This window comes from Parambassis ranga, chromosome 9 (genome assembly GCF_900634625.1).
Source record: "Parambassis ranga chromosome 9, fParRan2.1, whole genome shotgun sequence".
NCBI classification, from domain to species: Eukaryota; Metazoa; Chordata; class Actinopteri; family Ambassidae; genus Parambassis; species Parambassis ranga.
Window position 1 is genome coordinate 1,512,352 of NC_041030.1, and position 144,179 is coordinate 1,656,530.

General features: G+C 42.1%; 3 protein-coding genes across 4 annotated transcripts; 2 read left to right on the plus strand and 1 right to left on the minus strand.

Annotated features, from left to right (window-relative positions):
• The first annotated feature begins 14,609 nt into the window (after positions 1-14,609).
• On the plus strand, positions 14,610-92,317 carry ncor2 (nuclear receptor corepressor 2). Of its 2 annotated transcripts, XM_028415120.1 has the most exons (47): positions 14,610-14,853; positions 34,753-34,948; positions 40,191-40,306; positions 46,817-46,994; positions 51,714-51,896; positions 54,459-54,572; positions 58,358-58,414; positions 59,092-59,144; positions 61,392-61,458; positions 62,480-62,652; positions 62,826-62,919; positions 64,624-64,802; positions 65,424-65,478; positions 65,558-65,656; positions 67,873-68,006; positions 69,323-69,483; positions 70,473-70,535; positions 75,289-75,431; positions 75,556-75,694; positions 76,168-76,597; positions 77,485-77,590; positions 78,051-78,309; positions 78,990-79,037; positions 79,352-79,516; positions 79,638-79,774; positions 79,860-79,941; positions 80,079-80,186; positions 80,817-80,920; positions 82,362-82,512; positions 82,651-82,800; positions 82,905-82,997; positions 83,609-83,829; positions 83,908-84,253; positions 84,476-84,682; positions 84,805-85,059; positions 85,313-85,441; positions 85,535-85,831; positions 85,956-86,133; positions 86,258-86,631; positions 88,643-88,761; positions 88,954-89,126; positions 89,275-89,409; positions 90,384-90,526; positions 90,619-90,672; positions 90,799-90,984; positions 91,152-91,331; positions 91,425-92,317. In XM_028415120.1, the coding sequence occupies exons 2-47, from the start codon at positions 34,844-34,846 to the stop codon at positions 91,619-91,621; spliced, it is 7,140 nt and encodes a 2,379-aa protein (XP_028270921.1). In that variant the 5' UTR covers positions 14,610-14,853; positions 34,753-34,843; the 3' UTR covers positions 91,622-92,317. The 2 variants fall into 2 exon arrangements, with proteins under 2 accessions (XP_028270921.1, XP_028270922.1); XM_028415121.1 differs by lacking the exon at positions 78,990-79,037.
• A 4,718-nt stretch (positions 92,318-97,035) lies between these two features.
• On the minus strand, positions 97,036-102,497 carry rflna (refilin A). Its single transcript, XM_028414972.1, has 4 exons — positions 102,236-102,497; positions 101,787-102,140; positions 98,222-98,331; positions 97,036-98,086 (listed from the first exon to the last, which is right to left on the minus strand). The coding sequence occupies exons 2-4, from the start codon at positions 102,003-102,005 to the stop codon at positions 97,753-97,755; spliced, it is 663 nt and encodes a 220-aa protein (XP_028270773.1). The 5' UTR covers positions 102,006-102,140; positions 102,236-102,497; the 3' UTR covers positions 97,036-97,752.
• Positions 102,498-135,720: 33,223 nt separating this feature from the next.
• LOC114441969 (uncharacterized) lies at positions 135,721-143,700 on the plus strand. The gene is made up of 2 exons (XM_028415181.1): positions 135,721-136,062; positions 136,219-143,700. The coding sequence occupies exon 2, from the start codon at positions 136,923-136,925 to the stop codon at positions 143,004-143,006; it is 6,084 nt and encodes a 2,027-aa protein (XP_028270982.1). The 5' UTR covers positions 135,721-136,062; positions 136,219-136,922; the 3' UTR covers positions 143,007-143,700.
• The last annotated feature ends 479 nt before the right edge of the window (positions 143,701-144,179 follow it).

Genomic DNA, 144,179 nt, shown 5'->3' on the forward strand with positions numbered 1-144,179 from the left:
AGCAGAAACACCTCATACACACTGTCAAGCACGGTGGTGGAGGACTGATGGTTTGATCTTGTTTTACAGCCACAGGATCTGGACACCTTGCAGTCACTGAGTGGACCATGAACTCCTCTGTATACCAGAGGATTCTAGAGACAGACATGACTCCATCTGTCTGACAGTTAAAGTGTATTGGGTCATACAACAGAACAATGATCCAAAGCACAGCAGCTACTCTACATCAGAATGGCTGTAAAATAGAAGAATCAAAATGTTTTGAAATGAAAGCCCAGACCTCAATTCAAATTCCCGAGAACTTCTTTATTTGTTCGCACTAGTGTTAGGGTCATGGGATGTAAAAGTGTACAAAAAAATACATAAATATGAAATTACCCTTAGAGTCACATTCCTGGCCCTGAACCCAGTGCCTCTTTCTACTGTAAAATCTCAATGTAAGGCATCAGTGCATATGCACACTATTTAAATGAATGTCCTTAACTGAAAGTAAACATGCAAAGCACATCACATGTTACAAGTAAAGAGAGTCACATGCCCATTTTTACGTAAGCATTTTTTGTAATTGACATGTTTCCACTTTGTTGGTTCACCCACTACAATGCAATGTGGCAGACATGATGCCATGCAGTTGGTTTGCCTGCTGCAGGTGTTTGCAGTGGTAAGGCTAATGGGTAGCAGATGTAAAAATGTACCACTCTTCTTCAATAGCATCAGTGAAAAAGTCACCAAAGAGATCAAGAGATTTCACAGGGATTTACATCACAAAATCTATTTATCAACTATATGTTGATACATTTTGTTAGATACTAAAGCTAAGGGCCTGAGTGACACGTGAGCACCATGAGGAAGGAACGGAGAAAGATTGATATTCATTTATGCAATATATTTATTCAGCTGAGTGAATGTAAATGTGCATTTTCAAAATTTTCTCTTATGTGCATTTTCTTGTAGAAAATGCTAACACACAGCTGGCTCACCTGCAGTGTAACAGCATGCACAGGGTCTACTCACAAATTGGCTTCTATGGGAATTATGTATGGAGCACAGATTTGCTAACATGTGCACTTTTTAATACAAACATTTATTTCCCTGTATGTTTCCTCAGCATGGTTTATCTTTGTTCTATCTGGATGTGCTTGGTACATGATAGATTTTGTGTGTGTGTGTGTGTGGAACGTCTGGAATGTCCTGCCAGTGATGGGAAACATGTGTGGTAGGTGAGGAGTTTTTGGTGGTTGGAAGACAATGGAATTCACTGTCACGTGTATGCTTGTGAAGGAGTAGATGAGCGGGGGTGGGGGTGGGGGAATCAGTCAGACTTCACAGGTACAACACATTGATCATATCAGTCAGCCACCTCTGGTCCATAAACCAGTCCTTTTATAGTGTTCTGTGTAAATGTCACAGGGTGCATTAGGGAGGCCTCTTCTTACTGTACACAGTGAACCTACCTCCATACACAGGAAGACACATGATCCACACACACATTCCAGCCACAAATACACATGAAATATAACATGGAGCAATGAGGAGAAACAGGGGGCATCAATCTGAGCATTGTTATTCTGGTCTTACCACATCCACAAATCCCACTTCACCTTCCTGGACAGCTACTGTCCCGAGAATTCGGACATGGAGACAAATGATCTTGTAACACTCCTGGTTCAAAATAGCTGAAAGGCACGCACATGCAGTCAAAGTGCTCTGGGCTAGGTGGGAAGTGGCTTCAGCTGCAGCACATTAGGAAGCAGCAGTTGTCTTTTTTTACCCACACTAATGCAGAGGATTGGGTGGTAGTAATGTATGCTTTGGTCCAGTCTGAAATATCTCTATGACTCCTGGATTGATTGCCATCACAGTTTGTATGTAGAAATGAACGTCAACCCAGCGCCCCTAGGGAGTGATTCTGTGGGCAAAAATGGACAAAAAAGGTGGAGCCTGGGTGGAGTTGGAACAGCTGACAGCTGATGCCTATAGCAGACAGCTAGCTATGTGCATCAGCACCTAGTTGGAGTCAGAATTATTACCCCTCTTATAAAATGTCAAAGAAATTATGACATTTTTTACTATAGTAATTCCCTTGAGAAAGCACAGAATAACAGCTTTTTAAACAAATAAAAACTACACTTTAGTCATTATTAATAGCTCTCTTTGTTTAGTCACAGTACAAATCACACCTTAGCTGAGGGACCCTGTAAGCATTTGATGTGCACTTAAACGTCAGGATTGGTATCTTGAAGTAGAGAGAAAAACATCTGGAAGGTTCTGGAGAGAACACCAGAGACAGATGATGTCTAAAGAGCCGAGAACAACTTTCACTGAGATACCAGTGAAGGATTTAACCAAGCCTGGAGCTGAAGTGTCAGAACAGACAGTCCTAGAGTCCTGCACAGGAATGGACTGTGAGGTACTAGACTGCACTACAGAAGAAAACACCTTCAAGCCAGACTGAAGCAGGGACCACCTGGAGACAGATTACACAGACTGGAAGTGATGAAACTAAACTAGAGCTCTTTGGTCACAGAGATGTTTTCCTTTTTTTGGAAAAAGAAGAGAGCGGCTGTCATTTGACTACACCCTAAAGCATAAGTCTCTTCGGGTGAATCACCTCCAGCAGACCAAATTGAATGTTATCTGTGAAGTGTCACAAGTGTAAAGACCATGGTCCATGGTCCAAGTACTTGTAGGCTAGTAGTAATGCTTAAAAGTATGAGATGGGTACAGTTTAATTTGTCACTCCACCACTTTACCCAAATTTTGTCGTTCACATGTTTGTATGGTTTAGTGTAATCACTGCGTGTTGCATTGTGGATTCATTAAAGTAACTACTACATCACCTCAGTGACCTAATACTGTAAATTCATGTGTGCAATATTTAAATCCATACACAGCACTTCATTGAAGAGGTCCTTTTGGATTTGATTGTGTTGGTGTCCATGGTATACTATAGCAGATCTATAATTTACTCAGTCAGTTATGGCTGCTGTGTGGCAGAGGCTGCCCTGCCTGGCTATGTGCAGGATCTGCTGCGGTGCCCACAGCTTTCAGCCTGCAAGCACGTCGATAACGAGCAGCAGCCTCTCTGACAGAATCGTTTACTGCCTGGAGGGCTTGGAGACGAAAGTGGAGTGTGCATGCCTGCCTCTAACCTACTTAAGCCTCTCGCTGCACAAATGGAAGTGTTGATATGCAACATGAGATGTCCTGGTGAATTCCTGCCTGCAAGTAGACTGACCAGAATAAATGTGCGAGATTAATGCCAGAGGAAGTACTGTTAGTGTGTGTGTGTGTGTGTTTGCCCTATTCCTTGCTTATGTCAGCAAGTGAGTTCAGAGGGATAATATTTAGCAAGTGTATCTTATTGCAAATGATACATTCTTGGTGTGTTTCGTATTTCTCTTGCTGTTTGTGCAGCAGAGTTATGTAAAAAATGTGTAGGTATGAGAAAGAAAAACAAAAAAGGGAATACTCTGAGGCCTGGGTGTGTGCTCCTACAGTCAGCTGAGGAGTTATAGCATAGTTTCCGTGTCTCCTTATTTCTATTTGCCTCTCAAGGGAACCTCCCCCAAACCTCTGACACACATTTTTAAAGAGCTTTGTTGGGCAACTGAAGGAAGATGAGGGGGGTTGTACTCCCAGCTCCCACTGAGTCTGGACAAGACACATAAATCACGCACACAGACACATATACGTGCACAAGTACTGCTATGTCATGAGACGATGGGGTCCACCATCTGAGCCAGGGGCCTCTTTTCTTCCCTTAAATGTTGGCAAGAGGCTAAAAAAAAGAATAGAAGGCAGGAAAGTAATGAGAAAATGTGTATGTGTAAGTTGACACTACTGCACATGTAGACAGGATTTAATATATGTCCACATATCCTAGTGGTGATTATTATGCCTGTAAAGTATGAAGTAATTAGCTTAGTCCCTCTTTCAACCTGCAGTAAAAGTGCTGTTTGAAAACCCTCTGAGACAAACATCAATAGATGCCTTGTAATGGAGACTGTTCTACTTTACGCTTGCATAATGTGGTCCTGCTGTTCTCCTATTACCTCTCTGTACCTGTTACACACAGACACACACAGACATGTGCATCTCCGAGGGGATTCAAGACACACAGAAGAATGTGAGTAAGTTTTGTTTAGATGAATAATTATTTTTTTGAGCATGAGTGAATATAAACAGAGGTTAGCCACCTGGAACATCCAATGTGCTAATTGCTTTAGAGATCTCGATCTATTCATCCATGCATGCTGGGCTTTTACATGTGGAGGCTGTGGATACCTAGATTGCATTTATAGGACTGATAGCTTCGTCTTAGTGTAAGAAAACGTGACTGCACTATAAAGTATATTTGTCCACTGATGAAGTCGACAAAGAGTGGTCAAGGTGAAGTACCAGGATGTGCAATATAGTAGAGTTATAGTAGAATTATCGTTGAAGCATTTTTTTTTATTCCACAGTCAAACAGTGGGAGTACAATGCTGGACCTAAAATTCTTGTCATTGTGGAGGGAAAGCTTGGTCTTATTGTCACTTCCATGCAGTACTACTATGTTATCCATTCCAATATGTTAATGGGGCCCTGTAACCAAGTAACACTGGCTTCGCACTTATGGGGCTATTTTCTAGGCCCAGGGGCCTATGGATCCATCCCTGCCTCAAACATGACAAAGCAAAGTGAACGTTACTGACCTGACTGCACAAAGCCCTGACTTAAATCTGATTGAAAATCTGTGGAGTGTACTGAAAACCAGAGGCCATGTCAGGAGACCACCAAATGTGGAGGAGCTTGAGTGATTCTTATCTGTCCCTGAAGGGACATTTGCTGGTGGATATGTCCGTGATTCCTGGGAAACCTGGCATCTGATATGTCTCCAGCCACTGACCCTGAAGATGTGGAGGATCTATTCATCTATTGGACATTGGTAGTAGGCATACTTCTGAATTGCGTGGGAGCTGTCCTGCTGTACCGAAAAGTTGGAAAAGCCACTCCTATCTCCCTTCAAGGACAACTGGTGAACTGCCTGTAAACATCTTGGCGGTCCCAGTCATACTATCGCACACACTTCTCATGGAACTGACGCACATACACCCCCCCCCTACCCCTCCCTTCCTTCTCGTCTGCCTCTGTATCTGTTGTTTTCTCCCCCCATCCTCTATGTCTAAGAAAAAATCCCATCACGTTACTACATGTACTGTAATCAAGGGTCAATGTCATTATGTGATTGTATTGTTTGTATGTACCGCAATCTGCAAATTTATTTTCGAGAGCCAAAAGGGCGCCTTGAACGGTCGCCCTGGTGCTTTTAGTGCACTCTTGCACTAGACACTAAGGCATATTCCTAGTAATGTGTTTTTTTGACTTACATGGCAATAAACTCGATTCTGATTCTGATTCTGAAGAAAGAAAGGGGCGAAGTTTTCTCTTGTGTTATAGTCCTTGAAATCATTTCCAGGGTGTTTCATTGGCATCTTTTTCTAGCTAGCTACATATGATTAACTTCACCAGAAGCTGTTTTCCACTAAGCAAATCAATGATCAACAGTTAGAAAGAAGAACTCTACTGTCTGCAGGTTAATGTCTGAAAAATCAAGGACAGACTGCAGTGATCATTTTGTTCTTGAACAAACCCCACATTTTTGTCCGCTTTGTAGATTCATCCAGAGCACAAAGAAAAAAAGGTCGCCATCTTTTCTCCTTATTGTCCTGTTGCAGTCAGAGTCATACCCAAAATATATATCCAGGGGCAGTAAATAAGATAACAAGAGGAGAAGTACGACGTTGAACAATCTGTCACAACAAACCATTACTAGACATGTTATGTAATAGTCTACATACAGGGTGCTTGTGTACACCAGGCCACTTCATTCAAACTGTATTATACCGCTGCTGGTCTCAGACACAGACAAACAGCTGGAGGCCAGGCTTGGCCTCCGAGGGGAGCAGCTCCCTGGCCAGGAAGCTACAGAGGCATATCAGGACTGAGCCACAAGCTCCTCCAAAACCACTGGGAGGACAAAGGTGGAGCCACAACGGTGGGGGAGGTGATGTGAGGAGGCTGTGAATCAGAGAGAGAGAATCAGATGATATCTCAGCTACAGTACTTGATACTACATGCAAGTAGTCTCCGGCCATGCTAATTCTTTTTCTATTCTACACAAGTTAGTCTGGTCTGTGTGGTTTCAAGTTTCCAGGGGGCAGTACCAACAGACTCAGAATAAAAAAATCATGCCATCTTAACCATCGGCTATCACCACATATTAACACAAGGTAATGAACACAGCAAACACTGCATCAGTAATCAGCATTGTCCTGTGTTGTCAGGTTAATGTTAGCATTCACATCTAGGCACCAATGTGCAAACAATCCAAAAAGTGATTATTGTAGACATCAGATGATCAGGTGCCACATGCTGTGTGTGGGGAGTGACAAGGCGTCCGCTCCCATCACACAGTATTCACACAGCCTCCTCTCCAAGGCACAGAGATCCATAAATCCTGTCGCTGTTCCCAGACAATGACAAGCCTGGCCTTTGCCGCTTTTCTACATCACTCTGACTCACCAAGTGTACACAAAACTGCGACCTTGCCAGTTCTCCCTGCCTCCAACATCTACAGGGAATAAGCAAGCAAGAGAATGTAAATACTTGATTAAATATGTATAAGCTGGGGTGATGGCAGTCCTCTGGGTGGATCATGCATGTGTGTTTTCAAACGTGTTTCAGGAAGCAGCTTTATTAGAGTGATATGAGGAGACAGGAGAGAGGGTAGGTTGACATTTTCCTCACATTGTCAGAGTGAGATAACACATAAATTTTGCTGTTCCTCATCACCAACACAAAGAATATATGTGAGTCACTAAGATCCAACCACAGAACATTTAATCATGTGCCAAGTGATTGCTGCCGAAAAAGACATTTGCACTGAGTCCAACACTCACAGAAATATGAAGCATCATTTGGCTGTTACATGATGACTTTTTTGACAGTTTTTTTTATATTCTGAGGGTGACTTGAGAGCATGTGTGAGTTGTTAACCGGCTCTCAGAGCTTCCAGTGCTGGCTGACACCACCTCAAAAGAGCGTCATTAATTAACATGCCATTATCAGAGCTGAATGCTAGCCGGGGGAGATTAATGCTAAAAGGAGCTGCTAGTGGATTAAAGGTCACATCCTGTGTGTTAATCACCCAGCACCCCTGACCCCGGGAAGGAAACACAGTAGAATGGGTGCATTATTGCCACCTGGCTGGGCACCAATCACTACCAGGATCAAAATGAGTACTGTTCCTCTGGAGAGATGGCATGGAGAAAGTTAAAGCAGAGGGCAATTCTTAGCACATCATGACAACATGAAATTATAAGATAGATATGGAATTGAAACTGTCATGTTACACAGCAGCACAAAAGCATTAAGTGTAGGATATCACTATCCCTGACTTATTTCAGCAGTGTTGTACATACACTGTATTGTTTCCCTCCCTTACAGTCTCCTCTCTGTCTCTTACAGACGTAAACACACAAAGACCCTGTCTGTTACTAACACATTAGTACATCCGTGGTGTGAAAAGCCTTGAGGACTTTCCAAGGTGGACAGATTAATTCTGGGTGTTCAGGAGAGAATGTTTGCAGGCTGGATTGGTGCTTCTATATCATATTACTGCAACCCACACACACCTCCCACTCACACACATCTGACACGAAGCTCTCAGATCGGATGTGACTCACCAGCTCTGGCAGTGGAAGGCTAAATTCTTCTTCTGTTGCTCTCTTATGATGGCCACCACCTAGCTCTTTCAGTGCCTTTATGTCCTTTCCACTTATCACAAAGGTCTTCAGACTCTGATTTGATGTCACACTAAAGAACACCTTGATTTACATTCTGTCATAATGAAAAGCTTCAGAGTCATCTGTGATAGGTGTAGTGAAATGCAACATTCCATCAAATCAATGTTTTTTGTGTGCAGAAGACATTTCTGCAAACACATGTTGAGTGTTGATGTATGGAGGACAGAAGTCAAGGCCAGGTGGAAAAAGGAACATTCACTGTGGATGCTTGGGGGGCAGTGTAAATGCTTACAGAGCTACATCTATTCTCAGAGGATCCAGTATTCCTGCATCAACGGTTTCCAGGATGCAGGCACTTGGTTCATTGCTTGTTTGATGGACTATTTTCCCTCCTTCCCAAGCAGTGTTGTGTACATTTTGACCTTGATGTCAGCACTGCCAGACAGAAGCTGCTGAATAGGATATCTCCCTCTTCCTCAAGGACACAGTCTGTATAGCAGCATGTTTTGTGCTCTTGTGGGATGATTTTGGAAAAATGAATGTATTTTCTATCATGTGTTTTTGCACAAGTGTACACATAGTGTCTACACATAGAACAATCTTCTGTCATTAGTGTAACTTTATATTTGTGGTAATGCTTTTCCACTTTGATGCAGTCCAAAGTAGCTTGGCAGCTATTGAATGTATTGTACAGACATTCCTAAAGGATGGGTCTTTTGTTTGTTTTTGTGTTTTTGTTTTTTGATGTTGAAGAGTCCATTATTTCAGTCTCAGTGCAAATTGATGCATTAGCATACATATTACATTTTACATGCAATAACCCTTCTTTGGGGCATTTGTTTATGCACAGCCTTTGTACGGCCCCATCTCGGTATTTGAGTTGGGTTGAGGTCTGGATTTTAACTAGGTCATTCCAAAATGTTGATTCGTTTATTTTTCAGTCATTCTGCTGTAGATTAGCTGCTGTGCTTTGGATCACTGTCCTGTTGTATGACCCAACTTCCACCAACCTTTAACCGTCAGACAGATGGAGTCATGTTGTGAATGTGAATGTATGTGAACTCCAAATAGTTTGAAATGGTTTTATAAGTCTTTCTGGTTGATGTGCAGCAACAGCTGCTGCTCTAACACCATTGTTTCTGTCTTTCTCTCTTCTCATTGTCACACCTGGATGCTGCAGAGCAACAAACTGCCAAAACGTCTGTTTTTATAGAGGTCTGTAACCTGCTGATGATCAATTCATCAAGGACTGATCATCAGCAGCACCTGCTGCAGCTCAACTCATTAAATCCTATGGATTGTTGTATTGTATAGTACATGTTTTTTTATTGTTTTTGGCTTCATTTTCTAAATATATGTTGTTTTTGTCTGAGGTTGTTTTTGTCTAATGGTAAGAAAGACTATGATCTAAAGATTTCAATATATTTTCAAACAAAATACTAACTTTTGAATATCACAGTATGTCCTGCACTTGAAATCTCCAGGGTCATCTGTGGTGATATAGAACTCATATAACATCCTTGTAATAATTGTATTTGCCAATTGCCAGTGAGCATTTGCATAGTTGCCTGTTAAAGCATATCATTTTACTGAACATTTTGAACATATTTGAATATCAGGAAGAAGGACAACTACCACATCATAGTTTGGAGAATTACTTTCACAGCACCATGGAGCCTATGTACAACATTACTGCACCTCATACAGACTTTTACTCCTGTTTATAGTAACTTGGTCACCTAGCAGTTTATTCTGCCCCTAAGCAATACATTTCTGTATTATTATTACAATGATATTTAATGCCATTTCTCTCATTTCCTCAGAGAAGAGATAAAAACAGATCATTATGAATACAATGTGAACTGATCAGTCACTGCTTTCTGTGTAAGATTAAGGAATTGGGTCATGTACAAGTGAATGTATCCTGTGATGTTTGGTTAAAGGCTTAAAAAACCGATAATAATAAGAAGGACTAATCTGCTGTGGGCAACAACACTATACATGAACCTACAGCTGGGAGTGGAACATGTTAAATCTAGCTGTGCAGAACAGCTTAAAAATAGCTCTGTCTTCCATTGGCCTGTCAAGGTCTGCATCTTAGGCTGCTGCAATTCATGGGAGAGCTGCATCAGCATGTCGAGACTCTTTTTTGACAGTGAGGTGTAATCAGGTTGTTTGTCTGTTAAAAAGCACAGCAGAGTACTGAGTAGCACACTGAATTCTGAATGCTATGACATATTACTCTCATATCACTCATATAAATTCATTTCATTGAGTGTAAATGCTTAAATTGCTGCGTTTTTCCACTCCAAAAAACACTCAGAATGACAGGTAATGTTGTTAAATCTCTCTAACAGCAAATTCAGAATTCATGACTTGATACCAGGACTGAATTCCTCAATTGTGTGATCAAAGTCTAACATTTGCTTGGCTGCCACTCGAGCAGTTGAGGGGTAAAGTGGGGAATCGGAGGTTGGGAGTGAATGACAAGGACTTTATTCTGTGGTGTGTCTTGAGTGTCAAGCTTCCTCCTTTTCAGCACCGCTGCTGAAAAGCCATTCCCTCAGGGTGTCTTACTCAGCCTACAAAGACACTGTCACTATCTTGTGATCTCACTGCAAAAAGCACATGAAAGATCATTCTAAAATACACACACACACACACACACACACACACACACACACACACACACACACACACAGGGATGTGTGACTGAGATTACTTTAGTCTTCTACTGCACTCTATTCTTATCTCTGCACTGTTACCCACTCCCTCTAGAGTAGACCATAAGCTCTGTTGACATTTCACCTCATTTCTGTTGTAAAATGCCTCCACGTCCTTGTTCATCTTTATCACATGCCTTCTTTTAATTCCACAACTTTCTGTAGAAGAAAAGAAGCATTTCCTTCAGTCTGTCCTTGGGGATCATTTTAAATCTCTGTTCACTGTTTACAGTGCATCACAGTCACAGTCATGCCTGCATCTGTGCTGTTCCAGTTTAATATCTTATTCATAAGCAAATCTTGTGAACCTTATCAACCATTTACCGCTCTCTCAGTTAGCTGACTGCATCAGCTGACGCAGGGAATGTACATTTCTCTTTTCACCATCCGCCCACAGAATAAGAACAAAGCGGCTGTGTCCACGTGGGAAATGCAGAATGCATCGATTTCCATGGCCTGTAAAATGCATATGCATGTTATCATGAGTTGCAGCAATGCGCTGACTATGTTCTGTGCTGTATGTTGAGCTACCTCCTGCAGTCTGCCTAAAGTTACCCATCCCCCAGCTGAGACATTTTTGCTCTCTATGTGTGACTACATTACACCAGCAGTGCGCCCCATCCCCCCTCTTAAGTGAGCCCTCTGAGCAGGTCCCTGGGGTGGGTGTCGGTGTGGAAAGCAGACCTTTTTCCCCTGTCCATGGGATGTTATTGATGAGGTGAGGTAATGGATCCCCCCGCTGTGCTCACAGGGACGCTGAGGATAAATCAGACAGTGGGTAAGACCCAACCAGCCATTCCACCTCTCTCCAGACTCAACTGCCATTTCATTAGCTTTATTTATGGGGGTTCTGCACTCTTCTGAACCCCTCCCCTTTCTGTCCTTCCACACAAAATACTGCTATTCTTCTTCTTCCTCCTTTATATAGTGCTATGGCAACCCATATACACCCCCCCTCCCTTTCCCGGAAATGCTAGTTTTCTGCCTCCCACATATTTTCCTGGAAGTAGCCCTTGCTTAAGTCTAGTTTACGTTAAAGTGAGTGTTATCTTGCAATGGCCAAAGTGCTGAATAGATATTGATCTGCTCAGAGGTGGTGAAGGAAGGACTTGGTGCTGGCTTTTAACATTAGGTGCAGGTCCACCCAGCTCAGCTCATCACAGTGCCATATTTGAGTTGGCTGATTAGCAACAATTCACCTCTGGGCTCACAGCTCCTTTGCCAAGACCAGCTTTATCCTTGAGGATGAAGAAAAGAATTCTTCATTTGTCCTTGCAGGAAAGAAATAGCTCACCTCACATCTTTACCACAGATCCAATGTCATCTCTTTTCTGTTGGAAATGCTGTCCAATATTAGCAGGCTCAGAATGAGCTAACGTTGAACTCACCTTATTTCTGCTGTATATTAAGAAAGCTATTTTAGCCGTTTAGGGCTTATCACACAGCTCAGTGAGGAAAGTCCACAACACCGTGACCTGATTTAATCTGTGAAAGTTGTCTGTTATCGGTGCTCTCTATGGATGATGTGGCACAATATTTCTGACCAAAGACATATGTAAATGTGAATATACATGCCACATATGTGCAGTATCATGTGTCTGTACTGAACGTAGTGAGGCCTTTGGTATTATGAAAGGCCTGAATCATAGCCCCCTCACATGCGTTTTCCATTAGAAAAGAGTTTTTCCCTTCATTTGTTCTATGGTGAACATTGATGTCATGACAGTCATGCTGGAACATGTCCATACAAGGTCCACTTTAGTGTACACTGCATGAATCCATGCAACCTAACAGATGGTCGACTGAGCTAAGCTCCAGCAATGCTGTGCTAGTGCCAGTTTCATTACAGGGGTTCCCTTGGATACATGGACAAGTGTGAATATGTCTGTCATGCCCACGGCAGCCAGAGACACCAGCACAATTTATAACATGGGAACTTTATATCATGATGTCTCCATCTGTGTGGGGTAATTGATTATCTTGATCTGAAGGCTAATGCAAAGAGGTCTGAATGGATTTTTGTTCTGTACGGATTGGATCTGTGATAAGGAAAACCTCTTGAATTACAGAGATACATGAAGTAACAATACACTGAACATTACACTTCGTGTGTGAGGCTGGAAAGACTCATATTATGTCTCAACAGTAAAATTTAGTCTACATACGATCTTGATAAAAAAAGGAAGGGAAGGAAAAAATGAGAGCAAAGCATCTATTGGCTGTCGGCCAGGTGCGGACAGACTCAGGAAGTTAAGCCGGAATTCCAACAATGCAGGCAGTCGTTAGGCTCTTCAGTGAGGTGCTGCCATTTCTGCTCTCAGTGCGGTCTTTGTTGTGGCTGGGAGGAGGCAGTTATAGGTAAAGTCTTGTGGCTGTGAATAAATTCTAGCCTTGACTTTTTACTGTAAAACCTAGACTGTATTTGTGAATGGTAGGGAGAAAATTGTGCTGTGATTGAGCATGAAAAAAACAGGCTTCTCTCTCCGGCTCTGTGTCTGCCTTTAATATCTACAAAGAAAGATTATTTTCCCAGGCTGCTTGACTTGAGCCCGGTTGTGACAATAATAAATCCCAGCAGCGGCAGAATGAATTATGTTTCAGCTAAAATCTACGTCATAGCAAAAGGAAGAACCTGGAATGTAATTATACTGGTGATATAAATAGCAACACATGCCATTTTGGTATTCATCATCATCATCATCATCTAAGGCACATTTTTTTGACAATTGAAAGATGGCATCAGGACAAGTGTGTTTAGTTTAGTCAAAGCTGAACACTCCGTTAATCTGTTAGACTCTGGATGGCAGTTTCAGGATGCTGTTTTGATGAGGATTTTTCCCTCCTCTCTTTTCTGAAGGATTTTCTGTTGTTTATCTTTTATTGCAGAAATCATAATGACTGTCTGCAGCACATCTATCAACCCTTTGAAATCCCAACAGTCTGCTTGCTGGATGCAGTGTCTGTGTCTTTTATGTGGGCTTGGATCTATTTTCTATTTAAACACTCCTCTGCAGCTATTTAAAAAAACTTGTAGAAGAGATGCTTGAGGTGGTTTCTCCTGGTGATTTCAATTGTGAAATCCCCAGATTTAAATTATTTATAGTGTTAGTGTGTTTGTTTGTTTGTGACGCTCCGTGGCAGGAATCTGGCTGCAGATGAACCACAGCTGTTTGCATCGAAACCAGCAAGTGAGAAACGTTTGTGCTTTATCACCAAACTGACAAATTGGGCATTACAGAGATAGGGGATGGATAATGCAGACATGCGCCTGGGTCCAGAAGGCCCAGCTGAAACAAACAATTACTCTCCCTGCTCTGTGATGGCTGGGTGAAGAGATGTTGTGCTGATGGTTAGAGGGGGTCTCCCAAACCACAGAGCAGAAACAAAAACACGGGGAAGGAAAACAATCCCATCTGACATCACAGGGAAGGCTGATATTTAGGTCAAGATAATGCCTGAAGTGTGCCATAGAGTCATATGGCAATTACAGATATGGCCAATGTCCTGCCCAAGTGTGGTAACAAAACAGATGTAATTAATTAACTCAGGATTATGTAGCAGAAGATTTCAATTCATTTTTAATCAGCTCCACTGAAAAAAAACAATCATACTTCTTACTTTTCTTCTATTTGAGCAAAGCAGCAGCAGCAGGGGTCATTCTGAAGCAGAGACGTTTCATACCATTTGCAGGGCAGAGCCATCAACTGATGATCTCCCAGATACTATCCTCCAATGTTAAGTCACCGTATTCACAGCTTGTACTTCTCCGTGGGAATCAGGCAACAAATGTGCAGACTTCCTGGGGTGTTAATGAGCTGAGCCTTGTTTGGACTCAGAGTTCAGGAGCAGGATGATGTCCCTGAAGTGTGAGTTCACTGGAAAACAGTTCATAAACGATCTATTGACGTGTGATCGCCTGGCAGAATGCAGATAACACGCTAAATGCCGATTGTTTTGGTTCTGTCGTTGACTTTTACCCCACATCAGTATTATCGCTGACTGTGCTGTGGGCATGGGGAGTGTGCAGTCCTTGAGTAAAGAGGAGGGGCGAGAGACCTTACGGACCTATTGAGAGAGAGAGAGGCGGTTCAGCCCCGCTACGGTCTCGCAGCAGCGGATCAGGGAGTAACACCAGACCGCTGTTGTGCAGGAACAGGCACGACATCGCTGAAAACCGCCTGCGGAACAAATGAAAACGAAAACTATTCTTTCTCGTGGATTATTTGAGGGGCGAGACATTCGTTCGAAGAGAGAAGATTTTTAAGCGAAATTGGACCGACTGCCGAGGATTGGGACATTACCGAGTTAACGCTAACATCACCGAATGCCCCGCCGCTAAGGTTGGTTAGCTTCCATTGCTGGTCCGCTGGTTTGGGGGTCTGTTCTGTTGTTGGATGACGGGGTCCGGCTATTCTTTGGAGGGGAAACATACATAGCAGTATTGACCTCTTCGAGTCTGTACGTTACGCTTTGCGTACACGGTTCGCCACGCCGCTAGGAAATGAAATGTTGGCGAAGTGTTCGACTGGCTAGTTACTCATCTCACCTCACTGCTCTCAGCTGGCAGTCTACCGTCACCTTCTTAAGTATTTTATACATTTAAGAACACGTGCTACATGGCTAGGCTAGGCTAACTAATGGCTAACGGGGCTAGCTGCCTAAGCTAGCTGTCAGATTTCCGAGGGGCCAATGCCAACATTATTGCACTTGAGTGGGCTAAATTTGGTGTTTGCGTCATATATACATAAACTGCTTGACACACACTTTCCTAAATGTCACAATGAGACGCCGGTGTTAACTTTCTACAGAGAATCGATATATTTTGGTGTCAGGCTAAGTCTAGCCTGCTAACTGGCTATGCACAAAAGCGCCCGGTGTGCGTTTGTAAACACAGCGTTTATGTAAAGTTGATTTGATGATCTGTATCGGTGGCCGCTGTTGGGCGGGTAGGATCTGGGCTGTTGTCAGATGGTGCTAGATTCAGATTTTCTGGGTGTTGTTGTCTAATCAGCTTGGTGTCAAATCACACAAGGTAGAAGTAAATGAGTTTGTTTGGTTGTCTTGCTGCTCTTGTGTCAGTGTACTTGCTGGAGTTGTGTATTGCTAATGTTTGAAGTTAATGTTTCAGCAGATTAATATTATCAGCTAATTATAGCAACCTGTCAGTCTCAGTTCTTATGTTGTGGATAGAAGCAGGTGTTGATTGTAGTCAGCTGGCCTGATCACTGCATCCACTTCTACGTGTACTTTACATCTTTTTTCTTTTGGCAATATCAGAGAATCACTTGCTCCTTACTCACCACATTTGAACATAATATATGGATACTAGTGGGAGGATTAAAAGAATGCATAACTATAGTTTGTATTAAAATACATCTGGCATTGTAAACATCCACATTTACCTGAAAACAGTCAATTCTGTGTCATTTTTATAGTGTGTACTGAATGTTTTACACAGGGCAACAGGTTACAGAAGTTAAAAGGAGCATTGCATAATATGTTACAGTGGATGGTTTGCCATGTTTTCCTGTTCAGGAGCATATCCTTTTTGTTGGGATGTTTAGTAATAAGATGTTGTCTACTCAAACGCGTGCGTTATGTGCCTGAGAAACTTGACTTTGAAAAGTATTTACCACCTAAGGACAGCAGAGATAAATGCCATTGGGTAATAACATATCTTCAATTTTGTAAATGTCTGCATAGCTAGTGGCACTTGATTTGTGTTGTGACCTTGATGAACTGTACTTTTTCTAATTAAGTTACTCAGGGTTTCCCTCAGAAAATAGATTGATCTCATAATCCACTTGCTAGTTGATGGCATGTAAACAACTGGCACAGTCATTCATTTAGGTTCAGATGCATGTTCTCTTTCCTCCTCAGGGGTGGAGTCAGTTTTCTAAGTGTGTCATATTCGATGATTCGGTGGAGGTGAAGGATAATGATATGTCCATTAAAGGAAACATTGTGAAAAAACTTCTTGTTGATGCTTCATTGGCCTGTGAAATACCTTGCATAACAAGGAAGAGGTAGAGATAAGGACCACAGGCACTTTATTCTGACTCACTTTATACAGACATAAGGAAGGCGTGCTATGGGGAAAAATGGCAGCGCCTGTATCCAGCTGTCTGATTAGCTCAGTAAAGCTTTGTGGTGTAGGTAATGAACTTGAGGATAAAACTTGCTGTAACTTGTGTTGTAAAGACACTTTTTACTACTCTCTTGAGCGAAAGTGTAGAGTATTATAGTGGCTAATACCTTGCATTATTGGACGGCAGTGGTGATTGTTGTGATGTTTTTCCCCTTTCATGGATTTCTCCTCTCTCTATTGCGTTCTGTCTGAGTTTGATTGATTGCAGGGCTGAGCTTGTCAACATTTCACATACAAACAGCAAACAGCAGAGCAGTGACCAAGGTGGGGAACATATTACATATTTCAGGTACAACATTTGCATCCTTAAAATGACTGCTAGTTAAGATAAGTAACAAAATACCAGCAATTTCAAAACAACCAGAACAGGAATACGACTTTGACTTCTGTCCACACAGTCAACATGCTGGGTTCCCCTTCTGTCACAGTTGGTTTATTTTCAACACAAGGTGCTTCTTAGGTAAAAGTGATTTGTTACAAACAAAAGTTACAGCCGGTTTCTGTACACATTGTAAGTACATAGAGTATATTTTTTGTGCACCATTACATGTAAACTACAACTTTGTTGTTTTGACAAGGGTGTGGCATTAAATATTCAAGAATTATACCCATTTTCATGCACACACATACACACATATTTTGGTAGCTCATATATAATTGAACAAATAGTTGACAAGCAGCTGCATGTCCAGGTGTGTCCTGTTCCCCTGTTACTACATGACTAATCAAGGTGGTTCTCCTTTTACAACATATAGGTTGGTGTGTCATTGTCAAAGTCTACAGTTGTAAGAGATGGCTTTATGAATGTAAATACCAAGTGGCAACCTTCCAGACTCAGAGCACGTGTGGCGGGCTGCCACACAATAAACACCCGCCGCCCCAAAGTTGGCAACGCAGCAAAAAATTAGGCGATTTATTGTGAAATGCAGTTACTGTTAAGATAAACAATGGTATACCTGTAGTCAAATAAAGAATAATAACACCAAAAGCTGTTTCATTATTTGAATTAGTTGCTTGTTGTACCTTTAGTAGTTCCATATATCTAATTATAATGTTTGTGTTATTATTTTATTTATGTATTATGTCCATGTTATAGTCTACTATTTATATTGACCTTTATTTCACCAGAAAATGTAATTTTACAACACAAGAACAGGTTGACACATGGCTGAGGGAAGTCTTGAGTTTATATTGTGAAATTAAAACCTTGAGCTTCAGCTGTTTTTGCAATTCCTTGAATGGCAAATATACACAAATTCAAGTAAAAACTCAACTTTAATTTCAATTTGGTGAGTAATTCATGAAACATAAAATTTAAAAGACAAGTCTTCCTCCAATATGTAAGAGTAATTCTACTGGCCTGCCCTGTAATGTAAAGGGTTGAGGTGGGGAAGGTCCAGGCGGGGGTGTAAAAATGTATTATTTGTTTTATTACTCCCATTTATTAATCCCACTTCCTGCATAAACTCCAATTACAGACTCCACCGACTGTCGCGACACCGCAAGCCTTTACCCAGCACTGGCGTCAAGGTGCCACCACAAAATGCTACCTAGTCTTTGGGAAACACTGCAACATATTAACATATTAATAGTCTGGGAGCCTCCCACTAAAAATGAAACTTAGATCGGTTCTTCAGAGACCAACGGGTGATGTCACAGAAGCTACATCCATTGTTTTTTGTTGTCAGTGGTACATACAGCTTTACAACAAGGTGCAGACCACTGGTCACACTCAAGAACAGAACGTACAGATTAGACTTCTAGATCTATACATTCTGTTCAGATTCAGAGAAACACTGCAACACCTGTAGGATGCTTCTTCATACTGCAGATAGATAATGACCCAAAACATGCAGTGACAGCTACCCAAGAGTTTCTCAAGGCAAAGAACTGGAATGTTCTTCACTGGTCAAGTCAGTTACCTGGTCTCCATCCAATATAGCTGTTGTACACTTACTGAAGACAAGACTGAAGTGAGAGAGAGCCACATGGAAGCAGCAACTGAAGGCAGCTGCAGTAAAAAAAAAGGCCTGGCAAATCATCTCAACGGAGGAAACTCAGTATTTGGTCATGTCTGTGGGTTCCAGACTTCACGCAGTCAAAGGGGTTGTCTAACAAGGGAGCATAGAGAACACAAAGTTCCAAGAATTTATAAAAGCAAGAGGTAGTACGGCTTAGCTGTTTGGATTGTAAAGAGTTAAACAAGAGTGAGGAGATATCTCCCCCTTCTCCAAAAGGGTAATGGGGGCAGAGATAATCCTGTGCTCTGTGTGGTGCCTCAGGGAGACCGTTTCACTGCTAGTACAATTTCTACTCATATTATGAAACACAACACCATTATGAAACTCAAAAGAGGAAAGTTCTGCTCATTTTATTGTCTGTGAATTCTTGTTGGAAGATTCTCTTGATTGCATCATCATAAACCTAAGGTCTCTGTTAAAAAGCATAATTATAATTTTTCAGGTCTGTAACTATAAATTTGCTTTGTTCATGCAATCAGACAAGAATGTATTTATATGTATTTTAAGGACAAGAATAAGAAAAGTTTATATATGCTTTTAATGTACAGTGATGTTATTGTTCATTAAAAGCTGTTAGCGTGACTTTAAAACTCACAGAGGACTGTAATATTTCTAGCCCGATTGCAACCTGATTGCAAAATTATGTCAGGAGTTGCATTTACTTAGAGCTCCAGTGTAACAGATAAGTGAGAAAGTGTGAACAAGAGGAAGCTAAAGTATTTATTGTGTTATTTTTAGTTGACTTTATGCAGGATTCTTATGTTTTCATACTGAGCTTATAAGAAGACCTATAAACCAAATAGTTATGCCTGGATGTTTGGAATAATTCAGGTTGTGAATTAATATAACTAACTATTTATCAGACCAGTGTGTTGGAGCCATGTGTAGCCTGTAGGCAAGAGCTCTGTGAGAGTTCTTCTGGATGAAGGGACCACAGGTAATTATGTGTGATTGTTTCTATTTTTTTAACTTGATATGCCAATGATCAACATAGAACTAGCTTTTGAGGTTTTTACCACAGATAATAAGGGCTAACCAGAGCCACTATTCAGACACAATAGGCTGAATGGTACGACAGTGTTCATACTTGCCTGTAATTTCCATAAACAAAAATGATCAGGTGATCTGCTTTAAAGAGGAAGTGAGACACCGACTGTAGGTAGCATAGTTAATAGATGCATTATCAAGCTAAATAAACAATTGGTTTAAAACTGCCAGTAAAGCAGTTTCCCAACATCGTTTACTGTACATGATAACATGGAAATGACACAACTTTGGTAAGTGGTGCACTTTATGAACTCTTAAGTCAATGTGCAAAAAAACCTAAGAGGGAGTCACTGTGAAACTACCTCCCAGGCGCATTTCCTCCTCCCAGCCGTTTTCCTCTCACTGAATGAGTAACAACAGCTGTCTAGCATTTCTTGCTCACTAGTAGACTGCACCTGGTAAGTTTTGTGTGTGGAGAATGTTGTGCGTCACTCAGTGTGGTAGAATATTATGATCAAGCACAGCTGGTTTGTTGCTGTGCTTCAAATTACTCCCAGTTACAGTTCTATTGAACTGGACATGTTGCCACCTCAGTTACAGTGGTTACATTGGGACTAAGTGCTGCAGTGGTTTGACATGTTATTTTAGGAAAATGTTTCTCATAATGGCAGACCGTCCCAGGTAACTGTTATTGTGTGTTTGTTTTTTCTTATCACCCTAAATGCACTCTTATCTAGGATGAAGTGGAAATGCAGTTAGCAAAGGGAAGGGGGTTGAGTCTGCTGGCCTTTAGGGGTTAATGGGGTCTGGAGGTCAGGCTGATTCTGCATCTTTCATCCTGTTGATCTTTCCCCAGGAATTTATGCAGCCTGAAAAAGTTAGATTTAATAATGTTTTACACAATCATGCTTTTCAGAGAAACACAAAGTCAGCAGTGTGGCAGTCACTGTTAAACACTACCTATCTTTTTTGTGTGGATGTGGCCTACATACGTATTGTTCACATGCACCTTCACTAGAGAATTTACTAGGCACAAACAGGATATTTTTGTGTTGCATAAGTTACACGAGTTATATCCCATGACCCTTAATGCTGCATAATTGATTACATGATGTCTTTATCCTAACGGCAGTCTAAATGTGTATGTGGATGTTGTTTAACATTGACTTTTGTGTAGATTGCTCCAGTGGCCTGTAGCTTGTGTCTTAGTCTTTACTGTTTTGAATAAATAGTGTTTTGAAAAATCTCTTTTAGAAATTGATTCAAAGCTACATTCATTTGTAATTCATAAGGCTTTCTATTTTGATTTCCCTATAAAATCGGGTAGCCATTAAAACCTGTCACCCATATTTAAACATGCTAAAAGAGATCCAGACAGCGGATTAGCAAGGATTAGAAATGGCTCTGTGGTAAGTGATTCATTGGACACTGTTACGCAACACAGATGACAGCATGTTGTAGGACATTACTCTTGTTTGTGTGGAGGTTACAGCTGTGGGTAGCATTATTTTGTATCTCTCTGATTGGCCTAGCCTCTCTACTATGTGTGTGTGTGTTGGTGTGTCATGTTCTTTTACATGATACCTCAGGGTTGATGATCTTAGGGTGAAAATACAGGTTGACATATCGGTGAAAGGTATGAAGCTATAATTACAGGGTATAGTGTTCTTATGTGGGAGGATGGAACTCCTGTTATGACTTGTACACTGGATCCATGACAGAGCAGTTTTGAACAAATTAGTTCTCTGAATGCCTTTTGAACATTAGGATGTTGGTGTGTGTGGTTTATAGTTTTATGTGTGTGTGTACTGTGTGTGTTCTTCTACATTACAGGCATCTATGGACATCGATGTATACATGCACACCCCCTCATAAATACACATCTGTGAGGCTGCTATCATGAGGGGCAAACAGTCACTCGGGTTGCATGCTACCATACCGAAGAACATTTCAAAGCTCTTGAATAATTAAGTAGCAGTGCGGAGGAAGTAGGTCGGCTCAGCAGACAAGTGCACTCCTCAGTTTTATTTCCTCCTGCTTACAATGAAAAGCTGAATGTCAGGTAGGCTTTAAGAACAGAGCCAGCCAGGAATAAAGAAGGATTTGTAACACAGCTGCATGCATCAATGAGATGCTGTCACATTGTGTCCTTTTCAGCTGAGGATTATTTATTGTTATTGTAGAGGATTGGTTGAAAGTGAGTTTTTGCATCAGTGATGAACAAATAGTTATTTGTACTGTTACCTACAGCCTTTAAAGAACATCTGTAAATGTGTAAACTGTAACAGTTTCTTGTCGAAACCATGTTCACCAGTGAAGACATAATGGTGTCCTGAAAATGTCTCGCAAGGCTAGGCTCAGTTGGCTAAACATATTGACTATCATTTGGTGAATATAATGTTCTTCCTACTTGAGAATTCAAATTTTAATATTATGGTCAACGCAAAGTAAATCATTGTGGAAACTGTGGGATAAATCTCTGTTGGAGTTCGGGTTGTTTTTATTCACCGTCTTGTTCCATTTATTTCCAAATTTCACAAAATGGGATAGTAACTAAATTACAATTACATCAATCCTATGGTTTCTATCTGAATTGAGAAATAATACACTAAATCAGTGGTTTATCCACTTTGATGATATACCGTATTTTCCGGACTACAAGTCGCACTTTTTTCATCCTTTGGCTGGGTATGCGACTTAACACTTCGCATTCCCAGCATAGGTGACACGCACGTTCATGGAAGGTCTGCTTGCAGCTGAGCCTCAGTCGATACGTCGCTAATTCCAGACAACTATATGAGCGCACTGTAGTCTGCCTTTTACTTATTTACAGGATATTTATAGGAATTTCTGTGTGGTGAAGCTAATATTTCTCTGCGTGAGAACTTGTTGAAATGCGTGTGTCTCACTCTCAATGCCCTGCGGCCGCACCACTAACGAGGAATTCAGCAGGCAATGTTATGCTAAAAACGTAGTGAGTTATGCTGGCCCGCTGGTGTGACCAATAGTCCGGTGCGGCTTATATATGGTTTTTTCTTCTTCATGATGCATTTTTTGGCTGGTGCGACCTATAGTCCTGAAAATACGGTAATAGCATTTATTATCCACACCTGTTCTTTATGCAGTGGCTGAATGCAGAGGTGTTCATCTGATGTCATCAGACATTCGCTTTCTCTGACTGTTGGACTAAAGTGTATGGTGGTGGCATCTTGAGAAATGTTAGCATACTACTCCAGTGTTTCCCACAGACCAGTTAGCAATTTGTGGTGGCATCTTGGTGCCGTTTTTTATTTTACAATTTAAACTCAATACTGACCTGGAGTTCAATGAACGGAAGGATAGCTATGTTATAAAATCACGTTGGCGAAAAAAAAGACACGGAATCAATTTGGCAGAGGGTGTTCATTATGTGGCGGCCCGCCACGAATTAGTCTGTGTGGGGAAACCCAGTTAGCACTATACAGATGCCAGACTTACTTATGTTAAAAGATGTTATTTATTTTGAATTGCTTTGATTTTGTGTGTGTTTATACTAGCAGGAATATTAATGATTTCAACGGAATGTATTTTAACAAGTATCTATGTACTTTTTGAATTTTTTTATATGTCCTCTGTGAATGGAATGTGACGATAAAGCAATAATAATAATAAACACACTGTTGGGGGAAAAAGTGGTTATCTAGAAAATGTAAGTATTGGAGCATCTTTTAATATGTTGCTTATACAGTTAGATTTTGAAAGTTTGCCCACTAACAAATATGATCAGTCTGTAATTTCAATGGTAGGTTTAACAAAAATCCAGAGAAATCCATTTAAAAAAAAAGTTAAAAATAAATTCACATTTTCATTAATGATATAAGAGTTTCATCCCTTGCAAAACGTGCTTTAGTATTTGGTGGCAAAGCCTTTGACAATAACAGAGGTCAGATGTTCCTTGTAGCTAGCCACAAGGTTTACAAACATCGCAGGGGATTTTGTTCCACTCCTCGCCTCCTCCACTCTATGCAGATCCTCTCCAAGTCATCAATGTTTCATGGCTGATGTTTGGCAATTAGAACCTTCAGCTCCCTCTGCAAATTTTTAAGGTCTGGAGAATGACCAGGCCACTCCAGGACCTTAATATATGCTTCTTCTTGATCAATCCTTTGTTGCCTTGGCTGTGTGTTTTGGATCATTGTCATGCTGGAATACCTACCCAAGATTTGACATTACATGGCCCCATCCACCCCTACTTTGATGCATTGCAGTTGTCCTGTCCCCTTGGCAGAAAAATACCCCCAGATTGGCAGTTATTTTATGTTTCTTCCATTTGCCAATAATCGCACCAACTGTTGTCACCTTCACACCCACCTGCTTGGCGATGGTCTTGTAGTACCGTATTTTCGCGACCATAAGGCGCACCGCATTATAAGGCGCAGTGTCAGTTACACGGTCTATTTCTGTCCTCAGCGCATACACAAGGCGCACCGTACTATAAGGCGCAGGTTACGCTAAAACATACCAGTACGTAAATTCAGTAAAAACCAGCTGGATATCAGCGAGGAGCCGGTGCAGCCTCTCTCTCAACGGTGGCAGCGACAGAGAAACAGCGTGTGTGTTTCTATGGGCAGAGCAGTGGCTGCTGCTGAATGCCTGTTGTGATTCCAACTTTATCTTTACACTTTATTAACAAATAAAGACTATCATCGGATATAAATTGCACCACAGTGATTACTAATTCATTATCGCTGCCTCCCAGTCTAAAGCTGTGCTTGCCGTCTGCCATCCATCGCTCCCACGCCGCTTGCAGCTTAGCTTTAAACGCTAGCTTTAGCTTAGCTGTTTACTCCGATATCCAGCGGTTGAAGTTCTTTGGTTAACCCTCCCGGGATAACGGCAAGCTCCGAATTCGTCTGCTTCACCTGGTTTTTTACTCCAGCGGTGAGATGGGCGCGCATGGAGTCACAGATCAGCAGCGAGGGTGATACGTGGAAAAAACCACCCGGTCTCTGATGTGCGATCGGACCCTCGCATCTCAGCTTTAAGACAGAGAGTTACGTTGCGCTGCAGAAGCGAAAACCCAGGAAACATCCTCCGCAAGCCGCTCACATCTCTATCAGCAGCAATTCAGTAAAAACCGGCTGGATATCAGTGAGGAGCCGGTGCAGCCTCTCTCTCGACGGTGGCAGCGACAGAGAAACAGCGTGTGTGTTTCTATGGGCAGAGCAGTGGCTGCTGCTGAATGCCTGTTGTGATTCCAACTTTATCTTTACACTTTATTAATAAATAAAGACCATCTTCGGATATACGTTGTCCCGCATTTTAATCAGATGCACCACAGTGATTCCTAATTCATCCTTACCAGTGGCTGACTGTACAGAACATTTGTTACAACAATAAACAGGAAACAACTGCGCGAGTTCAAACCTGCCAGCTTCCCTCTCGTCGCTGTCAGAGTCACAGCCACACACGTTGCCGGCTGGCTGTTCGGAAATTATTATTATTATTGTTCGGAAATTATGCCGGCTTTCACAAAAGCTCGGGCAACAGTCACTGCAGAAACATGAGCCCATGTGTCCACAATCCATTCACATAACTGACGTAACTCGCCCGGCGCTGCCTCCCAGTAAAGCTGTGCTCGCTGTCTGCCATCCATCGCTCCCACGCCGCTCGCAACTTTACTTTGAACGCCCTGTTTACGCCGATGTCCAGCGGTTGGAGTTCTTTGTTAACACTCCCGGGATAACGGCAAGCTATGAATTCATCTGCTTCGCCTGTATTTTTACACCAGCGGTGAGACGGGCGTACGCGGAGTCGCGGATCAGCAGCGAGGGTGATGCGTAACGAAGACTCCTGCTGGAAACATTTCTTTAGGCACAGTCTTTCTCTTCCATAGGCGGAAGTTTCTGTCCATTACCATCCAGTCCACCACTACAGTCCGTATTGATACCGTGCTGGTCCCCATTCTCTCCACAGTTTGGTTCACGGGGATGTCGAAAGTGAGGTGGACTTCATCCATGTTGGTGATATGGCTGGGCTGGATGTTTTTGCTGGCAATGTTGTCACTGCATAACGCGGAAGCTGTAATCCGCTGGAAGTTGCTGCGCCAGTACCGTAGCATTCAGCTGATTGGTGAATTGCTGCCAGCGTACACTACGTACGCTGGCAGCAATTCACCAATCAGCTGAACCTGTGTGTTACGTAGTATCCATCTGATTGGTTCATCGCTGCTAGTGTACGTAGTGTACGTATGACGTACTGTTCAGCTGATTGGTGAATTGCTGCCAGCGTACGTAGTTTACGTACCACGTCCCCGTGTCTGGTACTCAACCCATACACAAGGCGCACCGTATTATAAGGCGCAGGGCCGACTTTTGAGAAAATTTTTGACTTTTAAGTGTGCCTTATAGTCGTGAAAATACGGTACATTCCAGGCTTGTGTAGGTCCACAGTCTGGTGAAAGCTTGTTGGTCTTGGCCATGGTGAAGAGTTTGGAAACTGGATTGATTGATAGCTTCTGTGGACAGGTGTCTTTTAAACAGGTAACAAGCTAAGAGGGCTCCCAATGTTAGTTCCTTACCTGTATAAAATACACCTGGGAGCCAGAACTGATTGATAGAGGATCAAATACTTATTTCTTATTTCATTCATGAAACTGTGAGTTTATTTATAACGTTTTTGAAATGCATTTTTCTGGATTTTTTTTATTTCCGTCTGATCATTTCTTTGTTAGTGCGCAAACTTACAAAATCAGCAGGGGTTCAAATAATTTTTTCCCCTAACTGTAAGTCCAGATTTTCTTTTTTTAGAAGACAACAGCTGCTGAAAAAGATGCTGTGAAGCATCATAATATAACAATCAAGAGATTTTTTTACTGTCATCAAGATTGGAAAGTTTTCCAGTGATACTATTTAACCATGTAAAAGAGTCTGTCAGTCATATACTCTACTGGCACACTCCTGATGGAGTCAGAATAATTCTCAGAGTTATTGAGCGATTTTTGAGCTCATTGTCTGTGATGATAGTATTTCTTGGCAGTTTGGGCAATTTTCTCCTTGTTTCTTTTGTGTTGCAAAGTCATTATTCCATCAGTTCCATCTGCAGAACATGTAGTACTACAGTTTAACGTGTCTATATTGACTGGCTTAGCAACACTAAGGTTACAAAAAACCTAAAAATAAATGTATACAAAACATACAACATTTAAAGCAATATATTCCTATAGTGTAGCTTTAATATTTTCAGTAAGACAGGTGATGTGCTTTGTCCAGGACCAGCTTCTTAACAATGAGCAGCAGAGCTTCGAGCATCCCTGCCCCTGTCTGGGTGGCTTTGTGTGCTTTCAAGGTCTTAATGTAACAATTCTTCTCACCACAGAAGATCTTAGTCATAACCACATCAGGGTTTAGTCAAGGTGGTGACCGGGATGGGGCGTTAGCCTAGACATACAAATATTTTTCCTATTTTCTTAAGGAACCTATAGCTACCTTGGTTGGTATGTGTTAATACATATTACATATATATAGTCCAAAATTGTGTATTACATATTAGGTATACTTAATATATAGCATTCCTATCTTAATGAAACAGATGTTATAAATTGGCATGTCTTTAAGAAGGTGGGCAGTTAGTGTGTGTGCGCCCATACCTGGAAATGTTTTAGATGTTTTAATGTATATCAGCATACTACATATGTCTATAAAAGGAGGATATTTATTTTCATTAGGCTTGATACAAAATTTTTTTTTGTTTTTTTCCATCTGAAAAAACACAGATTTAATAATACAAGAACTTTTATTCATGTTCTTAAAAACACAGAGCTAGAGTGGGTTTAGTCCGCTGTTTGAACTATGTAAATAACTGTCTAGTTTTCTACTAGTTTTACTTTAGTAGCAGAAATAAGCAGCAAGAAATAACTTTATAGCAAAATGTTTAAGCGTAGTAATTGTCATGTTACAGTAGGACTGGGCGGTATACAGGTTCGTACCGAAAGCCGGTGTATTTTTGCGTTATGATATGAATTTTTCATATACCGGCAACACCGGTTTAAATGGCCTAAAGTGTCCGGAACTCAGCGCGGTGGTAAATTGTTTCACGGAGGACATTTTTCATTGCTGCACCGCATGCATGGAGCAGAGCACAGGTATTAGTGGAGTAGTTGGCAGTAACTGACGGGGAAGTTTTGAACCAGGAATGTGTGTAGAACTCTTCACACGGCTCTCCCACTGCAGCGCAAATCACGCTCAGACACACAAACAGGTTTTGACGCGCTGAACAGCAGCAGAAGCAGCAGCATTTAAGCAGCAGTTTAGGTAAACAGACATGTTTGACGCGGAGGAGAAGGACGATGTTGCTACTGTTTGGTATTTCAGGGACTGCGCCTTATAATGCGGTGTGCCTTATGGTCCCGAAAATACGGTAGCTTTCAGGTCCTGTAGTGTGTTTTGGTAGGGTGCCTTTGCCTCCATGGTTACAGGGAGTTGTAGTTGGCTGAGGCAATGTGTGAAGGCCCCAGTTCTACACTGACCAGCAGAGGGGGAGGGGGGCGGCGAGTCTTATGTAATTTCACACAGTGTCGCTAAAGCAGCCAGCAGCGGGGGAACAGGCAGGAAATCCAATAGTGGCTCTGCTGTACTGCATGGATACAGCTGGATGACCACATCTGGAAGTAAAGGACAGCCAATCACGGGTCATTCTTCCCCTCCTCTCGCTGTCCTACTCTGCTGTTTCACCTCTTCCCTATCATGCATCTTTGCCCTGCATACTGCTCACGCCTTGCACTTCGTGTAGACACCAGTACTACCATGAAACTGAAAATGTGTCAGTTTCACTCATGAAGGATGAATGGTCACAGCTTTTTAGGAGACAGAATGAACAAATACAGAACTGAAAGTCAAAAGCTCCAGCTGAGTTTTGTGATGAGCTTTTTTTCTGTGGAGAAGATAACAGTGGTTAGTGGTAACCTAATTATTGTACACATCTTGTAGCTGCAGTTTGAGAACTATGTCTCAGCAGCATTAAAGGTAGGGGAGAGTTCATTCTGATGCACTTTTTGTTAAATTAGTGTAACTTCTCTTTACAATCCGATAGCAACCGATTAGTTCGGCAGTTTCGCTTTAAAACGAAGAATATGAATCATCTGTGGAAGCTATAAAACACTAACAACATCAGCCAATCCTACGAGGCGCACCTGCGCGGAGTATTGGCTGGTTGTCACTCTCTTCCTGCTCTGCGCATCAGAGAGGTACGTGCATGATGGCCGAAGTCACAGACTGGTTGGGAGGCGTGGCTTCGGGGTGAGCTCCGAGAGAACGCGGCGTGTGTTTACTTTCAAAATCTGGCTGACTGAGTTTTCAAAATCTCCTACCCTACCTTTAAATGTTAATTATATCACTATATATCTGATACAAAACAAATTGGTTGGGGGGTTGTAGATATACTGGAGGCATTTAAATTGTTAACTTAAATTAACTTAAGACCACAAAAGGCATAGCATGATCCAGATGCCTCTTTAGGCACTACATTTGTTGTTTTAGCTGCAGATTATCAGCACTAGAGAGGCTTTATACAATGTTTTCCGACATCGTCTCATCTTCTTCAGTTTTTAGTTTGCCCATCAGTTATACAGTGTTTCTTCACTCCTTGTAATTTTGTTGTGGGCTTGATGGGAAGTTAGATTCAGAATGAAAGGTGTGACAGCCAGCGGTAAAGGGACACGGTTGCACCTCTTTCCTTCAGACAAATTATGGCTGTGGGTGTTCACACTCCTCTCAGTGTCTTCAGTAGCTGACTGTGTTGTGACCGCAAATTTCCTCTGTGAAAGTTGAGCACAAGTAAGCCAAGATTAGCTTGGGGTGTCAGGATGTTCTTTCAGGGTTTGGTACTAATAACAATGTGCACCTGCCTGCAGCACACTATATATCAAGCTGTCTTAGAGCAATAATTATATCACCTGCTGCCTTTTATAGCCTCTCTCCATCACCTAATCTTTGATATTGCTGCCTTATTAGTTGTGAAGGGTTCACCTGAGTGCTCTGTGCTACATTGATACTGTGCTGTCTTCCCATGTTGTGTTTTAGATGTATCAGGAAAAGACCATCAGCCTTAACAGAAAAAACATGTACATGGCTTTACATTAGGATTTGGTAGGTCATGAATATTTTACCTGCTATTGTCTTGCTAAAAGATGTTTGCAATCTCCTTCCCTTTTTACTGGTTCTTGCACCATGACTTCCTCCTCTTGACTACAGTGTTTCCATTGGTCTAAGTGGTAAAATAAGAAATTTATCTGACTAGGATACCCTGAAATTGAATACTAACTGAATCATGATACTGAATTGCAAACTCTTCATATGTAAAATATACACAAAGCGTAAAACAAAACATGTGTGAGGATGTAGAGAAAGGAGGTATTTCCATTGTGCCACTTGAGCTGGGCTTACCATGCAGATTGACTTGGAAAAATAAAAAGCCTCTTTAGGCTGAATACTGGATTAATTGTAAGCGCTTTGTTTCCATGTTAAATTTGTCTACACTGGGTGAAAGGCAAAGTGTAGGAGCAATCGGTGCACTACTGATGGAGTTCCTCAAAATTGAACTGTAAGAAGGTCGGTTCATTTGAGATCAGAAGAAAGTGTCCTAGATGTGAAAATATATGATATATAAAAATATATATAAGAAACACACCTTATTTTGTGTTTATTTTTTAATTTAGAGTTGTTTAGAGATTAACGTGGTACAAAATGAAAACTGGGCAACTGGGTAAGGAAGCGTTCTGCTTAAGAGTTGCTGTAATGTATTGCATGCATTTCCAGTGTTCCAGAGTTGTTCACCATTAAGGGTGAGTGGATGAAAGGGTAAGCAAGCAAGAGCTTCCTTGTCCAGGGCCCTTCAGTAATGAGGCTCCAGGGAGATAAAGCCTTATGAGACCTGACAGGGTGCCACATTCCTAAACTTTTCCTGTTGTTCTTAAACCAAGCCTTATGCTCATTACAATTCACTCATCTGTGTTTTCATGGTAACTTTTAGTGAACCAAGTATCCTTCTGGCTTTAATAATACATTAACAATAAATGTGTCAAAATATTTGTATTGGTGTCCAGTTAGCAGTGTGTTATTATGGTGACAAGACTCTGTTGATCAAGGTCAAAGCCATCCTAGCAACAACATCAGTGACACAAGAAAATAATCTATAATGTAAGATACAAACTACTAAAATGGAATATGACAGATTGGCAAACAAAATAAGTGTCAAGCCCTGATGTAAATGAACAGTTGGAGCAGACCTCCGTTTGTTTTCAGGATATGTTCCAGGTATGTGGTGCATAAAAACTCAATGTTGTTTCTCCATAGGTTTGACTCTGGGGACACAAACAGACTGTTCAAATGACCTCAGAGTTCAGGGCTGTTTATAGTGAAGTTGAAGGTGTCTTGGACTGAATCATACAGTTCTTTGTTAACTCACAGCAGAATTTTGCAAGTGCTCTGACTCACAGGACGCTTGTGTAAAGTTGTGAGAATTTCTGTTCTCATGAGGACTCATGCAGCAATGATCAGAGTGCTGCAGCAGATTTGGCTTTTTATATACAGAAGTAAATGCAGCATTACAATATTCAAGGCTATTGATGTTAAATAGAAGTTCCTTCTGCTTCTTAATTTTACATTTACTGTAAAGATAATGGGTTATAAAGTTGTCTTAATATGGATATTGGCAGTTGAAGGTTAATATTGACCTTAACAGTCTTTTCTTCTAAGGCCCTGTTCACACAGGAGAAAGTCAATCCAGCTAGAGTAGGATTGTATCTGGATAGCCTTTAAGCTGGATATGTTCAGACCTATTGTCAAATCATCACACACGTGTGTCTGCGCTCAAGGAATTGATCAAAAGAAACACTGGATATTTCATAACTCCCTACCTCTTATTGTTCATCAGTGTGATACATTGAAGAAGGGTGGCCTAATGTACCCTGTAGTGTTGGTCACACTTTGGAAATAACATAGTAAAGAGGTGTTAACTAGTTTTTGTAGAGCTGCATAGATTTTCAAATGTCAGTGTCGCCCAAGGTTATATTAATATTTAATAGGGTTGAATTGTGTCATGCTAATTACATTTTCTTTAAAATGCACACAAGGGCAGTGCAGATGCATTAAATTAAATGTAGAGCTGATATATTTTTTAAATAAATAAAAAAAAACTAAAATGAGGCCAAGCCATTGAATGCATCTTTTAAAGCCTGACTGTCAAGCCACCAAGTCTGACTAGACAGAGATTTGATTAACTGTTTATGTCAGTAGGATTAAACCATTTTTTGAAGTCTGCCTCCTGCTCTCCTTGGCAGGCTGGAAGCCGTTTGTGTGCTCTGTGCTAGTATTTCCACAGCCATTCCTAAAATGGAGAGGGAGGGTGGGGGGTAAGAGGATGAAATACTGGCTTGCACTGCTGAAGGCTGAGGCCCTCTTTACTCTGCTGAAAAGACGAGAGAAAAAGAGAGTGGAGAAGGAAAGCATGCCTAGAGTGAGAGAGTGAGGTGACTGAGTTCATTTGCAGTGTTGGCAGTGAGCCATCAACTTGCCTGTGGGTGTCTGTAGCAGTGCCAGTGCATGTGTTTAGCCCCTCGTCTGGAAGGCCCCATTCGCCTCAGAGTTGATGTCAAAGCTCTCTCATTGTGTTGGTCCTCTTATCTTGATTTGTTTTTTTTGTCCTCTGTGGATCTTGTGACTGCCTTCAGACTTAAGACCCCCCCACCCTTCTCAGGGGAATCTCTCTGGTCTGGATGGTCATCAAAGAGAGGCTTCCAAGTAAGAGGGTTTATCCCACCCTCTCTTTTTCTGCCTGGCCTCCTTCTTTGTTTTTTTGCTGGAATATTGCATACTATATCAATATCACATTTTTTCTACTTTAGTATTTCATCAGCAGTGAGGTCTACTCAAGGACTTTACTTTGTGTGGTCTGTTTACACAGGTCTGTCTGACCAAAGAATAAATGTGTGCTAGCTTCATGAAAATATTTGAAGCCACAGTTTAGACTACAACACATAAAGGCACAGTTTTTGGTTGGTGTGAGATTTACAGCAGAGTTTTCCTCCGACTGGCCTCTGATTTTATGTTTAAAGAGCTTCTCTGAATCTTACAACTAGACCCATGTTGAACCTTTCATAATAAAGTTTGCAAAACTGAAATGAAGTGGCACTTTGTGTTTTTGGCAGTCAAACAGGAAGGAAGGCTAGATAGTGCGCTTGTTTGTGCTGCTGCTGCAAAAAAAACATAAAGTAGAGTTAGACAATTGAGACTGGCACACTCACAATCAGAATCAGAATTTCCTTATTTGTCCCCAAGGGGAGATTCTTAAAAATATAAGTTATACTGCAGAGTTATTTGGTCTTAGGTTCATAGTGCTATAAATAGTTGCCGTTTACTACTGTTTGCAGAAGTTATTACTCAACCTGTTTTGTAGGGAGAATCACGATTCAATCACTATAGGGAACTATGACCGCCATACACAGGTAGCTGACCTGGTAGAATTAGTGCTAGTGAATCAATATCAGAGCAGTTATAAAAGTCTCTAAACTGACTTTTTTTCTATTAAATTTTGTTCCCTGTTTAATTTTTGACATTTCGTGCCAATATTCATAACCATTGTGTCTGTATTCCTATGAATAATGCCAGTCGTATATCCAGACAAATGTATGTAAATACTCTGCTGTACCATCAACTCTTGGACCATTTTGTACTGTAACAATATATAATAATAATAACTATATATGTGTTTGTTTAACCTGTTGAACTATTTATATTACTTATAATGGACTCAGTAGTGTTATAGAAATACATTGTCGCTGTGTGTATTCTCTCTAGATTGCCTGTGTCTGCTCCTTTTCTGAAATGTATGACTTATCGGTATTTCTCAAGTATCTGATTTGATAGCTGTTTTTAAATTGTTGTTGACGCACAAGCGCTGTCTGGATGTTGGTTTCCTGTACCAGCCACACATATAAGATAGCCATCAGATCTTATAAACACACCAAGAACCTTGAGTAAACCTAAAGATCTTTCTTCACCTCAGGAACATTGCAGGTTTTATATCAATGTATTTTTGTTTCCAAAACAAAGATCCACTAGTGGTGGTATCTTTCCCATCCAGTTCACAAAATTGCACTGCACTTAGAGCACTTGGCTATCTTGTCAAGATTTTGATCAGTGCCATATTGAGAGCCCACATTTTTACCACTCCCACCTCTTGCTGTGTGGCTCACTGAAACATGAGCAATGAGAGAGAGGCGTCATTAGTCAGAAGCCCATTGAAATGGCAGCAGTCCTAATTTCTCTTTTGGCAGGAGTCACAGGGACACGTAACGAGTACGGTACTAGTCCACGTACTACTACTATCACAGGCTTGTAAGAGTGCCCGAGCATGCCACAGTGACTGGCTGAAAAGAGCTAAACAAAATACACTTTACAATGTAATTTCACAACTCCTGCCCATTTTAAAGAGGGCTTGAAACTGTTCTTCTGCTATTTCATCATAGACACTTATTTTTACTTCCACTTCTCTGTGTAGTTTTTATACCATATTTTATATCATATACTAAAGCTGGGCTGTTTTTTATATCATCATAGCTGTGCAATTTATGACACACATCTTAACAAAATCAGGCTACTGCAGTTTGCATAACTTCATCAGGAGTTAAAATCTACTGCATGACAGCAGGCCCAAATCAAATAACTGGCAAAGAGTTTGTTATGTTGCATCTTAAACCCTTATTAAACTCTTAGTATTTTTACCCAATAGCTTGACTTGGCAAGTCTCTGTCTGTGAGTCCTCAGTGTGAGGACAGTGGGCCATTCAGTGAGCAGCAAAGGGGGAGCTGAGACTAGCAGGTGCAGGGACTTTTACTCCTTTACCAATAGCAATGGAGTGGGGAGCAGCTGTGGTAGTAGAGAGGTGATGACATTCTGATATCCGGAGAAGACAGAGGCATACACTTTCATCACAGAAACCATCACACTGTTTCTGACGAACAGTTAGGCGTGCTGCGTGTTTTATTCATTGTTAACAATGTGTCTGCAGGAATTCCACTGAGGTTGGCTCTTTTTTTCTTTCTACAGGTTGCAGGCTAAATAAAACAGCCGATGATGTGCTGCAACTGCTCTACACCCACACCTACTACCTGCTTGTAGAGGAAGCAGCTTTGCCAGGATGTCCTCTCATCCCCAGTCTGTGCCGCCGGGCCGGAGGACGGTGGACACACGGCACCTGCCAAACCCTGCCTCTCTACCACTGCAGCTGCAACGGGCACACACGGTAAGGGGTCTGACATATGCTGTGTTTAATGGTACTACCTGCGGTCACAACATTTTAGATTACAGCCATTCAAGACATGATTCTGTAATTGTAGCTTTGGCTCTCCCTGCTTGGTGGATATTTTGTAAACAGGATGTTACTCAGAAAAACTGGACAGGGCCTCTGTGGGCCCCCAACTGGTGTTTTCCCAGAAACATTGCCAGGGTGTAATGTTGCACACCCAGTTCCCTCATTAGATGTTTCAGTTGAAAGTTCATGTTGTCAGTGTGGAGTCACATTAGGACTTTCCACCCACATCTCCTAATTATCAAGATTATGTTATGTTACACATCAGAAGCAAAGCTGTTTGTGCTTCAAAGAAAAGGCATTTGGCTGGTGTAAAATTCATTCAGTGACCCACAAGGCTTAATTTATTACTGAGTGGTGAGTGAGTCCAAGGCGTACATCCCAAGATCAGCAGAGCTGCACCTGTAGTTAATCCTACCACTCCCTCTTGTCATCTTATTCTGGAGATGATGAGGGTTGATGGACTGTGTCCTGCAATGTTTGAATGGCAAAGGTTCAAAATGACTGTATCTGTATTAGGACTGTGTATTGGCAAGAATCTGGCGATACACTACGAAATATCCCGATACTAGGGTTGGGCGATATTGGCAAAAAAAATAATCACGATTAATTGTGGCATTTAGCCGATAACGATTAATTTGACGATTAATTGATGACAATTGCACTTACATGTTTTTGACTCTAAATTGGCACAGTGTTCTAAAATGATACCGACAAATCATCAGTCAAGTTAACTACTTCATTCTGACAGGTTAAGCTGGTGAGTAGGCACCAACCAGCCATGGAAATATGTATTGATAATATTGAGGCACAAACTGCTTCAAAATAATAATGAAGCAAACATTTAAAGTAACTTTGTCCTTCAAATGTTTTTATCTTAAGGTCACAAAGCATGTCAACATTAAAATTAAACAGACAAATAGACAAACAAAGTTCAGAAAAGTCACATCAGTGATTATTTCAAGTTAAAAAATGTGTCTGCGCAAATGAACCTGGTGCATGTTTTCACTCAGACTGTAGAACAGCAGCAGAAAAAACAAACAAATAAACAAACCGGACAATTTCACATTTAAATGCGTGTCTGTGCAAATCAACCTACGTTACATTCTTCCAGTGCTTAGTTTGGTCGTAAGCAGCACACTGACTAAACGTATCGCGGATTCTCGGCTGAGTGGAATTCTTTCCAATATCTGCTGGAGGAGACTTCGCTGTTGTAATGTTTCCTATCTTGCTGTGGAGTCCGTAAATAAAGATCGGAGTTTATTCATTTGATACGAGCAAAAATTCAGTTACTATGGCAACTACCAACGCTCCACGCTTCACCTAATGCATGTCACGGCACTATATACAGCTGTAGCCGGCGTTGTGTCCTCGTTGCGCTTTCTTCGGATTTCTTCGTGCTCGGGCTTATGGTGACAGACGTTGAACTTATGTTAGAAACGTGCTGCTCCGCATTATTTAACTGAACACCACTGCCTTCCACCATTATTGTTATTGTGGGCTCACATGTGCGCGGGTGATGGTGAGAGTACGCCGCACACAAAAATGCGTCATCATGACGAGGCACTAATCGCTGTAATCGATAAGTGGCAAATATTAATCGATCACAGTTTTTCTCACGATTAATTGCACACGATACGATTTTGCACAAGCCTACCCGATACTGTAACAAAGACGATATATTGCGATTATATATCAGGGTATCCGCAGGGTTTTAAAAAGTATTAATATGTGATAAATTAAAATTGAAAAATTTAAGGCCATTAAACATGTTAAATTTAGTTTTGTCATGACATGCTAGTTGGTTTGACTTAACTCCACTGACTATGCTAAGACAAGCTATGGCAATAGACCTACTACTACTCATAATGATAATAATAATAATGATTGGGGACCTTTCCAGTGTTTAATGTTCTTTAGAAATGAACGTTTATTGATCTTTGAAAGGGTGTACTTGCATTATTATTTTATGTTATCATTATATTAGATGAAAATGGTCTCAAAACGACAATAATAATCGCTTATCGCAATAATTTTGCTGGGCAATTAATCGCGTGACAGGGCTAGTTTTCTGACGGCTGGGTGGAAGACCAAGCATTTAAGGACTGGCTCAGGCCTGTAGTGGAATAGTGGCAGGCTTATTGTTCGGTTTGTAAAGACATTTCACTGTCAACTGGATGGGAGCTTCAGTCATATATGCAGTCCACTAAACATACATGCGCGGTCGACGAGAGCAGTTGACTCTACCACTCTCAACTTTCTGTGCTGCTGCACCACCACCACAAACTAGTGCAACCAGCAACAACTGTTATGTTAGTGAGTCTCGAAATCTACTCTGTGTATAGCATTTTATGTCAAAATCAGATTACACATTTACAAAAGGTTGTTGATTACCACTTGCAACTCAATGTCATGATGAACGTAGTAAAAAAGGTATAAAAAGTATTAAATTTAACTTAAGGATTGCTGTATATACCCTGTATATGTGTGTGTGGGTTGAATGGTTCACTAAAGCCACGGTTCTGTTCGTATCACGGTTCTGACATCACGGTTTTCGGTTCGGTTTACAATGTTAATGTTTTTTCTACTTTTAACACTCTGTAAATACCATAGATGAGCACAAAATATATATCCTATTTATCCAACATTTACCATATTTAAGAATCAGTTCAGTGTTTCCATTATTATATCAGGTCAAGTCAATTTCATTTCTTTTTAATTTCTATATAGCACCAGATCATAACAGAAGCCATTTAAGGTTTTCCTATAGAACAGGTCTACACCTTGTTCCTTTATTAAACAAACTAAACAGCTCATGTTATTTATCTTATTTGCACGGCAGCATGTCATTTCTATCTGCATGATTGTGCGTTTACAATTCACCACTGCTGTCCGCACACAGAGGCAAGCTGCGTGTACACACACAGACACATGCACAGACACACACAGAGACACACAAACACAGACACATGTGCGCACATACTCCCACAGTGGACAGAGAGCGACGCGCTAGTTGGATAGCCTGAACTCTATGACTACGCTAGGCTAAGCTAACAGTACTGATGTCCGTGGTCCGTGCTATTTACATCCCGCTCTGTAAGCACTGACGGGACCAGCGGCAGCTTTGCGCACGATTGGACGCAGAGTGCTGTGGGTCTCTCTGCTCCGCCTGCAGTTGAGGCGGGGGAGGAGCTCACGGCTGCTGCTTGTCGAGGAGAGTAGCCTGACTGCAGAATGATATGTGCTTTCACCTCAGTCTTCAAATGTCACCAGAGAGAGTCACTAGTTGCTTTTGATTAAAAAAAAGTTTGGAAAGCCGCGAAATGTAGCGAGAGAGACGCCAAGTTGCCAACACTCGTCTCCATGCTGTGGTAAAAATGCCTCCCTGTATTACTTGATGCGCATGTCCAGAACCGAACAGAACACGCTAATAATACACTAATACCTAATACACACACACACACACATTCTTTTAAAGAGTGTGGAAAGCCTCATCTGAATACTAGTAATACACCTTTCACTAGAACACATTTTTTCATTATAAGAACATTGCACAATGCAACTGTATCTTACATTCAAGTTGTTTTAATAGCAAACAAAGAACAGTATTTGTTGTTAGTGTTGTCTGGTTTCCACAAAAAGAAAATACAAAGGCTTAAATGTGCCTTTATCAGTAAGGTTCTTCAAGTATGTTTTAGATTAACAAAATAAAGTGCTATGTATTTCCAATCCTGCTTAAATGTATTTTCTGAGGTAGCAAGTAGGATGCTAAATTAAACAACTTAAACAATTAAACACTGCAATCTAACCGTCAGTCAAAACTTAGTTTTATATGTGCCATATAACCATAACCATTGTAAAAAAAACCCTAACATTTGTATCTGCATTACCAACAAAGCAACCTGCCTGCTAGTTAAAATGAGGTCTGATACATACTGAATTCAAATACCAAGTAACTCTGCAAAATGCAACATCACAACACTTAACAACTTCAGGCATACGCCTTCTTAGAAAAGAGGGAAACAGTCTGTCTGTTGTTGATACTGCTACAGCTGGTTTGTCTTATCTAGTGCTTAATTTTCATGTGAAGATTCTTGTGGAGGACATGGGACTCTAGCTTCCACTCGTCAGTAACATGATGAGCTGTTATGGTTACGTATGATTCGATGCACCTCGAAGTCCAAGCATCACATGTCAATGCCACTCTCACAGCAGAGCTGAGCTCATTTAGCACAGTTACTTTTACTTTGTACAACCTAGGTAAAGCAATATCCGTGATGTGTTGTCAGGAAGGTTTGGCGTAACGGGGCTCTAACGTGTTCACCATACTACGAAAGCCCTTGTTCTCCACCTCACTAAGAGAGCGCATGTCTTTACAAATAAAATAAAGTACAGCCTGCGGTATTTTTGTTGCACATGTTGAGCCTGATGGGAACTTGATGGAATTAGCTTGTTCAAGAATCAGCTGAGATGTGGAGTTAGCTGCTTGTTTCACGTTAGCCTTTACCTTGATTCCATCATGATGCCTGGCAATGTGCGCACGCATATTTGGTGTGTTTCCGCAGTATTTCATTCTGGCTTGAAAGAGTTTGCACACAGCGTGGCTGTTGTCATAGTCTGTGCTCCTGGCTTTGTTGTAAAAGCCAAAGTGAGTCCAAATGTCTGCTTTATAAGTCCCTGGAGCCTCTCGTATCTCGTTGTCGGGGTGGGCCATGTTCACTGTCAACATTGAGCTGTGTAACAATGACCGCGAGACTAGAGAATAAACGGCTATCACGTGGTGGCTCTTGCGAGATCTTTGGTTTTGGTGTGGAGCAGAGCTGCTTAAAGAAACGGTGTGCACCACAGAAGTAAGACGCTGAAATGAATGTTTGCTCATAAATAATTAATAATAAAATCGATTTGGCCACAACTTGAATCGATTCCAGTATCCCCAAATAAAATATTGCGATATTTCACAGAATCGATTTTTTCTTGTATGTTTCATTCCAATTGGCTGGAAAAAAATGGAAGGAGTAGGATAAATTAGAGTTGGAGAGACTAGATGGAAGTCCAAACATCTGCGAAAATGTTAATCTGTTTTTGTACTTTTACAGACTTTGCATCACACTGAGAAGAAGTTAATGGAAGTTGTCGGCTCTGGTGTGCTAACAACATGATGTTGGTTTTGTTACAGGAAGTGGGACTGGTTGACTACCATCCTCATCATGCCAGGGACTACAGCTCCCACCTGGCCCAGCCCCATCGGCGTCGGCCTTCCTTACTTTCGGAGTTCCAGCCTGGGAATGAAAGGTAGGGACTCATATGAGATCCATTCGCTCATGAGAAAAAAATTTGGTGTTGGGGACTTGGAGTTACATTGTGTTCTTTAGGTGTTCCCTTTTTTGAGCAGTGCAGTGTTAAGTGATTTGAGTAGACAAGTGCTATATATATAATATATATAATATATATATGTGGCGCGCCTTGCTAGTCATTGTGTGACACAGCCGTAAAGAATTTCCCTCTGGGATTAATACAGTATCTAAAATAAAAAAAATTTAGACCTACCTTATTGTAGTTGCACATAGGCCTGTCACGATAACAGGTTTTGCTGGGCGATTAATTGCCAAGAGAAATTATTGCGATAAGCGATAATATTGTCGCTCAAAAAATAAAAGGAACACCTAAAGAACACAATGTAGCTCCAGGTCAGTCACACTTCTGTGAAATCAGCCTGTCCAGTTAGGATCAACACTGACTGTGAATCAGTTTCAGCTGCTGTTGTTAAATGGAACAGACGACAGGTGGAAATGAGGCAGTGATCAAGACAGCCCTATAAAGGAGAGGTTCTGCAGGAGGACCACAGACCATTTCTCTGCTCTCATCCTTTCTGCCTGATGTTTGATCACTTTTGCATTTTGTCAGCGCGCTCACCCCTAGAGGTAGCATGAGGTGGTGTCTACAACCACTCAGTGGTTGCTCAGGTAGTGCAGCTCAATCAGGATGGAACATCAATGAGAGTAACGTGGCAAGAAGGTTTGCCGTGTCTAGAGCATGGAGAAGATACCAGGAGACCACTTAGGCCTGTCGCGATAAACAATAAATCAATTAATTGCACGATAACTTTAAATGGGCTTGATAATATAAAATAAAATAAAATAACCGAGCTTGACCCCACTCATGTGTACATTTTATTTAAATAGGGCCAGTGCATAAATAAACATTTTGTCAAATTAAAAAAATGTCCAGCAGACAAATAAATCTGAGTCACATATATGGTAAATCAGAACAGAATAGCCTGTCTATGATTTGAGGCTCTCTATTGCAGGATCTCACTGAACATAGCGAGGGTGCGCTGTGCGCTTCTCTGTCTCCAAACGGTTCAACGCATCCACGTGGCCTGGATCTTTTCTTGCGCATGCTGCTTTATTCAAATATAAAGTATGATCTTTATAACGTGGATCAATACCATCGCGATGAAGTGCAGAGGATCCGATTAGATCTCAGGGAAATGCGTGCTGACGGACTACGAGTGTACTTTTTAGTGTTTTTTACTCCGCGGTCCGTCTCAACCTCTTTGCTTAGAAGACACTTCAGTGCTGCGTTGAAAGAATAACGTCAGCTGCAGATGCATCAGAGGAGCGGATCTCTTTAGTTAGCTGCTCAAATGGAGCAAGAAAAGACACCGCAGACATGCTGGAGCATCCAGACAAGCCTGTGCTGGTTGCGTCATCACAACATCCTGTTTCCCGAGTTGTTTCAGTGAAAAAAGTGTTTTGGCCGAAAATTTTCGGTGGCTGAAAATTCGGTGCATCCCTAGTGATCACTCAGTGAGGGAAAAACATGTTGCTTAACTGTTTTAAGATGCATTCAAGCTGCATCATGATGCATCAATAATTGATTATTAAACAAATTGTTGGCCCCTGAATTGTAATAGAATCAAATCATGAGGTACCCCGAGTTAAATGACAATAAAGCAAGTATAGTTGCTCATTTTTTGGTAGACCAGCTGTCTGGCATCAAGCATCTTATGATTATTACTTTGTCTCTTGAGACCCAGGTCTTGTACTCACTAATGTTCTTTATTATTTATATATCCAATATTTTTCAAGGATGAGACTTGATGAGTGTATGTGATAAGAATATTTTATGATGCACTAAGGGTAAGTAACAACATATTTTTTGTCAGTTAATTGACCTGGCAGATTTCCTTGCATAGGTTAAAACATTCAAGGAACATAAAACTTGATCAGATTTTAATAGAAACCAGACAATAGAATACCAAAATTTGTTATATTATGCCAGGTATTATGACAGTATGTCGGGTGTAGAGTGGGGGATGTCTTCTTGCGTGTCTGGAGCGCAGCATTGGAACAGCTGGCAGCAGATGCTACAGTGACTCTGGAACATTGTAAGGCTGTTGCGTGTTGTGTTGGTGTCTTTAAGTATCAATCGGATAGGATTATGGTCTTCATTGAGCAGGGAGTTGTGTGTGTTTGGCCCATTGAACAGTTATTAGCCTAGCCCACAGTGTGGGAACACAGGGTCATGGGTGGAACTGAAATAAACACCACGCAGTTTGAATGCTACCCACCAGCTCACGATTTACTGACACCACTCATTCATTCAATCACTGGTGCTTTGGCAGGCTGTCAGAGCTGACTCACTTAATATGTCTGCAGGACAGATGCCTTTTGCAACTTTAACGGTGGGAGATGAGAAGCAGTCCACATTTCTTTGTGGAGAGCACGAACTCAACCATTGGTGGTGCTGGCAGACAGGCATCTTGGGGTGAGGAGTGAATATATGAGGTCCTCAGCATTGCGTTGTGGGGTTAAGAGTCCAGACCCTTATTCTGTGATCTCATTCAGAGTCTGTATAGTGTATTGCCCTTCGATCTTTTCACGGCTAAGTATGAGCTTATCGTTTCATAATTCTTAGAAATTCTGAATGGATATATTCCGACAAAGACCGTGAACCCTATTATGACCTTAGAAAATGTGTTGTTTTTTTTTTTTAAAAGACATTTTAAAGCATTGTCTGTTTCTCAGTACAACGGATCTATGTCTCCATCTGCACCTTAATTTTCTGCACAGAAAGCCAAAAATGTGCTATTTATCTAATGATCCAGATGTACCTTAATTACAAGTCAGCAAACCTACAACAGCACAGTCACTGAAAAACCACTGTACTAGTCGTTTGTTTCATCCTCCTCTTTTACTCCAGGCTATATCTCAGTAACTCAGACTCTTCCCATCTGTCTAAAATCATGGTGGTTGGTGGTTCGATCCCAACTCCTCCCTAGTCACTGTTGTGTGTTCTTGGGCAAGACACTGCACCCTAGCCTGTGGCCCACCTTGCTAGTCATTGTATGACACAGCCGTAAAGAATTTCCCTCTGGGATTAATACAGTATCTAAAATAAAATAAAAAAAAATAAAAATAAAAAAATATGCAATATGCAGTCCAAATCTCCTCTTGCCCAGGTGTGCTGAATGTTGACTCTCACTTGATTGTAGATGAGACACGCTTGGCTGACACCCACTAAACACCATAAAAGGACAGCTGTGCCGCATGCAAACAGCCAGCTCTGGGTCAGCAGTTTCAAAGATGCCATCACAAAGTGTAGTAAGACTACTACTACTTGAACAGCAGATAAATACTTTTAAACCAATCTTTCAGAGTGTCAGTACTTGTGTTATAGGAACAGCCAAACAGCAGAAATGTCCCTTCATGTCGATGTTACACTGTGTATAGCCTCAACAATATAACTTTGCTGTGTTAATAGAGAGATGATAATAGTGAAATATTTTCAGACTCGTGTGGCTGAGGACACACTAACAGACTGGCTTCAGCAGATTTTTGTATGATGATGAGGGTCACACAATTAACAACTGCACCTGAAGAGGGATCACAGACTACAGGATTTCTCAAATCAACTAAAGCCAACTGAATGCAGCAAACTTTTAGGATGGCAACCTGGTGTCAGTAATATGTTAAATCTTTGTTTGATGACCACCAACAAACTCAAAGAAGAAGGAAGAGAAAGAACAAGCAATGGTAAACAAACACAGCTCGGTGTTGCTCTTATCTGTGCAGCTATTGATCACTTCACACTGCGTCCAGACTCAGCCGGAAAAATTCAAACATGTTTGATTGACTGCAACTGAGGTTGTGTTAGGTCTGTTCCCCTCGCACACTTGCAGATTTGTGTCTTCACCCCTCCTGACATACTGACATGTTTTTTTTTTTGCAAGAAAAAGCTTTAAGGCTTGACACGTTTTTTTATTATTCTGTGCACTTACTTTCATTCATCCCAGCTATGGTGCACGTAGCCAGGCATCTCTCTGTGTTAATCATCCCAGCTGTGCCGCTGCTCCTAATGGGAGCAACAAGAGGCAGCCGCACAAGCACGGTAATGCTTTCACAATCACGAGCCTATATCAACACACTTGATCTCTTTGCTTATCATAGTAAGGCAGAATACGTCACGGTTTGAAAATGTGACCATTTTGAGCATTTTTACAGCGCTCAGGTCAGAGTTTGTTCAAAAATAGTTGGTTGGAAACAAACCATACAATCAGAGCCAGACCTTTTACAGCAACAAATTGCAGGATGGTTGAAAAAAGCTATTGCTGCTATCGTGCACATACTTCTCTCTCTTTGGAGGCATTCCTTGGCTGGAAGTTTAAGACCATAGGCATACTTTATTTACATATATCAAAGTACGTTTCTTAGGATGTGGTTTTTGTATTAAATGAAAGTAATGTTACTGATCATATCCCTATGAACGTAAATAAAACAGCACATCGTAATCTCCAAATCAAATAGTTAAAAAAAAATAGTTAAAATAGACAATAACATTAATAATTGCATTGCAGGTTGGTTTACAATGTGCCCCTACATTTTCTGCTTTCACTCCTAAAAGTTTTTGGTTAGGGCTGCGGTGTTTTTACAGTCATGGAGTCATTGTGGGGTGTTGTGTTGCCCCTTCATTCTGCCTTCCACCAGCTCTGCCCCCACCTCCACACACATCTTTTTTCCCCTTATCCTCCAGACAAATCCTCCTCAGGGATCAGATTATTCTGCACGCTCACAAGAGGGAGAGGGGGGAAGAGAGATGGCAATAGAGGGAGAGAAAGGGGTGGAGGGTGGGCTAGAGCTGATGATGTGATTATGTAAGTGCCACTCTATGGAGATGAGGAAGTATTCAGCTGAATGACTGAGAAAATTGTGTCCAGGGGAGTAGTCACACCATCTGGGTAATAATTTAGACCCACCATTTTTTTGATGTAGTATTTTGGCTGTCACACTGACTAACGGCTACGAACCATTTCTTTCCTCAACACCCTTACCTCGTTTTATGTGCTTGTCAATGGATAGTCCTTATTGTTACACCACCCCTCCACCACCTCGTAAGACAGAGACAGGCTCCATGCTCTTTGGCACATAGTGAAACCGCACACTAGGCCATTGTGGGCCTGGACCAGCAATTATGGTTGTGTTTTCCCTGTTCTCTTCAGAAGCCACTTCCATTTTGACACTGGCAGCAAAGTCACTGACATTCTGGCATCTGTCTCCAGGGCAGACTTGAGAAAACTGTTCCTTCAGAAGGAACAGAGAGCCATTTACAAGTGGGCTAATAAAATCTCCCAGATATAAGTAGTGAGTGCAGTTAACATGTGGAAGCTGTCATTTGACTACACACAAACCGTGTTCTTTACTCATCTGCCTCAACGTGTTGCTAGCTTTTCCTTCCTGAAATACTTATTAGTTTAATGAAGGGAGTGAGTGTAATTTATACTAGCACCGCTTATGCAGCAGATTCATTAACATCACATTATATTATGTAGGGTCCCTAACCCCCAGTCTACTGTATGATATTCTTAACAGTTCAGACCTCTTGTAGTTTTAGGGTACAGTATATAGAGTGACACACTCCCTAGTGCAGCCCTGTGGCCATTGACGGTCTACCATTGCATGCAAAAGCCCACACAAGAACACCTCCACTATTTGCCACTATATTTAAAACCATTAGATGGTAGTGTTACAGTGAGTCATCATTTCCAATTTTGTTGCTTCCTTTTCTTTCCACTTTTCCATCCTGGGCGACCTATTGCATGGTTCTGTTTTGCAGGGAAAAAGCTGTGATTACTTGATGATGATTCTGTTTGAACAACGTCAAGCCGGGTGCAGTTTCTATGTGCTGTGAACACAACTGTAAAGATTAAGGTCAACCTAATTTCAGGCTGTAACCGTCATCTTTTTGTACACGTGTCTGCAGTTTCATGTTTTCTGAAGGACTGAAATGTGATAAAGACATTAAAACCTGCTCTAAGAAGGTCAACTATAACGGAGATTTGTTTTTTCAGTGTACACTGATTTGAATGATTATTCTCTTAAATGCTTTTATAGGTATTATTTTCAGTTTTTGGTGTCTGTCTATTTTTTATGGTATATGGTCCTGATTAATAATGACTTGTTGATTAGTTGTTCACTAGGACTAGTCCTATATGTTATCATTGTGATGCTAGTTCAGCTAAAAAATGTGTAAGCTTTAATTCATCTGCTTCAAGTGTATCTAAGCCATTGACTGGATGTTTTAGTAACCATAGCAGTCTGGCAACTGTCAAAGTCATGTACCTGTTTCACCTGAAGGCAACTTGTTAACTAAAAGAATCAAGGTTTACTATATAAAAATCTCTATGTTAACTTGCTTGACTCAGATTTAGCATACACAAATTAGATCTTGAGCATTTATTTCACCTTCCTTCTTCTTTTATCAGCATATTTTCTCTAATTCGCTGTATTTTTTCTTGTGCAGAGGACAAGAGCAGCATATCCGCTATGACCACATCTACTTACCAGAGCCTGTCAACCAATCAGAGGTGGAGTATGCAGAAATTAAACGGCCTCGTTTGGAGATGGGGCCAGAGTCTCTGATGAGGCCTTCATCAAATCGGACACCATTGCCTCTGGGAGGGGCAGAGGACATGACAAAGGTCAGTAACCATAATATAATCCATTGTATCATACAATATGTATTTAGACTGTTCTTCAGTAAGGTGGTCAATGAGCAATTGACTGGTGGTGGGAGACAAAAAAGTGATTCTTCGATGCATTGCGATTTCACCGTGGCCGATCATTTGATCGTGGCTGAATCATTTATTACATTTTAAAGCATTGATAACAACAACGTAAAATACACCGAACGAAAAGGCAAAATTTTAATGTGCAGCGCAATGCTTGGACACCTCACTGGGACGGGCACAAATAATCATGACTGAGCAGGGGATTAGTCTATCATCTATCCTTATGGTGCTGCAAAGAACTTTAATAACACCTTTAATAACTCCTGATCGCTTGCATCATTGCTTGCTGTAGGTATGTTGTAGCGTGAATAATCGAAGGACTGAGAGCACCTACCTTTAATACATAATCTTTAAATAATGCGCAAGTTTTTGGGCCATGACAACAACCTTGACAGACAGCTGATGACTGTCAGGGCCCTAGAGTGTGATCAATTTGGTCGCAAATGCGACCTAATTTCTCAATGGTGCAACTAAGAATCAGAGGTTGCGCCTATGCAACCAGCCGTTCAAGGGAAAAACATTCAACACCACTCTGATAGTCTCCCGGTGGTACATCAACTCACATTAGGCCCATATTGTGGTCTAGTGAAGGGCAGCCCCCCCACTCCATGTGTGTGTTCATACCAAGACCATCTGCTGAAAATCCATAAGAAGAAAAACACGGATGTATTGAGCACAGAGCTGAATGCTGTACTCCACAAGAACAGAGAAATCGGTTTGTGTTCTCAAGATGGCAAGAACAAGAACAAAGTTAGTTTCATCCCGGACATTTCATATTTCATGGAAATAGTGCAAAACTCTTCATACGGCCCTCCCACTGCAGCACACGTCGCACACACACACACAGGTTTTGAAGCGTTTCACTGCTGAACAATGCCAGAAACAGCAGTTTAGGTAAACATGTTTGAAGCGGAGGAGGAGGACATTGCCACTATTTGGGATTTTGCAGTTTTGCTTATTTGCCCAAATATGTGTTTACCTGAATGAATGATGATAACGAGCCGTGCTTGTAGCATGATAATACATTGAACAATAAGTCTGGCAGACAGTATTGTTTGACCTGTGTGTCCATCCATGAAAGCAGAAAAAAGGCGTGTTGTCCCTACCCTTTCCGTTATCTGAAATATGGCTGTGTTTTCTGAAATGTCATTGTGTTTTGACCTTTAGGGCCACCGTAATATATACATCTCAATCACAAATATTAAATGAAGGTGTATGAACTTTTAATCATTTTTTAATACATGTTGGCAGATGTTATAACTGAGGAGCAACAGCCAGAAAATACAGAGAGAAAACAAACGGAAATCAAGAATGCTATATTAATTTTGTGGTGGCACCTTGGCGCTGGTGTCATCGGTTGGTGGAGACTGTAATTGGGGTATTTGCAGAGTGTGTGCAGGAAGTGGGATTCAAACACACACTTTCTGAAGCTGCTATAGGTTAAATATACACCTGTATGCTCATCTACTGACCACGTTTAAAGCATTTCGAATTGATTGAGTTCAATCTTAATTCTCTAAAGTTATTTCTGAGTGAAGACAAAATACATTTTTACTAGAACCCTGCCTGGACCTTCCCGCACCTCAACTCCATACATTACAGGACAGGCCAGTAGAATTAGTTTACTCATACAAATACCTGGACTTTATATTGGAGGAAGTTTAGTCCCAGTCTTTAGATTCTGTGTCATTCAAGGAATGGATTGCAAAAACAGCTGAAGGTTTTTATTTCACTATAAATATAAATGATGTGTGTGGGTGATTGAGAGAGAGAGTTGAGCGGAGTTGAATAAACGAAGGGATAGCTATATTTTAAAATTGTGTTGGGGGGAAAAAAAACATGAAAACAATTTTTGGTGGTGGGTGTTGTGTGGCGGCTCGCTACAAATAGGTCTATGTATGGTAAACCCTGGAGTGGATGTAGCTGCAGATGATGAGAGAAGGTGAAAAGAGTTCAGATTCAGATGCATGTGGATGGGGAGTGAAGGTGTCACACTGTTTTTACAATGTCCCTCAAGCATGACGTCGTTAGCTATGTCTAACATAAGTCTATCCATCGAAGAAAAAGTAAGAATATGTTGCTTGGTGTCAGTTAACTTTATGAGTTTAAATAAATGGCAAAGAATAAACTGAATTTATGCAAGTACTCATATTAAAGAACTGAGCCTATACCAGCTTTTGGATCAATAATACCAGTAAAAGACATTAACTATATAATTCATAAGGTAGATGTTGTGACCATCTTTTTTCCTTGGAAACATTATGAGCTTATTTTAGCAAGCTGTTTTGTTTGTTTTGGATTAACTGTGCCAACCTACTTGAGAGCCTCAAAGGATGTTATTGTACGTAGCACAGCAGAAGACTTAGAAGGAGGTTCTGCATTGTAGCTAAGCTGGATCTCTGTGAGCAGCAGTGGGAAGTCTAAGGGAGTTGTGAAACAGCAATTAATAAATAATACAGCTGACCTAGATTTCAAAAGACAGAGGATGAGACTGTGAACTGCGGATCTAACTGACTTGCTTGCCTGACATTATACAGAGTGCTTCAAACTGCCAGGGGAGGTAGACAGCCCAGGAATTGTAAATAGATACACCAATAACAGAAGGCACAGGAAAAAAAACATTGACTCTTAAGCTAGCAGGGAAATATTGAGGAATACCAGTATTTCCACTTGGAGCAGCAAAGGCAGTAAACTCATTATATAAGTGATGTCAGATGCAATGACTGTGTGGAACAAGTTCACCAAATGATAGTGGAATAGAAGGGGAGATGCAACTAAAAATGAGTCCAAGAGAAAGTGCAGAGGCACAGAAAGAAAAAGGGGAAGGGAGGACTGAGAGGCTTAAGGCCAACAGAAAAAAGGGAGTAGGCCAGTAGTATCACACAGAGCTGATGCTTGTGGCATGACTCACATGGGCAAGGACAAAAGCAGCACTTAGTTACTGTACACCCCTGTGCAGTCATCATGCAGATTAGAATGAGAGGGCTTGTAGTACTTGCTGCTCTCAAAAGTGATCACACTTGGCTTGTATAGCTGTTAAAGGAGGATTGCTGCTAATGTTATTTTGTTGTAGAAATCCACGTGACAGAGCTTTTTGCAATGATATTATTATTTAAACATCAATTGACTGATGCCCCAGCAAGAAATACAGAAATGTATGAGGGTAAGCAAAGGAAAATTGAAAGGGAGTGTGTCTCTGTGTGGTCAGGACTGCTAGCCACTCACTTATTTGCTGTAAACAAACTTTATTTGGTGCTTAAGTAATAAAAGTCTGTAATTTAGTGGTGGGATGAAGTAGACTCCAGTCAGACGAATTTGTCATATTTTAAGATTATTTGTATTCCTACTACATGCAGACGTTTGCTTGTCACACCATGCAGGCGTCTGTTCTCTCACGTAACCCTAACCGCTTAGCTATGCATCTTTCCTGATGAATTGATTGGTCCATGATTTTCTGTGATAAGTTGAACCATTTACATGAATACGTTTGTCTACTTCTAGATGATAACAACAGCGAGCTGTATAGAGATGGTGTTATTTGCATTCAAAGATGTTTTTCGACAAAGTCGAGCCTTCCCACAAGCTATTTTCTTGTTTTAGTTTCTGAGCGTGGTGAATTTTTGCGACTAACTTGTTTTGGCAACCTTGGGCTTTTTCATCCTAAACAGGCCCTCAACATCCTCCGGCACTGACATTTTCAATCACAGCAGGTCTGCAAGGCTGTAATGCTGCCTGTCTAGTCCAGATTAGCCCACTTGCATAACATTCATTTAATACTGCAGAACAGAACCTTAGCTGGATCACTCATTCAGTCATTTATGAAGGATGAACTGGTCACACAGTCAGATCATTTTACCCCTGTACACCAATACAAAGGATTTTTCAAAATTTAAATCAAATTTAATATCTTTTATTCAACAAAAATATTTTAACAATGGTTCAGGAATTACAATCTTAATTACAGTGGTTTAGGAAGTACAGTCACAGTCTGATCCAGTGTGAAGCAATTCCCCCCTGGGATTAATAAAGTAATTCTGATTCTGAGGCAAGGAATTATACAGTGATTATGTTTTTTTCATTTTTCCCACCTTGATACAAACACTTCTCTAATACTAAAAGGAAACTTTGAAGAAACTAGGAGTTTTACAAGAAGAAATATAATTGGACAGTTGAGCAGCAACACCAAAAAACAAAGAAACAAACAACACTCTTGAGGAGGGATTGGATGGATAAACCTAGATCAGCTCGTACCAGAACGTTGTGACAAGAAGAAGGAGGACAGGAATAGCTCATCAAGCAAAGCACCACATCATCCGTCAGACATGGTGGAGGCAATAGCATGAGCGTGTGTGGCTGCCAATATACTTGTGTCACTGGTGTTTATTGATAATGTGACTGCTGATAGCATGTAGTACTGCTGTAGATAAGAGAACAGAGCTTCTCATGGCAAAAGAAAGGGAATAAATACTGACCACAAGGGATGTTTATCTGTGGACTCATACAACGTGAAAGCAAGAGAACACATTAAGTATTATTATTGGTATCACTTGGAAATTCCTTTTTTAAAATTCCTGTTGGTGGTGTGATGTCATGTCCTTTTCATCTCATGTCTGCCGCCCTTCTGTGTAGGAGCGCGGAAGTGCCATGGGGAAGCTGGAGCCCATCTCTCCTGTGAGCCCAGTCCATATGGATCCTGACTTGGACCTGGTTCCAGCCCGTTTCTCCAAGGAGGAGCTGATCCAGAACATGGACCGCGTGGACAGGGAGATCACCATGGTGGAGCAGCAGATTTGCAAGCTTCGCAAAAAACAGGTGAGTGCACATACAGATGTGGTTGTAGAATTATATATAGCTTTATCTGTGTTTGGAGCATAGAATGATGCTATCTACATTTTTACATTGATTTATCTTTTCCCTAGGGAGATTCTCTTGCTGTAGATGCTTACATCTGTAAGAACTGATTAACATTTGTGTCAAAGGTTATACTTGTTCATTGTTGCACCATTAGGTGAATGATATCCATTTTCCTAAAGGTGCAACAATGAACAAGTATAACCTGGCTTTGTTTGCTTAGGTGCTAAAGTGTAGAGAATGGAAGAGTTGTAGCCAATCGTTCACAAGAAATGAAGGATTTTGCTATGATTGTGGCCTAAATGAAGCAAATGTGCCTGAAAGCAGTGTGGGGTACAGAAGTGTTTATTATTATACTTGTAGAAGTCTTTGCCAGTGCTGGCATCCTTGTAGAATTTTCTTAGTGTCGTGTTTTGTTTGTTTGAAATGTGTGGTTTTCCAGTGTGACAGTCCCTGCCAGGCTTCAGTTGGCATCACAGCAATACAGTCTTAAATAGACTTTGCTGTGTTGTAATCGCTGCATTCAAGCTTGTAGCTGTTTCTTGCTTAGTGTGCAGTGATTATGTACATGCACTCCTCCAGGCATCTGCATTCTCTTTTTCTCTCCGCTCCTCTTTGGTTTTTTATTTAGGAGAAAAGTAGGTTAAAAATATATGAGGCTATAAATAACAGCTTCCCTGGGGGAGGAGAAGGATTATGGTGGAGATTTTGTGACTGCTAAACCACTCAGTTCCCTGCCACACTGTCTCCCCTCGCCTACACCCGAGTCCTTCCTCCACCATACTTGTTTTATGTCAACACACTGTTTATTATAATCACTTAAAAAATAATCATTTCAAAGCAGCATTTACTGTGGTTATTCTGACTGCCTTGAAGCTTATGTCACTCTGACCACTACAGAGGAACTATTGACATCCTGCTGCTTTTACATGGTGACAGCTATTTCACTATATAGCAGTATGGAGGTGCTTATTCATAGTTATTATATGTGATAATCACAGACAATTGTTTTTACAAAGCTTATGAAACGAAGGCATTTACACTAATTTGTTTTTGTTAATTGCCTTATTACACTGTTTCAGAACAAGGGTTTACTGACTATTGGATTTGTTAAACTTTTTCAATGCTACATGCATAAATGAAGATCCCTTCTTTAATACACATACACTCCGTGTTTTTAAACACATTTTCACTGTCCATCTGTTTTCAAGCATTAAAACATCTGGACTAATTAAGTGGTATGTTACAACTTTACTTAAAGAGTTCTGGCAGTGGGAATGGGTAATGGTTAGGACTTACAGTCAGCGTGTGTCATGTCAGCCAAGCTCAGAATGGCTGGTTTATTTTATTTTACTCTGTGGTGGGTTTGAAAAGTCTCTATGGGAATGTCTGTGTTTGCTTCACCAGATGCTTATCCAGAGCTATCATGGCACAAGATGATCCATCTTACTCTGCTCTCATGTGGATCCTCTGGAGGCCGCCTTTCCCCCTTCTCAGGCCTCTGTCGAGAGATGTGAGGGAAGAGTAGGAGGGAAAGAGGGGCTGACTTAACTGCAGATCAGCTGTATGCACGGCACCCAGCGACACTTGGCCTCTGGTTCCAGACAGCTGTGTACACTCTGCTTCTGTGTCCAGCTTGCAGCCTGTACAGTGTTTATATCCATGCTTTTAGAACAATTATGATGATAATATTTAGTGCCACAAAGTTTCTGTATTTACCTTAGCAGACATATTTTATAACTGTCAAGTTAAGAACATCCATATTGTCTGAAAGACATTTGATTTACTATCCTAGAATAACATATCTTTGTTTGAAATGTGCAAAGTTAGCCTGAAGCCAGCTAGCTACCACATCTCTAACCCTGACAGACATGTTTACTTATGACTGTGGGTATAGTGTACATAATTTTTGCATCATTATTAGAACATTATAACATTATCAGGTAGGAGGAAATGACTGCTACCACATCTTGCTTATTGACACTGGGAGTGTTGGAACATTAATGATGCTTACTGATTCGTTGACGGCATAGTAGGGTGCTACATTTTCACATTTCCTTATTCCCTTTCTTCTTCTACATTTTGCCCGCCATTCACTTGACAACATTTGTATTTCCCGTACAGGTAAAGATGGTGTATATAATAGGGTGGCTTCTGTGTAACATTTTCAGATGAGGCTTTCTCCTCTTTGTTATTCTCTCGGCTGTCTCCTTATTTGTCTGCCTTTCATCGTACATCGGATGTTTCAGCCACACAGCAGGCATCGGCTTTGTTTACATACTGTTGTGGTAACTCTTTGATTAACTAGACCCCATGGAGCTAATTGCTATTACAGCTAATAGGACAGTTAGTGTCATCCCTGCTGGAGAGCTGAAGAGGGACGACAGTGGAGCTCTCACACACAAACACATGTGTCTGTATATCCTTGCAGCAGAAACGCGTGAGCTGCCGGTCTTCCTGGAAGATCAGGGCCCTTTTTGGATTTGTTAAGTTTTTACCATGGACTTTGTTTGTGTGTTACAGCAACAGTTGGAGGAGGAGGCTGCAAAGCCTCACGAGCCAGAGAGGCCTATCTCACCGCCACCCAGTGAGGCCAAGCACCGCAGCCTGGTGCAGATCATCTACGATGAGAACAGGGTCAGTGAAATAAACACACACTAATGCCTACATGATTTGCATTTGAATTGGGTGTTGTGTGTGTATTATGTTCTAATGTCAGAGATAAGGCAGTAGCCTACATTTATGGTGCCTATAAGGTAACCTTACCCAGCAAATAATTTACCACACCACAGGTTTTAGTAGAAATCAGTGCTGTATACTGAATTTATTTCATTCTCCTTCATAGACAAAGTGAGGATTAACCTTATAGTTTGTAAAATACAGAGCATAATAATAAATTAGTTCTGTAGAGATGGATGTCTCTGGAAGATTGTTTTTTTGAAACGTACGTCATATTCCTTTACCTTGTTTGATAAAATTCTTGAAAGCAATGTCACAAACTATTCATCTCATACCTGACCCTCCTACTCTTTACTGTCAGGCAGGACAGGACTCTTGCCTAACAGAAAAAGGTACTAAAGGTCAACAGAGCAGGCATGATGAATCACACTATCGCACACACACTAAAACATGCACACATTAGAAGGTGACAGAGATGCACACTGACACAAATCTCTATTTTCTATGCACACATTGCAGATGAATAATTCTTTACAGAAAACAAACATGAAATTATTAAGGGACTGTTGAATTAGTCCTCGTCAAAGAAATGATTATATGCAGCAGAGCTGGGTGCAGATATTATGGAATGATTTTCAGTGCTCATAGTCCCCCTAGTGGATAAAGGTACAAGCTTCTGTTTTATTGGAATTGGTATTTACAGCAGGGGGGGAAGGGTCACCCTTTAAAGTATCACACCCCTTGTCCAACTTATACAGGGCCGCTAGAGTGATGTTAAAACGCAGCATTGTTCCCCTCGCACATTAAGAGAAGCAAGTCAGTTTACTGACAATGCAGTGTGGTATTTTGAAAGTGGCTAACTTAGTTTAAACTCCATTCACAGGCAAACAAGCATTCCCATCTAATGATTCACCAAATCATTAACATTGTGTCATATTACCACTGAATGACCAGTTGAGTTGAGCCACACTGTTACAGCTGCAGCACTTCTGTGGAACTGCAGAGGATTGCTCAAGACTTATCTTAATAGCTGGAAGTTTAGGAATGACACTACAATGTAGACTGACCTCTGTAACACTTCCACTCTCCTCTGACTGACTGGTTGTACTTTATACCTCTCTCTTGACCTAAACTAGCTTGATTACAGAATTTACATTCATAATTCTTTATCTTGACGTGATTTTTAGTTACTTTTATTTATTGCAGTTAATTTTGTTACTTTAATTCTGGATTTGTCTGAATGCACTTTTAAGATTTAAGTGTAGATAAGGGCAAACCCTACTTAAGCCCAGGAGTCAGTGTTTGTGCACCTAGATTGTCCAATAACCCCTAAAATGCCACATGATGTATAATGTCAGCAGTTTTTTTTATCCAGCAATAGTTCAGCAGGTTGTTATCAATTGTTGGCAAAAGTTTAGTGGATGACCCTTTTAAATGGCCTTCGTGCACATTATTTTCTTATATTGCATGCAGGAAAAACAGAGAGATGCTCTCTGGCGAGGCAGTATTTACATTTAGCAACAATAAGCAAATTTAGAAAATGGATAGTTAACCTGTGTGTGTGTATGGGTATGTTTGTACATGCTATATATACACACATACAAGTACACATATCTGTGTTGGTGTATGTGTGTTTAAGCACCTAGCCATGATTAGCCATGGCGTGCCTTTTCTGAGCTGGTGTCTATACGGTGTCATCTGTCCCCCCTGGGCAAAATGTCACTTGCTTTCTCAGACTGGGTTACACCATTTCTACTGACAGCCCATTGTCAAACCCCAGGGATAGCTCAACCCAAGTTCACTGCTCATATTTGAAACATTGCAGTCATGGACATAACAGAAGAGAAGACAGTCCCTCTGAGACCTCATAATTCTGTTGAGCTATGCTAAATTCTCATGTCTGTCTTTTAAAATGGCACCTGCAGCGTTTTTGTTTTCTTTCCTGTATACCTCTAGCAGTGGTTTGTAGTTCTATGATTATACTCATACTAGCAGCTACTGAGCTTATTTCATGAGTTTGTTTTGTGTTTTACCATGTCTTTACCATGTCTGTATATAAATATAATGAACAAGAATGATATAGTTGCTAAGCCCAGAGCAGCAGTCCTGTGTGCCACCACAGGGGGGCATGAGTGAAATAATGCTTTATGCCTTTCTGCTTTGGTCTTGTGATGCATGTGTGTTTGTGATGAAGATGGATCATGAGATGAGTTATTAAATCAACAGCTCTCGGTGTAATTAACCACTGTTAAAGACAACATAATGCTCTGTGCAGATTCCTTTGCTTCTTATCCACCCCCTTCTCTTCAATGCCAAATCTGTAATTTGTAGTATTTTATGTAAAATCGTATTTCAAAAATTTTGAGGTCAGTATCATGCAGTGTTATTTTCCAATTTGCATAGAGAATCAGGGGTAGGAAATGAAGAGGAATCCTTGAGGTCCTTGGCTCCCTAAGGATGAAAGGCTGCTTTTTAAAAATTGCTGCTCATTAACTGCTCCTGTAGTGAGCAGACTCTGAGGCAATACTCTGCAGCCTGTTACACCTACTCGGTGGTGAGGAAGCAACAGGAATGAGAAAAAAATTCAGATCAGTGCAGATGACTAAAGGAAGAATAACAGCATCATTTACTATATTTGCATTTGAAAGATATGTGTGGCATCAGTGGTTCCTTTTACACGTTTAAAGCTATGTCATTTGGCTTCCCTCACAGTTGACCCAGTTGTAAGCTGGTTTTGCCTCAAGTGTGTGCCGGAACTCCTCTGAGGTCTTACATACAAGTCTGTTAGCGTGAGTTTTGGAGTAGATCCCAAACACCTCCTGTGTTACCTCCACAGTAAAGACAGAGTGAAATTGACAAGGAAGCAGCATGACATGTTAGGAGTTGAAGAGTAAAGGTTGATTTTCTCCCTCGTGTCTGCTCCCTCCACCCCTTTATACCTGTACCTCTGTCCTGCCTGTTATTGTCTCAGTCTGGCCAGTCTTACGGGCGTTGAAGGAAATGAAATGAGATGGAAAGCAACAGAGCATGTGGTGTGTCACCAAGGAGGGTCTGTTTGATCGATGAAGCAGAGAGAGTGCAAGTAGAGTGGAATGAGAAAAGAGTGGAGCGAACATTGAGAGGGGGTAGTCTGGGACACTTGTACATTTGTCTGCTGGAGCTAAATATAAATGTATGGAGCAAAGCTGCAGAGAGGTCATCTAGAGACACTGGTGGGAGTGTTTTTGCCACTCATCTTCATGTCCCAACGCCTCGTTACTTGCTTTATGGTCCCTGCCAGGATTTTTAGTTTTAAGAGGGTGATTGTTGTTTTCAACTGAACGTGAGATCTTTCTGTCTTTCATCAGATGTCTCTTATTAGATAAGCACCAAAGCCCAACAGCCCCCTCCCCCTGCTCCTTCTCTCCCACTCAGTTTTATTCCACTCCCACTTGCTTTCCTGCCTGGCTGCTCTTTCTCTCTTACCTCCCTCAGCTCAGGGGAGGTGAGTAATCTTTCATTTTTTTCTATGAGAGGGGAGAGGAAGCTGAGGCAAAGAGCTGTGGCCCAGCTTGAGTTAAAAGCTCTAATAATAGTCAGCTCATCCATCCTCCATCCATCTGCACATCCAGCCTTCCATCCATCCAGCAAGCAGCGGTGTAGCTCTAGTGATCAAGTGAGCATGTTCACTGTGGTTGCCGTGGTGATAACAGAGGTGCAGGCAGCCGGCTAATGTACTACTTCTGTTTGTCTTGCTTCACCAGAAAAAGGCAGAAGAAGCTCACAGGATCCTGGAGGGACTGGGACCCAGGGTAGAACTGGTAAGTAGAGCCTTTGATTAATGCCATGATTCTGTTCTTGTTTTTGCTTTTTCACACAGACTTTTCTATGCAACATTTGATTTGGCAGACAAGGGATGCTAAGGTGAAAGGAGAAATAGCCTACACATTATGTGCCCAGTCCTTGGATCAAATTAATGAAATAAAATGTATGATTGTTTCTCTTTATTTCCCTTACTGCTCCAATTAGCAGTATTGCTTAAGACTGCCCCCCACATCCACTTCCTAAAGTTAAGATTTTCACTCTGATTCACAGAACCAGATTAATATATTTAGCAGTATCACTTTTTAGATTCTTTGTTTTTGAAAAAAATAAAAAAATAGCAGATGCATACGGTATCTGTTACCATGCTTTTCACCTGCCTCTCTCTTATCTTGCATACACATACACTGGTCACCTAGTGAATGTCAATTTATTGAGATACCTACACTTAACAGATTTTGCTTCATTTTACAAATTCAGTCACATCCAATTGTTTGGCTTCTGTCAGTTAAGAGCTGTGTGTCAGTCTAGCTCTTGTTTGGGTAATGTAAGGATCCTATTAACAACATTTTGGAGTCCACTGTTATATAGCCTTCATGTATTTATGACTTACAATTTTGCACAGTTGAACAGTACAGCTGATTGCTTCACATGCTTGTTTCTTCTCTCATTCCAGCCTTTGTACAACCAGCCTTCTGACACCAAACAGTACCATGAGAACATAAAAATGTGAGTCTTCACTACATATGCCCACACCATTTTTCATTAAATAAGTATGACTGTAACAACCTGCTGATTAAGATCAGAGCTCTTATCCGACTGTTTTAGGCCAATCATGTTATGCAGCAAAAGACTTGTTTTGTTTTGTTTGTTTTTTGCATTTTTAATGCCGCTTTATACATTGTGGAATAATAATTGTAAATATTGCATTTGAAGCCATTTGAAAACACAATGTAATTACACCAAACTCAGAATCTGAAACAGTTATTCATCTGTCTATCTATTCTATTGTAAATACCTGATGTGCAGTAAGGAAAATTCCTCTACATGTGTCTGGTTTAAAGATATTGAAACTTGGTGACCTCAGCAGCTATTACTCCTTGTAGTTGCTGTATATAGCCTCAATGAGAGAGATTCACCGCTTGCCTTCACTCCCATGCTTCAGCTCTCCCTTCCCCTTTGGCAGAGTGTGCCGAATGGAATTTCAGAGGGGCATGTAAAATTGTCAAATGTCATCAATGAAACTTACTGGAATAAACCTATGCAATGAGGGAGGATACAGAGGGCAAAAAGGTGGTTCTTAGCAAAGTTTAGGTTGTGTTGCATTAAGGGGAGCAGAAGCAGACAGTATTGCTTATGATAACTGTATCACCGAGGCTTATGACCATCTGTAATCTTTTAAGGACCATTATTCACCACGACACATCAAAAGGCTGTAGATGGGCTGTGATATCTTGCCTCCACTGCTGGCGATATAGTTTGGGTATAGTGGCATACCACAAGATGTGTGTGACCTCTTAGCCGCACACTGCTGTCTTCACTCCTTTTGATCCCTGCACCGTTTGATCAGTGTTATTGCCTCAAAGCAATTAACTGAAAACTGTCCTCTCTCCATCCGTGTGTGTGTGTGTTATTAAATACCAGTGTGTCGCTTTGAGCTAGCACAGTTGACTTCTTTGTTTTGTTAACCGGTTTGATAGCTTTGGCATCCATTGCTGCTGGGATATATGACTACCAAGATCTCTGTGGAACTCTCAGTCTTCCTTCCTGTCCATATCCTGCACACAGTGCTTCTACCTTTCATATATTTGCCTATTACATGCCTTTGCAAGCAGTCCTAGGAAGATACATTCTAACTTTGAAGTTTGAAAAGCTTTTGCACTGCGCAGCTGCACTGTTGTAGACATCTGCCACAAGTGTACATATAATGAATCTTTCAGCCATCATGTTTTGGAGGTAATATGCCAAATTACAGTGTTCTCCGATATCTCAGAAATGGCAGAGGCTTGGAGCGGGACAAAGGAAACCTTTTGTAGAGGTTCAGGGCTGCTAATCTTTCCCTTTGCCATCTGGTGTGCAGAGGACAATGCCATCTCTGTCTTTAAAGGGCTTAATCTATCAGTTCTGTTTTTGCCATACCAAGTTAGTTCTCACCCATTATATGCCACAATATGTGGGCATCTACTCTTGCTGGATTTGGCAGCATTTATCGTTCCTCCTGCAATGGCATGGCTCAGCATGTGTACTGTATGTGTGGGAGTGTTTATGTAGGTTGGGGGTTGAGGCTGTTTTTATTTTATTACTGCAGTATACATATTTGGGAAACAATGGACAGGTCGTCATGCATGTTTATTTCTCAAGACTATAAGTTTTATCATGGCAACTTCTAATTTTCACAAACTCCTACACACCCAGTAGCCCACTTCCCAGTCTTCTGTCCTTGCCTGCGACCTTAAGGACCCTGCGGCTGATCTAAAGTGACTAATGTAGAATAAGATTACATTAATCAGTGGGGAACGTGACCTTACAAGTGACAGATTAAGTGTCAGGAATAAAACTCTGTCTTGCAGCAAAGAAAGAGACAAACTGAGTGGCTGCCTAAGGAGATTACTGGCCCTGACCTTTATTTGAAGAAATGTGGCTGGCTGTTCCCAGCACAGACAAGTTTTATAAGTTTGGCTCCCCTTGCTGTCCTTTCCACCCAGGAGCAAGTTTGACTTTATCGAGCAGTGGCATACAAGGACAGACATTGTTTGTGTTGATGTGAGTGTGTTTGAAGTAAAGAAAGTGCACAGGGTAGTGCATGTGTACCTGAGGATTAAGGGGGCTTCTTGGATATATTATGTGACAAATGCGATGAAAGCTCTGCACTGTCTGATATTGAGTGTTTTCTTGAATCTTCTCACCTTTTTCTTTTCTTTCTGACTCCCTGCCTTTCTGTTTTATCCATGCCTCTCTTTTCCTCTGTCCTCTTAGAAACCAGGCGATGAGGAAGAAGCTCATCTTGTACTTCAAAAGAAGAAATCATGCACGTAAGCAGTGGGTAAGTAACGAATTCAACATTTTTCACTCTTTGCTTGGGCTTAGCTCACGACAGAGCACTTGTGTGAAACTGGGCCAGCTGCACCTTGAAGTGAGTGGCCATTTTAGGGATACCAAACAGGAAAGGGCTCTGTGTATTAACGGGTGTCAAAACTTGCACTGTGCTTGAGGGAACAGATTGTTTTGAAAAACATTCTACTACTGTCATCTGAAAGTATAAGTTTGTCAGCCAAAACACTGTAATGAGCATAGTACATGGTTGGTCTGGGCTCTTGCCTGCCAGTGATTGAGCGAGACTGAGCCACAGAGCATGACTATAAATAAAGCAGAGATCAATGGGGTGAGGTCTGATGCCTGAGCCAGGCAGTCAACGTAAAATCAACTGGCTTGACAGAAAATCATTATTGCAAATCAAGTCAACAATTCCACCATGAAATTTGCATGTATCCACAACAAAATAATAAAATAACTAAATAATTGTCTAAACTGCTTCCAGTCGCTCAGACATTGCCCAAAGTAATTACGTCGCATGTTTGCATTGTTTAGAATATTTTTATGTTTGACTATAAAAGAATAGTTCAAATGGAGCACCTGCATCAAAGTCTGTGAGCTGTGGGTGTCTATTGTTCTCTCATGTTGTGTCTAAGTGGGGGAGGCAGTGTGAGGAGACATCACCTTGTGGTTTATGAGCCCGCTGAGGGTCGTGTCTCCACCAGGGTTAATGGCCTGCTTTACAGCCTGCCTATGATGAAGCTGGGGAAACAGTGGACTACCGTCTGCCAGAGCTCAAACCTAGACTCCCCATTGAATGCTAACATGCCACTCTGCCCCTTCAGAACATTTAGGGCTACATGAAAGAGGGAAAAACTTACACTGTATCTGTGCTTGTCAGGTTGCCTTGTAAGCAGTCAAATCTTGGTCAGTGTGTTTTGCCTCTACTTCAAAAGCCAGGCTGAAAGAAAAGTGTATTTAAGTGGCTCGACAGTGAGTCAGTGAGCTCTTTCCCTTCTATCATACTTCAGGAACAGAAGTTTTGCCAGCGTTATGACCAGCTGATGGAAGCCTGGGAGAAGAAGGTGGAGCGCATTGAAAATAACCCGCGGCGCAGAGCCAAGGAAAGCAAGGTGCGGGAGTACTACGAGAAACAGTTCCCAGAGATCCGCAAGCAAAGAGAGCTGCAGGAGCGAATGCAGAGGTGGGGTCATTTTTTCAGTGACAAGCTCTCTGATCATTTATGGTATGGAGTTAATCACTTTAATGTGTGTCATTGTAAAGAATTACTAAGGATCGGTTGTGCAATGCAGGCATCTCAGTTACAGCAATATGTGGGTATTTTGAGTGACAGGTCTGTATGTTTTTCTTTGACAGTCGTGTTGGGCAGAGAGGAGGTGGGCTGAACTCATCTGCAGCACGCAGTGAACATGAAGTCTCTGAAATCATTGATGGAATATCAGAGCATGAGGTAAACTCTTCTGTTTTACTACTCTAATGGAATTGATAGGGAGGACTGGATCTTATTGATAGAATATCCATGACACTGTTTTATTAAATCGTCTATAGTTCATAGTAATGACGATAACGTGGCGATAAAAACATTGTCTGCAAGAATATGAATGAAAAAGTCTTAAATCCTAAATCAATGCAAAATCGTGATGTTCACTGATATGTATTCAATATTGGACTATACGGCATATGTTATGCAGATGCCACTGAAATAAGTAGGATTTAAGCTAGCAGGGCTAGCCAAAGCCAAATGGCACTTTAAGGCCACCCCATCCCAGGGGAAGAACAGCTGCTTTCAATTGGAATTCTGCCAAAACTGTGATAGTTTCTGGCCATTCTTACAGCCTGTCTTACTGTTACAGTGTTCCCTCAGTTCTCTTTCACATACACATGCATACATACAGTCCCCTCCAAACGTATTGAAACAGTGAGGCCGATACCTTTACTTTTGCTATAGACCGAAAACATCTGGGTTTGACATTAAAAGATGAATATTGGGCGAGAGGATAACTTTTTTTTTAGTTTTTTATTTTTAGTTAATTTTTATTTACATCTGGATCTGATACACAACTTAGAAGAAAGCACCCCCCAGTTTTCATGTGGGCAAAAGTATTGGAACATGTGACTGACAGGTGTGTTTCGTTCCCTTGGTGTGTCCAAATACTAGGGGTGGCAAAATCCACGGTTTGGTTTGTATCACGGTTCTGAGGTCATGGTTTTTGGTTCAGTTCAGTTTACATTGTTGAGGTTTTTTTTTTTACTTTTAACACACTGGAAATACCATAGATCAGCATAAAATATCCATTATTTACCATATTTAAGAATCAGCTGTGTCTCCCCCTCTATCACAAGTCAGTTTTTTTTCATTTTCTATATAGCGATAGATCATAACAGAAGTCATTTAAGGTAACCTTTCCTATACAACAGGTCTATAACTTGCTCTTTTATTAAACAAACTAAATAGCCTCATGTTATTTATCTTATTTGCATGGCAGCATGTCATTTCTGCAGACAATCTTATTCACTTTAATCTACTTTAAGTCTTTCTGTTCCAATACTTTTGCCCACATGAAAACTAGGGTGGGTGCAAACAAAAGGTGCTTTCTTCTAAGTTCAGAAGTATCAGATCCAGACGTAAATACCTGAAAATATAAGCTAAAATGTTCATCTTTTGTCTCATATTCATCTTTTGATATCAAACCCAAATGTTGTTAGTCCATAGCAAAAATAAAGGAGTTGGCCTCACTGTTCCAATACTTTTGGGAGAGACTATATATTGCCAAAACAATGTCAATTGGGCTGAAAAGGCTACTTACACATAATATATTTGAAGCCCAATTGAAACCAAACGTGGCTACCTGCAGGGTGTCTAATTGTGAGAAGAAATGCATGTTCCTTATTCCTCAAAGCAGCACAGTATACTTCCTTTACCATTCTGTCTTGAATGTTTTCAACAGTGAGAGGAAAATTAGTGACAGAAAATACGTTCTTAAATGAGCTGCATGCCTTAAATCAAGACTTCAGAATGTTATGGATTACTAAGTTAAGATTCATGCAGCACATGTCCGTATGAGAACTTTCCAGTCAAACAGCACATCAACCCACTCACTCCAGGATGTTGGTTTCTGTGTGTGTTTGTGTGTGTGGCACGCGTGGACATCAGAATACAGAGAAGCAAATGCGACAACTGGCAGTCATCCCTCCTATGCTCTTTGATGCTGAGCAGCAACGCATTAAGTTCATCAACATGAATGGATTGATGGATGACCCCATGAAGGTGTACAAGGATCGACAGGTTATGAACATGTGGAGCGAGCAAGAGAAGGACACTTTCAGAGAGAAGTAAGGCGAACACTCTGAATTCCTTTCCCAAAAATAGTTTTTACAGATATCTTTTTTTTTCTTTTCTCTTTGGACACCTGTTCTTTACATCATTCTGTATACCATTTGTCTGTCTTTAATTAATTAATGAATTGGTTATGTTTATACAATGCCAGTAGCTTTCAGATCCAGTCTCATGTTCATTTGATAAAGTGTGTGGGAGTTTTTTTTTAAAGAAACAAGAAGATGCTCCCTGTAAAATATAGGAGTGCTAAATGGTCAGTGAGTTGATGATAAGGAAGTGAATCTTCCTCTTTTGTGAGAATTGAGGGGAGGTGTTTCAAGCTGCCAAATCAAATCAAACCCACGCAGTAGAATTGGTGACTTAAAGCTTACTGACATACAACAAGTCTCAGTTCCTGCCTCTGATCACGCTGGTTTTAAACAGATATGAAATATATTACTTCTTAATACTTCAGTAATACTTTATTAAATTACATTAATAAAGGAATAATAGATTACAGTTGCTAAAGTTATAAAGCACTGACATTGAACAGTCATTCCCTGTTATTTTCTGTTGAAGCCACTCAGCAAATGCCACTAGTGTTGAGTCATTTCATTAGCTTTGTTTTGCTCCCACAGATTCATTCAACACCCCAAAAACTTTGGTCTGATTGCATCTTTTCTGGAGAGAAAGGTAACGATCCATTTGTTTGATTCTCTGAATGATCCTGTCTTCTCAGGACATGAAAAATGACATTTCTCTCATATTTCAGACGGTGGCGGAGTGTGTGCTCTTTTACTACCTGACCAAAAAGAATGAAAACTACAAGAACATAGTGCGAAGGAACTACCGACGCAGAGGAAGAAGCCAGGTATTCCCACTGATGTAAAGTCATAGTACAAATACATGGGGATCTTAGTCATGTGAGCTCTTGCAAGATCCACCCACAGAGGTCCTGAACACATAAAACTCAGATTCCCTACCAGAAAAGTAGCAGAACTGAAGATGCCACTTGGGGGAGTGGCAAAACGTCTTCAAAAAAACAATCCTCGAGTCCAGTTGCCTCGATTTAAACTCTTGGAAATGACTATGACCTGGATGAATGAGAGCATCCACAGATATACAAATACATGCTTTATCTTATAAACAATGGCTGTAATTCAAGAAAGACTTCTTCTGTTATCTTATAAGATAGCATAGAAAAATTGCCTTGGTGGTCTTTCTGTGTTTGCTTAAACATGTTTTTTATCTGGTGTCCAAATACTGCCTTCAAAAACATTTGAAATTGAAGTAGAGCCTGTTGTTGTTTAAAATACAGAGACCCACGGCAATTATGGTGTTAAAGTCTAGTCTACAAAGGTTACTCAGTTGTGGACACTTACGATAAAACATCAACATTTAACAGTTTTTGCTCCAGTTATTACATATCCTTACATCAGGTGCAAGCTATTAAACTTTATGGAAGCCGACACTAATGAAGTGGACACTAATTGAAATGACACATTAATTTACTTGCAACCTTTGCTGTGTGTAAGAGGATGGCATCTCCTCATCTTTTACAATATAAACTGCTCATTACCTAGCTGCCTGCTCCACATATTTTAAGTAGTAGCTTGCACTAATAGCTCCCAATCACAGAGGGAGGTACCTCAAAGTGCATTGTCATTCATCAGAATGACTCCAAATGCTAATTGGGATTATGTTTGGGTTGAGGGGAAGTAGAGAGAATTAGTAATGGCTTAATGCAAATGTTAATGTGAGTCCGTCGTTTTTCACTGTGCTGCAGTGAAATTGCTTCTACACCTTTTGGAGCTTGGAACATGTTTGCGAGCAGGTTTCTACGTCTGCTGTTTGTCTTTGGGAAAGAAAGGGTGTCACTTATGTGCATGTGACTGTGAGATCATTTAGTCCTACTGAGATCTGACTTTTATTTGTTAACTCTAAAGGGTGGGGGTGGACAGTAGTGATACTGCTGCACAAATGTAGACGAGAGATTGATTGTTTTGATTTTGTTCTTTGCACTGCTGTCTTGCTCTCCATTACCCAGTGCCACATGTAATATGTTTTTCTAGAGCACATATAATGAACAGAGGATTACTTCAGGCGCTTCCTACTCCTATTTTGTATACCCTCTTTGTATAATTAACCCATTATGTGTATACTCATGTTATTAATACTGGTAAGTCATACTTTACAAGCGGCAATTTGTTAGGAATTTATCAGAAAACCACATTCAGTCAATAAACCATACTAAACAAAGGCTTATGTATTTTGGATGAGCATCTGAGGCAGCAATTGTGAATACTTAAAAATAGAGCTTGATGCGGAGGTGCTTGATCAGTCTACAGCAGTTTTTAAGGCTTTTGGTTAGACTGCATGTCTGTACTAATCTGAACTCTAACCCAAAAAGCCCAGACAGCCAGGAAACTGGTAAGGAAGTGGTTCTGCATGCTGAAAGAGCAATACAGCAGAAATACGCTGCTGTAATTTCGGAACTTTCGTATCCTGTTTTGGTTTGCCTACGCTGAAAACACAGGACTTTTCATGCAAGAGTTTAGGACATGATTCCTCTGGAAAACATCATAGTGAAGTTACTAACATACATCAGGCATTGTGCCATCAGCAGGATTGTCTTCGATATGGAAACTGCCAAATGTATCAGTGGTTCTGTCACCCTGTTTTAATGCTCACTTGAAATAGCCCACATTAAAATGTTTTTTAAAAATCCAGTAATTTACAATTGTTAATAATTAGAAGAAGATGAATTTTTCTTTTACTCGTCTGTAAATTGTAAACTTTGATTCACTTCACATGTAGATGGAAACCAGGCTGCTGTATTATATACAAATAATGAAAGTAGGAGATAAATACTTATAATCGCTGTATAATTGTGTTGAAAATCTTGTGTTCTAATTATGAAGGCAAGAATTTGTTCCGACTCTTGGCTCCCATAGATTTATTGTGCTTTTGCATCACACACATTAAAGTGTGTGTCTCAGGTGTACACTGAGAAGTGTATAAGTCTGTGCCAGTTACTGAGGATTGTCTTTGTAATGGCGTGTGTTGTTCCTATCTCTTTTATCACAGCATGGCCAGCAGCAGCAACAGCAGCAACAAGTGAACCGAAGCAGCCAGGAAGACAAGGAGAAGGAGGAGAAAGAGAAGGAAGGAGAGAGGGATGAAGAAAAAAATGAAGCAGAAGACAAAGAAGATGGAATGAAGTGAGTCGCTTTTTAATAATGACTAAAGCTTGCTTGCCACAAGCATGTCGTTTATATCAACTGCTGAATATGCAAGTCTAAGATGTTCTGAACAGGTCCATTAGAGAAGCACACTGAAAGATTACGCATTATACTCAAAGCTTAAAGTGGAGTGGTCTTTTGAGTCAATTTTTCATTATTTTTCATTATTCCTTGTCAAGATGCAGGACATTGAGTAGGAGTAAGTCTTGGCCAGTGGGAGTGGATCTGGAAATCCTATCAGTACTCCATCACCTCCAGCTAGACTTTCAACCTATGACAAATTCTAGCATTCATTTGTTCTCCCCGTTACAACAGCTGTTTTTCCTGTTTATCTTTCGCCCCTTTCTAATAGAAGTTCCAGTCTCATTTTTAAAAGTCTGTGCTTGTTGTTGGTGGGAGAAAGCTGTCTGTTTGTGCTGTCAGTGTGAAAGGTGTGTGTGTGTGGGTACGTGGGTGGGCAGGTAGATGTTTCCGGCACAGTCCCAGCACAAAACAACAAATGAAACATCACTGTTTTCTGTTGCTGAAAATGAGTATATAAACCTGCCTGCACTGCATTATGCTATCAGCTTGGGCTGTATACTGCAGTTTTGAGCAAAGGCAGGTCATACATATTAGCAGTTGTGTCAGACTAGAAGATGATGATGATGATGATGATGAAGTGCTGCCTTCTGCCTCCCTGCTCCGAGGCAAGGCCAGGGGACTCCGTGACTCCCAGCACACCCTGCTGCCTGCCTGTCACCCCTGGCACAGCTGGCCTGCCTATATTTAGTGTGCCACCAGCTCCCCTCAGCAAGATTAATGGAGCTGGGGGAAGATGAATGGAGTAGCTGAGGGTTCAAACTCAGTGGCTGTCTCCTGGCATGCCATTGTGCTGACACTCGATAAATTATCCTGGAAATAAAAACAAAGAAAAAGCAGCGTCTGCATACATACTTTCATTTTGTCTTCCAAGTTTGTGTTTCATTTTGCTGTATTCTTTCCTATCCTCATAAAGGCTATCATGTCTGTCACTGAGTCATTGTGCTAGGGCCAATTCAGTGTAGAAGACAAGCAACATTAGGGCCATGACGGTGACAGATGTTTTGTGTGGTTTTGAGGACTGACCAGTATGGCCCATATTTTCATCTCTAAATAATAGACATTGCAGCCTGCAAAGGTTATTTGAGTGAGCCATTTTAATGAGTGCTCTAGAGAGCTCCAAAAATGAATGGACTGAATGTATTTGAGTCCCCATCTGTTTTTAAAACCCTGGTTTATTTTCTGTTGACCATATTGATATTTCTCAAATACAGGGACGACACCTCTGGAGAAGATGCAGAGGACAAAGAACCTGCAGTAGCTGTCAAGGGTCGACGCACAGCCAACAGCCAGGGGCGCCGCAAGGGCCGTATCACTCGCTCTATGACCAGCGAAGTAGAGGAGACCACCACACCACCACTAAACAATGAGCTTGGTCAGTCTAAGCTACGCTGCACCACATAATTGCAAATTGCTTGTGTAATATGTGATAAAACTCTCATATCACACACTGATATCATTTCTAATCTCAAGATTTAAAGATAAAGATTTGACCTACATATCACTAGGTTGAGCTTTGTCACTTTTGATCTAATTGTGGCCTCCTGGCCCACACCACAAGAGTGCACTGTTGTTCCGTTGCCTTCATTAAGTCACAATGTGCACTTGCCTTTATGATATATATTAAGGGCAATGATAAGAAATCGAAATAGTCTGATTGGATTAGCGGATATGTAGTCACAGTCTCATCACATACGAACGAAAGTGTTATTTAAGCACTAAAAACTGTGAGCAGAGTCTCCCTGCTCTTTGTTTCCCACCAGATGGTAAGCCAGCCGTGCACACACAGCCCTGCTGCAGGCAAGGATGGGATTTTTGATGTTTCAGCAGTTGTGTGTACATGCTGCAGTCGCTCCTGCAGCACAGGTTTAGTCACAGGGAATCCCCAGGTGACTGAGGCTGTAGGGACTCTCAGTCAGCAGCCCCACCCCCAGGAACTGTTTTGTTCCCTGTTGGCAGTGGTGCGAGCTGGCCCACTGTGCCCTTCACAGGGCCATATAGAGGACACATAAGCACAGACTCCAGATCTGCCGTCTGCCACGCGGGGCCAGGGACAGCCTGGCTTATGGCCTGCGCAGGGAAAGAAGCCAGTTGTTTTGTCTATAATCATTAACTGACTTCTCTCCTTGGATTTCCTGCTTCCTCCATCTAAAACAAACAGTCCCCAGCGACCCATGCTGCAGTGCTTCACTGGCTCGCAGCTCAAACTACCCTGCCCCCCACTCTCTTTTTTCTTCTCTGATTTCTCTCCCTCCTTCCTTTCCTCTTGTCAGGCACTCCCTAACTGACTTTGTGACAACTGCCCACTCCCCCCCCCCCACCTCCCGCCTTCTCTAACTTGGTGGTTCTCTATTTTTTTGACAGCCAATCTGGAGATGAATGAGAGCTCTCGCTGGACTGAGGAAGAGATGGAAACAGCCAAAAAAGGTAATGCAGGTTAAACTTTTACTCATGTTATGATGCGTGATTTTTTTTTTGCTATTACTTTTCATTATAATACAGATGTCAAAGGAAAGAACACTAGCTGCTCAAACACTGTTCGAAAGCAGTGACAACTGATGTGGCTGTGACTTCCTGTTAGAGAGGCAGCAACCGCCACGTGCTGCTAGGTTGTGTCTACGCGCGTATGTGTCAGTCTGCTTAGATAGGGTCTGTTGCTCTTTGGAGCTGTTTCGCTGTCTCTGGGTCAAGGCAGCCTGTCTTTTATCAGGGACGCTGTAAAGTCTGTCCCTTATCAGCCAGCCCCAGCAAATGCAGCAGTCATTAACTCAGGCTGTTTATTGTCTCTGACTGAAAATTACCCAGAAGCCAATGGCTGATTCACAGAGGTCGCTGACATTCTGCCCATTTTTCTTGCACCAGCGATCTGTGCGAGGGTTTGTTATAGGCAGTACACAAGCCTACAGACTGATTGAATAAGCTAACCTCACTGATTCCTGCTTTTACTTTCATTTGGATTCCTCTCTGATCTTTCACACCAGACTCATGGTCAGAACTGGTTTTCTGTGTATGTTATGTAATAGTTAGATTTAAAAGTTTCAAGAAAAGATGAGCTTTGGCCGTTTCACAAAAGCACAACCTGAGTTCTGTTATAAGTGCATCTTTAAGGTGACTAAGTTTGTAATGTCAAGTTATGCATTCTCGACATGACTCGACGCAATTTCACTGCAAGGCAGCAGCTTTGTGGCCATTTGTAGGTGATGTGTCATCGTGCTTTGTGTGACTCTCAGTTCTGCTTCTGACTATTTTAATCTGTCCTCTCTTTTAATCAGCAGTAGATGTAGTGCCTCTGGTAGTGCAGCTACCAGCTGCTTGAATGAAACCACGGTTAGTCAAGGAGGTTACATCTACTTTGTGCTGTTTTATAGTGTCTCTTGCAAATTAAGGTTTGTATATGCTTGCAGGTTTGTGTGTTAAGAGGTTATTTTGTGATAGCTGGTGCTGGCCTGGCTTGAACATGGTCTTGTGTAGTAATCCTGGTTAATGTCTTCAGTTCCATTCTCCTGCTGCAGGATTAGTGGGGCGCTCCATCCCAGAGGATTAGCCTGGCAGCTTGGTGGGAGCAGGGCTTCTATGAAGGGCTTATGTAACCACAACCACAGAACCCCAGCTATACTACCGAGGGCTGAAAAGGAAGAGCTGCTCTTACCATTTTTCATCAGTTCTAACAACCACCCCCACACCTGCCAAAAGGGATTCCCCTTCCAAAAACTAAGACACTGCAGGATCGTAACCTCCTCTCTCATTTCCTCACCGTATTAAATAAGCTTGTCAAGGTGCTTTCCTTGGCAGGTGCTTGACATGTATATGTTTTAAAGAGGCTTAGGTGTCCTGATGCTAATGTGTTTATCCTCTTGAGCTAAACAGATCTGAATAATTGCATTTATAGTGCCTGGCAGGACATTGACATTCCAGTATTGCTCTGCCAACCAGCGTTGCCTTTGAGGATGGCGTGGCCACACTTGGAGGTAGATCACTCTTGCCTTTAGTACTCATAAAGACTGGAACCTCAAACGAGGGACAGCCAGGATTTGTAACGCTTCTGTTTTAAAGCCACCAGCTCGTGTCTGTATGCTAGGTATGTGTAGCAAAGGTTGTGTCAGTGTGCGCTTGTTCCTAGCTGTGTCTGTTTGCGTGTACACCAGTCTTGGTTGCCGTTTATGTAAGTGCACTAATCTGCCAGGCTTTGCTTGGGTGCAGGCAGGCAGCTGGATAATGGCCCCTGCTCTGCACGCTGGAAGAGCCCATTTAAAGGAGCAGCAGGTAGAGGATGCCATATTATCTATCCCTTCCTCCTCTGCCATTGCTCTATCCCTGTCTCTGTCTGTCCCTCGGTTGGGAGATGGCAATGGTCCAGATTGGCAAGTGCTGTGGAAGATTTGGCAAGCGCCTCTTTCCCCCACTCACTTTCTCTCTTCGCTCACTCTGTGTTGTTATAAACTGGAGAGGTCACATTCAAGATAAAAAGCAGGTCAGTCAGGAAAAATGTGAAAGCCTTTATGCTTTCTCATGGTATCAACATCAACTCCTCTCTACCCCCTCCTGCCCACAGTTCTCTCTGTGCTTCTCTCTACTTCTGTATCTTTCCCCTTCTCCATTGTCTCTCTGGCTCAGTGGCTCTGCTTTCCCTCTATCTTTTTCCTCTCTCTCTAGGCAGCTCTCTCTCTGTTTACTCTTGGACTGCCTGAGTATTAACAAGAGAGAGAGAGAGAGAGAGAGGGTTTGAGTGAGTTTGTACTCACTCATGCGTTCGTGTGTGTGTGTGTGTGTGTGTGTGTGTGCCGCGGTGCCTGCTGGCAGAGTGAGGTAAGGGGAGGGACAGACCGACGGAAAAAGGGAGGGAGAAAAAAAGAGAGATAGAGGAGAGATCAGATGAGGGGAGAGAGAGGCTGAGCACATAGCACCGCCCCACAGTCCCACTTTCCTGTGGAAGTCTTCCCAGACGACCGCCATTGGGGAGAGACACGACAGAGAAGAACAGACCAGCACTCAGCGAAGCACAGGGGGGACAGAGTGAGAGGAAAAGGAGGGGAAAGGCCAGGAGCATGTGCTGTTTTGGAGTATGTCAACTTGACACTGGCTCAAGTATCAAGCCAGCTGGCAGGAAGAGCGCAGAGACTGAGCTGTTTTCATCTCCCTTTGCTCGTCTGAATCGGAAGGCCCAGCCCTGAAGAGCTTCCCGGCTGGCCCTCTAGAGATCAGACCGTCTGATAGTGTTATCCTGAGCAAGCCCAAGAGACGACTGCTGGAGTGACAGGCATGTGACAGACAGGAACAACCACTTTCTGACAGCACCAGGTGTTGATTGGACTTTCTCTGGGAGGAGCTATTAAGAATACAGTGTCCTGATTGGTTGTGAGCCTACCACCTGTTTCAGTATTGTTGTTGCTGATTGGATGTTTGTTCTGTGTATGTTGCTCCTGCAACTAAGGACTTGAGTCAGTCATAGCTGCTTGATATTGTTGCATTTCATGTAATGAACTGAACGTAGCTTGAGGTCATAACAAAGTGACCCTTGACTTTCAGTAAATTAACTTAATAGTCATTGCTTCAGCTCGTCTTACTTGTTTAAATGTGCATAGTGATCTACTCTCGTAGTGATAGTGTCATGGCTGATCTAAACACGTGCATGTTTGTGTGTTTATCAAGTCGGAGGGTGTCTGGCATGTAGGGTAGTCTACACCCTCCTCCCTTTTCGTGTGGTGGCTGTAAAAGGTTAATAGGTGTCAGTCACGTGTCGCTGTCCTTTTGGAAAAGTAAACCGAGCCATTATTCTTTTTTTCTTGCCCTCTGGGAGAAGCTTTTCTAGCAATGCCTTCAGTGGCTGCGATGAATATTTTAGCTGAAAAACCTCTTCCACTTTAACACTTGACAGGTCGTAGGTGCGCAGCAGCTTTTAGACACCAGAGGCTCAGACTTGAAGATCACTTATGCTTGTTATGGCATTTTTTTTTTATAATGCCATTAATAAATTCTCAGAATGACTGAGAATATTGTACACCACTGGATGATGCACAGCTTTTGTAGCCTTTTTGACAAGTGCAGTAGCATGATAGATTTATTGTTTGAGTTGTCAGTGCAGAAATAACAGAAAGGACTTTGTAATGGGTGGATTGGACACTGTTGTCCATGTACACATAAGTAAATACAATTTTGTGCATAAAGTCATGGAAATTAAAGCTGTAAACAGCTAATAGCCTGGTCTATTGCAGCTGTTAAGTAGTAATAGTCTCATTACTGCCTTATTCAATCAGGCATTGGTATCGGAGCCAGTCTTTCTGATTAATAGCTGAAATGACAGGGCTGTAAACAGCTGTCCTTTCTTCTGCCTTTGGCTTGGAGTTCTGCTTGTTGTCCTACTACCTCCATTAAGTGATGAGATGCAGAGACCTCTGAACCCGTGTCCAAGGTTATCCCAAGGCGTGTTGGCTCTGTGCCTGTTAATAACACCCTTCCCACCCACCAACCCCCAGCAACCTTTTGAGAGGCTGTCCTGTTGCCAGGACCTGTCAGGCTGGCACAGGAAACAAGTGGGTGGTGTAAGCTAAGCCTCTTACAACACACCGTTAATGAGCGGCCTTTTGCTGACAGCAGACTCTAGTAGGGGGGCATTGGAGCAAATTGTACGCTATCTGTCTTTCTCACTTGTACTTACACAGTGACGGCTCTCTATAGCTCTTCTCTTAGCATACATACGCTGCATGGTTGCTTGTGTGCCCATGCTTGTGTGTTTGATGACAGGATGATCTATCACAGCTCTGGCCTAGCGGGTGCCTGTAGACTCTTGTGTAAGGCACAATCATGTGGCTGACTGGGTAAAGGACTAGGGTTTCTTGGAACTGGGTCGCATCAAAGTCAGTTAGAATATGACACAGAGTAACCCCAGTGGGGAGAGTAAGTGATGTCATTGGTGTGACTGATGGGTCACCTATCATACCACTGCTCCCCACTCTTACTCTTTCACTCTATGTGTGTCTTCCAGCACCAACCATGCTGCTGCTGGTAGAGTGGAACTGTCTATAGCCCTTTAAGGCTGGGAAAAACAAAACAAACTATGACCCACTAACATCTGACTTTTTTCTTCAATGGATTCAGTCAGCTTTATTTAAAAACAAAAACAAAAAACACATGTTTTTATTTTCTCCCCTTGTCACACTTCCTGTCCATCTGTTATTTCTAGGCCTTCTCCAGTATGGTAGGAATTGGTCCGCCATCGCCAAGATGGTGGGATCCAAAACCGTGTCACAGTGCAAAAACTTCTACTTCAACTACAAGAAGAGGCAGAAACTGGATGAGATTCTGCAGCAGCATAAAATGAAATCGGTATGCAAACGGAATTTTATGCTTTTTGTACACCACCTTGCTAAAAGGTTGTTTCATGGTTTGCTTTTAAATTGTAGCACTTTTTTAATGTAGTGTGTGCTTGTGTGTACTTGTTCTAATCCAGGAGAAGGAGCGAAAAGCCCGTCGTAGGGGCAAAGCCCTGCAGAATGAGGAGACCAATACCCCTTACGCAGCAGAGGAGGAAGAGATGGAAGGTTCAGGAGCTAGTTGCAATGAAGAGGAAGCCCCTGAGGATGGAGAAGGTATACCAGTCTAAGGAGCTACTTATACAGTGCTAATATTTGAAACTAAACAGTTTAATAGAAGGGTAATTTATCTACATGTTCCATTTCAGATGTACATATTTTTTGATATATGAATTTTTCTAGCTCCTCACCAAACATTCAAAACACCTCAACATGATATCTCGTCAGTTGTTCTGTAGTGACAAAAATCTTGAAAATCTTGATGTTAATGTAAGTGTACTGTATTGTGTAGGTTGTATTCCTACAATAGAGCCCTAAAGCCCAAGGGGACTTCATCCATCATCCCAATTGGTTTTGTGTTCCCCCTTATTGTACAGTGAAACCTGATTAGGCAGAAGACTGGCACTGTGAGGAATCTAGTTTAGCCGATAGCGTTGGGGAAAAGATGGCAGAAAAAATGACAAGGAGATGTAACATGATTTACAGTATAGACCTTAATCTGTGCGTTTCCGGCCCTCTGTTGCTGCCAGGTGGAGCCAACAACAGCTCTGACACAGAGAGCTTGCCCTCGCCACACTCATCCGAGGACTGCAAGGCTAAAGAGGAAGGTTCAAGCAGGTCAAAGGGCAACTCCAGCACCGGAGACAAGGAGGAGGCCCGGTCAGACATGGGCCAAGCGGAGGATGAGAAACCTCCAGTCAATGAAGATGCAGAAGCATCCATCAAGCAGGAGATAAAGACTGAGATGGGAGAGCCCAACAAAGAGCAGCTGCATGCAACACCACCCAGTGATGCCACAGATAAAAAACCTCCTACATCAGAGACGGAGGAAGTTAAAAGCTCCACCAAGAGCTCCAAGAAGGACCATGCAGCCAAAACCGGCTCTCATGGGGACAGTGACTCAAGTGCCACTTGCAGCGCTGATGAGGTAGAGGAGGCAGACAACACAGAGAAGAACAGGTGAGAATCCCAAGATTTCATGATTTGTCTAAAATAATAAAAACAGTGTTTTGCATCTTTCCTGCTGCATTTTACTGTTGACCTGTTAACAAGCCTGGATGAGATGATTAGTGTCAAAGTGCTTCTAAATTCTGAGTGGTTTACTAGGTGTCCTACTTCTCTGGTCGACCACAGCAGACATCAGAAAACAAAGCAGTGAGGATTTTGAAGTGGTATTAGTTGCCTAGCTACACTGTACAGCAGTGAAGCCATATTTGGCAAGCCACTTGTGTGTATACCACTGGTTGCTCTTTTCTATCAACAAGGGATTTCGTTTGCTCTTGTATGAATGAAAATATATTTTCAAGCATATATATGTTGTGCCTGTGAATGAGGCCACAAAAATGGGTGTCAAAGTGTGTGGGAGGAGTGATTAGTCTTGTTTGCACAGTATTTGTTCAGTTTTTTCCATGACAGCAGACTGCATGTACTGGCAGAGCTGAGGGAAATGCTGCCCTCTCTGCCAAAGCAAACAAAGGGGGGGTGTGTGTGTATGTTGTGCATTAATGTGTGTCTTTCTCTGATTCAAAGTATGCTGTGTGCTCTCAACAGATGTGCAAGACATGGATATGGATTTTTACCTCTTATTCTTTTCCACAGTATCAAGCTCTGTCAACACACATCTTGCGTGCGCTTACATACACACACTGTCACATATGTCTTTGTGCCCCACCCCCCCCTGTATACTTTCATAAATGTGGCTATCCATCCATCTTCGCTTTGAGCCTATCCCAGCTATCTACGGGCGAGAGGCGGTGACCCTGGACAGTTGACTTGCCAGTCGATCGCTAACCACTGCTGCCCTCTTTTTCTCTTCCGCTAACTTATTTCTGTCTGTTTGTGTATAGGCCAAGCCTCCTGAACTACACTCACGACGGGGTCATATCATCTCCATTACACAAGCCAATGGATCTAAAGCAGCTCAAACAAAGAGCTGCAGCAATCCCACCAATTGTGAGTTGACAGGGCTTTTTTTCTTTGTGTGTTTTTGTCACACTTCACACAACAAGAACACCTCAGCCCTGGAAAATGTCTTTGACCCAGGTTATGTTTTATAAGTAAGAACTGATTTGCCCTACTCACGCAAATGGGCACGTACACTGAGTTTCTCACTCTTCCACTGCAGTGACATCAATGCTATTATTGTCTCTCTGTTTACTGAAACCACACAATACTGGGTAAAAATGTTAAGACATATTTGTTTAAGATAAGGAAGACATATGGACAATGATGTGATGGATTACTTTGTGGAGAAGAAATAAGATGCCACACATTAGGGAAACTCAAGCTTGCCAATAAATAAGAGATGTGTATTAGCTATCATGTTCATCAGATACTGTATGTAGCTAACCATATGTCAAATGCTTGTGTGTGTGTGTGGCACGTATGTAACCTTTTTTTCTCCTGTGTGCAGATGCCAGAAGCCTCTGTGCAAGGCGGCCAGCGGAGTGGGGGTGGGAAGGCACTGCTGCCCCCCCATGCGCTGGCACTGTACCAGCAACAGATCACCATGGCTCATGGGGAGTCCTCTCAGGAGGTCAAACAGCAGCAGCTTTCAGGCCAGCCAGGCAAACAACAGCCTTATACCTTGCAGGCAGACAGAGACAGGGAGGCACTTCGAAGCAGCAGCCCTCGTGTACGCCCTCGCAGCCCCTCCACAAGCGAAAAGGATGGTACGTGCACAACTCAGTCACTACAAAAAACTAGTTGTAGAATATTTTTTTTACAACTAACTAAGCTATTTTCATTTCTCTTTTCCAAACCATTATTTGTGTACTTGTATACATTTTTCTCTGCATGACAGACACACTGCTGGAGTGGCCAATAAAATATAAAATAATGTACAATGGATTAATAAAATATAAGGAAAATAATAAAAAAACCTGCATGACATACAGTTCTAACATCATTTGATCTAGTTTTACTTAGTTGGTCCTTGCTACAAGCTCTAACCTTGAGTCTGTGTTCTCTAGTGTTTAGGGTATTCAAGTGTTTCTGGGACACTCTTGGAGAGGGAACTGATAAATGATCTGGTATTGCTATTGACCCAGAAGGGAATTATAGTCTAGTTCACTGCACTTACTGTAAGCTTGTGGGAAGTGAATCTGTGAGAGCACAGTGCAAGAGTTTTAACAGCACAAATAAAGACAGGGCTTTTAGATCTGTGTGGGTACAGCAGTACGGCAGTGGTTTTGTTTTCATAAATAAAAAAAAGCAAGTATATTCAAGCCACAAGTTACTAGATTTATTTGTTGGTGATGAACACCATAATAGTCAGAAAGTTATGTAGGTAGTGCTTGCTTGTGGGCAAGAAAATGTTTCGATGATTTGGGGTGTGCTTGTGTCCCTTCAGAGCTGGAAGGCAACGAGAGGTGGTTTCTGACCCTCCTGCAGGGATTAAGTAGGTTCACTGATTGCCCTTTTACCCCTTTACTTCTTTCTGATCACATCTACAGTACACTGCAGTGCAATCACCTCCTCTACTGGATTTTTTTTTGTACCTCAACAAATTATTAGCAGACTGATGTGTATGTTAGCATACTGATTTAGTGTGTCACTGCCTGGGCAGTGGCATTAAGCCCTCTGTGTCCTCCATAGGAAAACAGTGACAATGGAGTTGATGAGCAGTGGAAAAATCACATCTTCTTGGATTAGTGGAGGCTTAGCTGAATGCAGTGTCTTGGTCTTGACTCGCACTGTGTGTTGTTATTGCAGAAAAGTCCCAAGGTTTCTCTCCGCATGGTGAAGCCAAGAAGCAGGCGCTGGGCCCTGATGAGTTTAGGGCTTCTAACCTCGGTCGCCCTGTTCTCTCTCCCTACCCTATGTCCCCACGAGACATGGCCAAGGTCAGCCATGACCAGCACCTGCTTCACTTCAACTGTAAGTGCATCCCATTCTTTTGTCACAAGCTATTATATATACTGCAACATGTAGAGCTACACTGTTTATATAGAAAATGACAAAAATGAATTTTTTTCACATAATCTTGTCTGTCCTCCAGCATTCCAGCAAGCAGGCCACCCTTCACTTCAAGGTCTGCCACAAGACAGTGGTAGACCAACAGCAGTAAGACCCAACACAATGCCAGAGCCTCCACCTCTCATTTCATCCAGCAAGCCAGGAGGCTCTATCACACAGGTATCCTAAATATACTCTTAGTTGTGTTTTAATGTTTGCTAGATGAAATATTAGGACAATAATTTCAACATATTTGTGTCTTTAGGGCACACCAGTTCAGTTGCTCAGTCCAGCTCATGGGTTGGACCATGGCAAGATGGGGTTGTCTTGGATGGATCGGAAAGTTGGTGAGTATAATTGATAGGAGGAGTCATTACGTTTTCACACACACCTCAACTGATACTGACATTTGATCGTGTGCTTCATTACCACAGATGTGTTTCTGTAATTAGAGTCCCTGTTAATTTCTTTTTGTGTTCCACAGGTTCTTTCCCAGTTGTAAAGCAGGAACAGCTGTCTCCTCACAGCTCATCGTCCCAAGCTGAAAACTTGTCATCCCAGGGGGCACCTCATGATAGTGCTGCTGGGCGTGGTGGGTTTCTCATCTTTTCCTCCCTTCGTTTAATCATTGTTTACAGTGCATTTCTCTCCTCCTGTTTTAGGGGTTTAAAATAATGTTGCTAAATCTAAAACTTTTTTCAATCACAAACTTGGTTTACAGTAATTACATTCTTTTGCCATGGTGAGTCAAAAAGAGCACGGGGGGAAAAATCCCCTTTTTTATTTGTCACTGTCATGCTGAAATGATATACCTCCTTTCATGACCTGAGGCACACAGCTCGGCCCACGCTGGATGGTTGCAAGTCTCTGGATGTACTTGAATGACCCAGCCTTGACATAAATTGCAATTGAAAATCAGAGGGAGTTGAGTACACTGAAGCTCATCTAATCTGACAGGGTCTGAGAGGTTGCGAAAAATAGGAGAAACTGCCCAAATGTATGGGTGTAAAGGAAGTAGACAAATGCAGCAAAACTTGAAATATTTGATTTATCACAGGTGACTCAATGTTGCAGAATTCCCTAAATATGTGTGGAAAACTAACCAAAACCAGACATCTGCACTATCACGAGTCATTGTCTACACTGTATTTCACTACACTTAGACAGGCATTACACATATATAGCTGATTACTACACCGTTTCTTTCATGCTGGCTTTACAGCTTCCATCCCAGCTGTTCAGGGAGGTAGTATCACTAAGGGCATCCCCGGGACCAGAATGCATCCAGATTCATCAGTTTCCTACCGAGGGGGCTCCATTACTCAGGTGAGTATTTTTGAAAGCATTTTGGTCTTCTTGTAGTCCTTGCCATTGCCATGCTGTTCATTTGATGATGTGATGCATCTACAGATAATCCCCTTTCACTCTGTCGGAAATCTTCCTGTCCCCAATTCGCAATTGTTGTAATTGTTGTTACTTGTCTGAGCAATAATGTGTATTATGTATATTTTGCTAATAGGAGCTGGCATAGGGCCTTACAATAGGTAAAAAGTTCTCTTCCTCTGTTATTTAGAGAAACAGTCTCTGAAAAGATTTAATATGCCACTTTTAAGTGGCCCCATTGTATACCACCCATTACGTATGTTCAGCAGAGACATGCTAACAGTATTACTAATAATAAGATTGTGTGTCTTTCTGTTTTAATGTTAAAGATTTGCTACTATTCTCATTCTATATACCACATATAAATGTTGAACTGAAACTAACATGGTTAAATTGTGTTAAATGTCATGATATGAGCAGCTGATGCTTAAACAACCCACATTCATTATGTTTAATAACCCCACCCCTTCTGGTGGTTAACTCTAGTTTTGCTCATGCTCAGTCATATGTTATAAAGCCACCACAGTCAGACTTGGCAGGCTTCCTGACTCTGATCTTTGTACTTATGATGAAATGAAAGAGAGAGCAGCAGAGCTGGTGAGAGGTCATGAGGCAGACCAAGTGCTGTGGCTGTTGGATTTCCCTGTTGTTGTGACATAACCACAGCTCTGCGTGGCTCTGTCACCCTAGCAACAGGTACACACTGTACCATGTCTGTTCCCTGTTTTATTTATCTATTTACTCTAGATGCTGGCTGAACCCAGTCATTGATATGCCCACTGTAATATCACATACAAGTGGTGAACAAGTTTTCAGGGGGCAGGTTTTATCATCATATTTTAGTGAAAGGAGAGATAAGTGAATGTTTAAGTGTTATCAGTCATGTTGTAGAGAACAACTTTATTTGTTTAGCTTGCAGTTAATGTAGATGATTGATAGAGATGTGTGTAAGCACTCAGGCATGGCAGTAACTACGGAGTAGATGAGGAGTGCTGTAGTCGGTGGCATCTGACCCTGTAAACAGAAACCTCCCATTAGGCAAACCCTTCTAGTCTGGCCCCAGCAGGATCTTTAGGAACAGCTGCAAGCAACAGAGCAGGCATGTGCCGTCTCCGATTCAACTATCTGTTCCTGTCCTGCCTGGACAGTGTAAAAATATGACTCATCTTCAGGGTGCAAGCAACAAAGCTTCCTGTTGTCATCTGCTGTTAAGAGGTTGCACCTCCACTTTTTTTCTGGGAGTACACCTTCTTTATATAATGGACACATCATCACAGACTTACAGCTGCTCTACCCATTACCGCTTCAGCAATTCTGACGTTATTACGTTATTGGCCGTCACTGTGACTCACTAAAGGTCTTATTTCTTTCCTCATCACCACAGGGGACGCCGGCTGATGACCTATATAAGAGAGCCATTGCACGTCTAGTCACAGAGGACAGTGCCAGTCGTTCAGAGAGGGAGCGGGATGAGGCGCTGTCAAAAGGACAAGTGGTCTATGAGGGCATAAGTGGGCACATTCTAACATATGACCGTGAGTACATTAGCTGGGCCGGTGCCGGCTTATCTCATAAATTATAGTTTCTAGTTTGACCTACAAGCACTATGCTGCAGTTGTCTATGCAAGTTATTGCACAAATATTTTCTATATACTCATTTTTTATTTGTATAGGCTCAGCATCTCAGACCCCCAAAGATGAGGGCCGGGGCCCTGGACTGTCAGGGGAAATTCTTGGCCTGAAGCGTCCTTATGATGTTATGGAGGGAGGTATCTCCAGAGGACTGCCGATGAGGGACTCACTGTCTGCAGCCAACTGTGAGGGTAAGAGACACTTTTACATTGCATTCAACTTGCATTATTGATGATAAAATTAACTATAATCTTTAACTAGTTTTTCTGCTCCTGTCCCTCTCCCACTACCTCAGGTCTCATTAGTCGAGCCATGCCCCATGACAGGGACAGTCCACATCACACATCTTACAAGGATGCGCATCACATCCGTGGTTCCATCTCACAAGGTAGGATAATGTTTGTGTTGTAATGTGTACTTAGTTTAGATCAAACTCTCAATTTGACACTACTTTTCTACTCTGCTTCTGCAATGTAGATAAAGAAGAATGTAAATGTAAAGTATTTTTTAATACTGGCCTGACATTACTTATGAATTATCATACATTTAAAACCATGTCTTTTAGATAATTTGTATGTACTCTCCCCAAAATACTCACTCATTGTGCTCTCAGTGCTTACTCAGCAGAGCTGCAGAGAAAGACAGCTCTTTCCTTTGCTTTTTCCATTCACACAGATTTTGTTAGCTTACCAGAAGTCACCCACTGGCAGGCTTACTTTAATGTTGACATTCATATTTATCTATTTGGTAGCAGTAAAGTCAGATAACCATCTTGTATCATCTCGCTGAGAGACGGTGGGGAAGGCAGTTCTCGAACCCCCTGCTGGTTTAGCCGAGCTGATGTAATCCTGTCAGAATCTTCCTTTGTGTCTCTATTGTCTGTTTCTCTTTTTCACGGCTCCCTTCTGGCTAAATTATGAAAAGAAACTTGAAATATCCTGTCTGCTTCTGTTTAAAAGAAAATGGGATTAGCATCTTTTTTCTTTTTTTCAAATTTAGGTATACCTCGCCATCTCGACCTTCAGGACGGCTACTTGAGGAGGGAGGCTAAGCAGATGAAGAGAGAGGGCTCCCCACCCCGTGGGCCAAGTTCACTTTCTGACCCAATGAAGGGCAGAGAACCCATTGTGCCCACAGTGCAGACAGTGAAGGAGCCAGGACGCTCTATCCACCTAATTCCCAGGGATGGACAGCCTTCCAAGGAGGGCATCATAGCACAGGTAAGGACAAACTAGGAAAGCACATAGGCTATTAAACCCTTGTCTGTTGACTAAATAATTCCTGGTGCCTCTTTTCAGGGAACACCCATGAAACAGGAGTCAGCTGGTTCAGGGAAACGTCATGATGTCCGCTCCATCATAGCCAGTTCACCACGTTCCTACCACAATACACCCCCCCACCATGATATACGCGCTGAGAGGGGCCGATATGAAGAGGCACCCAAAGGGCGACCTAGTACAGTAGTCAGTACAGCTAGCCCTATAGCCCGCTCTTCTCCACTCACTCTGGGGTCAGAGCAAGGAAGCAAAACCCATCATAGTCCAGTGGGCTATGAGGACAAAGGCGCCTTACGGACCCCTTACCCTGGACCTTCACATCGTGGCTCTCCTCTGTCCAGAGAGGCCAGCCAAAGGCAGCATGAGGGTATGTGTCTTATCTCATACAGACAGCACGTTCAGTTTGAGGACAATTAACAGAACACAAAACACAACTGTGTGTTATAAAAGCATAGCAAAAAGAGTGTGAGATAGAAATGGTTTCTTAACATTACCAAATGTGAAGAAATATAAACTTCAAACCAGATACCTTAAACTTTATCTCACAAAGTGTGTTCAACAAGTTTTTCCTCTTTTGTTTTGACTCCAGGTTCCAGTAAGAATCCGCCTCAGGAGCGTAAGGCCACACCGACCCCCAGGGAGATGAGTGCCACCAAATCTCCTCTCTCTGGTGTTGCCGATCAACAGACCTATGAGCGTCTGCTGCAGGGTCTTGGAGCAACAGAATCTATGTACCGACAGATTCCTTTACCCTTTGATCCTGCAGCGCTGCCCCGAGGCATCCCCATTGACCCAGGTACAGCCAATTCAACTCTGTCATCAGGGCTGTTGACAGTTGTCATTATTTAAAAAACACAAGCTAAAATAACAATTGATTTGTCATCTAAGATGAATGAATTTCTTTGCTCTTCTACACAGCTACAGCCTACTACTTGCCTCGCCATTTGGCCCCCAACCCAGCGTATCCTCATCCCTATCCCTACCTCATTCGTGGCTTTCCAGACACCGCAGCGATGGAAAACCGCCAGACCCTCCTCAATGACTACATCACCTCTCAGCAGATGCACCAGTGGCCTGCAGCTGCCGCCATTGCTGCCCAGCGCTCAGACCTGCTGAGAGGCCTCACTCCACGAGACCAGCCCCTTCCTCTTCCCTACACTGCAGCCCCGCGTGGTAAGGCTAAGTCAATCATTAATATTCACTGCATTTATATGTGTTTAGTTTGTGTCTTATGACATTTGTTTTATGGCAAACTGTGGGTGATTCACATTAACAGTGGTGTCTGTATTACAGGCAGCTGTTGTGCAGTATCAAGCAGCATTTGCTGTTGATATCATCTTATGATGTCGGCCAATATGAGAACATGATACAGATTTGTATCTGATATTAAGTTATGTTTGACCCTTCTCTTCTTTCTGTCCACCAGGGTCCATCATCGACCTTTCTCAGGTGCCACACTTACCTGTCCTGGTCCCTCCATCTGCAGCTCCATACATCCCTGGGACAAGTGCCACCTTTCCAGCTAGGCCTTATACCACTTCCCCAATTTCCCCTGGTACATTCCACAAAGGCAGAAGATGTGTAGAGATTAAATGTGTTGCCCTCTTGTTGGAATTAAAACGGTTTCTCTGTCTTTTCTTCTCTACAGTTGGCTCCTCACACATAAACAAAATGCAAGGCACGCCCTCATCTTCAGATCGTGAACGTGAAAGAGAGCGTGAACGAGACAGAGAGCGAGAGAGGGACAGGGAACGAGAGAGAGACAGGGAGCGGGAGAGAGAGAGAGAGAGGGAGCGCGAACGCGACCGGGAGAGGGATCGGGAAAGAGAACGAGAACGAGAGAGAGACCGTGAAAGGGAAAGGGATCGGGACAGAGACCGAGAGCGTGATAGAGAGAGGGGCGGACCTCTTGGAAATGTGGAACATGCACCCATCTGGCGACCAGGTTTGAAGGAGATTTTTTTTTCATTTGTATGTGTCTGCATACTAAAAATGTCATCGCATTAGCATTACAGATGTAGCTTGTGGAAAGAGAAATTTTCATAACATTAAATGTTTGTCCTTCTAAGGTACAGAGCACAGTCTGGCAAGCAGCAGCAGCAGACCTTCCTCCCAACCATACAGCCACCAGCACTCCCCAGTGTCACCCCGTACCCAGGAGAATGTGCAACAAAGGCCGAGTGTCCTGCACAACACTGGGGGAAAAAGTCTGTCTGTCAGCGAACACCCAAGCTCATCTGTGTTACGGTAAGCTTCACTTTAGCTCTGTTTAAACCAGAACAGTCATTTTCCATATTCACCACATGAATCAAGAGAGCAAGAAGACATTGGGTATGCTATGTGACTAAATGAACTTTGCTCTGCCTGCCAGGTCCTTGCCCTCAGGGTCGTCACGCTACCAAGGTTACCCTGGCCACCTCCAGAGAACAGGTGTGCCCTCTGATGCCTACCCCCCTGCCATGGACTCAAGCATAGCCAAAGATCAGAGTCGTGATGGAGGCAAAAACAGGGGAGGCCTACCCAAACACGTGCCAGACCAGCATGGGCCCTCCAGTAAATCCCAGTCTAGCCCTAACCCAGGAGGAATATACCCGGGTTCTTACCCCTCGGCTTCAGGTCGCCCCCAACACCTGCTGGCTCCCCAGTCGGATAACCCTCCTGTCCGTGGAGAAAGCAGTACACCTAGTAGGGAAAAGACTCAAAACAAACCGATGTCCATTCAGGAACAAGAGCTACGAGCACTCGGTAAGACCACCATGACTGCGGCCAACTTCATAAACGCAATTATTATGCGTCAAATTTCTTGTGAAACGGGGATGCCAGAGACGGGTTCGCTTGTTGCCAGCAGCGCCACTGATGGTAAGACGCTCTGGATCCCAGGGTCCCCCTCATCACCCAGACCCTCCCCCGTCAGTCTGTGGCCTACTGCACGCTGTGGTGATTGGCATTATCAAATCAGCCCAGTTTATTTACATTTTTTTTTGGTGTAATGCTATACTTTTTTTTTGCCTTTTCTCCCAGTTTTTAATTTTTCTTTACAGACTTAAAGACCACCAAGGTGCCTTCTAAAAAAAACATAATTCTAGCCTGATTGGACCTGACTGGCTTAGATTACAATAGCAGAAGCTGCTTACAAGCTTGATGGAGCATTGATAACATTTTAATTTGTAATAACTTAATTTTCCATTAAAAAGGTCCAAGGTGCCCTTTAAGGTAGCTAAAGCTGGTGGGACATTAAGGACAGAACATCTTTTGCTGCTTATCTTCATTTTCTTTCCATAGAGTATGCAATTTGAATTTAACATGTAGCACCCCTCCTCCCTCACATTCAGCTGCTTAGTTTAAACTGAAAATCTCACTATATGCAAGCAGGCGTTAAAAGAATATTTTTACACTTGAAAAGGCAGTTAACTGCAGGAGGCTTTTCTTTCTCGTGTGCAAGGCTACTGTAACTCAAACACTTAGAGCGGCACTACTTCTCAACTCCATGTCTTATGAGGCACTATTCCAATAAGATAAGACCTTATTGAAATACACTCAGATGACTGAATGGCAACAGAAAATTTATGTAATTGTGATTTCATTAAAAGTTGCATTGGTGATTATCGTCACTCCCTGGGTCCAAGAAGGCGCTGATGTAGTACAGGAGAAAGGTGGAGAGGAGGGGGACATGGCACAGAGACGTGTGAGACTTTCAGCCATTCAGGGGGAGGGGGGTACTACAGCTTCTGGCCCCTCTAAATATCTGCATGTTCCTCTTTATGACTCACTGTAATCTATGCTGATTTGTTTTACCTTCCCCCACACACACCAAATGCTCAACGCATCTCTCAATCAAACCTCTGGGAGTCTGTCATTTTGAATGTGAATTTGTTTAGTTGTTTACTGTTTGTAGAGCAATTTATCACATTTGTATTTATTCAGAGCTTCAGGGCAAGTGACAAAAGCATGCTGAGTTCACATGAGTGTTGTGAGCTAATGTACTCATTTATACACAGTAGCACAGTAGCAGAAGCATGCTTCTCAAAACCAATGAGACGGTTAATGAGAAATCATCACCTTGATGTTGGCAGGCAGTCACAATCCAGGAGACTGATCCACAGAGAGAAATGCACACTGTTGTACGCTGCTTTTGAAATAAACCCAGAGTCTTGTCTGTCGTTGCTAGCTAACAACAAAAGCATGTTGTCCCCCCCCTGGGGAACTCATCCTCTCAGGGAGTCCATACAGACAGTCCTGACTTACATCATCCTCTTCTGAGATGAAAACTCTAGTGCAATAGTTGTGTAAGAAAACACAATGAGACATGACACACAAGGGGAAAAAACAAAAAGTTGGCTCATGGAAGCCTCTTGTGTCTTTATACATTTATTGGTCATTGTGAATGATATTTCTCCTCATCTCTAAGGCTGTACCTTTGTGATTTTTGTAGGTTTCTGACTTCTTCATTTATAAATCATTGATGCAAAACCAGATAATTTTAGCAACATTTCTGATAAAGGAACAGCTTCTTAGTATACATGCAAAATACTTGCTAAAAAAAATTAGTAGTCTACAGTAACTTATCAGACACATATGAATATAGTGTGGAATTTCTGTTGGAGAGCAGGGCCACACATGAAGTATAAGATGAGTAAATTGAGCATCTACCATCTTAAAGATTGAATAAAACATGTATTGTATTTTTTCTATCTATTTACACATATGGATTTGATTTTTGCTTGTGTGTATGTGCGTGTCTGGATTTGACTCTTAGGTCCACCGCATGGTCTGTACCGCCCTCCTTCTGAAGAAAGACTCTCTCCAGGCCAACAGCCCCCATCCCCCTGTGTTAAAGGCAGCCAAAGGGTGGTCACTCTGGCACAACACATCAGCGTAAGTCTGCCCACCCACTACCCTACAAATGAAAAAAAATCAAATAAAAAATTAACTGGTAAAGTAAAGCATGAAAATACATCAAATAACATGTACTCCTTATGTTACAGTTCATCAAAAAAAAAAATCAAATTCTAAAATTTCAGACACTGTTGTGTAATATCTGACATGGCCGAGTCTTTATCCAAACAGGAGGTGATAACTAAAGACTACACCAGACAGAGCCAGCAGCAAAGCTACCACGGCTCTCCTGTCCTGGACTTGACCCGTCCACCTAGTGCCTCCCAGCCCCCACCAACTTCACAGGAGTTGGTTCAGGGGTCCCGCTATCTGGAGGGCCTTGTAGGAGAACGTAACAGAGACCGGTAGGAATTACTGTCAAACCTGTTGCTAATTTCAATAATTCCCCATAGATGTGAATGCAAAAGGTGCATTCAAACCTGTAAAACAGCACGTGGGATTGTTGTATTGATTATACAGTCTGTTTACTGTTAATACATCTTTGTATTCCAGGTCTCCGCCGCAGCCCAAGACATCACCTGTGAGTGTGTCAAATGATGGCATTGAACCAGTGTCTCCTGCTGGAGCCAACTCTGAACCTGAAGTCCAGGGAGGGACCTCCTACTCCAGCGAACAAGGAGAACAAGGGTAAGTTCTAACAAATCATTGTTCATCTTTGTTATATTGCAGCCATTTGCTAAAATCATGTAAACAATTCTGCGTTTTTTTGTCAATATGGGGTGCTGTGTGTACATTAATGAGCAAAATGAACTTAAATGATTTTAGCAAATGGCTGCAATATAACAAAGAGTGAAGCATTTAAGGGGTCTGAATACTTTCCGTACCCACTGTAAGTCTGGTTTTCAGCTGTCATAAAGGATGCAGTGTGTTTGTGTGTATGACCTAGGTTTGTACTCTGAGATGTCTGGTCTTAGGGAATTTCTAGGGTAGCTCAACAGCTGTAGTGTCCTGAGATTGGGCACTATATACAAGATCTGACAGAGTGGCAGTAGTGGTTTCCAGTTGTCAGGGATCACATGCTATCCCTTGTGGAAAAGTAATGTAGTGTTGTGACTGAATGTTTGTGTGGTAGATTGTAGATTAGATTCACTGAAGTCATAATTCCAGGATTTGTTAAGGGGGGTGGTGATTCATGAACAGCTGAAATACCCAGTAGGGCATTATGAAATGATCTGAACGTTGTATCTGGATTATGGCCGCACATTTCTTACAAAAGTGTGACTTGCAATTTTTCTCTACATGAGATCCCAATTCTCTCACACAATTTCTATTTATTGCACTAAAAACATGCTCTCTGTGCAGGACGTGCAACAAAAAGTAAAACTTGACTGACTGGTAAATTAATGTTTTGTTCTACACTGTGAGTAACTTATAGGAATGACTGATATAGCACCTGGTATATGTGAATACATAATTGCAACAAGATCCTCAACAAACACAACAAAGCCCCAGTCTATAAATGAGATGCATGAATGTATGAACCCAGATAATAATACGATATTAGTGGTGCAGTTTTAATCTGGATTGCTAAAACAATTCCTCAATTTTCTGAAAAATCACAGATGTGTGTGTGTTGACCGGTCCCCCCTACCCCCCTACAGAATGGGCTCCCGTTCTCCTCCCAATACCTCACAGCCCCCGGCTTTCTTCAGCAAACTGACTGAGAGCACCTCGGCTATTGTAAAGTCAAAAAAACAGGAGATGATCAAGAAGATGACTGTGGTTGGAAATGACAGCGATTTCAGTAAGTCTGTGTAGAGAAGTACATTTGAATCACATTAAAAGTGAAAGGAAATTGCTAAAAACAACAAAAACAAACTATGTTCACACTTTTAGATGCTGGTCAGCCGGGAACGGAAATCTTCAATATGCCAGCATCCACAACTGCAGGTAAGGACTAGAGGTGATGCATCTACACAGGAAATTGACTTGCCCTGTGTTACTGCCTGAAGAATTCTGAAAACATCTTTGATAAGAAGCCTGACCAGGTCCTTTCTAACTCTCCTTCCCTCACAGGACCCGTCAGTGTTCGCAGCCATCCAGCTCCAGAGGCACCTGGTAACTCAATAGGCCTGGAGGCCATCATAAGAAAGGCTCTAATGGGCAAATATGATGATCAGACCGAGGAGCGCTCTCCATCTAATCCTACGAACCAGATGGGTTCTACTTTGTCTGCTGACGGGCGGCCTGAGGACTTGCAAGGTACCAGTTGCTCGGATACTTTCTGTGCCCTATGGTGCAGTTTATGGCTCAGTGTTATATTATCAGTGGCGCTGTAAATTGTCTTCATGTTAACTGAGTCCAGCAGCTTACAGTAATACGTGGGAGAGTGCTAATTGCACGTCACAGCCCTGTCTGTCTGTTTGCAGGCGGGACAAAGTCCTCAAAGGGCAGTGGACGCTCTAATGGACGTAAGGCCAAGTCCCCAGGACCTGGTTTGTCAGGGGGTGAAAGGCCGTCCTCAGTGTCCTCAGTGCACTCAGAGGGAGACTGCAACAGAAGAACCCCCCTAACCACCCGTGTCTGGGAGGACCGCCCTTCGTCTGCAGGTAGGAAACCTGGTTGTGATTCATTACAAGCTGACATGTTAGAATAATCTAAAGAATGTTTTAAACACATCTAATCAATTCTCTGTATTGCAGGTTCAACACCAACCCCCTTCCCATGTAACCCCCTGATAATGCGTTTCCCCAGCGGGACAGTGACCGCTCATTCCCCCTCCTCTGGCCAGCAGGGGGGCCAAGGCCCAGGATCAGGACAGGCACAGGGTCGCCCCTGGGAGGATGAGCCCAAGCCTCTGCTTATGTCTCAGTATGAGACCCTGTCTGACAGCGAGTGACCGGAAAAGCCACTGTACCACAGGACCCGCTAACAGTCAACCACCTCTGTGCTGCTGCAGCCACACACACACACGAACACCTGCTGAGGCATCTGCAGACCTACACACACCATTCCAACCTGCATTTCCTGCATTAGTCATCCAGCAAGAGGATCATAGCATCCTTTCACACACCTGAGATATCAAGCAGAGAGTTACACACTGCTGTGTGTGTGTGTGTTTGTGCTTACATGTTATGCATTCACTCCAGGACTACTTAAAAGGACAAATCACTTTTTCTACTAATTTTCCTCACTGGCCTTATCAATACAGACTCATCGACCTGCACCTCTCGGGCATACTGGTCTAATTTGCGTACACTTGTGTGGAAGGGACTCTGAGGTCGTGCTGTTGATCTGGTTCTGGAGCCTGATGATGGCCACCCTAGTGACAGATAATCTGACTGCAAATCTGCTCTGAGAGGCAGCTGCCCACACAGCGAGGCCCCTTTCACAGTTCTTGATGGTGAACTCCAGGTGCAGGCGGCCTGTGCACTGCTACCACTACAAGAACACGTGCAAGGGGTGGGGGGGACAGGAGGAGAATCAACATCTTGTTTTGTTTTGGTTCATTTATTTTTTTCTCCTTTTAAATTCTGTCAGTCCAGTCCTGTGTTTGGTGAGCTGCGACCTTTAGTACATTTTGATGGTGAACTTTTGATGGTGTCATTTGTTGTCTCTTATCTTACTATGATGTATCCTTTGTTTTCTTTTTTTGCGGGAGGGCAGGGTTGGGGGGGCGGGGGGGCAGAGATTGTTATGCGGGGCAGGGTCATATCATTGGTTTACAGGGTAAACATGCTGTTCATTGCTGATGTTGTCATATAGTGGGGAGGGACCTGGAGAAACACTGCTGACTTCAGGAGTGAGGGAGGGAGAGATGATCTGCCAGATGGATGGCAATGAGACAAGTGACACTTTCTCACTGATTTTATATTAACCATGTCTGTGTTTGTTGGAACAGTTTTTGGATATTAAGCACTTAGTTGTCTGTTCACAATTTGGCATTTTTAAGTAACTTTTTTGGGGCAGGCAAAAAAATGGACTCAAGAGCAGCATAGAAATCCCACCGCAAAGGCATCGTTTATCTGTTTATTTCGGTCTCGCCACCTACATTCTTAAGTGCTACCGCACTCAAAGCGACAATCACATTTTAGTGAATGCTTCGAGCAGGTTGCAGACCAACCCTAAAGCTGCTTAACGGAAAACTCCAAAGCATCACACGGAGTTTCCTTGCATTACAAACAGAAAAAGCCATCTTTCTATGAACCTTGGTCCATGGCAGTGTCTGCTTCAGCCGGCCTGCTAGAGTCCTGTCTTGGGAGCTGTTGTGATGGTCTGACCTTAGACTGCCCAAGAGAGGCGCAGACTCCTCATCCAGGCAGGTTTTTGTACAGTTATGAGATATTCCTAGTGTTAAGTGCCATTTATTTTACATATACAGTACCGAAGTTACCAAGTGACGCACAATTTTTCTTTTAGAGCCCCCCCTACCCCCCCGCCAGGGTTTATACTGTCCACACAGGGAAAACTGAAACAAAAAATCTAATGAAATGTCCTAATTTTTTGTGTGCTGTTTGTGCATTTTTTTCATCCAAATCCATCACTGCCTTAGCTTTTAACAGTTTCACTAGATTTATCGTGTAACAAGTGTCACAGTTCAGCTAACATGGGTCTGCCTCACATGTTCACTAATGACATAAAACATCAAGTGTACTTCATCACACCTTCTGTGTTTGTGCAAGTTAGAGGAAGTTGAGGGTGAGGAATCGGAACACATTCTGGTAGTTTTCTGTAGAACTAGTTGACGTCACTTTTTTGTGCAGTATTTTAAAGGTCACCCTCTCTGTGTAAATGGACGTGTTTCTGGCCTGTGACTTTGTAGAGCTGGGGGGACAGTTTCCTGTCCCTGAAGCACTGGCAGGGAGTTCGTTTTAGTGGTTTAGAAAGACTTCTCACAACACAGCATGACTGTTATAGGACTACCTCCTCTTCCTCCTTCATCCTACCTGTCGATGGTGAAGCATCTAGCATGCCTTACCTGCAGAAAACTCATCTCAGCCATCTTGTACATCTTGTAGGTCTATTTTTTCCCCAAGACTGATGGTATATAATTTCATCAGGCAAGGTTTTGTACACTGATGTCCCTGTATATCGTTAATCTACTGATGAAATGTAAGAATGTGATGCTAAACAGACTTAAGCCATATCCAGCTGTTCCCAATATGTTGTTTTTAAAAGTATACTGATATGAATTTAACACACATCCATTCAGTTTCTGTTTATTGCAAAGCCGTTTCATTACCCATTACTCAAACCATTCAACCCTAAAAAGGACAAAGTCAATGTGTTCCCTGAACTGTCAGATGGTGGTCGGGTGGGGGGGATTAACAAACATTACATTGTTCAACCATTTTGTGCATATTTTTTTTTATTATAACCCACTGTATAATAGCAAGGATTGTATATACAACTGAAGAGATGTAAATATTTATGTGGCTTGCTTCAAGGTTGGTAATACAAAAAAAGACAAAAAAAGAAATATTCACATGGTTAAATTCTACATGCCCACCAGCAAGCTTTGTGGATAGCAGTGTAAAAATGAAAAACAAAAAAGACACTGCCTTAATGTTTAAATAAAAAGCTTATTGCCATTCATGGTCTCCGAGTCACATTTTTGCCTTACGGGGTAATGAAAGTTGAGTCCAGCAGGGGGAAGCAAAGCATATTTAATTGAATACTGTGGGTCATCCTTGAGCTCATCAGCACGGCCCTTTAAGACAGGCATGCTGTCCGGTCCAGCTGCCTTGCTTTTTATCAGTGAGATGTCACTGGCAGGTTTGTGGAGGGGGTTTGTAGTCAGTGAGACTAATTATATTAATTGAACACTTTAGTTTCTGAGCCCTTTGAATTACCACCTTATGCCTCTAGGCAAGTTCTAGTGCAAGTGATATAAAGTAGTGGAGTGCATTTTTTTAAAAGCTTTGTGATGTCACACTGCAGTTGAGTTATGGAACAGATTGTGTGAGGCTGCACTAGCCTTTGACCACCAAAGTCAGGACACCCTGGAAATGTAATGCCTCTCCTCACTAGTGTATAGTGAAGTAGAGAGTTTTACAAGATGTTTACTTGCTTAGTTTTGTTCTTCTCTACCTTTGTGTTCCTGTGTTGCTGAAATACAGGCTGCTGAAAGTTAGAGAGCTAACAATGTCTGAGGATGACGGATAAAACATTATTTATGATTCTGCAGCAGTAAAAAAACATTTACTGAGCTCAAGTGTACTTTCCTTGATTTACTGCTCAGAAAGTTGCTGAGTTAGTGTTCAGACCTGCACTTGTTATTTGCTCCATCTATCAAGTTGAAGCTTTTACTTCAACATGATGTGTCATATAATTTAGAAAAGAGGCATATAATCCTCAAATTTCACACCTTAAATCTGATTTTTTTTTTAATTATCCACAGAAACCAAAACCCCTTTCTGACATATGAGGCCTGTGTAGATGTGAAATAGTGGCGTGTTTGCCGCCTTGCCATCGGGAGGCACCACGGGTTTATCCGACACTGGAGAGAGAGTGAGTAAGGGAGAGAGAGGGAGACGGATGAGGCGCTGAGCGATGTGAGCTGCTGTGGAGACCCGGAGGCACTGATCCAAAGCCCCGTGCCAGCACTGGCCACGGGAGCTGCTGTTATTTTAGTTGCACTCTGATATTTAAAGCCTGTAAAGGATACACACATACAACATGACTGGCACCTTCATTTACAGTCGGTGCTGTAAGGGAAGGCCTCAGGAACTGAAAGCCACAAACAGGGACATTAAAAAAAACTCTCTACTAAGTATAACTTTTTTCAATTTCATTTCTTTGAAATGAACATTTTTATTTTCATAAGTTTTATTTTTATGCAGCATATTTGCTGAATTTGCTCAGTAAATAATGTTCTCCACACAATGCAATTAGGTTTGGGGATTTTTTTTAATTCAATTAGGATATACATCTTTTTTTAAAATTATATTCTTTTGTTCAGAACAGGAAAAATGACTGACGTACAAAAATATAAAGAGAATTATGAAGTGCCTTGATGCCACATATACAACAGGAAATATTTTACAGTAACAAAATCAAGTGTTAGAAAACACAAAAACCTTCTGTCATCATCCTCTTCGACACTTCACAGACCATCGACCACATCCTCATCCTCATCCCCATCCCCATCGTAATTGTATAAAAAAAATCCATCTCCAGAGAATCTTCTCTGTATTTTGTGATTTACTCTTCTTACTTTATTAACACCAGTCTCAGCTTCCTGCCCTCCTTCCCTTTCTGAAGGTTATTTCCAGCTACCTCAACTGAAAAATCAGCAATACACATTTGCAATCAATAAAACTGATACCTAAGAAGTTTCAATATTTGCCATGGTCAATAATCTCAATATATATCTATCTATATAGATAGATAGATAGAGAGAGAGATAAGAGAAATAAAAGAGGTCAGGAAAAAATCTTGTGTCACTGCTCCACTTCCAACATGTCGGTGGTTACAGAGGAGATTCACAATGATTCTCTAACATGAAATCCTTCTTAGGCCACAATCTGACACAACTATGAAGTGATGTCACCCTCAAATGAAGCCTGCTCCTTTCTGTTGTGATGCTGCTGTGACTTCATGCATTTTATTACAAGAGTCTTTACTAGCATCCCTAAAATTTGATGGTGTTTGATCACAAGGTTCATCGTGCACACCCTTGGGTTTACAAACAGCTGTTTGTGTTGGAAATTGTGAAGTAGCAGCTGGCTATACTTCCCTCCATTTTGGCACTTGTTTGTGTGAATAACTTTACATAAAGCATCAAAGCAAGTAAAAAAACAAAAAAAACAGCCCATCCTCACCAGGAACACATAACATGAGGTCCATATTTCAGTACTTAAATACAGAACGTGTACATATTTCTCTGTGTTTGTGTGGGCAGGGACTCAAATTCTAAAATGTTCTGAGAGTCCATCTTTACTACAGCTGATGTGGTCCTATACAGTGCTAAAGAAGCAGATCACTGGAGTGTTAAAGGTAGGGTAGGAGATTTTGAAAACTCAGTGAGAGTCAGCCAGATTTTGAAAGTAAACACACGCCTCTTTCTCTCGGAGCTCACCCTGAAGCCACGCCTCCCAATCACATGGACGCGCATTACCTGATGACGAGCTGTGGTCTGTGAGTTCGGCCATCATGCACGTACCTCTCTGGTGCACAGAGCAGGAAGAGAGTGACAACCAGCCAATACTCCTACAGGGTCCACCCGGAGGATTGGCTGATGTTGTTAGTGTTTTATAGCTTCCACAGATGATTCATATTCTTCGTTTTAAAGCGAAACTGCCGAACTAATCGGTTGCTATTGGATTGTAAAGAGAAGTTACACTAATTTAACAAAAAGTGCATCAGAATGAAATCTCCTACCCTACCTTTAAACTCTCAATAAATAATGCAGGTCTTTTTTTCTCCCTTTGATTTTTGCTCTGCAGCCCTTCAGCATCTCCCAAGAACCTGTTTACTAAAAGCGGTTCACATTCAACACACAACAGTTACTGAAAAAGTCCACTCTTTATATTTCTCACTTTTTTTAGATACTCTCAAAACAAAAACCAACTATTCAGTCTTACCTCTCTTAATTAAACACGTTCTTTGAATGAATAAAATCCACATGAGGATAAACTACCTTTGGTCCAAATTTTCAGATGCAATGCTGAGTCCTCAGAGAGAACTGTGGTACATAAAAGAAGAGTGCAATACTTGAATTAAAAGCTTTGCATCAGTAAGAGCTGCAACACATTAATGTACACAATCTGATCACTGAGGTTACCATCCAGCCTGAAGGAGAGCCACCAATTAAATAAGACATTAACCGCTGAAGTGCAGCTTTAAGCTGCTAGAAGACCAACCCCTCCTCTTTAAAAATCTAAACAATCTCAGGTAAAATGTCACTGAAGGCTCTCCAGGGTTTCCTCCATGGACAATAAAGAGTCTGTAGGGGCTCCAGAAGTATTTCCCTTTTCACAGAGACCTTTTTTAAGTTCCTTGTCCCCCAAAGTAAAAATACAGGTAGCTCTACAGATCCTCTGTGTAGATGATACAGGGACTTGTGTCCTCGCTCGACTCCAGCTGCACCGTGGACACAAACCAGCGGCGGGAGCCGGTGGCATTGTAGTTGAGCGTGGTGCGGTAAGTGTTCTTGGCATGTTTCGGGTAGATGATGGTGGTGCTCTGGTAGCTGATGGGCCTCTGCCGTGGTTCCAGGTATACCTGGGTCTTGTAGCTCTTCCAGGTGCAGTTCCGCACCGCCACCACTGTCTCACTGAAGGAGGTCGCCGTGGGAACTGGAGCACAGAACACCCGGTCCCGGTAATGCTTGTCGGAGTCGTACTTGACCTCAGAGTTACACCTGAAACGGACAAGGTGACTATTTAGAATACCTCAAAGTGATCACTAGGGGGCAGCGCTGACAACAGAACGTTGATCAACATAAAGACAGCTACAGCATGACGCTGAATAAAAACACACATCAGGGTTCCCTTACTTGATTTCCTGCTCTGGTCTGGGGTTGACCTCAATGCTCTCTCCAAAGAACACAGGGTGCATGCGGGTCTTTGGGTCTGTCCCTGTGGAGTTCAGCAGCAGGTAGGGCAGCTGTGCAGAGAAACACAGGAATCACAATCTCACCAAAAAAACACATCCATGAACTCCTGAACTGTTTCGGGCCTGCCGACGTGTCCATTCAAGGAATTCCAGTTGAATTAGAATAGTAAGAAAAATCCCACATTAAAACAGCTTGCTGTCCCCACCCTCCCCAGGAAAAAACACAATCCTTCATCCTCCTGAGAACAAGCCTCGTTGATGCTACAACAACACAAGAATGGCAGCAGGCATGCCCGTTTTAATTCAGATAATTACATAGTGTGGGTCCAGCCAGATGAAGTGTTCGTGGTAAATCTCTTTCTCACAAGCTTTCACTGCAGTTCATGGTGGCTATAGACGTGTGACCAGACACAGCCCTGTGTGTGGCTGAAAATAAACTTGCAGATGTTGGAGCTGAATTCACTTCGATAACATAGTAAGTTGCTGAAGACAACACATAACAGAAACAGATCTAAGCCAGTTAAAAAAATATTCTAGTTATTAGTAGGAAGAAAGTCAGAAATACACATAAAAGAACCACATAGAATGACATAGAATCAATATGGTGGGTAATAATAGAACTGGGAGCTGTGCCTTGCCTTTGATTTCCACTTTTCAAATGTCCAGCACAGGACATTATTAAAGAATTTCTTAGTCCCTAAACCTAATTCTATCCTTTTTTTTCAAGTCTTAACCCTCTAATAGTCATTTAAAAGGGTATAAACAGTGAGGACTGACCAAAATGTCCTCACTTCATCAGTCCAGCACTAAAAGTTGTCCTCACAAAGACGGCTATACAAGCGCTTGCACACACACTGTGATTATTTCTGACATGGAAAATGCTCCAATGTCCAAAGCAAATCTATCCACTCCACCACTAAGCTTGTACTTCCCAGTGAAGGGTTCTCAGGCTGCCTCTGATCATTATTTTTCAAGCTGATTAATCTGTTTATTATTGTTTCATCTCTCACAAATGGCCATTTTTTGCATCTTTTTAAAAAAAAAACTAAAGATGCAATAATAACCTCACTCACACAGGAACCCACAGGACTGAGTGAACAGAGGGACTAATTCATAGGGTCAAATTCAAGCAGTTCACCAGAGCAGATGGGTGCTGATACCAGATAAACTTCTGATGAAACATGTCAACCACACTACGCTTAGTGATCTGGTCTACTTGTGACCCTTGAACTCTGAGCTGCACCAATCAGAAACAATGATCCTACGTGCTCCTACCGGAGGTGTGTATACACTGTCCAGTCTGACAAAACTCCTGCGCCTCTCACATTACAGAGGGGAGGCTGTCACATGCTGCGGTCAGACTGCACATACCACTGCAGGGGACGAGCAAGAACGGGCCAAGGGCAGCGCAGATCACTGTGTGAAGCTCATCTTACCTACAGCCTACCATCATCAACACACACTATCTGCACTGAACCCACACAGCTGCTTAAACTGCGACACAGGCCTGAAGGAAGTTCATGTGCAGGCCGTTTATTTTCCACCATGACCTGGAAACACTCTACGGGTGTGTGCGATTGTCTTTCCTCTGCACTCCGGCATGGAGAACATTCCAGGTATTTCTCCACGGTGTGTTCTGGCAGCGTCTGCAAAGCAAACATGGGGGAATGGAGGGGAAAGAGTGCCTCCAGACAACGTATCCTAGGGCATGCTGCATAAAGTTAGACCCTCTTCTCTTGGAAGCACAATTTCTGTTCAGAAGAAACAGTCTGCAACCCACACAATGCACAATGCAGAGCTGCAGAGGCAAACGCCAACCCAAACACAGATTTACAACTGCACTTCCTGTGTGAGCATCAGCATCACACTGTGAGGCAGATTTAGAAGAAGTCATGAGATCTGCCTCCTGCCTAATCCACCTCCTTAAGCTGCAACACAACCTTATCCACTCCTATCACATCTCCATGTGGAAAAACATGCATGTATAAGAATAATTATCCTGCATCTGCAAAAATTTGAACCAGGTTTAAAAACCGACAGGCTGTCTGAGCTCTCTTTAAACCCTGTTTAATTTAGAAGTGAGAGGTCATCAAACACTTATGCAATGGACTGCAAGCATCTCACAAGCCCCTCCAACTCAAAATAGAACTTGATTGTTCTTTTACACTGAATAACAAACACATGCACCAACTATCAGCACTGATCTTTTAAAGGGAAGCCACAAAGCAGAGACCTTCTACTAATCTGTACTTCCACAGGATTAGAGGATATGTCTCTGCCTCTTTTCTTTTTTTGCAAACTAATGTCACGCAACTCCCAGGATGCAGCGCTGCATTTCTGAGGCCTCCTCCAGACACTTTAAAAGCCACTACGACCTGTGCAGGCATGTTCTTAGAGCTTCTGAAACTGGGAGTGACCTGGAAATGATTCTTAATAACAGCCCCATCATGTGAGACACAGAGGTCAGTGACATGCATCAGAAAGACATCCATTTCCATAAATCACAGTTTCTCAGTTTTCATGTTAAGGTGCACTGACTGATGAAATATCATAGTCTCTGTGTTCTGCTTAGGAGGATGTGAGGGTGAGGCTGAATCAAGCTACAGTACACCAATGGGCTGTGCACTGATGATTAGAATACACATACACAACCAAATAAATAGGTCCAGGTACACACACAGCAAGACACTGATGTCTTCTGTTGTCATTCTTGTTTTGAGGACTCTTGAATAGAACCTTGATACTTCTCAGCTTTTGATTTTACAGCCTTAATGTTCAAAAACAGAGAATTAACTAAAGTTGTGACCAGCCAAGTTCAAATTAAGGTAGAGGGACTGTCACATGGGGAAGTAACTACATCTGTATTTAATCTGGTTTCAACACACTGGATATACTTCTAAGGTTTTCTATAAGTGTTCAAATACAAATATTTACACAAGATTCTTCATGCCGGCTCAACATGTAAACCCTGATCATTTTAGTGTCTGTGTTGGAGCTGTTACTGCAGTTTGCACAACTTGCACTCACATACTGCTCTGCCATCTCTCTGTGAGCCCCTGGATCCCTGAGAGGGACCCCAGCTGGGCTCTGCACTGACTCCTGTGCCATCATGTACCTAGGGCTCCTGCTGCTGATGCACCAGACTGAAAAGGTGGCATTTCTGAGGTCCAGTAGCATCTTCAGCATGAGCGCAACATCAAAAGTTTGCAACTAGGGAATTCTAAGACTATAAGTGAGCGAGAGAGAGAGAGAGCGAGAGAGAGCTTCCAGATGTTGTGTAAAGGGGACTGATGTGAAATCTGTTTCTGGGCAAAATGCTCTCAGACTTGCAGCTCCTCTCACAGCAGCCTCATTATTTGGCCATTAAGTCTTTTATCCTTTAATTCATTGTGTCAATGAAGCGACTGAGTGCTGAATTATTGCGGACATAAAACAGACCCGGTCTCTGCTTTCAGATTACTGAATTGTTTCCAATCATAAAATAAATACATCAGCGTGTTTCTTACCAGTTTGCCTTCTTTGCTTTCCTTTCTATAATATCCATGATGACTTTCGACGGGCGTCGAGCAGCTGCCGGAGCGCGACTCGATCAGACCCGGAGAGAGTGAGCAAAAGGGCGGACTTGGACTTGGGGGTAACCCCGAATCCGGACTGTCGAGTAGTCCTTCCCGGTTCTTTCCTTTCAGGCTATCATCCATCGCTTGTAAATGTAGGTGCCCCACCATTTCTGGGACAGCTCAATTAAATAAAAAACACTCCAGACAAAGTCGGACAAGTTTTTCTTCTCAGAGCGCTCCGAGCTGCTGCGCGCTCCTGCGTCGGGAAGAAACAATCCTGCACAAACCTTTTCAAGAAGGATACTGCAAGTAGAGAAGAGGAAAATCAGGAAATGGCATTAAAAAGCATTGTCCACACTCCGTGTACGATCCACACAATGCGATCAACCGTACTGTACCTGCGCGTCGTATCCACGTTAATCCAGAAAGATATTCCACTAAAAACTGAATGAATCTAAAATAGTCTAATATAAAACCTCAAGCTAGACTTCACTATCTATTATTAATTTAAAGGCAAAACAAAAAAAACTATATAAATCTCTCACACAAACAAACAAAAGTAGACCGCGCGTCTGGCACCGATCTGAGAGCTCCTCCGCTCTGCTCTGCCGTGTGTCTGAGTGTGTGTACGTTCTGTGTGTGCGCGCTCTCCACTGGAGAGCTCCCTCTTAATGATCCTGCCAGGCTTTTTTTCGCACCTGGATCCAGTCCAGCCCTCTTGATCTGGTTCACTTCCATGTACAACCGACAGGGGCGAGCACGTCCTCGTCTCTCCTGCTGCACAGTAGGCTACAGTTTGGCTGAGGGTGTGTTGATGCACCTTTGACGAAAAGCTGGGGACACAACACATTCATTTCAAGGTGATAATATCAATTCTAATTAATTAGTACTGAGGATTTTGTGAGCTATATCATTACCATGTGTTTCCTCATATTGTGATTTGTTCACTAAAAACCTTGACAGCTACTTGAAAATATGAATTTATGAAGAGTGTTTTGTAAAAGTACAACTTTGGATCATAAATTTGGACCCTGGGAGCTGAAAGCAGAAATGGGGTCAAGGTCAGAGCACAGACATGCATAGCAACAGACTGCAGAGGTTATTAACATCAGGGCATAAAAACATGAATTACATGCAGATCAAAAAGACAAAAGATGTTACTGGGCTGGAGCTGCTTGTAGAGTTGTGCCATGACTTCTCTGGAAGACATAGGTCAGCCCCTACACCCCGAGTTTGTGTTAATGCCTTCAGGCTGCACTTACTATGCACCTACTAGAATATTGAATCGCTACTCCAAATTCTTTCAGCTATGTTGTTAAATTTGGATAGCTTTAATCAAATTTTTATTATCCTTAAAGATTGTTGTCTTTTTTACCATTTTAACGTATTGTTATTATTTCCACGTCTGTTTGTCTGTTGTTGACTGGCTTATGATTGATACGCGATATATTGGCTGTTGCCTGAGTGTAAGGCTGGATGGTGTAGGCTTATTGTGGAATCAATTCGATTGTCTGATTTTGAATCCGTTTTGAGTCAACTGCAGATTTGGAAAATGACATAAAGATCTAATGAATGAAAGAGGAGGATGGTTAGTAAGAAAACAAGAAAAAAAACGAAAACATTTTAGACAGACATGCGATCCTTTCTAATGGCATCAGAACACATATCAGCACTGGTCACTATAGTCACTTAGGATCCCACAAGACTGCAATCAAGAAGGAAGTCCTGGCAACAGCAGAGCCAATAAGGAAGGAGATGCAGCCTAGAAACACTTCAAAACTTGTGCATCAGGCAGGACACAGCAATGAACCCAGCAAAGGTATGACAGTATATTATTAAAGGCAAACTATTTCATAATATGAATCTGAGAAGTTCAAAACTGCATCATCTGCGTAACGACGAATAGTATGTGCATTTGTATTATTAACTTTTTACAGAAGCCAGGAAAGTTTAGTACCAATAATTTTATCAAGTAGTTATCTAAAGTTAGTCTGATGCACTCCTCCAATACCTGTTATTAAAGTGAAGAAATCCTCCTTTCCTTTGTTGATCCAGACAGTTAAGGGATTATTATCATCTTATTATTGAAGGATTACTTTGGTTATTTTTCATAAGATCTGTGAGTATGTGTGCCTTTGTGTGTTTGTAACTGCCTGGTATATTTCAGGACTGGGTGGAGACGGGTGGGAACACTTCATCCACCAGTTACTAAGAAGACACACACATGCACACACACATGCACACACACAGCCCGAGCAGACAAAGCAGACCTGAGTGAACAGCCGAGCAGACAGCAGTCATCAGAGCAGGCAGAGCAGAAAGAATTGAAGCCTTGTTGAAGGTTCCCTCCACATCTCTGTTCATACTGTTGCTCTTACTAACAGCAGCTCTGCCAAAAGGGAAATCAGAGCACAAATAAGAGTTGGTGCAGAGCTGCAGAGAACCGACTGTGTGTCTCAAGTGGTTGATTGTATCTTTGATGGTCCACCAGCTCTCCATGGTGATTACCATAGATTGCCAGGAAATCATGCATGATGTTTTGTGTGTGTTCAGTTCTCCAAAAACAGAGATAACTCTGTGTTTGCCTTTGTTGTCTGGAAGATATACTTAATGGCATGCCTGTTAAGCTTGTGCAGCTGTAACCTTGTTTGCTTAGAATTGTTTTCCCTCCTCTGTGTTATTGTTTGGAAGCCACAGCAGGATGCCGCCAAGCTCAGTTTTACTGGCGTTCCCGCATCAGGTGTGTTTTTGTGTCATCATGTCCGTCTTTAAGAGCCCATCATGTTGATCCTCAGGCATTCAGAGGATTAGTGTGCAGATCTGGTACAGATTAGCTATAAGACACTGGGACACAGATGATGAACATGTTTGTGGGAGAAGGCATGTCTGAGAGAATGCCGAGGGGGAAAGTGTTGCTCAATTGCAGCCACAGTGAGGGAGAACCCAGAAAGCTCTGACAGCGACCAGAGTGACCATACTAGAATTTTATTTTGGGATGGTCTGTCCACACATCTGTTCTGCTGTACACATTAAAGGACCAGTTCAAACAAATGATAACATTTTAAAGTCTAACATAGCATGACACAATATTTTAACAGAGGTTTTGAATGGATTTGCATATAACATCTTATATTTGTGTTCTTAGTATGTTAGCATGCCAGAGATACTACAAAAAGAGGAAAGACCTGCTTTATGTTGCATTGTCAAACACTTTACTGGTCTGGAAAACTTGCTCAGGGGCAGAATTATTGTGACAAATTGGACCAACTACAAACTCACTGCCATTAGTAAAAAAATAGACCTAGGTAGATGAATAACCTCTGAAGCTGATATAGCACAGGTCCACAACTATAGCATCCTGTTCACATTCAAACTGCTGGAAAGGGGGTAACAGAGCTGCTAACATGTCAGGTATGCAGTTTTTATGTCATGGTTACCATTAGTATTGCTGTATTGCTGTATTGCTGTATGGCGACACTTTCTAATCAAGGTCCTGGTAGCCTAAACATACTGCTACCTTATGTTAACCTCACCCCATTATATGGAACAGTCATGTAATGTATGCATTTTTTTGGAGGCTAAATTCCTTGTCAAAATGAGACAAACTATGATCAGTGTTTCCAGTGTCTATAATGTGATTCTGCATGTTAAAATGAGATTTTAAGTTTTTTAAATGTTCTATTCCATTTATGTTTCTTTGTTCATTATATGGTTTGGCACATTTTGGCCCAAGTGGGTGTGTCATAGTTTTGTATAAATAAATAAGTGCAAAGGTCTTGTTCTGACCAAGTCTGCTTAATGTTTTCTCCATGCGCTCTCATTTATCACATAGCTCAGGAAGATTAATTATTCCTTGAAAGACTGTGATTATTCATTTTCTGGTTTATCCCCATTCATTAAGCAATGATACTTTGACAATGTAATATCAAAACTATGACCTTTTCATTATGGATGGTAGACTCGGGACATTATAGAGCAGACACCTTTAGCGCTGGGCCAAGCAGATGCCTCCACCATGTGGGAGTTGATTGAAGAGTTCTGCAATCAGGATTCTGTTCTTGAGAGCTTTGGGTTCCCAGGAAGTGTAGAGACAGACACAGATGGGGGGGTTAGCCAAGCTGCCTGTTGATGATTCATTTTAGACGCTCCATCATCCTTCCATTTATTCCTCACATCCTGTCTCTCTCTCTCTCTCTCTCTCTCTCACACACACACACACACACACACACACAGACAAAACATGTGAGCATGTTTGTATGCATAAATGCAGAAACCCAGTCATGATGTGCAGAAATCTGTGGCTCTTTCTCACTGGCTTCACATCACCCTGCCAAGCCAGCTGCACATACTTGGTCAGGAAAAGAGGGAGGGGTGATTCAGGTGTGTCTCCTTGTGTGTGTTTATTTGCATGCAACAAAATGAGCTAGACAAACACACAGACAGAAAGCAGTACACTCATTTCGCCCCCATGACCAATTTCTCAAGTCTGCGTTTTCACTTTGAGGTGCACATTCTCTGGAGGTGTGCAGCTTGCCGTGCACGTCAGCGTGTGCACCTGCTGTCTGGAATAGCTCTCAGTGTAAACAAACCGCAGAGAGGCCGGTCTTGGCTGGGTGGGTTGTTCAGCCAGTGGGGACGTCACTGTGGTTTCAACACACAACGCTCTTCTTCACACTCCCAGCTATGAATCTTCTCCATCTCGCAGATAGGCGACTATTCTCCAGTTTGCTTTTCACACAATGTACACACAAACACTGGCTGCTTGTTTGGTGTACTCACATGACCCCACACCTCTGCCCTGGTCCCCTTGGTCTATTTTAGAAAGAAGTCCTAAACACCTTCTGACTTATACTGAATAAACTCTCTAGCCCTCAATGTTCAGCTCATAGCAGCGCACCTCACTTATCTGGAGCCTGGCTGCATCTGGTTTTAATGTGTGTCTGGAGGAAGAAGACAGTCCTCACCCTGCACTTCTCTCTTTCATCACCAAGTCGCTCGTCCTCCTCCTCCTTCATTTCTGACTGCTATTTTTCTACTTAGACAGACGTTATGCTGCCAACGTTCAGACTGTGTTAGCTCAGACAACCAGGCTATATGTTAAAACATAACATTACCTTATATGTTTATGAAGGAGATTTTCTTGACCTGTAGACATTACCTGACTCTTTTGGCTACTAATAGTGTATAAGCAAAGTATGAAGAGTGGTTTGCAAAGAGCAGGTAAACAGCAAACAGGGTAAGGTTGTAGGTTGTCATGCTAGCTGTCATGCAAAGAAATTCATGTCTGTCTGCAACACAATAAATCATGTCAATATTTTATTAGAAAACAAATTAATTTGTGCCTGCACAGAAAAGAGCAACGCATGTCATTCTGCATAAAATGACATGACTATTTCATGTTATGGGATGAGGCTTGCTGCTAAAGCGGTGGCAAATGTATGGCAAAATTGCCATACTGCTGTTTTCAGTGTACTTATCAAAACCTGTGAAAGTAAATTGAGTCCAGGGTCTGGCACAAAACAAGGAAGTGCTCCTGTGTTTTAAGATCCGCTCATATAAAGCAATTTTATTTAAGAAAGTCCTTTAAGTGTTTGTATTAAGCTGACTGTCGGGTTGTTCCTTTCTGCAGTCTGCACACTCACTGACCTCCTTCCTGGGACTCCCCTGAGGCTCCACAGCTGTTGGCTTTGCATGCTAGCAGCTCATCCACTTTCAGCTGTAATCAGTGATACACCTGCACGCTGCTTCCTCTGACATTTTCACTTCCTTGCAACTTTGTGTGAACAGTCAATAGGTAAACATCAGAATGGCTTTTGTTTAATGTGTAACAGCCAGATAATGTGACTGGCTGTATTTACTGACATACTCACTGGTACAGATTCACAGCAGGGCTCTTTATATGTGCATATGTGGATCCATATTCTGCTAAGGTAAACACACAGAGATAATTTAGAGACATAAATGTCATCAAAATATCGACTTTATGTGCAGACAGTCGATACTCAGTCTCTGGAAACTGGAGCTCATGAGTCACAGATTTGCCCGACAGATACCGTGGAGCAAGTGTCACTGTATTCACCCTGAGAGAAAAATAGAAAAATACTATGCTTTGTGTCAGTGTGTCGATTCTCTTGTGTTATTTATTGACTAAACAAGGTGCACAGTGGTCACACGGAGAACCGGTCTCAGCAGGGGAGCAAACACAGGCGAGCGAGCCTAGGAAGCCAAGAAAAGGTCACAGCAGGGGTAGAGGACAGAAAGATAACAGCTGTTTATGTTTCTTGTCCCATTCATCTCCATTCAGATGCATTCATCTCTACACTGCCCTGCCCTCTGTGCTCTCGAAGCATAAACAAGCTCCACTCTCAGGTCCTGACAACAGCCCTGTCTGTTTGCTCAGTGTGTTTGCTCAGGCCTGCGGTTTGGGTTGGAGCATTAGGTGCATAGGTAGCTCAAGGCACCAAATCAAACTTTGAGATTGATGCCAACATGAGCAGCTCACCACAGAAACATAATATTTATTACCCTGCAATGAGACCAAACTGATCCAGTCCAGGGTGTAAGAGGAACAAACAAACTGTGACTTCCTCCTCAGTGACAGGGATTTATTCTCAGCAATATATTTTCACCACATTTGCCACCTTGGAGATAGTTTAGAACTCCTGTCTCTGAGTGATTTGTGCTTAGCTCAGAGTTCACAACATGTCTCCTGCCAGACTGACAGCACATCTAATGCTCTGCCAATGGGGAAGCTTGTGTTTCCCATGGTGCTTTGTGTTTGCCTTCTCGCCTGCAGGGATATAATGACAAGCATGGACCACCCATGTCTGCTTTGGCCCTGCTGTTATTGAAGAAATTCCCCCAGCTTCATTGTGTGTGTGTGTGTGTGTGTGTGTGTGTGTGTGCATGCGCCAATCCCTTAAGCTTTACTTTATGTGTTCATGCTTGCACTAAAGCTAGTGTGATGGACCTTTAATGTTTTTTTTACATGAAACAAACATGTACAAAGCTGTAAATACTGTTGAGTAAATCATTTTAACTTTAATTTGCTATTAATGATGTGTTCAAGTGTAAAGACAAAGTGATGTTTTTTTTAAGAGCCTTGGATTAGATTAGATAGTCTTGCTCCTCTCACTCACTAAGTACATGTTACATTCTGTATTACACATATATACATATCACTCCCGGTGTCAAATCAGTCAGCATTATCATGGCCCTAGCCTCTGTTTGGTCTCTGAACCATAAAGGTTCATAAAGACAGCCACAGGAGCTTGTAAAAATTCAGGTGGAGAATTTTTCACAAGCTGCCCATTCCCCCAGAGCTCATACAGATGCTGCAGAGGGCAGATTGCTGGTGACAAAGCACATCTTGACTTGGCTCCTTTCTAGTTGTTCCATATGTGTGTGTGTGTGTGTGTGTGTGTGTGCCTGCAGTATCAAAACCTCACATATGTTTCTAACTTCTCCATGGTGTGTTGATCAGGAGGTATGTGTGTGTGTGTATGTGCGTGTGTGTGTGTGTGTTTAGTGACTTTTTCTCTTGGAAATATGGCAGAATAGGGTGATCAAAGATCTCAAAACATTAACTGGTTATTTGGAAAGTTTAAAAAGTAAAGAAAGGAAGTGGTGGCAGCATCAAAGCATTAACATGCTGTAAGTTTTATACAGTCAGACCATTGCTTAAAAAAATGTTAACCTAACCAATTGTATACTTGGTTAGGTTGAGGATGTGATGGTGAAACTGACCTTTTTAGAACATGTTACAGGTTTAACTTCTCCTATCTACAACAATAGGCTCTGTCATTGACCCTCCCACTGTTCCGTTTTTGTTGTTCCTCTTGATGTCACAGACTCATCAACAACAACACATCCATTGTGCTTGAATATAAACTGAATTTGTGGCTTAGATGGCAAAGAGTCACAGTACTAACTGGAAGAGGTTCCCCCTAAGAAGAGATGCTAATTGGAGCTGCAACTAACAAACACTTGACGTGACTACTGCTGTCATTTGACCTGGAAGTAAATGCAGATTTCCCATTAGCCTAAGCGTAAAGCCTAAGGTGGGTTTTTGCTAGGAGGAGCTGAATTATTGCACACTTTGCACATAAAGAGGAGTCCAGTTGGTCTAGAAATTCTATTTATGCAGCCTGGGAGATGTGCACACACATTCTGTTTTCAACGTCTGATATATCAACCTCATGTTACTTTTTGCCAGTAAGGACGGGCTGTCCTTAACACACCACAGCCTGATTTGCAGCTTTTGGAAACACCTTTATAATCAATTTGCCTCTGAACATTAACATGAGTCAGATTCCCATCTGAATGTCTCTTTAAGTGGCTGTGTCACTTGTCTCTTCGTCTTCTGTGTACATTCTTTCTCCCTCAGTCAAACTCAGTTTCACTCATTCATCACTCATACTCATTTCTCTCTGGCTCGCCACACTCCCACGCATCTTTTTTTTTCCATCTTGTCCTGTCTGACATTACCTCTTCAGTGCTGACCTTTGAACTCTCGGAGATGGACCTCTTTCCACTGCTTTCTTCCTCGCTCTCTTTTCTTCCCTGTCATATCAAGTGGGTGGGCATGTTTGGACACATCAATGTGTCCATCTGTGGTTTCCAGGACATATTGAACCTCATACCCCTTCCCTGGCATGTGTGTGTGTGTGGGGGGGGGGGATCTCTGCCAACATGAAAAAAAACAGATTCCTCACATTTTCTTCACTTAGATTGTGAGCTCAAAGTGAAAACCACTTGAACCCCTGGAAGAATTCACCCTGCTCGGGAGCCAATGATCACCACCCCAAACCACTTCATGACAAATCTGACAGACTGTAAAATAATTAGAAAATGAATCACTGCTGAAAGTGTCTGGTTTGATAGGCTTGTGAATCAGACATGTCTGCAGTGACACACACTTGTTTTCTGCAGCCTCTCTTTGGCCTCAGGGAAAAGATACATCTTTGAACTGTTGCTCAACACAGCTGTGGGTAAACAGGCTGTGTTTAGATGCCCATGTCTCAACCTGTACACACACACACACACACGTAGTGACACATACATAAAGAAGCAAACAAACTCAGATGTACAAAGTGGGTGTATACAGTGCCACACCAAAAACTCCTGCCACAACTTGTTAGACTGAATCAATCTGCACGCTTGCACAAGCATACAATACAAAAACATGGAAGCAATGCTTCACACTGAACACAGACGAGTGTGTATGTGTGGAAATGAAGCTGCTGTTTTGCATCAGAACGTGAAAGCTAGAAATGTGTAATGATGACTCAGTCTAAACAGAGGCTCCTATCTCATTACTGTCTGTTATCGTGTTCAGCTGTGTGTGTGTTGAAATTGCATGTTTATTGCCCATATACACAGATATTAAATACTACAATAGAGTACTTAAATGTAACACAATACAATCATTTGATGATTATTGACATCACTAATCAGCTTCACCTTTGCACAGAATTCTCCCCCACACTGTCACAGTTACTGGAAACGGAGGTGGTTAAAAGTGGCTGTCAGGAGGAAGGACTGTGAAACTGACACAGCAGTCAGTCAGCCAGTCAGCAAGGCTGCTGCATTCCAGGCTGTTATTTCCCAAAGGCAGGTCAGCCTGTGCAGCCTGTCGCACTTCTGATCGGATCTGAAAACAACCGACTCACTGCAGAAATATGAGATTTGTTATCAACCTGCTGGTGATACCAGAACAGGTGGATGCAGTGTTTGATATGTAAGCTTCAATTATACCAGTACAGCCATCTAGTATACCGACTTTTGAAAAAATATCCTGGAAATATTATTTATATTTAGTTTCCCAGAATTCCCCCTGCAGTGATTGCTGAAGTGAGATCTGCTTCTCCATTTTTACATGTCCGTGTTTACACAGAACTTTGGTTCTGGCAGTGAGTTTGTTCAGCTGTGTGGGGCTGGACTGGAGGGCATGTCTTAACCACTGCTCCATCAGTCTACGTTGACCCTAGCTGACCTGTGGGCGGCTCTACCGTGCAGCCAACAGCACAGCTCAACCTCCTTCAGACCCACAGATGTGCACAGTCTGTCCAGCAAAAGTGACAAAGATTTTTCTAGCCAGCCCGTCATGGACCATTTCACTGTGCAGTGTGATATTTTCACATTGACTGTATCCATCAGCCCCCGAGCACCCAAACTGGGAACCCATAATAAGATTTGTACATATGTAAGCTATAAGGAGCTTTGAATGCTGTGGCAAGTGCAGCTCTGCTGCTAAAGCAGGGGCCCTGTTTGAGTTGGAGAGGAGGGATTTAGAGTGATGTGTTTCTATTTGCTGCTCTGAGCTGTGAGCCAACTGGTCCATTTTCCCCCGATTCACTTTCACAGGCCACTTTTATCCCTCACAAAGCCCAAATACCGCAAAGAAAATGGGACGGGGCGGAGTTCAAACAACAGCTCCAAAGTTTTATGTTCAATGGAATTAGAAATGACTTTTTAAATGCCACTCTGTACGCGTTGCCCTACTGTAAGGAGTCAGCTAATGAATTTAATGTGCAGCTTTTGGCGTGGGATGTTCATTTTTCTTCTTTAGATGATTAAAAACTAGAAGTGATTTATAGCTGCAGCAGGAGTCTGCTGGGTTGTTTTGTCATGTGGGCGTATTATAATTTTAGTTTCCCTCATCTGCGTCAACGCCATATCACACTGTATATGTTTTGTTTAAAATATTGTGCTTGGTGGTGAAATATTGCATTTTAGAAGGCACGCCTCTCAGGGCTGCAGACTGGCAGATTGAGAGCTGTCATGGTACAACATGTGAGTGAGATGAGAGGTATATGCAGTCAGCACATTCCTTCATTCATTCATTCTCTTGTAACTCTTCAGCAGTATTTTTAGTCTTTAGTTTAGGATCCTGGAGTTTAAACAAGCTTGGAGCACTTCATTCATGCATCTGTGTAATTTGTGGACAGCAGTGAGGGAAATGATGGCACTTATCTCCAGTGGTGGTCCAAGTTTAGCACCAGAAGCTCATGTGTTGTGAGGTTTTAAGTAAATTACTTTGTGTGTCCAAGGTAGACTAGAGAGACTAAAAGAGACACAGCAGGAAACTGCAGTGAGTCTTTTTAAAGACACATTCTTGGCCCTCCGCTCCTTTAGCACAGGGGGGGGGGTCATAAAACCTGATGAAGATTTACTACTGATGCTGCTGATGGATGTGTTTAAAGGCTCTTTCTTTGGGGTACAGCTGAGTATGGTGATTTATTAGCTAACAATGTGATAAGGGCACTTGAGCTGAGGGATTGTCCTGTTCTCTCACAGATCAGACTGCCTGGCTCTGTTACTGTGCAGAAACATACTTACCTGCAAGAAAAAGAATCATACAATATTCCTTCACATTGTATGTCTCTTCATTGATACTCCACAGATTAAACATGCCTACAAGATTCACATGGGTCATCCTCTTTACAGACCTTCTTTGTTTAACTTATGGGAATTTTTCAGTTTTAATGTTGCTGATAACAATATAAAATATGTCATATAAAAGTTACAAAGTAGAATTTGCCACAGGAAAGTGACTGGAGTTAATAGAGGATGTTTACATTGCTGTGTACCTTCCTGTGATTGTGTGCATGTGAGGTTTTCAGGTCATAGCAGATGTGTTACCATGGTAGCCATGAAAGTGGCAGGAAATCCTATAGCAGACAACCGGCAACATGTTCTCACAAAGAAACACTACATTTGGATAATACCAACAGATACACATGGTTACATTTATGCTGACAGAATATATCTTATTACCTGATGTTATCTGAGGAGTTGGTTAAGGTATGGCATTAAACAGATTATAGGTAAGGATCATCTTAAAACACATAAATACATAATATTATACAGTTTAGAAGAAAACATTTTCCATTCCACATTTGCCATTTTTTGCTGCCATCATGAGTCGTGAGTTAAATGTTGCAAAAGGATCAGTTTTAATCTTTCACCAACCCTAACCAAGTAGTACTAGTCTGCTCCTAGCAACATCACATAAATGAGCACAGATTTCATGAGAATAACTTGAAATTTCATATTTTAAACATTTATAAAGTGATGCTTTAACAACCCTCCTACGGCACAGATTTAATGGTGCAATTAAACATGCTAGCACAGGCTGGGAGGGAGTGTGGGAGCTGAGCAGGTCTGATGTTTTTGCACACAATCACACACAGACACTACTGAGTGACTGGGTTGGAGTACGAAGTAGTGTTGTTTGGAAAGTGATGCAGACTGTGACTCACACCCTGAACGTGACACCTGCACCATCCAGGCCGTCACATGTCGCCTACGCACCCAGCTTGCGCAAAAACTCTGCTTCTGACGCAAACAAGTCCTGCCCAACAAGTCTTCGAGGCACAGAAAGACCTTTTAGGCTTTTTTAGGCGTTTTTTTTATGGCTGCAATGGTGAGGCCTACATTTCCACTGATTCATTTATTGATTCCCTTGTCATGTGCCTAACTAAACAGGTCCATTTTTTAAGGATGAATATTTCCTCCACATGTGTTTAAGTCTATTGATAGCATATGGCTCTATTTAATGCAGACACATAAAACAACAAGCAGGAAGCATTAAAACCATGTGAGGCTTGCTTTGCTGCTCTGCAAGGGACCTACTTCTCAATTCAGCCTGTGTACCCACATCCCAGGACAGGGACACAAACACACGTGCACACATATAGCTGTTCAAGCAATTAAACACGCCTGTTCTCCATATTGGAATAATAAATACAGACTGAAGGGCAGTAAATGCTTCTTTTTTAGCCCTCTGCGCCTTATTAGAATAAACAAAGGTGGTTTGCAGGTTTGAGTAGAGGCAAACAGGCCTAGGATTTTCAGCGATCTCCACATATATATGTCTCATGATTTGTTTAAGCCTACTACAGTAACAGTTTAAGCAGTGTGCCGTACAGAGTGGTGCAATCAGTGTGAGAAAGTTTAGAGAAGTGTATTTTTAAGTAAATGTGCCTCACGCTCTGCTGTGATTGACCAGCTTCTATTTTAAATGTGTTTATACACATTTAAAATAGAAGTAATCCTCCAACGAGGAGAAAACAAAAGTTTATTCAACCACTGTTGACCCAGCTCTGGCAGTGGATATCATTTATTTGTGACACTCAAGAGTGTGGATGGCTATTAGCATGACTCCCTCCATGGTAAACAGTCATAAAAAGCCCTGGATTCAGTTGCACAAACACAAATAGCTGACTATTCATAGCACTAATGAGAGCTGCCAGGGACACCGGCAGGCCTTGAAATGCACTGTCGCCACATGTAGAGTTATGGCACAGCTCAGAAACCATGGCTGGAGATGTAAAGGTGTTCCTATTTAACTCCTTTCCCTTCTTTTTTATCTTAACTTTTCAATGTTATTCTTCTTTTTTTCTCCACCCTGTAATTTCTCCTCAAACCTGGATGCATTTCCACTGTGACAAAGATGCTTTCCAGAACCACATTTGTACAACTAAACTCCTGATGCCTGTTTTTGCACACAGTGATATGCCCTTACATAACCTTGTTTTGTGAACCTCGCAGCAGATTGGATTATGAAGGTGTCAAGTCTCTCCCTAATGGTCACAAGCTATTTTCTGAGTAAGACATTAACTTGCCATTACCCCCTACAAACCACAATGGCCGCCTGTGTAATTTAGCAGTGTGCTGATTGATCGGTCTGTTTATTTTTTCGTTTGGCCTTACAGGAATTTTAGACTTCAGCTCTCAAATTCCTTGCAGATGGCCAGCAAGCCCTTTGAATCCCCACTGCAATTAACCTTTGGAGGAGAATAACAAACCGGTACACAGGGGCACTGTGGCCTGGCTCAGCTGCTTTGATGTGGTACTTGTGTTTGCTCTGTTGTGCGCTGAAAGGGAGGTGAACTCTGCCGACATGTCCAGGGCTGCTGAGGGCTGTCACACTCTTGTGGGGGTGATCTGCCTCCGCCCGCTGCACCACCAACAGCAAGGAAGGAACTGTTATCGCCTTTCTGAAATGTTGGCTGCATTTACTCACAGGAGCTGGCCCTCAGCCATGCTTTTAGTAGCACATACTGTATCAAGCTCTGCTCCCTGTTCCCCTCAAATGAACATGAAGTAAAACTCTTGTTGAGCTTTAATAACATGAAGATGAATTCAGATCAGTAGGGAACAGGAAGGTCTGTCTATCAGATGTTTTCAGTCACTTGCAGCAATCGTGTGGTAAAAACAACAACATCAAGGAACTACACAAAATCTAATATTGCAAGTATCTTCTCCTGGTAGTGTTTACTGGAGACTGGGGCATCCATAGTGCCAAACACCATTCTGCATTGTCAGCAGGTATCTCACCTGAGTGTGGCAGCAAAGGCTGACAAGGCCTCACCTGAAGAAGGGTTCCAACTGTAGGCTTTATTAACAACTGTCATCTGCATGGCTGCCAGTGCTATCTCCCTGGTGGATTACTTCTGTTGTTTGTGCTTAAGGCCAACTCTTTGGAAGGAATCACCAATATTGCTAGGACACCACAGCAGCTTTGATGGGAAAGATGGTTGCATGTCATCCTTTGATTAGAGCTTTATCAATCAAATCCAGATCTGTTTTCTGTTGGTACAGTAAGCTTATGTACTAAGATGATTTCTGCACTATGACCATGTCTGTCTAGGATAGAAATGATGATAGAAAGCCAGTGTTTGGTGATTGCTCTTGACGTAGAACCCTGTCTGCATTCTCTTCTAGGAAGTTTGTGGCTTTCGGCAGATAGTTCTCATTGGCTTCGATCTTTTGATAAGTAACCCATTTGGCACTTACAGTAAGAATCTTATTGTCCTTCCACCCACATTGGCTTCTCCCACTGCCTTAGGGCATCAAGTCAAGATGTACACATGTACATTCTATGGGATGCAATCTACCATGTCACCACTAGTTGCTCCTTTAACACCAATAAGACAACAAACAAAGCCCATTAGAAAGTGAATCAGCAGTTGGCCAGAAAATGTCCTGTCACAGCTATAAGGCTATATATAGGGCAAATCGATGCACTGAGGATGCCATCACTATTGCCCTCCACACCACACTCAGTCACCTAAAGAACACAAGAAACTGTGTAAGGCTACTTTTCATAGACTATAGCTGAGCCTTTAAAACTATCATACCCTCCTGATCAACAAATTACTGGACATCCCCCCATCCTGGATATGCCTGGATAGTGGACTTTTTAACCAACAGACCATAATATGTGAAACTTGGCTCTCATCTCACTTCGTCACACTGTGCTGAGCCCACTTCTGTATGCACTTTACACCTATGATTGTGCTCCCATCCATCCCGCATATACAATTATAAAATTTGTGGACAACACGACAAGTGGTTGGCCTTATCTCATTAGGAGATGAGAAGGCATACAGAGAAGGTGCAGCTTCTCACAGCTTGGTGCTCAGGAAATCATCTCTAGCTAAACAGCACAAAACCAAGGAGGCCATCAAGGACCATGCCCCCCTCTACACAAATAGGGACTCTGTAGAGAGGTCTTTTAAATTCCTCTGTATACACATTACTGAGAATCTCTAACGGACTATCAACACCACAGCATTGATAAAGAAGGCCCAGCAGTGTCTCTCTTTTCTGAGAGTGCTCAGGAAAAACCGGCAGGAGCAAAGACTGCTGGTGTCCTACTATAGGTCCACCATCCAGAGTGTGTTCACTTACTCCATCACAGTGTGGTATGCTGGAAGCTCAAAAGGTGACAAGAAGTCACTTCAGAGAGTCATTAACACAGCCCAAAAGATCATTGGCTGCCCTCTGCCTTCCCTAGAAGAGAGCACCAGCTCCCAGTCCCTTAGGAGGACCAGGTTCATCCTGTCAGATTCCTCCTACCACCTATTTGGTTTGCTGCCCTGAGGAAGGCACTATAGATCAATAAAGACACTAACTTCCAGAATCCCATGGGCCATAAGAACACTAAAGGAACAATAAGTGGTTGATCATCAGTGGTTCACACTGCCACTTCTAAAATGTACATAAAGGACGCTGCTATTTTATAGTATTTTTCTTCAGTGGACCTCAGTAAATGCTGTTATGTCTACTGTGCGACATCTTCCTCAGTGTATCTGCTACTAGACTAAAAATTCCAGAGTGTAACCACACTGGTCTCCATCCTGCAGGCTGGAGGCTACGTTAGCTATAAGCTGCAACATAATGTGGTGGCTTTTAAATAGCTGAGGTTTTAATTAGCACCACCATCAGCAGAGAAAGTCAAACACACTGCTGTTTCTCTTCTCATTAATCCTGTTGTTCTCCTTTCCGCTCTGCAGGTTAGACTGCAGACCCTGTGATCTTTATCATTTCTCATGAAGTGTTTGGATTGACAGTGGTATAAGAGCAGTCAGTTAGTTCTTTCCCTCCAGAAAATATGTTGCAAATCATGAGTAGTTAATGCTCAACAGACCGTTGATATCTGGCGGTGGAGTCTTTCCCCTGGGCTGTTGCATGTTGCACAATCATGTGTTGAGTAAAATGTCAGTGCTTGCAAGCTGCATACTGCTTTTTCCTGATTTTTTCTTACCCTTGTTTCTATTTTTTTATTTAAATCGAAGTTTATGCATTTAATTTACTTTTAATACTCACAAAAATGCTGCCTCATAATAGAATTTTCAATCCCATAAACAACAGATTTAAATGAATCTACTTCCAAGTATCTGCTACCAGCCTGAATTATCACCCTCAGTGCTACATTAGGTTTTTTTTTCCCCCTTCAACAATGACTCCATGTGCATTTTAACAGGCCAGAGGAACAATGTTGGCCTTGTGAAGGCTTTCCATGCGTTTTCTGTTAAGGACATGGCATTTGAGAGAAACAGATTCCTTTGAATGCGTCACAATGGCAGTGAATTCTTCTGCGACAAAGTGTGGGCAAAGTGGGCTCCTATTCATTTTCAGATCTGAAAACATCACACACACACAGACTCACACACACTTAAAGTTTACACGGATATTGTTTACATGCTTCCCAGTATGTAGTTGGCCCTCTACCTTTGCCTGTACCGAAGAGTGTGTGTATAGATTGTGTGTGTGTGTTTGTGTGGGAAGTTTTCCGCTGGCCCTGAGTTGTCAGGGTGGGTGGGAGTTGGTGGAGAGCAGTACAGCAGCTTAAAGTTGTGGACAGATTGGTGCTGCCTCCTATCTTCTCTGTATAGCTGACATTCTGGCTCAATGGGCCATTTCAACACCTCAACACTCTATCCACATGGGAGTGCAGGCGGAGCTGCAGAGCTCTCCCACTCTTTCATCTCTCTACTCTTTTTTTCTGCCTGAACAAATAATATATAGTTTCTTTAATATACATTCTTATTCAGAAGTGAAATAATAATTAATGCCTCTTAGTTACATTTGTTTGTGTCAAAAGGAGACCACAACAGTGGAACAAGAGAGTAAATATTGGGCGTATATTATATACATATTATATACATTCATATACATAAAGTGCAGCCATCCTAAAATGATGGAGCCCAGTCAATAAACACTGCGAGTAACTGATCCTAATCAGTTTCTTCCTACATCAAAACAATACAGTCCAGTATTTATTCATTTCCTATGTATGGGCTGGATGCACAAATGCAGTCATTCATTTTTTTGGATCTGTTTAGTCCTGTCCTGAACCTTTTGATTTCCTGTACAGCATGATCACAGGGGTGATCTCAGCTGTCAACTGGCGAGAGGCAGGGCACATCCTGGACAGGTCGCCAGTCTATCACAGGGCTCACACAGAGACAACATTCACACTCAGTAGCTGGAGAAAACACACAGGGCCCCAGCCAGATTCAAACCAGGAATCTTCTTGCTGTGAGGTGGCAGGGCTAAACTGCACAAAAGATGCAGCCATTAGGCAATTTTTTGGGGGGATGAATGCAACACTAGGGAAATGTTTCCATGAATCCAAACACAAGACTGTAGGTAACAACACTATGACATTATATGTAGTATCCAGTTAAATTAAATATGATAAAGCACCTGACACTTACTAGTAGTTATATTTACTTTATGTAAATGATTGTTAGAAGCTCATGGTCACCACCAGAGCCACAGAGCCACAGGAGCAGAGAGGGAGTGCCCTTTTGCTTGCACTCCGCTCTTTTTATAACTCTCAGTGGGTTGATGGAGGCTGGCTCCTGCGTGGCTGCCCACGGCATTCGGTTACCAAGAAGAATTTAATGTGTGCAAGCTTACATCAGGGGGCTGCTGGCTGCGAGCGTATGACTGAGTGCAATCTGATGTTGTGACAGCCTGTGTCACCTTTACTGGCAGCAGGGTCACAGGGGGCGCAGGTTTGAGGTGCATACATAAAAGCAGTTATGTAGGCTACTGAAAAGAGGATTGAATTACTGTCAGCTCTATAGATGTATTTTGTGTATGACTGGAGTGTTAAGAGAGCAGGTTTACAGTATGCTGTCGATATGTGTGTATCACAGCAAGCTGTTATCACATAGCCTGACATATAAAGTAGGGCTCTCACGATATAAGATTGTTTTTCACACCATTATTGTGGCCAACAAAATATTATCATGATATAAAACGAATGCAATCGATTGAATTCATCCATAAACTGTGCGCAGAAATGGGTGAGGATTCTCCAGATACCTTACCTGTGACATGGTGAACAACTTCTGCAGAGCATCCTCAGGTACTTTTGCTTTTAAATGAAGATGTAGGCAACCAGGGCCGTAGCTACCACTGATGTCTCTGAGGTCCAGACCTCTGTGAGGTGCAAATAATAAATGTCACATAAAAATTGCTTTACTTAGTTGGTGCAAAGATACTTCTTCCTGATCACTGGCATGGCATGTGGCAGATATTTGCCAGGTTTGTCCAGCTTTGATGCGATTGTGTGTGTCATAAACACTTGAAATTATCGTGAGTTCTTTGACAACACGTTAAGGCCACATGGGTGGAGGAGCAGGTTGGAAGAATGTCAAAGGCCACCATTTTGACAGGCAGTGTGGGTGGTCTGACTAGGGCTCAGATTCTGAACTGTAATGTCTTGCAAAGTCAGCAAACACCCTCTGCCCACATTCATACGCACAGTTTACCTACACACACCATCAGTAACCATCAACTGCTCCACCTGAAGCCCAGGAATGGCACCAACCATTCAGCTTGACTTCACTGCCACCTCACCCCTCTATTTACATTGTTTGGACTCATCTTTTTCAGACTTCACTCTTTCATTGCAACCATTCCTTTTCTCTCACTCACTGCTTCTTTAATTTGACCCTAACAGGAATCTCCTGCATGGCTCTGCTGAAACTGAATCCTCAGAATGTGAGTGGGAGAGGGACCAGAGTGTGTGGGGGAGGGGGAGGTCACACAGGTTTATGGAAGGTCATGGTCGAGCCCACCTAACAGCCTGATCAAACAGATGATGTTCTTTGATCATGTGCCTTGAGGTGCAATGCCCTCCAACAAGTTCTGAAGTTATGTAAGCGTTACAAAAGAGGGGTCCACCTCGTTTCCCAATGCAACAGCTCCGCCTTTTCTCCTGACCTCCTGTTCCATCTCAGTCTTGTGACTACAGGGCACAAAGTTGGTGGTGGGCATTTGAGCCATATGGAAGGTGACTCCTGGTGCCAGTGTTGGGTGTCAGGCTCACCCCACAAAGTAAGAAGCAGAGAGTGCCGCTGTCAGGACAGAGATTGAGATACATGAGGGGGGAGGAGATGGTAAAAGTAAGTGACAGAGAGATCAAAAAGAAAAAGAAACAGCTTTATAAACACCCTGACCACTGCTGTGTATGATGGGCATAAATGTGTTTCAGCATAGAGCCTGAGCCTCTCCACCACTAACAGCCCACAAACCCAAACACTGAGGGAACACTTCATTTTTGGGACCATGATGGTTTCTGGGGAAAAATCCTTTAGATTTTTATTCATTTTAATTTGGTGCATATAACTAACTGCCCCACAAGCTCCGGTCAGGCTGCTGCAGGGATGAAGCCCTAATGACTTGCACATGGTTATGAAACTGGAGCATGTATATATAAAAATTATATTTTACTCCTTAAATGAAGTTGCAGTGATACATCAAAGCTAGCCACTATTAAAAGCAAATGTTCATCACTGGTAAAATGAAACTCAACAATAGGTGACATTAAAACAGCTCATGTCAGGAAAGTCTGCCATGTTACACATACCTCCATCACCACTGACTCACTGCCTTACTCTGCCTTTTGCTGCTGTATCAGTGCCATGTTCGGATGACGATGGGCAACATCATTATATGTTTCGTTAACATAACATGATGCCATATCTCGGGCAATACATCCATATGTTATGTTAGTGTTATTATAACCATGTGCTGTATCTGGTGGATGTATTGTTTCATGAGGTGATGTATTGATGTATTGTTTCGTCTTGTTGATGCCACATGAGGACATCTTGGTCTCACCAACATGTCCTCATGTGGCATCAACAAGACAATGGTGAGTCATAACACACAAACACACAAATAAGTCACGAACAGGACTTTTACGCAGTATATATGTCTGGATGAAGCTTCTGTAACAATACCTCTAGGTTTGTCAGAAGCACCATTTTGAGTCTCTGTGGAACGCGTCACGGTCCAACAGACAAAAAAGGGCAGCGTGAGTCAGATGGAGGCAACTTGTGCTTTGACACAACATCCGCCTGTCACTCAAAGTGATAACAGCTATAATTATTTAAGTCATAATATAATTAAAATACGTGAGTTATAAAAAAACACACCACACAGTTGTCACTAGAAAATAACTTATCATCAGTCTGAAACCACTCTTTTAAGCAGGTTGACATGGAGGTCTATGGGGATTGACTGCCTTCGGAGCCAGTCCCCCTAGAGGCGATGAACTGTAGTTTCTAACAATTCAGCATGAGCTTCACGCCTCAACCCTCGAGGTTGCCTCTTGACTTTCATGCACATTTGATGGCTGGCTCCGAAAAATATCAAAAATATAATAATAATAATAATAAACTTTATTTGCATAGCACTTTTCAAAACTGAGTTACAAAGTGCCTACTATACGATCAGAAATGTATTCAGGAGCCAGCCCACATTAAAATCTTTATTAATTCTAAAACTGGGAGCCAGCGCAGGGAGGCTAAAACAGGAGTGATGTGCCCTCTCTTTTTGGTTTTAGTGAGGAGTCAGTATAAGCTAGGTTTAGGAAAAAGAATACAGACACACTGAGAACTTTAACAACAAACACTTAAGCAGTATCCATTTGCAGACAGTTGTTCAGTCTTAATGTGTCTAGACAGGGACAGCAGTGGATCGGTCACATGTACCATTTATAAACAGCAAAGAGGCAGAGACATGATAGCGTGATACAGCACTGTGGGCCGTTCATGGGAGATTGTATGACAACACTATGTCTCTGTCTCACACAGGGACATTTTCTGGCTTGCCCCATCACATTCATTTCCCTCTATATGTTTGTTGCTGGGCCTCTATGGTAGTTGCCAGCTCAAGTAGGCTAAAATTAACTCCCAGCCTACTGTGAATTTTGGACTTTTATTGCCACACCCTTCCTTGCTGAGCTGCCTCCTTATTCTCAAACACATGTGCAGCCAACCCAAAGCAGCAGTCAGCAGGGAGGCTGGAAGTGACTGGCATGAGAAGCATAGAAAATAGGAACGGCACATGCCTGTCAAATATAAGTCACAAACAAACTGCTAAAAGGAAATTCATCTAAAAATATCCAGAGCTGCTCCAACTATAGGACCAGTGACACAGTCCAACAATATCACATTGACAGCAGGCTGCTGTGTGTGTGTGTGTGTTTTGGTGGGTGTGAGTGTGTACAGTTTTTTTCAACTCTATGAAAACAAGTTCTGTTTGCTTAGAGAAAACATAGAAATCAATACACAGACGATAAACCAAGCTTGCTAAAACTCCTCAAAATGTGAAAACTGTCTGTTTATACTTCCCAGCTTTGGGTGTGTGTGTGTGTGTGTTTCTGTGTGAAAAAAGACAAAGGTGAGGGTGGGAGTGAAACTGTGTTTACTTATCCCAGAGTTCTTATCAACAGTGTCGACTAAGAGGGAAACCTAATCTCACACTGACCTTGAAAAAAAACATGCACACACGCATGCACGCGCTCACACACACACACACACATATTGCTTATTTGGCTTTTACATCCCTCTGAAGATGAACCAACTAGGAAGCTGGATGAATGTTTTTGAAGTGGAGTGATCCGATATTCTAATCATTTATGTGTCTTCCGCTGATTTCTCCAAATAACTTGAGAACCACATAAAAAAATAACTTGAGTTCAACATTTGAATTCAGCCAGAGGTCAGTGTCACAGAGGATGCTGATAGGAGTGTAGATCTGATACAGTTCCTTGCTATATTTTGGTGTTACAGTGTCACTATAACACTGTTATCTGTTTGCATTAAATGATAACATTTGAAGAACCAAATCACGAATCTGGTGTAGATGTGATTTCAAGACATGTTAGTATCATTTTAACTTCTTCATCTCAATTGACAGATGAAAGACTAAATGTTGACCAAGGGCCCAGCAGTGTAGCTGGGTTCAAAGAAATTCCCAGACCAGAGTGGACCAGTATATGATTTACATTCATACACTCACAGATTCATGATCCTGTGTTGATCTTCTAGTAAATCTGTAGTTTCCTGGTTATTTTAGTATTCTTGTGTTTTCATAGTTTGTTTTCATTTCTGTTCCTGTGTTTGTGTTTTATTGTGAAAGTCCTCCTTGTGTTTACCCATGTGTTTTATTTCCTCCTGTGTTTCCCGCCTTTTTTGATCACCTGCCTCGCACTGACACAGGTGAACACGCACCTGTGTCTTGTTACCCTTGTTTATTTAAGTCTTGTGCTCCCCTTTGTCTTCCTCAGTCCGTCTGTTTTACCACCTGTTCTGTTACCTGTGTTAGCTCCTGTGTTCTTGTGGTTAGGTGTGTTAATGTATTTCTCTTCATTTACCTTTTGGTAAGAGTTTTGTTTCTCTAGTGGTTTTTGCTGTTTGCCTTCTGGAGTTTGGGACTTTATTTGGCTTGTCTACTTGTCTAATATGTCAAACTTACAAGTCTTTTCTTGTACCTGCGTTTAGGCTCTATCTGAACTGATCCTGACATGCACTCTGCATCTCTTTGAGAATCTAAGACTCCCTACGTAGGGAGTGAGTGGGTGATTTTGGAAACAGCCCTGTTTGGTGATGCTTCTAGGCCGCTTGCTCGCATTGGCTATATTGGGAGTTTTGTTGGAAGTTCACCAACAAGGAATCAAAAATAACAATCATAATTGAGCAGCCTGGTATCAGCTGCCTTTTGTTCTCTGTTGTGAGTTATACAATATTAGTTACTTTCAGTATTAACTCCTGTCTCTGCATTTGGGTCCAACTCCCACACCATTACATATCGGTATCTGGACATTTACAACAGCATTACAAAGTACAATATTTAAACCTGATTACAATGCTACATGAACATCAGTGGTCACTACTCAGATTATAATTTTTAGTGTGTGGAAACAGTAGTCTTTAAATTTGGAGTGTACCAAATTTAAAGGCAACAGATATGGTTTATTACAGAGTGATGAAGAGTCATTGTCCTTGGAAAGGGATTTGGCAGCTGATTGGATGAATCATCTGTCTATAATCCTGATCACAGGTTAACTTGTCATCAAACTTGAACTCATAAGTGATGATAGGTTATAGCAGTGTGCTGATCTGTTGTCTGTGTCTGTTGAAATTTGGATAACTTGCATCTTTATTCTGTGATGGAACAGATCAAATTGGCAGTTTGGTTTGACACAAGAGGTAATGTTAAAGGATCATAAACTGTTAGGACTATATGCCTTCAGTCCTGAAGCCAGAAAGACAGGCTAATTTAAAGGGGGTGTGCTTAACAACTTAAAGTCTTCCCCTTAAGTACATTATTCTGGAAGTTTTTCAGAAAGGCTGCATTAGTGTCAGAACTGGTCAACAGTCTATCAGCAGAGGTTTAGTCAGACTGATGTAAAGATATATTGCCTGGGCTGGTGAGAGAAGGCGGCAGTAAGAAATCAAGTGCTGCTGACAGCCTTGTAGTCAACCAAGACCTAGTGCTTTTTTGGGAATATGAGACCTTTATTAGATTGGAGTGGAGGAGGGCAACTGTACTTCTAGTGAAGACATCCTCAAGTTTCTTTGTCAACACCAGCTGGTCCGATACAACGGTGAGAGCGGATGTCCGGTGGATCGGTCAGACTGTGGTCATGCAGGAGCTCGGTTACTTGTCTTCCAGAGTTGTGGACAGGCTGCGGTACCTGGGGGCTTCTGTAATGTTATTCTCTTGTAGTCGGAGTGTATGAAATGGTTTGCAGTATGTAGAAAGTATGAGTAAGTAGCAGCTGTGAAAACATGGATTTTAGCAGTCTGCAGGAGGTGGAGTGTGAGTATTTGAAGGTTTGGTGAGAGAGATGTAGAGAAGGGACAGTGGCTTTCTCTTTGCTACCTGATGCTTTTTGTGTGTGTAGCTCCAGACTTTACACGTTGATTTAATCAAGAACATTAAATATGAGGACAAAAAGAGTTCTTTTGTGGTGTGAGTGACCTGGCCGAGAAAATCTCCAGGTAATCTGTGCCATATAGCTGATGTCTTCAACAGTTTGTCATAACCTCCAGTTGGATCTGATTATTTAAATATAAAGGAAATTGTCAAAGAATGAGCAACAGACACAGGTTTAACTCTGTAAAAATTGCTATAAAATAATCATAAAATAGTCATCAAGAATGGAATGAAAAATAAACCAAAATTTGGATGGTCTTATAAAAGAGATCAACAAAGCATAACTCTACTTAAAATAGTGCAAAACAGTAGACAGACATCAACTCAACAAACAGACAAACTGAGAAATACAAACTGGCTTGATCAAATCAAAAAGACACGAAAGGGGAAAACAATCCAGACTATGACAGCAAAACAAAGAAACACCGTTGTTTCCATAGTGAATGGTCTAGTGCAGGTCTTGGGCCTGTGCATTTAACTAGGCTCTATCCTTTTGACAAAACCAAACAAACTGGGCTAATGTGTTGTACCTTTAAGTAGGTGAAAAGAAAATCTCCAGAGTGAATGACAGAATAGGGTTAACCTGGATGATTACCATATCAGAGAGCCCATATTACATTTTGAGTGAGCGAGTGCCTTTTTTCTGAATATCATGATGAACCCAGGTGCAAACATAAAAAAAGAAAAAGTAAAGACTGGGCTCGCTCCTCCCTGTGATTGCCAGAATAACTATGACCACCAGTGCACATTTTCCCATTTAATCATTTCCATGCATCTTGCACAGATTGAGAAAATTGCTGTCATGAGTGGTACGCAGACATGTGCCGCTTCCCTCCATGTTAAAGTAAACACAGAGGAAACTCACCCTCTTTTTGTGTTTACCACGGTTTTTCCAGTCACCAAATAAAATACAGCAAATTGGCTCTAATCAAAACATTGTGAAAGTGCAAATGATTTTTGAATGTGTCCTTCTCGTCTGACTCGAGCAGTAATCCCATTTCAAACATGTGACATTAAGTAATGTATAGCATGTCTGTGTCCTCTAATTCCCCAAGCCACACAAGCTCCTTCTCTCTGCCTCTCATTTGCACAGTCTCTCATTCTCTACACCCCAAGCCATGGTCATTAATTAGCACTGTCTTATAAGAAACAGATGACTTTTAATAAATAAGGGTGATGTTTTGAATTGCTTTAATACTTCCATTCCAGTTCCTAAGCAGCAACATGAAAGCGTTTTCCTGCTGGTTCAACCCAAAGGCCGAAACTCACAGAGTGACAGGACAGCTGGGTTGAAGCTATATGCCACCACTCCTCATACTTTTCTTTTTCCCGAGCGCAGAACCTTATTTTGATATCCAGACGGGCTGATTCATCAGACACCAGAGAGTCTGTATTTACAATAATCAGTGCCTTTATCTAGGGCAGTTCCTCATAACCGTTTCTGCACTCAAGATTAAGCCCAGACCCAGTCGGCATATCTTACCTTCCCCCGGCTTTCCCCCTGGAGTCAGCTCCTTCCAGACATTTTGTGGTTTCATCTCAAGTTCTCCACTTCAGGGAGATTTTCCTGATTAGTGTCACAGAGCTCGCTGGATGAAATGGCAGACCTTCAGCCCCTGTACAGTTAAAACCTCACGGTCTTCCATCATTTACATCTATTGAATTATCATGCATACCCCCCCCCACTCCCCCTTTTTTTGGCAAATTTAGTCACAAGCGTGAAACTCTGTGTAACATCTGATTTGGACAGCAGCCCAATACCCACTGAAGGATTTATGATCATAGATGTTACCTTCAGTGCTAACCAAACACAAACAAACACACATTTATTCTCACGGGAGGCTGACCTCAAAACCACTCTTGTGTATTTTTAACTCACCTCATAAACCTGTGTGTTCACTTTGCCTTTTCCATTACTGGCTCATTACCCCATTGGTTCTATTTGTAATGCACTTAATTTTAGCAGGTAAAATTGTTGCATTAATGTCCAGCTCTCTTGTTGGCTGCTCATGGCGTAACTAATCAGTACACAGCCAGTGTTCTGCTTCTGCACTCTGTCCGTTTCTCTCCTTCTCTCAAGAAGAAAAATGGCTTTCATTTCAGAAGAGAGAAGCAGAGCACCGGGGAGCTTGGTCCTCGGAGTTTTTCTCTGCTCACTCACTAACAACAGCAACTGAAACACTTTTCTTTGCTTAATGAGACAGATAATTTCTTGGCTCACCATGAATGTGGATACTCTTTCTTACTGGGCACCTTTGGCTTCATGCTGTACACATTTTATAATACCACAAACCATGGGAATTAGCTTTAACTGCACAAGCCATTGACATTTGACTTACAAAGCAGGATAGATGTCTCTGTGGCTCTGTTCTCTGTGACTCTCGTCACAAAAAAGAATGGCCACATGTTCCTGATTTAAGTAAATAAGAGGGAGCTGTGTATATAACACTAATTAAAGGTTTATATTAATTATCCCACCTCCTCTCAAGTGCAATTACGCCACACGAAGAATATAGGCGTTGCTGCTTTCTACATGTTTTTGGTGGTGGTGGTTGTACCTCAACTTTCACAAACATACAGAAACCTAATTATATGTTAATAAAATTGTCTTTGACTGTGACAGGAACAAACCTGTGATATATGACATGTGATATGTGACAAAATAAAGGAATTACATTTTGAATCTAACAGTACCAATGGACCCAGGAACAAACTGTCTCCGTACACATGTGGATACACATACAACCAATCAGAGAGATGAAGCATGTCACATATACAGAGTGACAACAAAACTAACATCAACAAAGGATTTCCAAAACAGCATACAGTGGAGTAAGAACTGAAAACTGAGGGCGTTATTTTTTTGAATGATGCAAGCAGCAAGTCATCTTTGAAACAGTGCAATTATACACCGGTTTGAACTATGCCTAAAATGTAAATGGGGTTGCAATACAAATTCTAATAGTTGCAAAATGATTAGTATGAGACTAGATAGAAAATTAAAAAGAGGATAAACAACTCTTCATGAAATGAATAAAGACAAATGTAATATTAAACAGCTCAAACCGCCTCATTGTGCAAATGTTAAATGATACACAGAGAGAATTCAACTCATTTTTTTCATTTTCATTTTATTTGTATGTATCCCTGGGTTGATAGCTCCAGGTTTAATATTTCATATTCCCAATGATAAAGTTAAAAAGTGTCAGATAAAGAGTACAGCAATACATGAATATTTTACAGTGATTTCATCCTGCAGGGTCTAACATTCATGTTTCTTTAAAAAATGTGATCATTGTGACATGAGGTTCGACAACCTAACTGTATGAATTTTTATCCTTGTGGTAATTGGTCTGCTCAGGTGGACATCAGCTTCCTACAATTGGCTAAGTGGGCGGGACTAGGTGTTGTGTGGGCTGAGAGGTCAAGGAGAGGGGAGAGACGCGAGAGAGGAGAGAAGAGGGCTAGTATAACGCTAGGCCTGCTATGTTGTTTTGTTGTAGTTAACTGACTACAGCCCTAATCTAAACAAAATTGTGCATTCATGCATATGTAACTCTATGCCAGTCTGTGTTGGACTGCGGTGTCAGTTAAGTCCTTTTATTGAACTGGCTTTGATGTACGATGCTTAAGCCCTAGTTAGCAACCTGCTAGCGACACATGGCCAAGACACGCTTCACCAGATAGCGCCTCGTGTTACCTGGAAAAACACGGTGGTTCCTCTGGCTCCGCGGGAGCATCTTTTCTTCATCACTCCTTGGACACAGATGGTTTTTTTTCCCGGCATTCCTGGACTGAATCTGGACGTTTTTTCCTTTTTGGCTGGTTTCAGGATGGACTTAAGGTGACTGTATCTGAGCGGATTTAAACTCACACTTTTATTTATATTTCTTTTGTGGGCCCACATTAGCAAAAGACGTTTCTGAATATGGTTAATGTTCATGTTCATGAATTTTGGTTAGCTTTACAGGAGAGAAAATGTCCACGCACAGTCATTAGAATTACTTTGAGTGTTTGTTTGGTTACCATTACCTTTATTTTTTCTGTTAATAAATGCTTTACAATTTGTTTTATTCCTGCTCTGTCAATGTGTGATGGGTTGTTAACTGACCTGGTGGATGCAGAGCTCATTCTGGTACATTGTCTGAAATAACAGCAGTTTACATCTTATCATAGTGTACCCATAGTTAGCAGATAGTAATATCTGGTATGATAGGACCCGGTGATCCCAGTACAAGTAGTGGTCGGGTCATCTTAAGGAACCTGGGGCGCTGTATCACAGTATATCGGTACATAGAAAGCATGTACAGCACATTTCACAGTCAACATTGTCTCTAGGTGTTTTACAGAAGCCCAGAGCCTGAAACCCTGAGCAAGCAGGGGACAGTGTCAGGAAAAACTCCCTTTAACAGGAAGAAGAAACCTTGATCAGGACCCGGCTCATAAGCAGAACTTTCCTGCTGACAGTCGGCCGGGTAGAGGAGGAGAGGAAGAGGGAGACAGGACAGATAGGAGGAGGGAGAGAGAGAGCGAGGAACATGCACAAACATCATACATTACAGAGAGCAAATATTATTATAGAAATGTGGAGAAACTATGTATGTATTTGTTATTCAACTTAATCATACTGATACTACAGAATGCACTGGAATCATCACCACTTCATTAGGTCCACCTGTGCAACTATTGCAAAGTCTAATTAGCCAATCACATGGCAGTGCATAGTGCTAGTAGACAGTGGTGAAAATGACTTGCTGAAGATCAAAGTGATTAAAGTGAAAATTAGCTTCATTTGTGGTCTCAGTTCAGAGGCTGCTGCAGCTGTGCTGACAGCGGTCCAAACATCAGAACACATTCAGTGAGCTGCAGTTAATGAAAGTCACTGACCATGCCCCTCCATCCAGTCTCAGACCACTTTGTCCTGGGTCATAGATGGGGGGGGGGAGCCTACCCCAGCTGTCAGTGGGCAAGAGAGACCAGACAGGTCTCCAGTCTACTACAGGACTCCCCAGTTAACCTGCATACATATTAACACACGAGTACAGGTACAGAGAGAACATGCAGATTCCACGCAGAAAGGTCGAAAGCCTTTCAAACCAGGAACCTTATGGCTCTGAGGCTAGAGTCACACAGTCTCAGTATTGTGTTAAGTAGCAACAAGTAAAGAACTTCAATGCATTAAAATGCACATTTTATCCTAAACACTTTTGCTATGAGAAGAAACACAAACTGAACTTAGGTTTTTCACTATTTATACATGTGGTTCTGGTGCTCCATAGCTGCATTAAGTGTTTCTTGGTTCCCTCTGTGTGGACAGAGCACATTCCTGCAGCCTCCTCTTCCCTGCTGCTGTGGAGGAGAGGAGCTTTAACTGCCCTGCATGGTATTTTACAAAGGAGGAACACACACTTTAAGTCGTTAACTTCCCCTTTTATTGCCCTAAAGAAATGTGCCATATACAGGCCTTTCCATTGTCCATGTCCATAGACTATTTTACACATGTGGGAAAAGGTTTTCTTTTTTTAATCATTTTTTATAACTAAAGGGGACCTAAATCAGATAATTGACAGCAGAGGAAGTAAATGGTGGGAGAGGCGTGATGAAAAAGAAAAATCACACTGATTCTACCTTCTGCTTCTGATCGGCTCTCCCCACACTAAACAAATACACAAGCCAGCATGCCTTGCTTCCTCTTTCTCCCCCTACAACCTTTACGGGCTTTAATGCCCATGACTGTGTACTGTGTCTACAATGCTAATTCTCTGATGTCAGGACAAAAAACACAGCAGTGATGGACCCAACCCAGAGGAGGCCAGGCTTCCTGTCTGCCCAGAGCTGCTCTCTGAGAGAAAGACCAGGAGTATAGACAGGAAAGAGGGTCAGGGAGAGAGGCAGATGAGACATACAAATGTGCATGTGTGTGTGTGTGTGTAAGAGAGAGAGGGAGAGAGAGGGGCAGGGAGGGATGCAAAAATAAAATTCTATGTGTCATGGTAACACATAAAATATGTGAAACATAGCTGCATACTAATATTTGGATCAGGGTGCATGCATGGGGCCTAAAGAGAGCTGAAGCATGTTGCTGGCTCACTGAGGGGCTCCTTCTGTCTTTCTCTGTCTCTTTGAGACATCTGGCTGCAAGCATCTTTAGGATTCCATCAATACCACAGCAAGGGGGGAAAACCCCACAGCTGAATAAAGCAGCCTCAGCAGTCTGAATGTGGGCCAGCTCGAATTGACTCCAACAACCTCTCAGTCATCTTGCAGAGCTCTTTGAGCTAGAGATGTGACCCTGCCAAGAGTCAGAGTACAAGACGAATGAGGGGTGAGGTGCAAATAGAGAGAGAGAGATGACCTCTGTCCAACCTGGAGGTCCCTGCTGGTGGTTTTGAGTGTGTCTTTGAATGACAGCTATGTACTTTCCTGCTGTTTTGCTTTATCTTGGCAATTAGCTCTAATCAGCCCTCTGAGCTCTCTGGGTGTTCTCGGACATTTTCACACACTGGCACCGGATATCCCTCATCACCAGAACCCACACATGCAACTCACACACTACGTTCAAACTGCAGTGTGAACCTTCGACCCCCTCTCCTACCCTGTAAAAGTGAAGAAAACAAGAACATGGTTATTTGTGCACATGTGTGCGTCCAAGTGTGTGAGAGATGTGGTGGTGGTGTTTGTAGCCAGGTCGCGACGGGCCTCTCCAGCCCGTGGCTCTCACTCTGTTTGAGCTCCACCATGTGTTGCGCACATGTTCCCATTAGCCTTGTGAATCAGTCTTTGTGTCTCCAAGCAGCATCCCCAGCAGTTATTGTATTTCCCCATGTGACAAACACTGACCTTGTCCACCTTTCCACCTGAGTGGAAGCCCCCCCCCCCCCCTCCTCACCCCCAATATGCTGCACAAAGTGGGTGCATATGGAAACCTATGTATGCACACACTGTGGTAAAAATTCCCACAGAAAAAAAAATCTTGGCACAAACACAAATGCACCACAACAGAGAACAAAGGTTATCCCCATACCTTTTTCTACATCTACTGTGACTGATCCATGTTACCCAGAGGGGGGGTTATGGGATAGTCCACTGAGCTCACTGTGCCACTTTTCATCCCCGCAGTGTGTGGGCCGAGTTGGCTTGGGGAGGCACCACAGGCAGGCAGGGATGACTGCCACTCTGGGCAACAGCTGCTGAACAAAATGGAGCTGAAAAATTCCTCTCCCAGTTCCCATAAACAGCACTAAGATATGATTTACATACTGAGAGACAAGAAGGAAATTATGCACCTTGCTGCAGGGATACATGTGTGCATACTTTAACTACAATTAGCATGCCACAAGAAGCCACAAGACTGAGGGCTTAACATGCCCACATTAGAGGCATAATGAAAAAACGTTCCCCCCTCCACAGGAAGGTCAGAGGTCACATACAGAGCCCATGGAAATTTACCGTTTCTCAAGATGCATGGACACCTTCAGACATGGTGGCACAAAGCTGATCTCATTACTCTGACTGTAAACCAGTGACAGCTGCTACACTGCTGTATTAAAGCACTGGTTAGCAGCAGTTGTCCTTCTCCAGCACCAATAAACCCCCTCTTTAACCTGAGCTATTCATCTCATACTCCTCACACACTGGTCCTGCTGACTCATCCTCTCACACAGCCACACACACACACACCGAACAGATAGTGAATCCCACAGATGGAAACACGTATACACACACGCACACATACGCTCGACCGACCCCTTGGCTGGCGTCGGAGCTCAGCACATTCTTGCGGGGCATGTTGACACCCTGGCAGGATCTATGAGGAGGTTCTGGCATGGAGAGCATTTTGTTATTCCAAAGTTTCTGCTCTTGTGAACACTAACTCCTCCATCCCAGAGCCACAGACCAAATAAGAATACAGCCAAGTATTTGAGTCGCACCACATGACATTAGTGGATTTTGGAACAGTGAGTGAAAGGACGTATATTATTACTTTTCTGGCTCAGTCAAGTTTACTGCCCGGAGTATTTTCATATATTAATTCCTAAAGCTTGGAGTGTGGTACACATTTCTGCAGTGCATATAATGCACTCAGCATCCACTGCAGAAATGCAATGTAATAAAAACTGAAGCATCTTTCTGCTCACTCACCATCAGCTCAGCTGTGTTCTCACTCATATTAGAAGCACAACTGCCAAACAAGCAGCACACATCAGTTAGCTGGCACATATAACAGAGAGTTTAGAAGCTAAACAGACACATATTTCCCTCAGGATGTAGCAGAGACTGTTGATGCTGTGTATCTGCTGCATATACATGTTCAGGATATACATATCAGCTTTATATCTATATTTGTTATATCTGGGTCTAACTATTTCCTGATATTTCTACTATAGCAAGTCATTTTATTGTTAAATATGTGGAATAATAGATAACTGCACATACATAAAGTCATGGCAGGTTTTATGTTGCACAATGTGAAACTAATTGAGTGTTTCTCTCTTCTCTGTTTCACTATGTTTCCTGTTCTGTGATGAACCTGGCTAATTAGTGCAGCTTGTTGTGACCCAGGTCTATAAATAGACTTTCTTGTGCCTCCGGCCTCCTTTCAGTCAGGCCCTCTTAGCATCTCTCCCAAAGTTTGGCACAGGATGGCTAATGTCAAACATATGTGGAGAGTAAAGGGGTTTACAGCAAAGACAAGGAAAGATGTTACATCTTTAAAGTGATAATTACTTGCTCCTCTCAGTATTAGCCTTTGATCTCGTACAAGACAAGCATTAAATCACAGGAGAGCAGGATGAAGTGTGTTACAGCCATGGAGGTGGAAGCTAGGGGTTCAGGCCAGCAACACAGCAACCAGAGAAAGGAGAGGAAGAGGAGTCAGAGCAGAAGGCGGTTTAGGCAGTTTTTGTTTTGGAAAACCTAAATTTAAAAGGTGACCAAACAATTTTGGGGGAGAGGTTCGACGAAAGACCTGATGACAGTGGTCCAGCCAAGGGAATTTGGAGTCATCATCGGCAACTGATTCTTTTGCACACAGTGTGGAGAATCTCTTTGTAGGACTTTCCTCTACAGTCCAGCCAGTCAGCGAGCGCCGTGGACGCTCGTCATCATGACGCAGATGTAAGGGGGAACAGGTCCACATAAACACGAGTGAAACCAAATCATGTCCCAGCTCTGCTAGGGTAAAGGAAGTAACATAAACCCTGATGGATTTGGTTAATTGGTAAAATAAAGTAGAACAATTAACAAAACAACTAAATTAACCCAATACTAAAGCGAATGATGGAGCTGGCAAATAAACAAATGAAACAAATGAAAGCGTGCATGGGTGTAGCTGTAGTCAGTGACTTCATTTAATTTAATTGATAAATGTTTATGTTGAAAAAATAAGAATTTATATTTTTACTTTAAAGGTATTTTTTTTGTTTGTTTTATTGCACTGTAACGTGTTAAGAATGAGAATCCAAGAGGATCTATTTAATTTCTAAAGCGGAACAAATGTTCATTGTTATGTTGATAGAGGGATTGTTTTTACCGATGCAAGAAAGAATGCCATGTGGAAGAACTGACTGTGTTAAGACTGATTTTTGAAGATGAAGAAGATAAAGAAATACTAAGGAATTCTTTACTCTTTTGTCAAGACCTTTTTAGAAGATTGGTTAACCTCCCCTTGAGTTATGAGGCCAATGAGGTTCGTAAGTTAGATGATAATTCACAGTACGTTTGTCATTTATTTTGTAAGCTAATTATCATTTGAAGTACTGTTGTTTACTTTGATTATGTGAGAAGATTGTTTTATTCTCTGTGAGAATTTATTATTTGTGCTTATTTGTACATATTATTTTAGTTCTCACGACGTGTTTGGCATGTTGGCATGACGACGGGTGTCCCAAGACGTGCTAATAAACGCCTGTGTGTGATAAGAACGATTTTGGTCGTGATTCGAACTGGAGGGGAGCTACAATGAGAACTCAAGAGCCTGCTCCACGCGGCGTGAAGAGATCCCGGTCGGCGCCTGTCCTCAGCAGAGCTGCAAGCAAGTTTCAGCGAACGGAAAAGACTGTGCATGCGCCAGCCCACTAAGCAACAACAAGCGGCGTCCATAAGCAGTGTCGTCAAATCCACAAGTAACATCTAAAACAAGTTATATGTTAACAAAGGGAATAGCCCCACATCTGCTTTAAAGGGACTCTATAAGCGTTATGATTAAGGTGCATTGGTGTTATGTACATGTTTAAATCCTTTCACAACTAAGCTATTTAAGTGGTGTAATATTCAAGGTTTTGATACAGTTCAGTTTATGATAAGAGTGCTTATGTGTTAAAATAAGTGGTTAAATTGTTGACAAAAATAAGGTCATGCTATTACAAGGAGAGTAGCAATAAGTAACCATAAGTTTTACTGCATTGAAGCCAATAAGTGTATTTTTCATAGGTCATTCATGCTAATCATACATATTGAAGCCAAATTAGTAAACTAAATAATTGAGTTAAAGCTAAATCCTATGCTTCTGGATTACAAAGTGTAAAATCAGCTTTAGCAATAACAAAAATGAATGAGCATCAGCTGCTGAAAAATCTTGAGAACAACTCATTAGTTACAAGCCCACCAGAAGAGACTGATGCCACTGTAGATCCTCAGGCTGCTGCTGAGACATTAAGAAGAAGTCAGAGAACACGTAAACTCACAGCAAAAGGCCAAGAGCTCCAAGATAGTAAGTCCAAAAGGCTTCAGCATCTCTTCACAGTTGCTTATGACAAGTGGAAAACACAAGCTAAAGAGGTTAAGAAAGCTCTTAACAAGTCTACGTCCAGTGAGCTCCTTAGAGAACTTGTGAGTACGACTTGTAAGGCTTCAACAGATGTGAAACAGACGTATGAAGACTTAAGACAATATTGTACTCCTGATGGTGAAACACGCCGCAGAGTAGATACTTGTGATGCTATCTCAAAACAAATTGAAGAATATGCATCTAATCTTCTTGAAGAGAAAGACAAAGAACAGGGTGCAAATAGTGATCAAGTACACTGGGATGGAACTAGTTCAGTGCTTTCATCTGCTATATCCTCAAGGTTTAAGTCAAGATCAAAAGGTTCAAAATCTGCAAGCAGTTCATATGTAAGCACGCGACACTCAAGCTTGTGCTCTGCAATGAAACAAGACGCTGCAGCTGAGCTAGCTGCTACTCGAGCTACCTTGCAAGCTTTAAAAGAAATAGAGTGTGAAAAACAAAAGCTTGAAAGTTTAGAGGTAGAAAACAAACAGAGGCTTGCACTACAAGAAGCTGAAAATATTGCAAGACAGAATACACTAGAAGAAAAGCGCAGAGAGATTTTACGTTTAGAGACAGTTAAGCAGATGAATGCTGCTAAAGCCAGACTACAGGTCTATGAACAAGGAGATAACTCAGATGAAGAGATATCAGAGTTGCTTTATAGCACAAGGCTAAATCAAAGCACACCTGTGCCCAAGAAAGAGAGACCTCCAGTGCAATGCACAGCATCACCACTAGTGACACAGGTCCAGTCTGCAAGTAACAGTAAACCTGATAACAGTGCGATCTCACTTGCTGAAGCAATAGCAGAGTCAATTAATTCAAGCCGTCTCCCAGCACCAGAGCCATCTATCTTTACTGGAGACCCATTAAGATACAAAGACTGGAAGATGTCTTTTCAAACACTGATTGGCAGGAAGAACATCCCAGTAAATGAGAAAGTCTACTACCTCCGCAAATATGTTGGTGGATCAGCAAGGAAAGCCATTGAGAGTTATTTCCTGCTTAGTACAGATGAGGCTTACCATTCAGCTTGGGAAGTCTTGGAGGAGAGATATGGAAGTCCCTTTGTCATTGCCAAGGCATTTAGAGACAAGCTCAACTCATGGCCAAAAATAGGCCCTAAAGAAAGCATAGAGCTAAGAGAGTTTTCAGATTTCTTACGAGCTTGTGAAGCAGCAATGTCTCAGGTTAAGTGCCTTGAAATATTAAATGATTGTAGTGAAAACCAGAAAATGATAACTAAGCTTCCTGATTGGCTGGCAGCCAGATGGAACAGAAAGGTCATTGAGTTTGAGGAAGAAAGAAAGATGTTTCCTACATTCAATCTGTTTGTCGACTTTGTCACAAGGGAAGCAAAGATTGCTTGTAATCCAGTGACATCTCTACATGCTCTGAAGTCTGGTGATGGAGAAAAGATGAAGACATTAAAGATTCGGAGTGTTGGAGCAAAGGTTTTGACGAGCAACTCTGAAGAAGCCTCAGATACCAAGTCATGCATCTTTTGTGAGAGGTCAACACACAGCCTTCATACCTGTCGAAAGTTCATGGAAAGGTCAGTAGCTGAACGAGTCAAGTTTGTGCAAAATAAGAAATTATGTTTTGGTTGTCTTAAAGCAGGACACCATTCAAAGAACTGTGCACAAAGGAACATCTGTGATGTGTGTAAGGGAAAGCACCCAACATGTTTACATGAGGACCGCACCAAAGAGGACAAAAGAGAAACACAGAGAGACAATGAAAAAAAGGAAAGTGGAAAACATTCAAAGGACAAAGAAAGGTCAAAGGAAAGGACAGATATTAAGCAGGCAGAAGCAACATCTAACCAAGTGGTGCAAAATAAAACCGGCATATTCACATCCACTGTTGTTCCTGTGTGGTTGTCCACAACAAGCGATCCAGAGACTGAACTCCTTATCTATGCGCTGTTGGACAGTCAAAGTGACACGACCTTCATACTGGAGGAGAAGGCAAACCTTCTAAAAACGCAAAGTAAGCCTGTACAATTAAAGTTGTCTACAATGTCACACAAGGTAGCAGTTATTCCAAGTCAAAGGTTAACTGGGTTGCAGATGAGAGGTTTTTGCTCATCAAAGAAAATCACTCTCCCAGAAACATACTCAAGAGACTTCATTCCTGCTAATCTAAGTCACATCCCTACCCCCAAAACAGCAAGAGCATGGCCACACCTAGAGCATCTTGCTGAAGAGATTCCCCCTTTAATCGAATGTGATGTGGGTCTGCTCATTGGCTATAATTGCTCTCAAGCACTGCTACCTAGGGAAGTTGTGTCAGGCAAAGACAATGAGCCATTTGCTCAAAGAACAGACCTCGGTTGGAGTATTGTCGGCTGTGTCAACCCTTGTCTTGACTATGGCGATGCGATTGGAGGCAGCCACAGGGTTGCGGTGAGACAAGTGACACCTCAGCCTATGTCATCCACCACTCTCCTGAGTGAAGTGCGATACATATGCAGAACACAAGTCAAAGAACTAATCACTACACCTGACGTGCTAAGAGTGCTGGAGTCAGACTTCAATGAAAGAACAGGAGAGGAAGCTCACTTCTCCCAAGAGGATTTGCGCTTCATATCAATAATTGAGGAAAGAATTAAATTCAATGAAGATGGTCACTGTGAAATGCCTTTGCCGTTCAAGGAGAATAGCCCAAACCTGCCAGACAATAAGAAATGTGCAGAGCATCGCCTCGGCTGTCTGAAGAGGAGATTTGAAAGGGACAAGCAGTACCATGAACATTATGTAACCTTCATGAATGAGACCATTGCTCACAAAGATGCTGAGAAAGTGCCAGGAAGTGAACTGAACAAAAGCCCTGCCTGGTACATCCCTCACCATGGGGTGTATCACCCGCAAAAACCTGGAAAGATAAGAGTCGTATTCGACTGCTCAGCAAGGTTTCAAGGCGTGTCATTAAATGATCACTTGCTTACCGGGCCAGACCTTACCAACACTTTGATAGGCGTCCTTTGCAGGTTTCGCCAGGGCCCAGTAGCAGTAATGTGCGACATTGAGCGCATGTTTCACCAATTTCACGTAAGAAAGGAAGATCAAGACTATTTAAGGTTCCTTTGGTGGGACAATGGAGACTTTCAAACCCAACCATCAGTGTACAGAATGAGAGTACATTTATTTGGAGCTGCTTCATCACCCGGCTGCGCAAACTATGGTCTCAGGCACATCGCAGCCCAAGGACGAGGTCAATTCAGTGAAGCATCAATCCACTTCATTGAAAGAAACTTTTACGTGGACGATGGCCTGATAAGTGTCTCAACAAAGGAGGAAGCAGTCCAGTTGATCAGTGAATCAAGACAGCTCTGTAACAATGGAAAGCTACGAATCCATAAGTTCATTTCCAACCACCCAGAAGTGCTTGCATCAATTCCCAAGGAGGAATGTGCAGAAATGACACAAGGTCAAGACTTGTCATTAGGTGAACCACAGATTGAGAGAGCTTTAGGGGTGAAATGGTGTGTTGCCTTAGATCAGTTTAGGTTCAGAGTAGTTGTGAACGAGCGTCCTCTCTCAAGAAGAGGAGTATTGTCCACAGTAGCGTCCATTTTCGATCCACTTGGTCTGGTGGCGCCTTTCATTCTGACAGGAAAACAAATACTTCAACAAATGTGTCAAGATAAGGCAGGATGGGACGAACCGCTGTCTGATGAACTTCGACCACGATGGGAATCATGGCTTTTGGACCTGCAACATCTAGCTGATGTTAAGGTGCAGCGATGTTACCTTCCAGAGAACTTTAAGGAAGTCTTAAGATATGAACTCCATCACTTCTCTGATGCGAGTGTCACAGGCTATGGAGAATGTACTTACTTGAGGTCCATCAGTGCATCTCAAAAGATACACTGTGCCTTAGTCATGGGCAAAGCCAGGGTAGCTCCAACAAAGATTACCACAGTACCAAGACTCGAGCTGTCGGCTGCTGTTGTTGCTGTCCGTACAAGTGAATTCCTGAGAAAGGAGTTGGAAGTAAATGCCCAGGATTTTTTCTGGACCGACTCAAAGGTCGTTCTGGGATATGTCAACAATGACGCCAGACGCTTCCACGTATTTGTGGCTAATCGTGTTCAGCGTATCAAGGAAAGTACAACTGCAAGCCAATGGAGGCACGTGACCTCTGAGAAAAACCCAGCTGATCATGCCTCAAGGGGTCTCAAGGCAAAAGAGCTCATATCTTCCAACTGGCTCACTGGGCCGGATTTTCTCTGGAATGAAGAACTACCAAGTGGAGATAGTATGGTGGGAGATATTGCAGCTGATGACCCAGAAGTTCGAAAGGTCATTGTACATAAAACATTGGCAACTGAAAGTTTACTGCTTGATCGTTTTTTAAAGTTTTCTAGCTGGACGAGGCTAACTAAAGCTGTTGCCAGACTTAAGCGATGTGTCAAGGAGTATAAGGGTTTGACACCACGAACCAATGAAGCATCAAGCATTGAAGAGAGAAAGGATGCAGAACTTACAATCATAGGCCTTGCTCAAAGAGCAGCCTTTCATGAGGAAATCCAGCGCCTTCAGCATGAGAAGGAAGTGACTGTGAAGGATAATGTCAACAGACTACATCGACTGAATCCTTTCTTGGATGAATGTGGTATACTTAGGGTGGGAGGTCGTCTTAAGCATGCTGCTTTGCATCCATACATTAAGCATCCAGCAATCTTGCCAAAGAGTAGCCACATATCTAAGCTATTGATCAGACATTACCATCAACAAGTACAACACCAAGGACGTGGAATGACAATGAACGAGCTCAGATCCAATGGCATCTGGATCGTTGGTTGTAGCCAGGCTGTGTCATCGTACATTTACAAGTGTGTGAAGTGTAGGAAGTTTAGAAGGAGCACTGAAAACCAAAAGATGGCAGACTTACCCAGTGAACGCATGGAAGCAACTCCTCCCTTTACTTATTGTGGGATGGACTGCTTTGGTCCTTTCTACATTAAGGATGGAAGAAAGGAGCTGAAACGTTATGGTTTGTTATTCACCTGCTTGTGTTCTCGTGCTGTGCATATAGAGGTGCTTGATGATATGACAAGTGATGGTTTTATCAACGCCCTTCGTGCATTCATTGCTTTGCGTGGACACGTACGACAACTTAGATCAGATCAAGGAACCAACTTTGTTGGCGCAAGACGTGAGTTTCTGGACACTGTTAAAGAGATGAATCAAGAGTGCCTGAAGCAACTTGGTTGCGAGTTCATCTTTAACACTCCCTCTGCAAGCCACATGGGTGGAATCTGGGAGCGGCACATAAGAACAATAAGAAGTGTGTTGGCGTCCATTCTGGACCAGTCATCCAAAGGTCTTGATGGCTCATCTTTGAGGACCTACTTTTATGAAATCATGGCAATCATAAACAGCAGACCTTTAACTGCTCACCTGCTCAATGATCCAGCCGGACCACAACCTCTTACACCCAATCACATCTTGACCATGAAGTCGTCAGTGATCTTGCCTCCGCCCGGAGAGTTTGTGAGAGAGGATTTGTACCTTCGCAAAAGATGGCGTAGAGTGCAATACTTGGCAAATGAGTTTTGGTCTAGATGGAAAAGGGAGTATCTATTAAACTTACAATATAGACAGAAATGGCACAAAACACGCAGAAATGCAAAGGTCAATGACATAGTCATTGTGCGAGATGACACTGCACCACGTAACGAGTGGAAGATGGCTAAGGTCACCAAGGTGTATCCTGACAAAGATGGATGTGTGAGAAAGCTGCAGTTGCTGATCAGTGACTCGGCACTGGACAATCAAGGAAAGAAAGTCACAAGGCCGCTCTATTTAGAGAGACCTATTCACAAAACAGTTACACTGTTAGAGGCCGACTAGCTTTATGTTTCTATCCTAGGTTAAGTTTATACAATACAGAGCACCACACTCGTTTTATTCATTAGTGAAAGGGAAATCACTAGTGATTTGGTGGGAGTGTAGCTGTAGTCAGTGACTTCATTTAATTTAATTGATAAATGTTTATGTTGAAAAAATAAGAATTTATATTTTTACTTTAAAGGTATTTTTTTTGTTTGTTTTATTGCACTGTAACGTGTTAAGAATGAGAATCCAAGAGGATCTATTTAATTTCTAAAGCGGAACAAATGTTCATTGTTATGTTGATAGAGGGATTGTTTTTACCGATGCAAGAAAGAATGCCATGTGGAAGAACTGACTGTGTTAAGACTGATTTTTGAAGATGAAGAAGATAAAGAAATACTAAGGAATTCTTTACTCTTTTGTCAAGACCTTTTTAGAAGATTGGTTAACCTCCCCTTGAGTTATGAGGCCAATGAGGTTCGTAAGTTAGATGATAATTCACAGTACGTTTGTCATTTATTTTGTAAGCTAATTATCATTTGAAGTACTGTTGTTTACTTTGATTATGTGAGAAGATTGTTTTATTCTCTGTGAGAATTTATTATTTGTGCTTATTTGTACATATTATTTTAGTTCTCACGACGTGTTTGGCATGTTGGCATGACGACGGGTGTCCCAAGACGTGCTAATAAACGCCTGTGTGTGATAAGAACGATTTTGGTCGTGATTTGAACTGGAGGGGAGCTACAATGGGGTTAACAGAAAACAAAATGAGTGCCTTGGCTAGCGCTAAGCTAAACAAAATCGAGAGGCGAAAACACAAAATAAACGAAGCCTCAGCATAACCCTAGCATACACAAATCCAACCGGTTACAAAACGAAGCACAAGGCACACAGTAACACAGTCTGAGGGACTCGAGTGAACTGCATACTCCGATACAGCCGCATTGAGGAAACGCACCAGCGTCTCGCTCCTCCCGCTGATTGGTTGCATAGTCTTCATGACAGGTGTTGTCCAGCCAGTCAGCGGGCGCCGTGGACGTTCCTCGTCATGATGCCGTCATAAGAGGCAACCATAGACCGTATGTGGGAACATGTCCACACAAACAGAGGGGTGAAAACAAATCAAACCCTCAGAATTAACTACAGGCCTGGGGCTGTGACGAAATGCAATTAGGATACCCCTCTCTC

Bases quoted from the DNA above. Each gene is read 5' to 3' on its own strand.
- ncor2 (XM_028415120.1), top strand. From the start codon at position 34,844: ATGTCCTCTCATCCCCAGTCTGTGCCGCCGGGCCGGAGGACGGTGGAC. The intron at 83,830-83,907 runs GTAAGGACAAAC...GCCTCTTTTCAG, and splicing joins AGGAGGGCATCATAGCACAG to GGAACACCCATGAAACAGGA. The intron at 86,134-86,257 runs GTAAGCTTCACT...TCTGCCTGCCAG, and splicing joins CCAAGCTCATCTGTGTTACG to GTCCTTGCCCTCAGGGTCGT.
- rflna (XM_028414972.1), bottom strand. From the start codon at position 102,005: ATGGTGGGGCACCTACATTTACAAGCGATGGATGATAGCCTGAAAGGA. The intron at 98,332-101,786 runs GTAAGAAACACG...TTCTCTGCACAG, and splicing joins AAAGCAAAGAAGGCAAACTG to CTGCCCTACCTGCTGCTGAA. The intron at 98,087-98,221 runs GTAAGGGAACCC...TGTCCGTTTCAG, and splicing joins AGACCAGAGCAGGAAATCAA to GTGTAACTCTGAGGTCAAGT.
- LOC114441969 (XM_028415181.1), top strand. From the start codon at position 136,923: ATGAATGAGCATCAGCTGCTGAAAAATCTTGAGAACAACTCATTAGTT.